The sequence below is a fragment of the Papaver somniferum genome, unplaced genomic scaffold (genome assembly GCF_003573695.1).
Source record: "Papaver somniferum cultivar HN1 unplaced genomic scaffold, ASM357369v1 unplaced-scaffold_15, whole genome shotgun sequence".
In the NCBI taxonomy this organism is placed as follows: Eukaryota; Viridiplantae; Streptophyta; class Magnoliopsida; order Ranunculales; family Papaveraceae; genus Papaver; species Papaver somniferum.
Genome location: NW_020624376.1, coordinates 1,503,265 through 1,647,443, shown reverse-complemented (window position 1 = coordinate 1,647,443; position 144,179 = coordinate 1,503,265). Strand labels below are relative to the sequence as shown.

The window sequence follows — 144,179 nt, the reverse complement described above, 5'->3', positions numbered from 1 at the left end:
TCAGGATAAACTAAAAGAGAGAAATAAAGCACTTGAAAGTTGAAACTACATAATAAAGAGACGAAAAAAAAACTCCACTTGTGGATTTATTAGTTGATTGTTCTGACCTTTATTGTAGTATTTGATCTCACATCTTGGATGATGTAAAGATAAGATGAAACTACAACTTTAAAGACTATCTTATATCTTGAAAATTGAGCTTAATGTTGGAGATTTTTTTGTTGACCCGAAAAGTCAAAATTTTGTTAAGAAAAAAAATAAAAAATAATAAGATGAGCGGTGTCTAAACACAACAAGGGAAGGTAAAAACCAATTCAGCAAGCAAGTTACAAAAAAAGCACAGCGACAGAGAAAGCATCGACACAACAACATGCTAGACCAGATTAATACATGCAGTCACCCATGCCTTTATAACTTATTCTCGAGCTCTTTTCCCTCTGCCCAAATCGTCATTTTTCTTTTTTCTTTTTGATAAAAAAGGTTAAAATTTTAATGATGATACTGAAAAGATAAAAAAGAAAACAAGATAAAGTGTCCAAGTGTATCCCGAGGGAAGGCTATAAGCCAACACCAAAAACAAAAACAAAAAAAAATCTAAATTGAGGGCAAAAGCCAACTCCTAGATTAATCAGCAGCAGAAAGAGTAAAGCAAAACAATTGCTGCAAAACAGAACAAGAAAGAATAACTCAGCCTACTTGTGCTTTCTAGCAGCATACCTTTGGCCCCTACCCAAATTGTCAGTACTTCCATTATTGGGTATACTTCCATTCCATTTAAGTCTCGAGAGTTCTTTCTCAGTTTTCTTTGTAGGTTCCCTGTACGCTTTGTCCTCACAAGACTTGGATGAGCTATCGTGTCAGAAACTACATCGGGGAGCCTTCCATTATCATCCTCACAATCTTCAATGGTTACCCTATCTTTGTCAAGTGCAGACTCGTTACTCAACATGATGAAATAATTATCGGTATTCACATTGGCAGTTCCACTCATTGTAGCATTTTTCTTGCTTTTAGCAACATTCCATATCTCTGCATTGTCACCATCTGAAACATTTTTCGTGGTATCCACAACAGGATCAACACCAGACTGTACATTCCTTCTATCTATTGGGAATCAGCTTTTGTATTGGTATGGGAAATCACTAAGCATTATGGAAGGGTTATGATTAACTTCTTTTACTAAAATTTTCACCACCACTCGCTCAGAAGTTGGACTACAAGAAGCTTTCTATGGAGGTTTTGTTTGAAATAAAGACAGACACAATATATATCCAAACCGAGTTTCCTGTCCTCCTCATCTTTAAAATCAAAAATGAAAGAAGCATTATTGTAGAGTTTCAAGGTTACCTCTTTCCTGAAATTCTAAATCTTAATCATTGATATTTGAACTGCTTCAAAGGATGGGCGTTTTTCTACAAAGAAACCAACCACCCTGTTTTAACAGTTTTTCATTCCTGCTGACTGGTTAACCGAGTGAGACTTTACTTGAAATTTTCAATTGGCTTCTATTGGAGGAATAAACTTCGATGGGGTTATAGAAGACACATCTCTTGGTTTTGGAAACAATCATGTCCATTTTTTAGGTTTCCTTTGCACAACATAAGAGGATTGATTCAACAAATTCGTATCCTTACCTGTAGTAAGAGATAAAAGCTTCTCAGTGGTTTGCAGAGATTTGTCTGCCACTTCAGCATCAGATTCCAATCTAGGGTTTGCTCTCAATCCTCCTTTAACACCGTAATATTCTTCAAGAGATGGAAATTAGGTAAAACTGGAATTGTATCATGGTTCACAGCAGATGATTGAATCAAAGCCTTTCTTGAATCTTCAGTAGATGGGATTCAGATGTCCGCCATGGAGTTTTTTAGATATGAAATCACTTGGAAATCGCTTCCACTAGAGGCGAAATGGGTTATGTTTTCCCAAATCTTCATTGCTAGGACCCAAAGCCTTCGAGATGGTTGTCAGTGTCGGTATTACTACAAACTGGTAGCATCCATGTTAAGGTTCAAAAGAATCTTTGTTACGTGAGTGGAGAGGCCCTAAGGTTTATAAATCGCAGGATCTTGAATTGCCCAAATAATATGGGACTAATAATCTCAACAGGCCATAACAGAATAGCCAGCAACGACCATATGAAAAATGACCAGAACCTAGTCGATTATTGGTTGGTGTCCGAAAGCAACAATAATTGCATAGGTCCAGTCCATCGGCGTAGGTGAATAGGTCTTGGTATTTTGTACAAAAAATCTCAAGTTCCAAAACTAGTTAGGTCGAGTATATGACCTTCTCGATTATCTCTTTGTGTTTGAAAGACAAAATAATTGGCTAGCTTTAGTTTATAGATTAATTTTTTTTCAATACCAAATTTATAAGTTTCAGAATCGACTGGGTTTTATTCGATTTCTCAACTGATTTGGGTACAATATGATATCCCTCGAGTTTGTCTAGGTATGTTTCAATTTTCTTGCTAATTTTTAGAATTTTTCTGTGATTATCAGTTGACCTGGCCGTGCCTAGGTTGATTAGTTATGATTTTTACTCTTTCATTTTTTCCCTAACAATTTCAAGCAACAAAATTAGCATTTGCGCTCATTTGAACATTCAGAATATGGGTTATATGCCCCCCAAAAAAGTGTTATCTCTGGTTGTGGAGGGGTAAAATATGAGTCTAGGTTCAACATGAATCTGGTCTTAAACTTATACCTAAGTATCTGCGACATTTGACTCCACAATTGGAATAAATATATATATACCATTCAAAATCATCAATTTCTGGTATCCAATAATGAAATGACTCACGGTCCATAAGACTGAAATCCATTAATGAAATCTTTGTCGACCTTAAATTTGGTAACACAACTTCATACCTTAAATTCCAAAAAAAATCTTGTGGGGAGAGGTTGAGTTTCCTAGTATGGGTCAATTCATATCTTAAGATGGATTTTCCAATTGATCATGGTTTCCTAGCTGTGACGGTTTCCTAATCCAACGAGGCTTATACTTGGGAATCAAGTTTGTGACTCCTAAATAAGGAGGTCTACTGGTCTAGGATATGAATTCAGATTATGAAATTCTCAAAAGTGATGTGAGGAATTCATCCCACCTCTTAGGGGCGGTATATGAGAGACCATTAATGTTGGAAGGAGTACACCATTATGAATGTTGAAAGATATGTTGTTATGGAATATTCGTAAATTATTACATATTGTTGAGGAGAAGATATCTTGGTAATGCTGGAGTAAATTAGTGGTGTGCAAAGAAGACAATCTCGTTCTGGTAGATAATGTGGTAAACATTATTTCATATGGGTGAGACCCTCGTTTAGGAGAAGATAATCGTTTCAGATGAGACATTCATTTAGGAGGAGTTCCTCTTTATGTGAGATGAGTTTTATCTCGGGTATGGTGAAGATACTACTTTAGAGTTACGGAATATTTGCAAGAGTTCTTATATAAATGAATGGATCCTTTGACTTAAGTTCCTAATTTAATATGAGGGGATTTTGATCAATACCCATGTTTTGAACTTTTCAAAAGTATCCCTTTTTTTACCATTTTTTTTTCTTTCAAATGATGGTTTTCATCCAGTTAAGTGTTGGGTGGTAGTTATCTCACCCATTTAAAGCCTTATATATCCTTGAATCACATCTCCTTCATGAGGAGGGTTAATGATTTGACGATATTGAAAGGTGATGTAACGATCCTTAACCAGGCTCTACGAACCTGAAATGGGATAACGATCCTGAACTGGCCTTGACGAATTTGAAAAATGTCGTAGAAGGTCTATTCTTCACCAACCAAAGACCCCGAGACACTTGGAGATGATGAACCCATTATGGGGAAAGATTTAACAAACCTGAAAAGGTCGAAACAATACTGAACCGAGTTCGGCCAATCTTAAAAATGACGTAGAAAGTAAATATGGAAACAAGTAAAACGTAAAAAGTAAAATTAAAAAAAATTGATAAAATAAACTAGTGTTGACTAACTTAAATGGAAAACTTAACGTCAAGTCTGTAAGGATACATTTTAAAATATTTAGAAAACGGGAATAGTTTATTAAGTTGATTTCAAATTCGGTTTCGTACTTTATGCAGTGATTTCAACTCGGTGCACGTGTATGCAGTGAAGAAAATTCATACATCAATCCACCGAAATCATGAGAAGTTCCATTAATTTTTTAATCAAGCATTACGTGTTAGAGTAATAGTAGAGCAATAGTAGAAGAACAGATCCATTTGATATTACCAGTTTGAGGGAGATTAGATGATGAGGGTGAGTTTTAATTACCTACATCAAAATAAGTTAACAATATTTGGAAAGGGTTGTAATTAACATAAGTGAAGGTTGTATTTAGTGACTGCCTATAAAAATTCCCTTAATTTTGTGGCATGTGCTTAACTTTTGCTAGGAGTAGGATTAGCGGAGTCCTGGCATTTCCAAATTCACACAAATTCTAATTAGAAATTACAAAAGTATCTCTGGTTAGACTCTAATTACGAATCCGACTCAACCTTTCCTAACTGTTAACTTAGAGCGTCCACAGTGGTACGATCAAAACCAAAGATCAAAGACCAAAACAAACGATCAAATTTGAGTTTAGTCTGTAGTGTCACGTTAAGGTAGTGGAGTATATTTAGTCGGGGGAATGTATAATCCACGCTTGCATGTGGAGCGTTGGTATAATCTTCGTTTGGGCCGGGCGGAGATATAGTTAACGCTGGTATAATCTTCAATGGTTGATTATATTGCTGAGCGGTTTTGGGATACAACACACACTTTTCACTTCCCATTTGGTGAGATGGGATTCACCCCCCTAGATTGGCTCATGTTGACTGGAATGAGTATCGGTGATGGGCCTGATGTTCCTTATGATTCGGGGAAGTACCAATTTGAACATGTTCGTGAGCATATCTTTCCGGATATCCAAGATGTCACGCTCTGTCCAAAAGCACCGTCGTGGGTTTCAAATTCAATTACAATTAAATATGTAAGGTCATATTTCTTCGAAGACAAGTTGGTTGCGGCTGAAAATGATAGCACCCTTGCTCATAGAGTAGCAATTGCCTTTTTCATGTATGTTTTAGGACATTTTTTCTTTTCTAATGCAAAGACTTATATTGATGCTGGATGGTTAGCTGCTTTTGAAAATCTTGATGTAGTATCCACGTATGACTGGGGTGGTGCTGCGTTTTCGAAATTGTATGCGGCACTCCGTTTATCTGGGAGGAGACAGAAGGCACTATGTGGTCCATTCCAAGTATTAGAGGTATTCTTTCAATCTAGTTATTTTTCCTCTCATTGTTTATTTTGTTGCTAAGTTATTAAATTGGCTAATTATTTTGATGGAGTAGTTTTGGGGTATGAATACCTGGGCATATGTCGACCAGAAACCCCAGAGGCGAGTACAGAACAAAAATGGCCCGTATCTTCTAAATGGAATGTACCGAAGAATACAAATGATATTTTCCGTTGTAGGGATTTACTAAGTAAGCTTACTGCTGAACAAGTGACATGGCGCCCATGGGAATCATACAGAGAAGTTCTTGCATCTGATATGGGATGCACGGCTACGCGGCTATCAGACTCGAGATATATATTTTCTTACATGGGCATTGTGAGTTAATAATTAAATTTGATTATATAACATACTTACTATATAACATACTTTTTTTCTATATAACATACTTACTAAATTCTTATTCCCTTTCTAACTGTACAGCACAACATGTATCTTGGTGAAAGGTGTTGGCGGAAAAACCATTGTACTTTCGTTGTTCCTATAAGACTACACACAGTTATAGGGGATATTGGCAATATTCAAGCCGAACGCCTAAAAAAAGAAGGTTTGGTCGATGCAACAGAGATAGTGCAAGTTGTTAAAGATTATGATATATATTTACAATACTGGAGAATGGTAACCAACTCCAAAGATTACGTGACTCATCCTATTTGGGAAGCCCAAACATATGGGTATGTCGGTGACTTGTATACGGACCCAATTGAACAACCTGTTGAACATGTACATATCCCTCCTCCACATCTATTATCCCACGTAAGTGTACTTTCGACTTTTTATTATATGTTCGATTTTTGTTGGTATATTTGTACTTATGTATTTTATATTTTCTTGACAGCATGAAGCTTACACATTATTTCAAGAAAATGCTGATTTTAATCAACAATTTCGTGAATTTACATTAAAACAAACGAAGGAGAGGATGGACGTTATTATGTCGAAAGAAGCAGAAATACAAAGGCTAAATAATGCGAACGTTGATTTGCAGCAACAACTATCTCTTTTCCGTATGCCGCACACTGTCCAACCTCTCCTTGGATACGGTTCCTTTTCCCAAACAATGCCATCACAAGTTTGGAGTTGTATGAATCAAGGATCAGCTTCAACAATGTCCTCAGTCAATACCAATCCGAGAACGCACATGCCTTTTGTGGCACCAAGATCGTCCACTTCGGATAATGATAATATGAAGGGTTAATTTGTTATGACTATTTAGATGACATTCATATGATATACCGTATTATCTAGGTGATGGAATATACCCAGAGATTCCTACTATTATTATGGCCATTAAACATCTGGTTGGTAGGAAAAAGGAAATATTTTCATCGATGCAAGAGGGTGCAAGAAAAGATGTTGAACGGGGATTTGGTGTACTTCAACAACAATTTGGAATCATCAAACAACCTGCAAGAATGTGGAATCCAGATGTGCTTGCCTATATCATGAAAACTTGTATTATCTTACATTAAAACAACGTAGCAATGCAGCACGGGTTAATATATTAAGAGACAATAGTGACGAGTTTTCCCAAATTAGAGCTCAGCAACGCCGACGTGCAATGCGTAACAAAGATGCACATATTCGCTTGCGTGATGACTTGATCGAATATATATGGGCAGAATATGGGAATTAAAAATTGTCGTTTGTCATTTCCTTTCTATGTTAAATTTGGTAATCATCCTCAAGTTTTCCCAAATGATTTTGCTGTACGTTCTATTATCTCTTTGTATGTAAACATCCTCAAGTTTTAATTAAGGTCGTATGTTTCAAAAAAGTAGAAATTTAATTCAAATCAACGGAAGTAAATTTAAAATCCAAAAATTACATAATAATAATGCTAATTATTCAGATAATAAGAAATTTAAAACATAATAATACTAATAATACTACTAATCACTAAATAGGAGAAATAATTAAGATTTGAACTATTCCGCTTTTGTGTTAAGATTGGTTTCTTTTATTCCGAACTATGTCCGCCCTGCGAAGTTGGAAGTACTCTTGTTGTACAGGTTCCATTTTTTCAAGATCCATCATAATGATGCGAAATTCTTCGTCTTCAGCTTGCTTGGCTATTTTTGCCGCATGTTCAGCTTGTTTTGCTGCAAACTCTGCTGCTCTTTGTTCCATCTTGAATCTTGATTGTGCTTGGTAATGAGTATTGAAATTTTGTTGTTCTTTAATAATTATTCACATCAATTCCTCTTGGTGACTGGATTTCTCTCTCCCTGTTTTCTTCAATCTTTTTGCTGCTTTTTTCCCCATCTTACGAAGATATGTGTTCTCTATGTCTCCCCCATCTGTGTCGTTACCGGTCTCTCCTTGAGTTGTTGTTTGCGGTCCTTCATCATCTTCCTCGTTATTCTCATAAGTGTCCAAATCATGCGTCGTATCGAATACAAAAGTCGATCGCCGATTATATTTTATATTTTCTAACACAACTGGGTAGCACTCTTCGTGTTTCCCATCGTTGCATTCCTTGAACCTCTTGTTAACTTCTTCAAGCTGTTAATGTTTTTAAAAACACTTAAGTACATGGGCGCTTATTAAATATTAGAAAACAATTGTTCGAAAAATCAAGAATGCTTACCTTCTTTTCAGAACCCCATCCAGTATGATATTCACCTTCAACTTCTGCCTCTTTTGCCGAAAATAACGCCACATCTTTACTTATTCCCTGATATCGTTTTTGCCAAGAACTCCAAGACCGCTCTGGATTATTAGGTAAATGAAGTTCAATATCATCCTTGATACGAGTCCACAACGTCGCCTCTGATTGATCAGCTCCAACACTAGAATCTTGAGATATAGATAAATGAATTTTACACATTGTTACATCTTCGATTGTCGTAAAATTTGGACCTCGTGCTACTCTTGGTGCCATTGTAAGCGAATCCGTGAAAATTTTCCAAATGATTTGAAAGCAGAAATAATATTTCTTCTTATTGGTGTGATAGATAGTTTGAAGTATTAGTCGTGGGAAAATGTCACAGGATCTCATGGGTATATATAGGTGTTTCTTCCGAAATTTTCAACGTTCCAAAATGTCTTCTAAACTTTCCAACGTTACAAATTATCCAACGTTCCATTTTCTTCAACGTTCGAATTACCAACGGTATAAAAAAATTTCAAAATCAATTTTGTCTAACGTTTTAAATTTTTTTTTTTAAACTCAAGCTTGGGGCGGAGCTATTAAGTCCGCTCAACAACAGGCGTTAACTATATAAACGCCTGGCGTGGGGCGTTAACAATATCAATGCCGGGCTGGGGCGTTAACTATATATACGCCTGGAGTGGGGCGTTAACTATATCAACGCCGGGATGGGGCGTTAACTATATATACGCCTGGCATGGGGCGTTAACAATATCAACGCTGGGCTGGGGCGTTAACTATATATACGCCTGGAGTGGGGCGTTAACAATATCAACGCCGGGATGGGGCGTTAACTATATATACGCCTGGCGTGGGGCGTTAACAATATCAACGCCGGGCTGGGGCGTTTGTATAATCTTCGTCTGAATGGGGCGTTAATTTTATGAACGCCTGGCGTGAGGCGTAAACTTTAGCAACGTCCCAACGGGCGAACATTTCAGCAACGCCTGAACCGGGCGTAACTTATATACACGCCTCTTTATGGGGCGGTGACTTTACGTACGTTTCACAACAGGCGTAGATTATATACACGCCCGATGACAAACAGTGATTATACATCCGCTCCACTATATATAGTTTTGGTCTTGGTCCCAGACCAAATATGGTCCTGAATTTGGTTTTGGTCCAGATTTTAATCTTTACTCCGTCCCGTTGCGTCTTGTCCATGGACCATAATTATAGGTTTGGTCGTCCACTGCAGTTGCTCTTAGGAACCTATCAGGGAACCATCTCCAATCATACTCCGATTGAAATCCATTTAAGTTCAAGTAAAGAACTAGGACTAGGACGCATACATTTAGCCAGGATTGCTTAATAGCATAGCCAGGGCCCATGGTTGGTTAGTGGGCCGAAGCATGATCTCGGCTGTCCAACCTAGAGAGAACACAGTCGTTCTTTGCCCACAAAACTCGGATAAAAGACATTCCCACTACAATTCCATCCCAAAATAATTGATGGGAAAAATATCGTTTGTTCCTTTTTTAGATGGGCCCATGTCAGTTTAGTTCTTTGGGAAAACACCTTTACTGTTTGGTCTTTAATTATTTAAAAACATTAAATGGACAAAAGTATCCTTCCGTGTTTATTTCTACATATTTTTTTTTGTAGCAGTTCATTCGTCAAAATGAACTCCTGTTAATTTCCACTTATTTTTTTAGAAATCACCTATATAAACCAAAGTTCATTCCAGAAATGAACTCCATATAAAAACCTAAAAAACTAGAGTTCATTCCAGAAATGAACTCCATATAAAAACAAAAAATAAACAGAGTTCATTCCAGAAATGAACTCCATATAAAAACCTAAAAAAACAGAGTTCATTCCAGAAATGAACTCCATATAAAAACCTAAAAAAACCAGAGTTCATACCAGAAATGAACTCCATATGTTTGTAGGTTTAGGGTTCACCAAAAGGGTTCATTTACGGAATGAACTGCAGCATCATCATCTTCGTCGTCTTCAACAGCAGCAGAAAGAAATTCTTCGTCATCTTCAACAACAACATAACTCCGTTTAACACGAGCAACAAACACCTATAGCACATCATCTTCAACAGTAGCAGCAAACAATAACAAGAGATATTTATCATCAAAATCAGTCATCGTCTTCAACAGCAACAGATCGAGACGTCTTCATCATATTTAAACAACAGATCTCGAAATCTTCAAACAACAACTGCAGATCTTTATCGTCTTCATCGTATTTAACAAAAAACATATGATGAAAAATAAAAATTACCCATCTCATCGTCTTCCATTATCAACCTTCATCATCTAAAACCCAAAAAAAAATTCTTCATCTTCTGCAAATAACAGCAGCAGAAAAGAAAAAGAAAAAAAGAGAGAAAAACTAGATCTGAAACTAAAGAAGAGAGAGAGTGAATTTGGAAATAAATATTTTCCTCTGATTTTATATATATATATGGTCCCATATTAAAGGGTATTCTGCCACTATAAAAGGAAAATTACGTCATTCATGACATCATTCCGCGTGGGTATTGTCCACCCTAGGACCAAACCATTATTTCTATGACCAAATTATAATTTTTATTTTCAAAAAAGACCAAACAGATAGTTGACTGAGTCAACTGGACCAAACTCATCCTAATATATTATTTCTAGGACCTTGTTGTCACGTAGAAAATCAAAGTAAAAGTGTGAAAGAAACCAAACAAATTACAAAAACCATTTTTCTCAATACAAGTTCTTGGCCTAAATGGAACTACATTACCTCTTGGTTGGGCGCTTACAAGAAAAGCAGCAACTGCTAGATCAAACATTCCATGGATTTTCATATATAATCCTAAAGTGAAGCATCAACGCATGAAGAATCGAAGGAGAACAGTCATGGCGCAGATAACACAGCCCTTTTGCACGTTCAACTGCAATTTTTCATACCTAGTATCCCAAGTTAAATGACCTCCTTTCTTGCCATTAAGAACTTCACCTAAACTTCCATTAGACATATGTAGTCATAAGCCAAAAGATCTGTCTTATGATTCGAGCAAAATCCTAATAACCTCGTGATATCACCATTGCGCATTAGAAGACCCTGACCTACTCATCACAGAAACCTGATCACCATTCGGCATTCGTCCTTTATACGCAATTCCAGCACCTCCGTTTCCCCTCCGTTTCCATTTGTATAATCTTCTTACAAAGCATCTAATATATCGTTGCACCGTTACTCCAACGTTTGAAATGCCGTAAATTTCAATGAACCAGACGCACTTGCTTTCTTCAAAGACCTGGCTCTAATAATAGCAGCAACAGGAAATGCAATTGAAACAATGTCCCAGTAGCCGAAAGAGGAACTTTTGAAACCCCGGATTTGCAAGCACCCAAAAATGGAACACAGAGATTAGGATTACCCATCAATGATGTAGAATTGGAGTAACTAAACTGACCAGTTTCCGGAACCAAACCGGAAAGATTATTATACGAAAAATCAATTGAAGTTAAACTCTGCATACTAGAAATACTGACAGGTAAATTGCCCGTTAACTGGTTCCTGGATACATTCAAGTAATTCAAAATTTTCATACTAGTAATTTCAACTGGAATTTCACCTGAAAGCTTATTCTGACTAAGATCAACAGATATTAACATCTTACATTCACTGATTTCCGGTGTGATCGAGCCTGAGAAGTTATTATTACCGAAATCCAGTGCTAAAAGCTGCTGTAATCTCCCAATACCAGAAGGAATTTCACCAGAAAAATTATTCCCATCTAGTAATAACTTCTGAACACCAGTAAAATTCCCTATTGTAGATGGTAAATTCCCAGTGAACTGGTTATTAGACAACTTCAAGATTCATAGAACTGAAAAACATATCTGGAAATTTCCCACTAAGCATATTATCTTGTAACTCAACTTGAGCTAACTTTGGTAATCCAAAGAGCCCATCAGGTATTGAACCATTAAGAAAATTCTTCCCCATTCCTATCCGATTCAACGATTTACACCTCCCAAGAGACTCCTGAATGGATCCAGATAAGAAATTCTCCAAAGTCATTAGAGTTTCTAACCGATTACCGGAGCACAAATCGGGTGGAAGATTTCATGTGAGTTTATTTGAAGAAATATCAAGAAGTACTCCTATTGGATTATACGCAGAAATAGGCCTGTTCTGGACCCTCACTTTCGTTTCTAGGCCTGTTCTTTTATTTATTGCAAATATAAGCCCCTTAAACGGTTTCCATCCACTTTTGTTATCTCAGTCAATTTATCGCGTTGACTCGTTAATTTCTCGTCAAAATATCATTTAGGGATATCTCATCAAGGTGTTAAGATTACTAAACTGCCCTTTCTGGAGTGTGTCAATACCATAGTAAATATCGCCCACGTGTGTCGATCAGAAAGCCTATCTAAAATAGATGAAATCTCAAAGAAAATTGAACGGCTACGATGGACATCCATAGTAATTAACATCACACGTGTCTATCTCAGAACCAGTAATCTGAGAGATTCAGATCTCAGAGAAATTGGACGGTCTAGATGCTTAGATGGTTAGATGATAACCCATCTAATAGCAGAAGAGACAGATCGATTTTCATTTTCTTCTTCCTTCTTCTCTCTGGTTTTCTCTGGTTCACCTAAATTAATTTTTTGATTGATTGTTAACGTAGTTTGAGATGATTTCAGAGAAAGATAGTGGTAGTTGTAGAAAGGGTGGAGGATGTTGAAGACGAGCTGTAAAAAAAGGTTTTGATTGTGATTGCAAGCTGAGAAATGGATGTGTTGCAGTTGATTTGAGAGATGTGATGAAATACAAACAGTTGATGGTGGATTTGAGTTAGGTTTCAGTCGAATTTGCAATCTGACTCTAGTTAGAGATGTTACAAAGAAATTAGGGTTGTGTGGTTATCTTCATTTAAGATGAAATTGATGAGGAATTGAAATGATTTTTGGTGGTGGGTTTGCTAATTGAATATGAAGCTGTAAATATCAGTTGAAGGGATGAAGAATTAAAGTTGTTACTGACCATTTTCATGGGAATTTATGAAAGGGTTTACTGCATGTGAAATTGCAGGTTGAAGGCGGTCCGTACAACATCAAAAAGGGGATATATTTTCATTACCAGATTTATTCACACCATGTGTTCGTTTAAGGGCCTGACCGACTAATGCTTGAACCAATTTGTGGCTGTTTTCCATGGAATTTGGTGGATTGCTTTGCAGGGTTTGAACTGGATTTGTATGTATGGAAGATGGGTTTGAGGAGAATTCTGGAGCTCAAAGGGAAGTCTGTAGATGTGTGTTACTGCCAGGTTTAATGGCCGTGTATGGAGTGAATGGTTTTAGTGCTGATGCTCAAAGGGAAGTCTGTAGAATTTCGCTTGAACTGATGAAGATTTTGTTTTGTACCTTGCAAGAAGGAAACTAAATAGTGTTATGAATGATGGGTAATGATGTGTGGTGATAGTTTGTGTAATTTGTTGAAACAGTAAGGAAATGTTTGTTGTTGCTATCGATTTAAGCTTCAATGGGATTTGGTTTGCTAATTGAAGTTCAGACATGACAAGCACAAGGGTCTGCAATGCAGTGAAGTAGTGTTCAGTTGAGGCAGAGAAATTAGTGTTGGTTGCACTGTGGTGGTGATGAATGAATGTGTGGTTACAGAGAATGGTGGTTGAATGAAGATTGCTTCAGCAATTGAGCTCAATCTGAGCTGGGAGTTGCAGGTGTTGTTGTTATATGGTTTATGGGCAGTTGTGTATGGGAGTTGCAGGAACTGGGAGCAGTAACGGAAGAGTTTTAGTCATGTTTTTCAAGGTTACGAGAAGAATATTACGGATGATTCTGTCGTTGCTGCTGGCAAAAATCTGAAGTGGTTATAATCAATGGATGTGCAGATGAGTCTGGTGGAGTATGAGAAGCTACTGCATTATGTTAGATGTATGCTTAGGATTGCAACGGTGAAGCAATGGATTATGTAGTTTTCAATGGCGGAGCTGCAGATGAATGATGGCTTAGATGTGAATGAAGATCAGATTTGGTTCCTGTGTTGGAAAAATTGGCTTAATTTTGTACGAGTTTGTTAGCTAGAGGAAGCGAATGCAATGGGTTTCCTGTGGTGGTGAGGCTATTGGATTCTGGATTTCGTGGAGGTGTTTGGCTCAGTTGGAGTAGTCGGCTGCATCAGTGATGGTGATGGTTAGATTGGCGGACAGAAAATAAAAGTTGTGTTGGGCTATCATGGTCCCACATAAGCAGTGCCACGTAAGCAGTGCCACGTAAGCAGTGCCACGTAAGCAGTGTGTGGTGACGTATACAGAGTCAACACGGTTTGTTGGGTCACAATTACCGATTCAAAGGACTTTTAGGTCTTTTTAGTTACAGTTAACGGTGCTAACTTTCCATCCATCATTTTTGATCAAAACTTACCTAGTTTTGCAATAAATAAAAATAACAGGCCTAATTTTGAAAAGCACGAAAAAAAAACAGGCCAATTTTTGTAAAAAGCCCTTTCCTATTTAATCCAAGACTTTTGAGGAATTCTTCCACTAAAATTGTTCCCCCATACCAGTAAAACTTCCAATTCAAGTAAATCCCCAATAAATTCAGGGATTGCACCATGTAGATTGTTTCTAAACAGATTCAGTAGAGTGAGATTCTTGAGCTCAGCAAAATTTTGATGAATTTCTCCAAAGAGAACATTATCAGATATATCCATGAATCTTAAGCTTTTTAGCCGCCCCAACTCTGGTCGTAATCCACGTGAGAGACCATTCATTTGCAGCAATAATGTATCAAGTTTCTGAAGCTTTCCGATTTCCGGTGGCATATTACCAGATAATCCACAACTAGCCATATCTAACGTGATTAGCTCAGTAAGATTCCCAAATGAAGGTGGTATTCCTCCTTCATATGTATTGTACTAACCAAGATACAGTTGTTGTAATTTCATGGTTCTGGAACTGCCTTTTTCATAGTTTAGGAGGAAGAGGTGATTTGAGAGAGGAATACAGGCTACAAAACCAAGAACTGCAGTCAGATTTTTGTGTTTACTTATATAAGTAATTGTTGATCCGAAAGAGGAAAGAAAAAAACGGAGCTGCCTCTTCCAGAGTTGAAGAGGAAAAGCTTGTGAATTGAAATGAATGAATTCGAAATCAAAGTTGGTAAGCACTGTGTGAATTCCACTGTCTTCTTCTGATGGACTTTTTTATACAAATCAAACAATATGAAAAGAAAAACCTTACATGGAGATACTCGTGAAAACAACCAATAACCATTACAAATCAAACCTTTTTCATTCACAATCATGAAAGCCACCAAAAAAATCAGAGTAACAGAAAACGTACCAAAAATCCAGTCTTCCCAATGTTGGGAACTCATAAGGCCAGCAGGGCACTAACTGTTAAATCAAGCGTCCCTGTGTTCTCTTTGAGAATATTTATCTGGGAGGTCACATTATTCAATCCAAAAATAAAATAAAAGAGACAACAAGAAAAGCATAGGAAATTCAAGCAAGTGCATAAAATTTCATTCATAATTGAAATTTATTCAAACCCAAAATAAACTAAAAGAGAAACAAAGAATGCACTTACAAACTAGAAAAGAGACACAAGAAAAGAACTCCTTCTGTTGATTAATTGGTCTTCACAAACTGTGCATTGTAGTGATCAAGAGTAATATTCATCTTCGACAATGCAATATAGAATCAAACGAATCAAACTACGGATTATGAAGACTGTCTTATACCTTTCAAACTGAGTTTAATCTTCTCGTGTTGGAGATGGTTGTCAGTGTTGGTTTTACTATAAACGGTGAGTTTCCATGTTGAGTCTGAAAAGACTTATTGCTAGGAGGAACACATAGGCGTTGTAGAAATTCTGATTTTACCGTCGTGACGTCCAAAGACAAAAGTTGCATACCACAATCCAAGATGACAACATCACGATCCATAGGACTGAAAGCCATTAGGGAAATCTTTCTGGAATTAAAATTCGGTAATTCAGTCTCATGCCTTAAGCTCCAAACAGATTCTTCAATAGAGTCATCATCCTCCATAAGTACCCAAGTTGTCAACTTGTTCTCCGAAATTTGTCCATAACAAACATAATCTTCAGACATCCCAAGACATTTACTAGAAGGACCGACACGATAATAGCGGCCGTGACCTTGATGTTCTCCTGCGGGCAGTGCAATGATGACTATCACAATCATAGTTGTTAACTTTGAGATCATAAGCAACAACCCTACAATCACGTCCCTCCAACCAATACACGACTCCATTATGAGTAATGGCATTGCATTTGGATTCATATCCCCAAGTATGGTCTCGAGGTTGAAGGTATACTACATTATATGTTCTCCACTCATCCAAGTCAGAATAGTAGATTTCAACCTCGAAACAAGTACCATTCTCAATCGAAGTTCGTATGCTCTGTGAAGCAACGACCGACGAAGAGTATGTCTCATAGAGAAAACCATGTAAAAACTTACCAACACCTTTTCTAGGTGGTGGAGAGAGTGGAAGACTTTTTTTGGTAATCCGATTACAGACAAAGTAATCAACACTTTGCTTATGGTAATCTACAATAGAACAAACAACTAAACCATTGCTTGAAGCCAAAAGATGAAGGTTCCGAGGTTTTACTTCAAATCTGTATGATTTAAGGAAATTAAAGGAAAACCCATCATAACCAGATAACTCATTGGAAGATGATAAAAATTGTGTATGACTAAGTTCGCTAGGAATCTTCATATCAGACGGGTGATGTTGATTCGGTATGACGTGGTTTGAAAAGATTGCCCATGGTTTAGGTTCAATGAATAATGTTTTGAACTTATTTTGCATAAAATTACGATCAGACAGAATAGATTGCCATACCTTCGAGACACACTTAAACCTGTTTATTGATTTCCATGGAAGTTTAAGAAAGATTTCAAACAAGATACCTTCTGGTAAAGTTGGTGAATCATCTTCTTTCATGGTGGAACAAGATGAAGAATCCACCATCAGCATACACGATCCTCTTCTACCTCTCTGTACGCATGGTTTTTTGGCATTTTTAGGATTTTCTGGATTCAACACCGCAATGGTGCAGTCGCTAAATATAGGATTAGGGTCAGTGGTTTAAGATGGATTAGGCTTAATGGGCAGAGACGTGTTAGGTACAGCAATCTTGGACCTTCCGCAAAGTATATTCAGCCATCTGAGCCCACTGTTGATTCGACACACACACATTTTAATGTCCCATTGTTTGCCTTCAGGTTGACAAAATACCGAAAAGAAGTCATGATGGAAATCATCTCCTCCGGGAAGAAAAAGAAATAATACCTCGGAGTCATTATCAGGATAAGCAATTGTCCTAGGAGGAGACGCGAAACTATAACAGTCTATCAGGTCGTATTCATATCGTTTATGGTACCAAAACAGTCTGAAATTGAGAGGAAACAAAAAAAGGAGCTTCTTTTTGTAGAGTTTGAGAGGAAAGCCTGTGAATTGGAAAGAAAAAATTTGAATCGAAATTTGTGACTTCTTTATAATTTGAAGCGAAATTTGAAAAATTTGTTGTTCTGAGAGGAGTTGGAGTCTCAGTTAAAGTATGTAACTTCTTTAGAATTAGAAACGAAATTTGAAAAATTTGTTGTTCTCAGAGGAGAAGTTGGAGTCTCAGTTAAAGTAAAAAAGTAGTCCATCATCTAGGGAGGTGACCTGGGTTCGTGTCACCTTGTGAATAGTATAATCCTAAAGTGAAGCATCCATGGGGATAGTCATGGATTCATCCAGGGAATTTTCGTCTGGAAAGTAAATTTTGCAGAAATTCAAGACTGAAATAAGTAACGCGTCAGGATAATGGCATTGGAAATTTAAGCAAGTATATATAAACAATGCCCGCGCAATGCACTAAAAGAGACAGAATAAGAGACAGTACAGTAAAAAATTATTCAAATCCAAGCCAAGATCAACTAAAACAGACAACAAACAATGCACTTGCAAACTACAAACAGAATAAATATAGGATGAAACTACAGATTTAAAACTGAGTTTTATCTTCTCCCCTTGTAGATGGTTGTCCGTGATGGTTGTACTATAAAAGGTGAGTATCCATGTTGAATCTTGAAAGAATTTTCGCTAGGAGGAACACATAGACGTTGTAGAAATTTCTGATTGGTTCCTGTTGCCACGTAGAAAGGAATAATTTGCTTACTACAATCCAAGATGACAACATCACGATCCAAAGGACTGAAAGCCAATACCGAAATCTTTCTCGAATTAAAATCTGGTAACTCAATCTCATACCTTGAGTTCCAAACATATTTTTCAATAGAGACATCATCCATCATGAGTACCCAAGTTCTTAGAGTGTTCTGTTGTATTTGTCCACAACAAACATAATCTTCAGACACCCCAAGACATTCACTCGAAGGATTGTAAGTGTCATGTGATCTTTCCATAGGCAAATCGAATGCATTGCAATGATGACTACCACATTCATATTTGTTAATCCTGAGATCATAAGCAACCACCCTACTTGTATGTTCTTCCAACCAATACGGCTCCATTATGAGTAATGACATTGCATTTGGAATCATATGGACCGACACCGTTTCGTGGTCGATCGTATTCTATAGTATATGTTCTCCACTCATCCAACGCAGAATAGTAGATTCCAAATTCAAAACCAGTATTATTCTCTAAAGCAGTTCTTGTACGCATCACTTTGAAAGTACTCACCGAAACAACCTCGGAAGAAGAAAAAAATGCCTCACAGAGGAGACCATGTAAACCTACCAACACCTTTTGTGGGTGGTGGAGGGAGTGAAACACTTTCATTCGTAATCGGATTACAGACAAAATAATCCGTACTTTCCTTGGAGTAATTTATAACAGAACAAAGAACTAAACCACTTCTAGAAGCTAAGACATGGAGGATACGATGTTGTGCATCAGATCCATATGATTTACGGAGGAAATTAAAGGAGAACCCATCATAACCAGATAATTCATTGCCAGATGACATAAATTGTGTATGAAAAAGTCTGCTAGGAATTATAATATCAGATGGATGATGTTGATTAGGTATAACATGGTTTGAAAAGATTACCCATGGTTTAGGTTCAATGAATAATGTTTTGAATTTGTTTTTCATAAAATTTGGGTCAGAGATGATAGATAACCATACCTTTGATACACATTTAAACCGGTTGATTGATTTCCATGGTAGTTTAAGAAAGATCTCGAACAAAATACCTTCTGGTAAACCATCTTCTTTAATGGCGGAACAAGATGAAGGATCCACCATCATCATACACGATTCCATCATACACGATCCTATTCTGCCTCTACCTCTTTTGTGTGCTTTGTGGTTTTTTTTAGGGTTTGTTACATTCACCACGGCAAAGGTGCAGTGTGTAATGGTTTATATTTATTAGGTAGGGTTAATAGTTGAACCATAATATTGGGCATACCAAAATCTTCCAAAGGCATACCGAATGAAGACAAAAAAGGTTGTGAAATAGCAAAATCAGATAACCCCTTAACCCAAATTTTTTTTAATGGCAAATCTGCCCTTTACGTATTAGTGTTAATAATCTTGATTAGTGATTAAATATTTTGTTTAGTGATTAAAATAATTTTCAGAATTATAAGAGTTGTTTAGATGAAAAATTTGAGGAAAAAAATCAAAGTTTTGGTTTGGTTAAGAAGGAGAGAAAGAGAAGGAGAAAGTAAGAAAATTTTAATTCTTGATTCAATGGAGGATGAGGAGGGTCATAATTCATATAAAAAACCTAGGAAAATACATATCAACTACACCAATGATTCCCAAATGGCTGATTTCTTAGATTATGAGAATGATTTTACACCCACTCAAACTCAAACACAAACTCAAGATGATGATTTTTATGAGCCAAATCCAAATGATGAGTACATATATGAGGAACTCAATGCTTCTAATACACAGGTACACTTATATCTTATGCTCAATCTCAATTTTAGAGCTCTCAATTATCAAATGTTAGGTTTTTTGAATCATGGTTCGGCGAAACAGGTTGAGGTTCGGCTCACATCTATGAGCCGAATCTACCAATTGATGAACGGTTAGGCTTACTGAATCTGTTTACTGCATGCGCCAAACCTATAATTTCCAAATCCAACCCTTTTGCTAGACACTAGTTCGGCTTATATGAAAGTTTCATAGTAAGCCGAACAACATCCTGAATAGTCCGGAATAGAATCATTACTAATTCGGCTTACATATCCAAAATCGTATGTGCTGAACATAATTTTTTAATTTCTGGGTTGAAATATTGTTATTAGTTCGGCACATATGGAGAATATCGTATCAGCCGAAACCTCTTACGTTTAAGGTTCGGCACATAATATGATTATAGTCTGAGCTGAACATGAATTTGTAAATTTTTGGCTTAAAATATTGTTTGTGGTTCGGCACATATTGAGGATATCGTATAAGCCGAAACCTCTTATATTCAAGGTTCGGCACATAATATGATTATCGTCTGAGCCGAACATGAATTTGTTAATTTTTGGGTTAAAATATTGTTCGTGGTTCGGCACATATTGAGGATATCGTATAAGCCGAAACCTGTAGATGTTTATAGTTCGGCACATAATGTGACTATCGAATCCGCCGAACCTTGTTATTATATTCCCTTTCTAGTGTTTAACCTTGTGATATTCTTTGTAGATCGTGCTTGGACCCATGGAAAATCAACCTGATCCAGTAGACATAATTCACGAGGATACGAAGGATCACTTCCAAAATGATTTGGTATGTAAGAACCTTTTGTTTACCTTAATGTTGTCGGAATATTCCAAAGTTTTTCTTACTAAAGATAAGTCCAGTAGGTATATGAGGCCTATCAATTTTATATACGATAACTACTTGGAAGATCTATCGCCAATAATTCATGACCATATTATAGCAATGGACGACGTGCAAGGCAATGGAAATTGTGGTTATTACGTCACGGCGGAACAACTTGGTCCTTTTATGGAAGGGAATAATCCGGTGCCCCCTGAAAATGAAGTGAACTATATTCGGCAACGATTGTTACAAACCCTACGTAAAAACAAAGAATTCTATAAGACAATGATGAGAACAGGTCCAAGAAAAGATGCAGGGGTGGCAGCGGAGTACGTTGCATTCGAACGTCGTTTGCATGGGGATTTTATCATTACCGAAGAACATTGGATGTCAATGCCCATTTGTGGGTTTTTAATAGCGGAGACATTCAATTGCGTCGTACATTGTTTCGCATGGACGGGTAGTAGCTTTACTTACGCGCCTCCAACAAAACCTTCCAATGATGGTGTAAAGGATAGAAGACTTGTTCTTGGATTTGTTCAAAATTGTCATTTTATCGGCCTCAAACTTAGACCCGGTTGCCCATTACCACCCTTGATGAGTGCAGCCTTTTGGCCTAGATTTGAAAATAATTTTTCGATGGATTGGTGTGCAAATTATGCGACGGAAATGGATCTTTGGAAATATTTGCATGTGCAGCCTCCAAGTGGACAAGTAATTACGTTTTCAAGTGATGAGGATGAAGATGTTAAGCAAGAGGTCAGTGAAGATGATGAGAATGAGGTCAGTGAAGATGATGAGAATGAGGTCAGTGAAGATGATGAGAAAGAGGTCAGTGAAGAGGATGAGATTCGTTTAGGATCTCCATAAAAAATGTTTCATGGATTTATCCGTTTATTTTGTGTCAGGTTCGGCTTATAAGAACAATTCACTGAAAGCCGAACCTGACAACAAAAAAATACCAGAGTTTTTTTTTCAGGTTCGGCTCATAATATTATTTCACTGCAAGCTGAACCTTGAAACTTTAAAAAACCTGAATTACTTTGCTAGGTTCGTCTTGTAGTATATTTCTGAAGAAAGCCGAACCTTTCATGATTCATGAACACAAGAATTATTATATCATTCCAAATAGACTTTTCAAATTCATAGAAATTGTGGATTACATCCCTGCTACATAGTAGGCTTCCAATTAATTTCTAATATCCTAAACGGGTAATGAGAAACCTTCTAAGAATGTGGTAGTGATCTTTGTATTTGAAATTCTTTCCCTTCCATCGTCGCCATTCCTCTAGAGCTCGAACTTCAATCTCAAAGTTTGTTTCACCTTTGAGTCGATATCGACTCACAATCCGAACTAAAGCTATGAAGTCTGTGACTTTTTTCTTAATACTTATAATTCGGCAAAACAAGGACGCACTATCCCGGTTGTGAGGATTACCTGTTTCTGTGCTGAAGACTTCATGAATTCTAACCAAGTAGTACATACTCATCAGACCATTTACTCGTCGTTCTTCACCCTTCTTTAGATAGTATGCTACATAATTAGTGCAAAGAGATAAATCTTCTTCTAGAGTAAACTTAGGAGTTGGGGGTGCCATTTGTTGAGCATATGTGGTTAAGAATATGAAAAAAACATGTAGGTATATATAGAATATAGTTTTACAACGGCTATATCTTTCAAAAAAAGAATCGTTCCTAGATTTTCGTGAAAAAAAGTAAAGGTTCGGCTTATAAAAAATTTAGAACATAAGCCGAACCTATATACATAACGGCTATTTTTTAAAAAATTTTGAAAATTTTTACAGCTTCGGCTCACCATATTAGTGAGATTTAAGCCGAACTATATACTGAATTACACCAATAATGATTTTTAAGGCTCGGCTTATAACTCAAATTATAGAAAAAGCCGAACCTGAAGGACAAATGATTCGGCGCGTAACTAACATTAGAGGATAAGCCGAACTCTATACATTCAGCGCATAACTGTTAAGATATTCATTAAAACATGAAATTGAAGGTGTCCATAACTCAATCCCAGCACCATTAAAAACAAAGTTGAGCACCTAAAAGCAAAGGTGTTTGCAACACCGTAAAAGTGTACTTAAAACTTAAGAAAAACATTAAAAGGAAGTTGGAAACATAAAAGGGCATTTAACCACGACCCCTCTTCTTAGTGGTAGGCTTTTGTGCGGGTTCCTCGGGTCCTTCTCCTTTGTTGATGATTGCATCCCACTTTTTGTAGAGGTAGTTTTGTTCTTCCACGGTCATTGGTGTTTTGCAATCAATTTTGTCCTTCATTTTTTTCAACATCTCCCTACCCGCGGCATTGGTCCTGACACAAGTATGAAAGTTATAAGACTAATTTGGCGCAAGTATGAATCATGTCTTGAAATTTTTATTATCTTACGCAGAGAGTGGATCGGCTCATACCACAAAACAATTATAAGCCGATCCTAAATATTCGGCTCACAACCGATACCGTCGAATAAGTCGAATCTATGATTATGATCTCAAACATGTATTCGGCGCAACATGATATCATATAAATAAGCCGATCCTATACACTTGTAAAATTTATGAAATTTTAACAATGATATTCGGCGCAACCCTAATACTATCGAATAAGCCGAATCTATACTTATGAATTGAAACATTTATTCGGCGCAAAACTAATACAACCATACAAGCCGATCCTAAGCACATGCAAAAATTCTGAAATTCAAACAACATTTATTCGGCACAAAACTAATACAACCATACAAGCCGATCCTAAGCACATGCAAAAATTCTGAAATTCAAACAACATTTATTCGGCACAAAACTAATACTACCATACAAGCCGATCCTAAGCACATGCAAAAATTCTGAAATTCAAACAACATTTATTCGGCACAAAACTAATACTACCATACAAGCCGATCCTACGCACATGCAAAATTTCTGAAATTCACAAAATATATTCGGCACAAAACTAACACCATCGAATAAGCCGATTCGATGTATAAGTCTCTGTGTCACTAAGTTCGGCTCAAAACAGATTTCAGATCTACGCCGAGCCGTTCATATGCACTTTCAGGGTTCAGTTCCAAGAACAGCTCGGCGCACATCTAACATTTGTTTTACGCCGAACCATACCCTGTAACCGCCGCAGAACACATGATTTTGACGAATTAAATCGACCAAAACAATCAAAAACATCAAATATGAGATGGGTTTGTAGAACTAACCTTCTTATTCTCATTTCCAGAGTTGGTTCTTCTTCAATCTCTTCTTCCGGTTGATTTTGTGGTTGATTTTGAGTTTGTTCTTCACTCTCTAAATCTTCTTATTCATCAATAGGTTGTCCAATCGATCGATTTGAACGAGATACTGTCTTACGACGACCCATTATATAGATGAGTTTAATCGTCGATTAAAGTTTCACGAATCGACAATTAAATTTCCGCGATGAAAAAAAAAGAAAGGAAAGCGTGAATGAGTTCGGTTGTGGAGAGGAAGAAGAAGAAGGTGAATGAAACTGATTTTAGGTGTAGTTGATTATAGATTTTGTATTAAGGTTAGGGATAGATTAGTAGTAATTTAAAGGATTTAAGGGCATATAGGTAATTGAACCACCCCATAGGGTACCCCTTATAAGGTCACCCAAGTTAGGACTAGTGCCTTGTATGCCTAAGAAGATTTTAGTATGCCCAATATTATGGTTCTAATAGTTAGAGACGGATTAGGTAGAGCCATCATGGACCATCCTTATGTAAATCCGGCCCTTTGTTTTTTTTTTTTTAAATACGGCTCAGTGAAGCCCAACTCTGTTGGACCGATCAGTTGGATTAGACCCATTACTCATCCAACCATCTCCAACAACAAATTCCAATCTCGTGGGAACGGGAATAGATCGTGATTTAGGGGGAAGGAATTAAGTTGGGGGATATTAGGTGACTCGGCATGGTTTTTTGAAAAAATTGAAGTTATCCCTTATAAATTAAAAGGTTAAATACCAAAACTGGCCCTACTAACTTTTTTTATTTTAATAAGAAAGATCAGAGATTTGAATTAAGACTTAAACATCGACCATACAATGTTTTTCTCTTATAAGAGAAATTACATCACTTGGCATATCATTGCCATTCCAGAACCCACTGGCTACAATACCAGTCCTAGCCTTTTTTGTTAGGTGATCAGCTACTCCATTGAGGTCTCTACCAAGCACTTAAAAGCCGACACTAACTTCTTTCCCTCCTTTCCCAGAAATATCAAGCACTTAAAAGCCGGCAACTAAGAAAACCCTAGGTAATTAACTGGTTGTATATGTTCTAACAACCTCTGTAGTGTTCCGGTAATTGATACTTAATTGTTTTACATTTGTCAATGATACCAAGTCGTGTTCTTCATCCTTTAAAATGTTATAGATTCAGGGGACGACCTATAAGCTACTATACTTGGTCTGCATTTAGGAAAAATAATAGTCTGTGCTGTCTTTTCCCTGTGACATCTTATGCTTGTTGTTACTTCTCTTTTGGCTGCAAATGAGCTATCATATACGTTGGTATCAGTGGCACAGGAGTAATCGCTTACTGATAGACTGTAGTTTTCATGATGGAGCCGGAAAGAGTTATAGTAACTGTTTTGTTGTTATGATGGAGATGGAGACTCATCAGGCAGCTGGTGGCGGTGGTGATGAACATAAGAAACAGTGCGATTCGTGAAATATGGGAAATGCAAACATATTAGTGGTGATAATACACTACAGTATTGTGATTTTTAAGTGATTATAAAGCTCGTGATTATCGCCGACATCCTATTGATGCTGGGTTGGTTTTCTTAATCCAAATTTGGGTTTCGTTTAATTTATTTTTGAGATTTTCTTGAATTTTTTCGTGTTGATAGAGGAAGTGATATTTTCTGAAGCGTGCGTGTGATCATTACTCTGCTTCAGAGGTCATCCTCTATCGAAGTGGTATGGTTGGGTTTGAATTTTTTTCCCCACGTAATTCCTCCCCCCCTAAATCATGATTCATGGGAATCGATCTTCCCAATAAAATCTGTTTTCAATCGTACAAAATCATTTTCCTATCTAGAGTGGGTTCATAAAGGGTGTCCTAATAGTGGTAAATTATTGAGTAACGGTTAATTTAGTTTAATTTACTTAAATATCCTTCAGCTAAATTTAAAACATAAACCTAAACTACTTAAAATCCAAAACTATTTTCGGAATCAAAATTTATTTTCATCTCTAATCCTAGCGTAATCTAATTATTATCAAACTCTTTTGATTTTTTTTCCTTACCGATTAAATTCATAAATTTTTGATCATTGATTAAAACCATAACTATAAAATGAGTCGTGAGAAGCGTATAGCAAGAGATTTAACTCCAGCTCAGCATACTGTAACCTAGATCTTTGTTCTTCGTTTTTTATGTTTCAAAAGAACAGTTCGGCTGATCAAAGGTGATGGAAATCGATAATATCGTGTTTTCAGACGAACCCAATTTATAATGAAGAAGATTTTTGCTTTCGGCTGATTATATGATATATTTTTCATCCAAACCTTGTTTATTTCGGATAAAATCCATGTTCAGATGATTCTATTAAAATATATTTAGCCAAACTTTTGACTTTCGAATGATACTTTCAGGTCGTAAGAGAAGAAACAAGTAGTAAGGGTAGTTATCATAAAAACAAAAAGTCAGGTGTTGATACAACATGTATGATAAACATTAATTCCTACAACTACCAAACGACCTCTAAGATGATTCAAATGGTATGTTTATCAAAGATTATAAGAGAAATGATAATGTCATCCTTCTTTCCAGTTTTGTTATCACCAAATATAACAAAGTAAAAAAAGAAGAATATAACAATGGCAAATTAATTAAGCAAAGGCAAGTCGATATGAGGGTTTGGCTAGTTCGAAAAGTTAGATTACTAGATGAACTTATAAAAATGTTCCACAAGGTAAAATTTGGCTGATATGATATCTAAACTACAAGCCAATCCTTTAGCTGACAGGTTCGATTCATATTGGAAATGCAGTTGTATCGGCGAACCTGTAACTTATGTTTTTACACTATCAGGTCCGACTGTATCATAGTAAGCGAACATGAAACTGTAAGTCGCAACTTATAAGAAACCAAACTACAAAGTACAAGTTTAGTTAACAACGATTGCAAGTCAATAAGCCGAATGTCAAAAAAAAAAAACATACACTTAGAATTGCTATAAGCTTTTCTTCCACCATAATTTTGGTCACTTCGAATCATTAAAATCTCAAAAACCATTATTTTTTACTATCTTTTCTTCTTCCTCTCAATAACCCCGACTCTCACGTACAAATTTGATTTCTCTACTAATTTATTACTAATGACTTAACGTTAATTAATTATTAATATTACTGATTAATCATAACCATTAACATCTAATCAATATTATGATTAATTGATAAAATAGGATGGATAATGGGTAATTTGTTTTACAACATAGTGACCCTATTTTGGCGCCCTTAAGTATGCCTCCAAGTAACTTTCTTCCTAATTCATGCCTCTTACCAGCTTACTGCATTATGCATTTTATGGTGGACTCAACCCACAACTCCAACTACTACACTACTAGCATGCCTCAATTAGGGATCCTACTTCCCGGTGGATCAATCCAGAAGAAAGGGATCACGAGGATTCCAATAATACTTTCATAATGAGAATTAAACTTTCCGCTTTTATCTCATAGGAGAGAGTGTACGACGAACTCCTTTACATTAGAGCATCTTCAACAGTGGGTGCTATAAATTTTATGTGGAGTTTTTATTTAGATTCTTATTTATGGGGTTATATATATGTAGCGGAAAGAATAATGTTTTTCACATGAACCATCTCCGGTAGTGTGGGGTGGTAGTTTTAGGATTTTTATTTTTTGATAAAGATAAAAGTGATTCTTTTTTCCTACTGGTTTAGAAAAATTTATTTAAAAATAATTATTAAAAAAAATAGTCAAAAAGATGACGTGGAGGTCATTTCCAAGGTCTAAATAAGACTTTCTCTAAGACCTTCATATTTATTTTGACACCCTTCCTACTTTATATGACCTACTGTTCGAGATTGATTTAATCTAAATGAGGGTCTAAAATCCTATGTGTCAAAAGAAAATAAAACCTTCACCCTCAAATAAGTTTTATAGTCGTATTTTATGATTCATGCCAGAAAAGAAATAATTAAGATCTTCTCAAAAACATCCTATCAAGTTGGCTCGAGAAAATAAAATAAAATAAATGATTATCTTGTGATAAGCGGAAATTCATGGCGTAGAATTTCTTCTCCCTCTCTCTGTTTTATGTTATTTACCTTTGTCTCATCTTCTCCCTATCCCACATGTAGCTCTAGTCTACTAGCGAATCAATTTATGTTTACAAGATGTATATGTCTTTTTGATTTTAGATACTTCTTTTTTTTCCGAAAAAGAGGCTAATCTCCTAATTTATAATGATAAAGCCGATTAAGGAAATCGAAAACCTTACAAAGATTTATTTAGATCATAAGAAATTGATACAAGTTGTAATAGCTCCACCAATTCTTGCCTATCGAATCTATTTCTTCATAACTAACAGCAGTTTCGGAGGACCTTCTTCTCTCCCCCAAAGGAGAGAATCGAACATCTCGGTTTGTGCTTTGATACATATTGGTTTTGTTATCAAAATCAGTTTTTTCGTTTCAGATGCACGGTATATTATTTTCTCAATTTTGTTTTTCTTGTCGCATGATCTTTGAATTCCATTTGTGGCCATTAACACCATAGGCCCTAGGGTTCACGCGTCAAAACAAAAACAAAAAAACACTCTAGGGTTCTGAAAACGTCCAATAATCTATTTGCTCCGGTCAAATTATTGGCTAATCAACCTGTTGAAACCGTCTGGGAATCAGTATTATTATTTTTTTCAATTGATTTTTATTATCAAGAAAAATCTGTTTATAATATAAAAAATGAATCTCAATTTTGTCGTATATCAATTAGTTTGAAAAGTTAGCCCATGGTTTAGTTCCAATGAATAGTGTTTTGAATTTCTGTTCATTAAAGTGACCATTCGATGATTAATCAACCATCACACTAATAATATCTACCAATAGAGAATCTAAAGTATGTTGTTTTTGGTTGTTTTTTTTTTTAAAAACAGAATTTAAGGTATTGTCTTAGTTGGTGGAGCGATTTGTCTTAAATCCAAAAAAAAATCTAGGTATTCCAGGTAGACACAATGAATCTATTCAAGCAGATGAAGTCATAATCTTAACTTGACGAAGACCAGGCCGCCATGGCCATGATGTTTTTAAATTGATTATAGTACATAGTAGTGGGTAAAATCCCACCACTATTAGCCTCTTATTGTCTCTACTTTTTCGATTTTCCAACTATCATTGATCAAAATGAATCCCCTACCATTTCTATTATAAATATATAAACCTCAGCCAGACAAGATAGTACTCTTTCTATTATCAACCAAGCAACCAAGCAAGAGTTGTACCAATCAACAGAGAAACTCCTTAAAAGGTAAAAACAATAATATTTACAATCCCAATTCTTAGATGTCAACTGGAGGTTCATGGGATTCCAATTCTTACTCTTGGATTGAGGAGTTTCTGCTTTTGGATCAGAAAGTACAGTTTCCTGTTTATGAAAACGATTCCAAAGAAATGTTTTCTTGTAACGTTTCACCTCATGAATCCGATCAAATCATCAAGGAAGAATTATTGGCAGAAGAAGTTACTAGTTCATCCAAGGAAATTACTAGCACTAAAAGGGAAGAAAAAGAAGAGATTAAAACAAAAGAAGTAGAAAAGGCATACAGAGGTGTTAGAAAAAGGGCATGGGGTACGTATGCAGCCGAAATAAGAGATTCAACTAGAAATGGAGTTAGAGTTTGGATTGGAACATTTGATAGTGCTGAAGCAGCCGCTTTAGCTTATGATCAAGCTGCATTTTCAATGAAAGGATCCATGGCTATTCTTAATTTTCCGGTCGAACGTGTTCGCGAGTCTTTAAAAGATATAAAGTACCGGTTCAAAGATGGATCGTCACCGGTTTTAGCTCTTAAGAGAGGTCACTCAATGAAGAATAAGAAGTTCAGTAGTAAGAAAAGCAAAGCAAGCAAGGTAGTTAAACCATCACAATCACCATATCCATCGGCATCATCAAGTTCATCAAACTCAACAGACCATTACTTGGTTGAATTTGAAGATTTAGGGAATGATTACTTAGAGGAACTTTTAAGCTCATATGAAACTAGCACGACAAGTAGTTCTAGCTAGTAGTTCATCATTTTCTTAAGAAATCATTCTTCCCTTATTCGAAACAGATGAGGAATTTCTCTTTCTTCGTCATCCTTTATTATTGTTTTCATTTTAGATTTTCTTGGAATTTTCTGATGAAAATGTAAATTTGTATGGCAGTATTATTTATTTTTTATGTGAAAATGTGAATTATATATACGGGATCCTAGGTAGATACTTCAATTTTTTTTTTTAAGGCAAATCCATATATATCATAAATAAGAACGCATCCACCAGTCGACTAGACAGTCATACAGGTGAAAGGTCCCAAGGATGGTATCAAGCTCCAGCAATATAAAGATAGAAATTACAAACTAAGTTGAAAGATACCATCTTACCAATTTTTGTACATAAGAAATAGATTAAAAATGCATAGACATATCCCTCCATAGACCTATCTTCATTAACCTCATAAATTCTTCTTTTATCCTCGTCTGATATCCTTTTAATCATAGAAGATGTAATTATTTCCATGCAAAGATGGTGTTGAAGTTTCTTTACTTCCAAAAGATATATCAATATGTGCTTGATAATCAAGGGATCGAACTCTTCCTTTAGAGAAAGTATAGTCCCAAGAAAGACCCCAAACCTTCTACTAGCGATAGTAGAGCTGCCACGACGACTCAAAGGGATCAAGGCAATCTTCTGAATAGAAGATTGAACATAGTTGAGGTAGTTAACCCCAGTAAACTGCCAGTATACGGAATTACGTATCAGTAATTCATATACGAGCTTAACATCTCGGATGAAATCAGCTTGAAGGAGAAAGTAAGAACCTATATTCCCCAAGGTGATAGATTTGATCGGAACAGGATTAGTTATGCAATTATTTTTTAAACTGAAATATAAAGCTATGCAATTAATATTTGATTTAATAATAATCAAGTTAGTGGTACTACTGAGGGTTGTGCAACCTTTTGTAACTGATGCAAAAGAAATCATCCTTCTTATTATCAAACGATCATGCTCCTTCCGAGCTTTGGTGATGTTGTCTCCCCTATATGTAGTAAAAAGATAGAAGTCACTTTGAATTTGCCGGCACGAAAACATCAACACCTTTCTGATGGAGCGCCAGGGAACCCACATATGGGCTTGAAGTGTAGCCCATGAAAGACCCCTGATCCCCTTGGTTTTGTTTACTCCACTTAAAATAAGCTCGTGATCTGCTCGACTAAGATGGTAGAGACTAAACTCATCCGATACTTTTTCACTGACCACCATGAGACTGATCATAACCAGCCGGAACATTGATGTTATCTTCATCATCTAAAACTAAACAAGCAAAACAATCACAGAGGTTTCGCACTTCAAAAGTCCTCGCATCGATTGTGTGATTAACCGAGATATGAAGGCCACAAAATAAAACCCACAAAAGTAAAACCAACATTTGAGAGGAATATGCTTCTTTTTTTTCTTTTCTTTTTTTAAATTATTTTTAAAGAAAAGATACCTTTAACACCAAAACAGAAAGCAAAAATAGTGAAAAGATATCTTTACCAAGTCAAAGGAAGAAAAGGTAGTGAAGAAATGATTCTGGCAAAGGAATTAAAAGAGAAAAAATTCACTAGGGAGAAAGGAGGAGGAAAATGAAAGCTGATCAGTTAACCGTCACAGATGGTCCGGTTAAAACTCCGGCTTTAAAAGACAACAAATTAAGATTGAAAATCACAAGATCCAATATCACAGGACAGACGATAAAGAGGAAACCAGGAAAAAGAAGAACTATAAGAAGATGAAGAAGGACAGAGAAACTAAACACTAACAACCTTGGTAATCCTGTGATGTGCAGGACTTAACAAAACACAAACCCAACAGGGAAGAAAAACAGTAACCTAACTCCGAGAATAGATTGCCACAAATCTAAGTAAAACTTTAACCAAAAACTTGATCAATGGCTTGTAAAGAAAAACAGGACAGACCAAGAGGAAGTTTAGGGATAAAGAAGGTTGATAAGAAAGCACTTAGAACAAAGATTCAGAAGAGCAGATCTAAAAATCTACCTTGAAAACTATTGATTTTCCAAACTAATCAAGACACACACCACCAGGGGAAATCGATCCAAAGAAACTAAAAAGAGGCTACCTAAGTGATCACTACAAACCCAATCTCTCACGAAGAAAAGAAAATCAATACGATCTTTATAAATCCAATTAATCACTAGGAAAAAACAAACCAGACCACCCCACGAAGCACAAAGTTCTTCTTGGGAAAAAACATTATTTAAGAGCTCTCACTCTCTCATATTAATTAGTTCCTCGTTTCTGAAAAGATAGACTTGTTTTCTTTTCACAAAAATTAAGAAAAATAATTATTGTAACAACTTTTTCCTGTTTTTTCCTAATCTATCTTTGGCCCCACTCATTCGGTATTAGAGAAAAGATGGTGAAAGAAGTGGTTCCCTTTTCATTTTAAGAGAGAAAAAAAGAGAGAGAAAAGTGGTCCCTCCATGGGTAGACTAGTAAAATCATAACATTTGACTTCCATGTATGGAAACAAGCTTTTATTTTTTGACATACTCAAATAAGGAAACAAGCCAATTTTTTAGAAACAGAGGGAGTACTAGCATGTTTAACACTCTTTTTAGTTTTAAATACTTCAAAATTGGTTAGACATCCACATCAACCACTATGGAGTTTGGATCTTTGAGGATACATGTATCGGTCACTCTCGAACCCCGACACTCCATTGAGAAGATGCTTGGGAATAGAGATGTAGGCCCAAAATACTCTATTTGATTTTAGGGTTTTGTTATCTTGTGCAGCCATGCTATAACTACTGAAAATTCAGTAGCACACCCCAATAAGAAACGAAACGTATCTCAGACATGGTAAGAATTTTGGATCAGAAATTCTTTATTGATTAACCACCCCAAGTGGTGAAAAATACAAGTTCTTGAATACAAGGAAACTCTAATTTCTCACTCTAAGCAAAGCTCTCCCCTCTCACCAGAATCCGACCCCTCATACATTGCCTAAGGACCCCTATTTATAGACCAATCGACCCTAATGGCGTACAGCTCATTTTACTTCGTCTGGATCTCGTAGAGGTGCTTTATACTTCGCCCAGATCATTTTCCATAAAGTTTTTCCCTTTCTTTCGCTGACAACTTTGGGTGTTTGTCGGGACAGTTGTCTCTTTTCTTGCTCTATAATTTACTGACCTCGCCAATTATCTTTTCATCCAAGTAACCTTATTTCGCCAATTATCTTCATGATTGGTATCTTGCCGGGTACTCCAAGTAACCTTATCTCGCGCATGGTTTTTCATTTCGTCAGTCAGTCAATAATGACGACCCTAACTTGATTTGACAAGTCACTGACGAGGATTTTCGGGGAATAGTGAAAGATCTTTCGGCAGGATTCCCTTGAATGACTCGCATCTTCTCCTACGTCCACGTGGCGAATCGTATCTTTGGTATCTACATTTTGCCTTTTCTTATTCTACTCGAACGAGGTGAGAGTGGAATAAGAACCGTCTGAAGTCGTATAACCGCCATATCACCCCTCTCATCCTCTCCACGTGGTTTCTTCCCTCATGCAACCGTTGATTACCGGTTTGTATTCTTCGATCGTGGGCAGCCTGGTTTGACCAGTTATAAATACCCCCGTCCTTTTAAAAAAAAAAAAAATTTAACCTTTTCTTCTTCTCTCCCTTTTACCTTCTTCTGCAAATTTAGGACTTGCCTCATTCTGCTTCAATGGCTCCCAAGAAAATCCCTAACCCTACCACATCTAGGACTTATGAGGAATTCAAAGTCGACTTCGAGAAGATGGGTTTCTCTCTTTCTCCAGCGATTGATTCTGCTGCTTCTCCTCCAGTGACAGCAACCAAATACATGGAACTGAACTACCGATCGATTCAGACGGGGATTTGGACTTCTACGAAGATGCTGATCACCGTCGGTCAACTGAAAGCGGGCCTTTCTTTTCCCTTGTATGATCCAAAGAACCCTCTTTTTTATGAGATCCTAGTTAAGCTTCAACGAGGTGTTTATCAATTGTGTGGGAACGCTATTCGTCTTTCCAATGAGTTTTTCAGGAGGTCCAATGGTGGTCCTTCCCAGATTCCACTCTTGGTGCAAGACTTTGATCCTGCGGATTATAACACTGACTCTTTCTCCGCGAATTACACTGGTAAATAAATGACCACGAGAGCCTATCACGAATGGGGTGTCAAGCTTTCTCGCAAGACTTTGGATGATCCGTCCAAGGCCCTTCTTCTGGATGTTGATCCTACCGGTACGAAGCGAAACAGATATCTTCGTTTTTCTAATGACGAGGATTGGATGATGTTTCCGTTGGTAGTTGAGGGCCTTTTGGTGTGGGGTTTTGATGAGAATGGTAACACTTGGACCGGTCCTCTTCCGGAGCATGCCCATCTCGCGGCATATGAACCGGGCATACTTCGCTGGTTAGAGATGCCCAACGAGGTTAGTTTATTTTTAATTTGCCTTATTCGTCTTTTATTCATGTTATTTCCTAATCCCCCTATTTCATTCCAGTATTCGCTTCCTCCTCCTCGTTTGGTGAAAGATCGCACACGAAAGCCAAATCAAGTACAGGTTCGTATTTCATGACCTCTCTGTTAATCGTTATCTTGGGAATTTCTAACTTTCCACCTCGCAGGAGAGTTAACCTCAAGCCGCGGCTGGCCCTACTAAAAGGAATCTGAGGAAACGCCAACGTCCGTGGTTCCTTCTGCCACCGCCCAGGTACCTCTTTCTTTATTGGTTTCATTTACTTCTTCTCACGTCATTTGCTGACTTCGTGAATTTTAGGATGATTCTTCCGTATCTCCTGTCCAGGAGCCCCAACATCGTCGTCTCCGAGCCCTTGATATGAATCTTTTAACTCAAGTCAATCCTTCTAAATAGGCTCCTCTCCAACCTGATCTTCCTCAGCCACCTAGCCCTTCTCACAAGGTTATTCCTCGGTGAACTGTTCTGGGTTCTTCTTCGACTGAGCCTCCTTTAGATAAGGATGAATAGAGGGCTCATGAAGTGGAAGATCCTGCGTACATTCCTGAAATGGAGTTCCTGAGGAATATTTTCATTTCAACTCGTGAAAATCCCTCCCTGAGATATGCTGGTACTGAGTCATTGGCTTCTTAGCTCTGACACTTTCTTGGCGGAAGATCAATCTTTCATGGTGAATGCTTCCCTGAACCTCTCCCTACAACAGCATTCCGCTATAATGGGTTTGGTGAGTTTAACATGTCAAGCCTAAGTCTCCCTTCTTCTTTATTCGTAAGTTTTAGGGAATTATTAAAATGTGCCTTTGACCTTTTAGGAACACAATCGCAATATGGCCCATCTCGTGGAATTGCGAATGTCTCAGGAGCAACTGGAGAAGTCAGGTACGCGCATCTCCCAACTCACGGAGCAGCTCGTGTAATAGATAAATATCTCGTCTAACCTGGAGAAGCAAATCAGCGAGCTCCGCAATAAGTTTCATTCCTCTAATCGTTTTAATCTTGCCTTATTCTTTCAAGAACAATACGCATGTTCTCCTGTTTGTTTCATATCTTCCTTTGTTTTATTAGGATCGGAGCAAGGGCTTAAGGATCAGGTTTCTCTTATATCTCGTGAGAAGGACGATCTTCCAGGAAGGTGTCTACTCTCCAAGAAGACGTTCAATATTTGAATGAATATATCGATACCATGGAAAAGGATGTAGCCACGATCGCGGAGCGAATTCGCAGAAATGCTCAAGATGATAAGGTCAAACTATTTAATGAGTTCTGTGATTCTCGCGGCATCCCTCGTGTGCCCCTAGAGCTTGAGGTATTTTCTGATGACGAACCCGAACCTGCGTCAATGAGCCGGCTTCTACCGATGAAGATACAGAGACAAATGAAGATATCCACCCAGAAGGCAAGGCCCATTAAATTCATGAGACTGGCAATGTTGAAATTTCCCCTTATTAATGTTGTAGCTTTTTGACTTTATTTCAGCTTCTCTGGGATATTTTCTTTGTAAATAATGTAACTTCCTTTGCTTCATGCCTCCATTGCGTTAGTGTAAATAATGCTAATGTCCTTACTTTTTTGCTTTATGTGTCAAATATATAGTTGAAAATGTTGAGTCTTGCGAAGATAATGCTAAATAAGAACACGAAAAATATAAAAGTATATACTTGCCTCTTGTTCTTGTTAAGCATTAGCTGACCAAGATAGAGTCATACCAGTCAGATTATCATTTATTATTAGCTGATCTCGGTAGTTTTGCCTTTATTGCTTTCTGGTTTCCCTTCCTCGCTGGGCCCGTTCACGAATTGTCTCAGGTAAAATTTTGTTACTTGTTGCTCTACGAGGTCTTATTGCGCCTCCTAGTTAAGGTCTTATGGTACCCCATCCTTTTTGAAGAATCTTAATTCGATGAAGTATCAAACGCTTATTATTCTTTCAAATAATAATCCATCAACTTCGTCTTAACACTTTTGTGAACCCCATTTCGCGACAATGTGACAGGCCTAGTCATTCCCATGAATGTTAGCCCCATGACATTTCCGTCTTTTTTGTCACACAGCTCCCTAATCTGGAGGGTGTCATCCCTTTATATTCCCCCGGATTACCCCTTCAAGGAGGTTAACCCTAACATGCATGTTGGTCTCCTCCCATCCAGTTATTACGACATTCAGTTGTTTTCGTGACTTCTTATATCCTTCGTCGATATGACTTGAGATTCCGAAGTCACACCCTAAGTGAGGTTTCTTTGGGATCGAGTGCATTGTAGCCAAGATTTGCTATACGGACAAGGTCAGTAACGCTCCAGACATCCCAGGCACCCGCAACTCAACCAAATACGTCGGCGCCTTAGTCATACTCCGCACTCCTTACCGAAGGCCATCATAAAAGGGACCCTCAGCGGATAGGTCTTATCATTTCCCCTAACTTCCTTTCTGAGAGTTGTTCACGACATGCGTTAGGTCTTGCCTCTTGCATTTTCATGCGAACTAGGGTGCATGCCTTGGATTCCCATCCTTACTAGGCGAAGGGTTTAAGTTTCCCTGGAAACTGTTTATTCGTGGGTCTTATTTGCCTCCTAATCTGAGGTCTTACTTGCCTGTTTCGTTTGTCTTATCTCGTCCATATGTAAATCAAACATAAAAGATATTCTTTTGTTCAACTAAAAATTCTCTTTTGACATTATAATTTTATCTATGGATAATACTTCTTGATATACACGGGGTTCCAAGGGTGATCCAATTTTCGATCTTGTCTTTCGATCTCGCCGTATACTATCTTCCCTTCTATGTTTGTGCCTTTTCCTTCACAGTCTGCTAATTCATACGCCCCACTTCCAACTACCCTTTTCACGATGTATGGGCCTTCCCACGTAGGTTCTATCTTCCCTCCTGATCCCTTTTGATATGGTGGAATCTCTCGCAATACAAGTTCTCCTGGCATGAAATTTCGTGCCTTCACTCTCTTGTTATATTCTCTTGACAGTCTTTGGTGATAGTTCATCATATGCTGTAACGCAGTTTCTCTGTTTTCTTCGAGGTCATCCAATTTTACGAGTATTAAATCTGAGTTGAGCCCCTTTTCCCACGCTTCTCTTCTGGTTGTCGGGAGAATGGCCTCGGCTGGCAAGACTGCCTCCATTCCATATGTCAAACAAAAGGGGGACATTCTTGTGGCATCACGTCTAGTGGTTCTATAATACCATAACACGTTTGGTATCTTCTCACACCATCCTTTATGGTGTCCTTCCAACTTCTTCTTCAGCGTGGACGCTAATGTCTTGTTCGTGTCCTCTGCTTGCCCGTTACTCTGCGGGTATTGCGGAGTCGACTTCCCAGATTGGATCTTAAAGGCGTTGAATAGCATTCTCACATTCTTCCCTTCGAATTGCTTTCCATTGTCCGAAACAATTAGGACCGATATCCCGAATCTACATATAATATGCTCAAGGATGAAATAGTATACATCTTCATCTTTCGTGTGTTGCAGTGCTTTATCTTCAACCCATTTCGTAAAATAGTCTGTTGCCACTATTAGGTATCGTCTCCACTTAGTACCAGTTACGAACGGTCCCACGATATCTATTCCCCACATGGCGAATGGCCAAACAGTTAATACAGAGTTTAAGCTAGTGGACGGAGCATGTATCCTTTTCCCATACCTCTGGCATGCCTCGCATCTCGTGGAGATGTCTTTTGCGTCTTTGTGTATGTGTGGCCAAAAGTAACCTTGCGTCCTTGTCTTGTAAGCTAAGGATTTGGTCCCGCTGTGGTTGTCAGCGTCTCCATAATGAATCGATTTCATGATCTTTATTCCCTCTTTCTGCGACAAACATCTTATCAGAGGGCCCATATATGACCTTCTGTACAGTATCCCTTCTCGTACCTCATAATTCGTGGCTTTGCTTTTAATCTTGTTTACCTCCTGCCTATCTCGTGGGAGATCTCATGTCATCAGATAATTATATATAAGGGCTCGCTAATCGATGTCATCTACCTCCACATCTCCTTCTTCAATGATCATAACCCTAAGTTCATTCTCTTCCCTGCTCACTGATGGCTGCATCGACCTTTCGATCCAAATATGCCCCACTTTCGGATCCTCAATCATTGAAGCTATAAAGGCGAGAGCATTCGCATGTATGTTATTGTCTCGGCCTATGTTTCTCCAAATTATGCTTCGTATCTTTGCAGAATATTCCTTCACGAGTTGTAAGTACTTTTGCATCACCGGATCAACCGAATTGTACCTTCCCTCAATTTGGCGAATTACCAACTGCGAATCGCTAGTAATTCTTACGTCGTCCAGTCCCATTTCGATCGCGATCCTTAAAGCTTGTATCACCGCTTCATATTCAGCTTCATTAGTTTCCTTGTACTCCAATCGGAAGCAAAATACAATTCTGACCCCTGTGGGAGAAGCAAATACTATTCCCATGCCTCCTCCGAAGCTATTTGAAGATCCATCAACGAAGATCTCCCATCTTCTGGGGTTACATTCTTGTAGTAAATCTTTAGGATATGGACGGCTTTCGTCAACGTCCATCATTTCTTCTATTCCTTCATCTTCCTCTGAAGGAAACTCAGCAAGAAACTCCGCAATGATGTGTGACTTCGTTGAGGTCTGCACTTCGTATTTTAATCCAAACTGGTCAATATGGGTATTCCATCTTTCAATCCTTCCCACTCTCTTTGATTTCTTCAAGACAGACTCTATGGGAATTCTTGTTAGAACCTTGATTTTATGAGTTTGGAAATAACTCCATAACTTTTGTGATGCGTATACCAATGCTAATATCAACTTTTCGATCTTTGGGTAATTTCTCTCAGCAGGATTAAAAGTTTTGCTGACGTAAAAAATGGGCTTTTCCATCCCCTCATCTGTGCGAAGTAAAACCGTACTAAGAGCATTTGGTGTTACCGCGAGACAGATCAGCAACTCCTCCCCTGGTTCTGGTTTTTGCAAGATTGGCAGTTTGATAAGGTGCTCTTTGATGCCCTTCAATGCTTCCTCGCATTCCTGTGTCCATGCAAACTTCGCCCCCTTCTTTAAGATGTCAAAGAAGTGTTTGCATTTGTCCGATGATCTTAAGATGAACCTCCCCAACGCTGCCAACTGTCCATTCAACTTTTGCACGTCCTTTACGGTTCCTGGTGACGACATCTCTAATATTGCTTGCACCTTAATTGGGTCCACCTCTATGCCTTTTCGCGAAACAATATGACCTAAGAACTTCGATGATTCGACTCCAAAAATGCATTTGATCGGGTTTATCTTCATTTTACACTAGTGGAAAAAGGTCTATCAGGGACACAATGAAACGACACAAAACAAATATCGGGAAACTGCCACGTATCCAAAGTGTGGCTGACTAAATCAATATGTCGTTGTGTCAGGACTTTAGTTGACTTAGACAACCACACTCCGTTATTGTTATTGACTAAAGTCAAACTGCCATGGTACAAAGACTTTTGTTGACTTATACAACGACAATACATGTAGTATTGTTTCTGTGGTACTTTTTCTGGGCCTTTATGGGGATTGACAAAATCACATTGGTCCAACGGCTCTGATTCCCCTCTTCTCTCACCTAGAAAGCATATAGCTTATTTATCTTTTTCTGCCTCATGTTTCTCTTCTTTCCCAAACTCCTTCACAGCCAAAATTTTACTAAAAAAATAAAACCCATCTTCTATATCACGAACACATCCTTAAGAACCAAGATAATTTTCTTCTTCATCTCTCTAATCCATCTGTTATCTCACATAAATCAACAGATTTCCATTCCATCTACTCCATCTGATGATTCTTGTTCTGCTTTGATATTATCCAGATCCGTAAATTTCTCAGATAGAAAAAGGTATAATCACTTTCTCAGTTTGATTCATATTGTTTAATGAAATTTAGGGTTTTATTGTGTTTTTCTTTTAAGAAACGTTTTCTGTGAAACAGTCTGTAGTTCAATTAATTTTTGGGGTTTTGGGTTTTATTTACAGATTTGTGCTGATAGTGGAAGATGCTTCTTACACAGGTAAAAGCTAAATTTGCTGGGCTTTTTTCATAAACTCCGATTTGTTGTAGAGGTTTTGTTTAATAGTAATTTCTAATGAGTTTTTGTTTTCCATCAACCTTACGGTTTCGTTTTCTTCTTCAATCAATTACTGGAGGAGTCATCTTCATCTAACTATACTTGGCAACAGACATTATAGTTTCAAGTTTTGTACTTTACAGAGGTTGTTTGTTGAATATTACTTATGGGTTTTTTCTATTATCATTTTTTAGGGTCTGGTATTTTGTTTATTTGACTTGATTTTTCTTTTTTCCTCAGATTTCTTCCATTACCATTTTGATGGTTTCTGCCAAAAGAAAGAGAAACAATATTGCTCTACTGCTGTTTGATAAAATGTCTCAATGAGCTAATTAACATGTCCCTTAAATTGGATTTTAGTTTTTCCTTTTAAAAAGGTTTTGATCAGCTGATTTTGTTTATTTAAGGTTTTTGAGTAATGGGTCTTCATATTGATGGTTCGTATCTGCCATTCTTGATGCATTTTTTTTCATGCATAGTTCAATGGTGCTAGCCCTCATCTTACTGTTGTGAATCCTTGTGCTTAAGACTTATACTCAATTGATAGGTTGAGGTGAATTATTTGTCTTTGATGTGTCTCCATTGCATTGTCATTTTCGCCTCTTTTTCTTTTCATTTTAATTGAAGCTCCTCATAACTGTTTATATTTGTTGTAAATAGGTTGGTGAAAAGGTTGAGCGCGCTGTTGCAAAAGATGGGCCCTGCCAGCTTGGTCGAAGGTACAAATTTGTATGATACTGTTGTCCTTCACCAATAATTAAGTAGAGATGTAATTTAGCAAACCGTGACTGATTTAGCGGTTTCAAAATGTGCATTGATACATCTAAGGTATACATATCTATTTCAATTAAGTTCTGACTACATCTTTTCGGGTGATCTTTGTTCATTAATTCATCGTGTTTATCTTTTGCAGGCATGAAAGAAAAAACATTCTGTGGCAAATTTCTATCTGTGGTTGGTCTGATACACTTGTTTTTTTGTAAGCACTTTTGACTTGGATTTCCATCTTATGTACTTTTAACTAAGTTTATAATCCTTCTCAGATTAGGTTCTTGTGTGCTGTTGTCTTGTTGATTTATTTTTGGCAGTACCTATTATGAAAGCATTGTAAAGATCTACCTGAGCGAAGCTCTCCTTTCTGTTGGATGGTTTTTTTTGGTCTGTGGTAGCTTGGTTGAGGTTTGTGCTTTCTTCCCTGAGCATCCTATACTTATTAGCTTTATGCTTTGTAGATGTTGTAGTTCATTTTAGATTTGTCCCTTGTGTGCGTAACTAAAGTCTAAGGCAAGGCATTACTTATTCGTTTTGTTTGTTATGCAGCAGGAACATCATAGATTAACATCCAATGGAACCATGCTTCATCTTTCAAGGTAACTTAAAACCAGAAGAAGTAGTTGTAGCAATTGTGACTTGTGGAGCACTATGTACTGGTTTCAATGATGTTATAAGACAGGTTAGTGTTGCAAAGTTTTGTAGCTTAGTGAAACATTTTCATGATCAGGTAAACTGCCCGTCTGCATTTGCTTGGCCTGATGGATATAATCTCCAAATACAAGAATTAATGATGTATCAATATTGTTTTGCGTTAGACCCATCCTTTTTACCACTGTGTCTGAAAATATCAAGAATTTATTCACAGAACATCTATTTTTTGCTGCCGATAGTAACTACTCGCTAAATGTATGGGGTAAAAAAGATAGAATCTATTTTGGCTATCATGGTTTTTCTGACAAGGGAATTCCGAACATGATGGTTTGCACTTAAATGACCTGTAAATCTAATTTCGAAATACATGTGCACTGAGTCATACTTTTGCATCATCAAGCCATGTCGTGAGACTGGTTATATAAAAATTTGTGCAAATTGATGCCAGGAAATTGAAATCAACATGCTTTTTGTATTAGGAGGAAACGGTCCACATGCCGGGGCTGATGCCATACACAATGAGATCTATAATATTTAGCCTATCCACGTTCTCTGCATGATATAGTTTTGTTTTAAATGTACATGGACGCTTCAATCTGTTTAAATATTGTTGTTATGAACCACGAGTGCTGGAACCAGTTGAAACTTATGTTCATTGGCACAAAAAATGTTTGAAGTTGCGAGTCAGGAGAATTTAGTTTAGTGATGCTAGTGAGAATCCTTTTTTTGGTACTTTGTTATTTGGTAGTTGATGTAAATGTTATCATCTGAAGTAGGTGATTTTCCTTTTTACTGCTAGCTACTGTGTGTTGCTTACTGTATACATAAAAGGTTTTAGTTAAATAAGCTGTAAGTTGTAAATGCATCATTTCGTCTTTGTTTTTAAGTTTCTTAACATGGGAAATGCCAGGCCTTCATTTTAGGTAACTATTGAAACTCCTTCAGCGTTTAACCAACTTGATTTTTCTGTTATGCAGCGTGAAGAAACACGACACCTATGATGCTCCTATCAAACTTAAAAGGAAAATATAATTTTCCATGCTGGTTTTCGCCAGTTCGTTGCTAGGTAATTTCTTTTCTACTGGGTAGAAAATGTACTTCATTTGAAGATTTACTTGACTCTTAATCTCCGCTCTATGCCAATACTTTCTGAATTCAGTACATCAATGAATGAACTAAATTGTGCAGGAACCAGGTCTGAGGGAGCTCAATTTAGGGAAGGAGTTCTTTTATTGAAGACTCGTGGACAGGGTTTGAAGCCAAGGCTTCTTTACAAACAAAAAAGAAGCTTCAATTGATTGGAATTTTTGCCTCACCTTGGCCACAAGCTATAGAAGAAAATCAGATGTATAATTGGTAACTATTATTCTCCTTTGGCATGGATTACTCGTTCTTACATTATCTGCAATTTATATGTTTCTATATACAAAGAATATGTGCAGTATAAGTATAAGGCAAAAGATATTCCATATTGGGAGCGATGTGTATAACAAATGTGAAGTTGTTGCCATCGAGTGGTTAGTTCAAGAAATCCTCAACTTCCAACTTTTTTTGCACACTTACGACTTCTTATGGTATTGTTTCCTTCCCATTCGATCTCCACTTTATACTCTTCAATTTACTAGTGAGACGCACTGCACCCATATGCGCCCAGCCCAGTTTATCCCCGACCATTTAGTTTTAGTTCCTGATTCTGTAAGGATTGTTATTTCTCATTGTCAATTCTGAGAATTAAGGCCAAATTTTGCTAGGATCCATCTGAAAGCAGCATATGAGGGGGACGAAGAGATGGAGGACAGAGCCAAGTATCTTGCAGTCAGTTTTTGGTGGACCTTGACATGCTGTGCTAGTGGCCATCAACTGTTGCTACCGGTTAGGTCATTCTTTCACCGTTGGCATTCAATCAGGATTTGTGTGGGCATACTTCGTTATTTTGCTAGTTCGAGCTTGCCTTCAAGAAACCTTGAACTTTAGGACTTGTAGCACTTCTCTTTACTAAACCTTGAACTTATTAATTAGGACTTATTGGTGTGAATTCAGGAATTGAATCATTGTTGTATGATTTTGAACTAAATTTATGAATACAATTTAATATAATGGATGTGATTTTGTACGATGAATCGGGTTTTTATTATTTGCGTGTCAATTTAGTTTGAATAGTATAATTTGAGTTTCAGTGTAATTTGAGTTCTGAATCAGAATTATTCCACCCCAGTCAGAATGACCGCAATCAGTCAGCCAAATCTGATTTGATTTTTTTTTGTATTAAAAAAGTAAATCTACAACGTTATCCAGGTGTTGTATCTAGCGACAGTCTGAAAGTATCGTAATTCCACGTCACTTTGACAGTGTCGTTCCAGAAAAAGACATTCCAAAACTCGTTTGTGTGCTAAGTACGCGAACTGGCGGAAGTTCTCTTTCCGAGAATTTCTGCTGAGTTTGGAAAACTCAATCGATTAACTTAAGTCCGCGAACTTGTTTGTGAACTTAAGAGGTTATGATCTAAAGATGTGCTCTGGACATGAAACTTAAATTACTAAGGAATGCTTTATGCAAACCGTGGCTATAAAGTTCATGAGTCGATTCAATCGAATCGAATCATCTTTGTTTCAATTGTGTCTTGTGTAGTTACATAAGATCTCATAGCAATTGAATAACTCTTTAACTAGTTCATTTGAGTCAATTGAACTAGTTATGGTGGAGAAGAACATGGTTAATATGAAATGCTCATATGGTTGACCTTTTTGGGTTACTATGTTGAACCAACATACACGTACACGTTTGGGCATGGTTTTCACGAACCCAGTGAACGTTTACCAAAATGTGTGTAACAAGCTAGGTTTTTCGATCTAACGGTTGAGAAATATTAACTTGAATCTAAATTAGGTTTTCATTTAATGGTGAATAAGGATTGCTTTGTAACTAAAGAAAAACCCTGATTTGAAGGCTATATAAAGGAGACATCTAGCATTGTGCAAAACTAATCCACACACGCCTGTGTGCTACTAGTGCACCCGCTAGAGTCGATCTCCATTAACCTTTGATTTTCTTCTCTAAAATCAGGTTAACGACTTAAAGACTTCATTGGGATTGTGAAGCCAGACCGATACTACTTTATCGTAGTTGTGTGATCTGATCTTGCATCTTCTATCATACGAGTACAATCGATTGATTGACTTGAGATCGTGAGAGTTCTCCGATAGGCAAGATAAAGAAGTCACAAACATCTTCGTCTCACTGTTTGTGATTCCTCGACAATCCGCTTGTGTAGTCAAGAAGGATTGTAGAGAGGTGATTGATTAATCTAGGCTGTTCTTCGGTACTATAAGACCGTATTATCAATTGGTTCCTCTTCACCTTGATTTATCAAAAGACGGAACAAAACTAGGGTTTATCTGTGTGAGACAGATGTATCCTTTGATAAACTTTTCTGTGTGAGACATATTTGTTTATTATCAAGTCTGCGATTTTGGGTTGCAGCAACTCTTGGTTGTGGGTGAGATTAGCTAAGGGAATAAAGTGCGCAGTATCCTGCTGGGATCAGAGGCGTAGGAGTACAACTGTACCTTGGATCGGTGGGAGACTAATTGGGGTTCAACTATAGTCCAGTCCGAAGTTAGTTTGCAGTAGGCTAGTGTCTGTAGCGGCTTAATACAGTGTGTATTCAATCTGGACTAGGTTCCGGGGTTTTTCTGCATTTGCGGTTTCCTCGTTAACAAAATTTCTGGTGTCTGTGTTATTTTCCGCATTATATTTTATATAATTGAAATAATACAGGTTGTGTGTTAAGATCATCAACTTCTCTAATCCAACTTTTGGTTGTTGATTGTAGTTGATTGATCCTTGGATATTGGTCTTTGGTACCGTCCAAGTTATCTCTCTTTGATAAAGACTAGCAGATTTCTATTTGCTTGAGTAAAGATCAAATCGAGAGATTGAGATATAAACTCTTTGATATATCTTTTTATTGATTGAGTCTGACTGTCTAGTTGATTCTCATAAAACGTATATTGGAGTTTGTCCATACAGATTGCTAAGAGAAATATTGGGTGGTGTTGTTAGACCCTCGCTTTTTCAATTGGTATCAGAGCAGGCGAACACGTTAAAGACCTCATAAGTCTGTGTTTGTAGCAATCTGAGTTTGTGGACATGATCTCATACGCATACCAAAATGCCTCCTAAAGCTGTCAACTTTGTCAAGCGTCTCGGAAATACCTCAAAGGGTCACTCCTTAGATGATTCTTCCGAATCCCGAGGTAGGAAGACTGTTCCATCATGTGTTGGTCATTCTTCCTCCAATGAGACTTTGGACATAATGGCAATAGCTGAAATGGAGCTCACCAGAATTTCAAAAAATTCTACAGAGTTTGTTGATCTCAAGGGTCATGTACAGCTCATGGATGAATTCAAAAAGTCTATTGATCGTGAGAAAGTACTCTACAACATTATAGGGTCATTCTCTAAGGAAATTGAGAAACTTCTTCAAGAAAACAATATACAGCGTGAAAAGATTTGTGATATTGAAAAGCTGGTCAAAGAAGGTTCAATTAGATAAAATTGTTTGATCAAGACGCATTCATCTGATCTAGACAGACTTCGTGTTGAGAAGGAGAAACTTGAAGCATCGCTTGTCTTAGCCCATGGACATTGCAAATCCTTGGAAAAGGAAAACTCTGTTTTAAAGAAAAATTCTTCTGCACAAACTAATTCTCATGAGTTACTGTACAGAATGAAATTTTCTTCAGCAGAAGATTGTGTCAAGAAAAGTTTTCATAACTTACAATCTTCTCTGGTGGCTATGAAGTTTAAACAAGTACCATTTGTTGCTTCTCCTCCACGAATTTGTACCTTCTGTGGAAAAGGAAATCACTATGATATCCATTGTTTTGCTAGAAAAAACCTGTTTCTGAACTTCACAAGTTGCTTCTTTCTACTGTCAATGGAGTAAATAATCGGATGACTACTACAGTGAAGGTCCCGTTCACAGGAAACCAGGTATCTTATAAAAATGATCTCTCTCCTAGAAATCATTACAGGATATTTGTAAATCCACGTGTTACCAATGAAAGTATGTCATGTACTTATAAGAACACATCTGATAAATCTAAGTCTAGTGTGTGGAGACGAATTTCAGAAAATCCCCTAGAACCTATTTCTAGAGGTCCTAGACTTTGTCATCAGAAAGGTTTCTCGCCTGTGATTCCCAGAAGAACTGCTAGACACACCCTTTTTCCTGGAAGCTGCAGTGAAAGGACTAGAAATGCTGTAATATGACATCCTGAAATAAATTACAGCTACTCTCTCAGAATCTATGGTGAGACTATGTCTCCCTCTGCTACTTAGCAGCAGAATGGTCCATCCTTGTGTCTAACTTGAGAGATACAAGGATGAGGATTTGAGAGATGCTCAAGTATTGTGATATTTTTCTCTTGTTTTTTTTTTCTTCTTTGTTGTATTACCCTTTTTAGTCGCTATGTCTTCTTGTCTCTATGATTTTGGGATGGAGGATTTTTTAAAGCTACATAGTGTGCAATATCACTTTTAGGGCCAATGATTTTTGGTCGGCCCACGAACGCCCATATCTCCTCAAAGAACTCTAGAGTTTCTATCCAGGGCATTCACGAACATATATAAATCTTATATGTGTTTCATTTTTCTTCAGAAAGGAGCTCTATGGAATCTGTTCCCAAATAAGAAGTTAACCCCTTGGTTGAGGATGATCTCAAAGGATGTGATTCTGGTCAAGAGTTTATACGGAAGAATATGCTTGAAAGAAAAGAGTATGACACTTGGATTGGTGAATCTGTCAAGGATTTGATTAGTGTTCAAAATGAAGTTAAGAACGAACTGGCTAACCTTCAATTGCAGATAAACCAGCTGATTGATGGAAAGGCGAAAATCCTTGGTACTCAGAATATATTGATCAGAAATCAGAAGAAGGTTATCCTTGACTGGCAAAGGCTCGTCATTATGCTCGCACTATTGATCGAAAAGTCAGCATTCTAACTTTTGAACATGGTGTCTCTACGGTCAACAGGGTCAAGCATATCAGTGACTCCTACTTTGATGGACCATTTCAGAGGTATGAAATCATCAAGAAAAACTGAGTCTTATATGCATAGTAAGTCTTCTTTTTGGATTAGTTGGAAGAATAACTAGTGCTTTGAATAGCGATGATTGTGACTACACATAGTTATTTTTGTTTTCATCTTCTTATGTTATTTTTTAGGTTTATTGGTTTTAAATTCTAAAAATATTTGGAGGATGATGTTTATTGTAGTATTTTAATGGTTTGTGGTATTGCAATATTTTTATGGGATATGTATTGTTTGCGTCCGTGAACTTGAATGTCCCATATTGCGGTCAAAAGTAAAGTCGTCCATGAATTGGTATTCGTATTGATGAAAGGACGAATGGACTTTTGACATATACAAAAGTTATGCCTATGCAGTCATGTATTTGATGGAAAATAGGATAAAATCTTTTGTTCAACAAGGATAAAGTCTATTATGTCGTTATGATGGAAAATAGAATAGATCCTTGTATGTTATCCACGGTATTGATCTTCACTGATCCATTTTATTATGTTTTACTGTGAAGGCTCCATTGTGTGTCTTATGTTGAGCACCTTACAACTAAGTCGATTTACCTTGGTTTTGTTGGTTGTTCCATGAGATGATATATGTCAGATTAGGAACTAAATTAATCAACTAGTTTGGTTATTTAGTGTGTACTCCATAAGTTTTCCTTCTTATGTTGAGTACATGTACGGTTAAGGTTGTCATATTCTATGATGAACTTAGTCGGGGTTCCATAAGTTCTTTTATGTTGAGCCCAAAATAATTAAATTGATTACTTCAGTGATTAGTTTGGTTATTTGTATTCCAATTAGATTAATTATAGGTTCTCTTGTAATTAATCTAGTTGAGTTTTCATATATTCCACAAGTTCCTGTGTTGAGTATATGAATGGCTACACTATCAGTTATATTGGTTAATGTAGTCGTATACTCCGTAAGGTTTTTCTTATGTTGAGTATTTGAACGGTTAAGTTAGTCATCCCCGAGTGATTGACTTAGTCGTAGCTCCGTGAGTTTACTTATGTTGAGAACTTTCAATTAAATTGATCACTTTCATGGTTTGATTTAGTTGCTTATTCCAATTGAATTAATCATGGGTTTACTTGTGGTTAATTTGGTTGAGTTTTGGATATAGAAAATCATTCACATGGTTTTTGGTGTCCAATATAAAATCCTTCTTTTCTTTCTAAATTAAGGTCGCTCTTGTTGTTCTCTCGGGAATGACATCAAATGGGGGAGAGTTCTTTTGAACTTGTGCTTAACAGTAATATCTTGTGGGGAGTGCGACTGTGGAATTTTATAGGGGTTATCTTGTATTTTAAAACTCCTTGATGAATGTTGTTAGCTTCGGCTATTAGATTGCATCTAAATTAAGTTGGTATGTATTTTTCTTTTGGTCATAAAATGTCCCTTGTGGAAATTTCATTATGATCCCATTCTAGTACCTTTGCCAATTTTATTGACAAAAAGGGGGAGAAATATTGTAGTTCACACTACAAATACATATGGTTTTCGGATCATTGTGTAAGGGGGAGTGGTTTCCATGATCGAGATGGAGTATTGACTAAGGGGGAGTGATACATATCATCATAGTATTATTGTTAAAGTAGTGATACAATTGGACTTTGATGTTATATAATAGTACTATGACACCGTATAATAATGATCGAGAATCTCGATTTCTCTCATTGTTATAGCTACGGATCTTCAACAACGATGGTGCTAAACTTACAACCTTTGGGATCATTGGAGTATTTGGAAGGACGAAGATTTCAAGAAACATTGAAGATTAGACTATGGAATAGGAGCCACTAAAGTTTATCTTTTTTGTATTCCATATGTATTAATAGTTTTGTCACTAAAATTGACAAAGGGGGAGATTGTTAGAGCATAGCTCGGTCAATCTCGCATGCGTTGCTATCTCAAGCATGTTTGTCAATGTTAGTGATCAAAACTATAAGTCTTGATTTCTAGCCTACATAGCTAAGTCTCGGACTAGGATAGAAAAGTGTAGTTGAGCTCAAGGACTTCATGGCGATTCATCATACAACGACGAAGATCTATACAAGGAACCGTGGAACTTCATTAACAAAAAGGTATGTGGAGACTTGAACTTATCTATCACTCAAAATTCTATCTCTTCTATCTCCTACTTCTTATGAGACAAAAGTCGTATACGATATAGACTAGATCATACACATTTGATATTTCGAGCCGAGTATATCTCGCCTATCTATATCTCGAAATCATGTGTTGGTAAAGCGTTTCGCTTTGATCAAGTTTATCTTCACCTAGTGACGAAAGTCATGAAAAGTTTCAATCACTTTGAGAATTGCTCTGACGTGAATCAGTCTATGAATAACGACTACATTGCGTCCTCTGAGATTGTCTCAGTGATTGAAATAAGAGTTTAGATTACATAACCATGTATTCCTTGAACCAAAGTTTTCGAACTTTGTTGATCAAGAGAAATCGGGAGGATTGTGGAATTGGCTTGCCAAGTCCGCGAACTGACGGAAGTTCTCGACCGAGAATTTCAGCTGGATTTTCCAAAACTCGTTTGTGTGCTAAGTCCGCGAACTCAGTCCGTGAACCCAGTCCGCAAATTGGCGGAAGTTCTCTTTCCGAGATTTTCTGCTGAGTTTGGAAAACTCAATCGATTAACTTAAGTCCGCGAACTTGTTTGTGAACTTAAGAGGTTATGATCTAAATATGTTCTCTGAACATAAAACTTAAATTACCAAGGAATGCTTTATGCAAACCGTGGCTATAAAGTTCATGAGCCGATTCAATCGAATCGAATCATCTTTGTTTCAATTGTGTCTTGTGTAGTTACATAAGATCTCATAGCAATTGAACAACTCTTTAACTAGTTCAATTGACTCAATTGAACTAGTTATGGTGGAGAAGAACAAGGTTAATATGAAATGCTCATATGGTTGACCTTTTTGGGTTACTATGTTGAACCAACATACACGTACACGTTTGGGCATGGTTTTCACGAACCCAGTAAACGTTTACCAAAATGTGTGTAACAAGATAGGTTTTTCGATCTAACGGTTGAGAAATATTAGCTTGAATCTAAATCAGTTTTTCATCTAACGGTGAATAAGGATTGCTTTGTAATTAAGGCAAAACCCTGATTTGAAGGTTATATAAAGAAGACATCTAGCATTGTGCAAAACTAATCCCCACACGTCTGTGTGCTACTAGTGCGCCCGCTAGAGTCGATCTCCATTAACCTTTGATTTTCTTCTCTAAAATCAGGTTAATGACTTAAAGACTTCATTGGGATTGTGAAGCCAGACCGATACTACTTTATCGTAGTTTTGTGATCCGATATTGTATCTTTTATCGTACGAGTACAATCGATTGATTGACTTGAGATCTTGAGAGTTCTCTGATAGGCAAGATAAAGAAGTCACAAACATCTTCGTCTCACTGTTTGTGATTCCTCGACAATCCTCTTGTGTAGTCAGGAAGGATTGTAGAGAGGTGATTGATTAATCTAGGATGTTCTTCGGGAATATAAGACCGGATTATCAATTGGTTCCTGTTCACCTTGATTTATCAAAAGACGGAACAAAACTAGGGTTTATCTGTGGGATACAGATTTATCCTTTGATATACTTTTCTGTGTGAGACAGATTTGTTTATTATCAAGTCTGCGATTTTGGGTTGCAGCAACTCTTGGTTGTGGGTGAGATCAGCTAAGGGAATCAAGTGCGCAGTATCCTGCTGGGATCAGAGGCGTAGGAGTACAACTGTACCTTGGATCGGTGGGAGACTAATTGGGGTTCAACTATAGTCCAGTCCGAATTTAGTTTGCAGTAGGCTAGTGTCTGTAGCGGCTTAATACAGTGTGTATTCAATCTGGACTAGGTCCCGAGGATTTTCTGCATTTGTAGTTTCCTCATCAACAAAATTTCTGGTGTCTGTGTTATTTCTTTTCCACATTATATTTTATATAATTGAAATAATAAAGGTTGTGCGTTAAGATCATCAACTTCTCTAATCCAACTTTTGGTTGTTGATTGTAGTTGATTGATCCTTGGATATTTGTCTTTGGTACCGTCCAAGTTATCTCTCTTTGATAAAGACTCGCAGATTTCTATTTGCTTGAGTAAAGATCAATTCGAGAGATTGAGATATAAACTCTTTGATATATCTTTTTATTGATCGAGTCTGACTGTCTAGTGGATTCTCATAAAAAGTATATTGCAGTTTGTCCATACAGATTGCTAAGCGAAATATTGGGTGGTGTTGTTAGACCCCCGCTTTTTCAATTTCAAATATGAATATCATTTCCGCCTCCTTAAAGACTTTTTCATAACGTGTTTCGGATATTAGATGGTACGTAATTTTATTTTGGAAAGTCTTGTAAAAGTTAGGCATTTTCCTGTAATTTCGTTTCCTAACTGAACTTCTGTCTCGTACAGTTCGGCATTGTCCTGTAATTTCAGTTCTTAACCGAACTTCAATGTCAAATTCAGCAGTTAAAATGTTAGGCTTCTGAACTACAGTTCGGTAACCTGGTAAACTTTGTTTGGTTGTCGAACATGTGTTCGGCTACCTGCAATATTTGGGCAGCTAACCGAACAAGAAGTTCGGCAATCTCTGTATTAAAATTTGCCAACCGAACTATTATCTGGCAACTACATTAAATACTAACATTTTCTCAAAAATTAATACCACTTTTCAAAAAACATAGTATTCCATTGATAAGCATACTTAGTTCCATTACATGTGTCATTTAATTATCCGCAAGTGAAATTTGACCTTCATGTACAATTTCTTCCGACTTCTTCAAAGCATTCCACATCTCCATGTTAGGCTCATACATGATACACCAACCCAACATTCTATCTGGATTAAATACAGGCCAATAAGAGGTTCCACATATTGGAGGCAATGGACAATCGGGTTTTAACCGGAGGCCTATAAGTGGTTGTTGTTGATCAATGCCATCACACATCTACTTCGTTTTAGTTGATCGACACATACGGTTGTTTTCGGGGTGAAGGTGAAACTAGCATATTTTGAGAAATAATGAACCACGCAATTGAATGCCTCGGCGATTAAGTGTCCACATATAGGCATGCTCATCCAATAATCCGATGTCATCGGATGGGACCCATGAAGACGAAGTTGATACCTAACAAATTGCTCATTGAGACTACCCTCCCGATCGCACAACATTGTCTTGTAAAAGGACGGATTCTCCTTTAGTTTGGACAACAACCTTTGCATTATATGAGTGATTGCACACCCATTATTTCGCTTGGAACCTTCGATGAAAGTCCCAAGTTGTTGATTGACAACATGAAAACCACAATTACCATCCGTAAGAACGTCGACAGTGGATATAACGTATTCAGTAATGTATAGAGGTAGCTCATTCAAATAGTCTTTATTTGGAGCCTCAAGCTTTACGTCTAGGGAAGATGGTTGGATGGGGCACATTGGAGACTTAAGCTTCACGTCGCCAGAAGATGGTTAGCTTGGTTGTGATGGACACATCGGACCCTTTTTCTTCAAATCTCACTCACTTGTTTCGCCTTTCTCCTCAATACTCCTACCCCGTTTCTTGGTTTTATCCAAGTACATTGCCGAGGTATATTCATGGCCACAAGGATCTCTAGTATTTGCTTTTTGCTCACTTTTCTTTTACGTAACACCTTTGCATATTCTCGTAGTTGCTTTTTAGTTTCTTTTTTGCTTGGTCTACCTTTCGGTTTGCCTTTTGCCGGTTCATAGACATTCTCTTGCGTTTGTGGATATATAATTTTTCTCATGTCATCCCAAAAGATTTTTTTTTGGAGGTTTTTCATGCCACGATACATCTCTAGTACGGTTCTACCCATCTCATTATCACCAAACTCTTCTTCAGCTTCTTCTGCCTTTGAAGGAGGGATGAAACTTAGATGCTTCCAAAATGGAACAATGTCGCTTAAATGGATTGTGCCATGATCGTATTTGATTATCATACGACGACAAGGGAGTCCCATGGACTTCTTCATGTTACATACACACACCTCATCCGCCTTGGTTTCCCACTTATCAATTGATTGTATTTTTCAATGATGTTGTAGTAAGATGATTCGTTCACTCAGATTTGTTGAGAATTTGTTTTAAGATTTAATAAAGAAAATAAGGAAAAATATATATACACAATTTGTCACAAGATGAAGAGACGCTGAGATGCGGGATTCCACTACTTTTCATATTGTTATGGTTCAGTCATTAACTCTAGACAATATAGCTCAAACAAAAGAAGTTGTGACTCTAGTTCTTTGCCAAAAATAGATTTCGTAAAATATTATTTGTAAGTTAAAAGCATGACGCATCTAAAGTATTTAGAACTAAGCATGCGGCATCTAACAAAATAACAAATAAATCATAAAGCAATTAAATCTATGCAAAAAGTCAATAAAAGAATTAATTCATTTACCACAATCATGAAAAGTTGCTTCCTCCGTTGTCCCAGTGATGGGGTCTAGCTCCGCATGGTGAAAACACACTCAAAGGAATTTTTCATTGCTCAAAAAGGTGTTTACAAGGAGGAAATGGAGAAATAATTAAAAATTGGGTTTGTAACAATTATATTTCTTACAAACCAGAGAACTAATGTTGCTCTAAGACTGTCTCCTGAAATACGACCCTCGGTTGTGGGTCGTTACTACTGTAGCAAAAACGACTGTCCCTATGCGTCCAATGAGTGTGGGTCGATGTTCTTCGTTTTCTTCACAGCAGCAGAAATGGTGGTTTTCTCCCACTTGATTATCTCGACTTTCTGATGCTCTGCAACTCTCCCAAACTTTTCATCCCCGTCTATGGACCTGGAGCCATCTATTTATACTCCTAAGCCTCATTTAATCACACCATATCTCCCAAATAATCTTCATTCATCATCATTATTCTCTACGGCCAAAATTTCCATTTTTATCTTAACCACGCGTTAAACTTCTTCCAGCACGCTCCAATTCGTCATGTACACGCCTCAGATGTAGTTATACACACTTCTATCTCACGCCATGCACAGGAGAACACGTCCAATCCCGTGAAACACTTCTCCCGTTGATGTGCTGTCCTGTTTTTTTCTTGCGAGTTATCTAGCCAAATTTAACCGAAACAATCAACCATACCACGTCTGTTATGCTCAATCAAGTCTTCCCATAAAATTTTAGCCATTGAATCACACTATAACCCCTCCAAATCACGAACTGAAAATCTCTTTTCTAAAAATGTATTTTCCCACCAAAAACCAGTTTCAAACGGAGAAGATGGGTGTTGAGAATAAGGGTGCCCCTTAGCAAAAGTGGGGGTCCGTATAGCAATTGTCCTCCCGGGGTGCTCCGAGCAACTTTTCGCGCCGAGTTTTCCAACAATATTTATTTTCCAAAAATACCTAAAAACACACAAAACACCATAATAAGTACGAAAACGAGTACTAACAATACGGAACATTGAGGACAAATTAGACACATAAATGCGTCTATCATCAATCAACTCGACTTCTATAATCAACAACTTCATACATTGACGAGATACGTTGTAATGGATCCCCTTGAACAATGGGTGGTCGGCATATTTTCCGTTCATTTTGAATATACAGCTTTTTTGGAACTTCTCTTTAATTTTATCAATGTCACGCTTGAAATAATTTTCCATAGCATTCCACACGGTTATGAAGTTATCAACACATCCAAAGAGATTCTTCTTCAACCGGTGGTGAGCCGACTCTGCTAAACTTGTCACTTGATTTCCCAAGTGTTTATATTGGTTGGTATAGGCATAAACAAACCTCTCTTTGTGTGGTTCCAACCATTGGCGAAGAACATACGATACAACACCGGGGTAATCGAGAATATCCCAATGGGCGATAAACTTCGCAAGATTTAGATAATACTCTTCCTCGGTAAGGGACCAACACAATGATTCCCATTCACCGTTGAATGCAACCCATTTAGCGTAATTTATATCTATTGTTTTTCAACTTTCTCTTTTGCATTCGCTCGATCTTTTTCCGATAGCATCTTAATTTCTTCATATCCTATTTTCTTGGGTGGACAAATTATTGGCTTGCATCTATTCATCAAATTACACCATATATGGAACGTACAAAGCATATTATGTGCTAGTGGGAACACTTCCTCTACTGCATTCATCAATGCGACATCATTATCCGTCACTATAACCCCGGAAATATCATCACCTCGGAAGATTGCCTTAACTTGTTTTAGTGCCCAAATGAAACTAGGTTCTTGCTCATCTCTTAAGAAACAAAACGCCACGGTAAACGGTGACTTCGTCGAAGTACGCCCAACAATATTCAACAATGGCATCTCGTACTTGTTCGTCTTATAAGTGCAATCCATTATTAAAACTTGATGAAAGCATTGAGCCAATTGAACACTCGTCGGATGCGCAATAAATAGTTGTGTTATCTCTCCTTCTGAATCCACATCCTTTTGAACCGCGTAGTTTTTCTCTTGGCAAAAAAAAAACAATTGTTGCATTACTTGTCTATCTCTCCATTCCGTCCTTCTAATTGTCTCAATTGTATTGTAAATTATGGACAAAGATGAGTTTTTGTCCTCCTTTAGTATTTGGAGCATTTGAACCGGTGAAATACCCATTGTCCTCATTTTAGATACCTTGTCCATCTCTTTAGGAGTTGGCTTTGTCGCCATGAAATGTCCTTCAACATGCTCCGGACGAGGATGATTATGACAACCTTGCATAAACCTGTAGAGAACTCATCCACCCTTATCTTCGTTGTAATTAAATGCAAGCTTGAATGGGAAATTAATCTTCTTTGAGAAAGTTTTAGCCTCGTTAGGGATTGCTTTTTTTCCTACAAAAGGAACTTTGTAACCAACTTGTAACAAACTTTTAGGAAAATAGCGTTTGGTAAACTTTTTTCAAAGCGCTTTTCTCCAAAAGCACTTCTGTTTTAGGCCAAGTTTTAAAAGCTACCCAGGAATAGCTTTTAAAAGCAGTAAAATCAAAAGTTATGGACCCACTCAATTTTATTTAATTGGTTCTCTATTTTAACCTTGTTATTATATTAAAAAGACAAAATATACCCTTAAATATTTATTTATGTACAATAATTTCACTAATCAAATTTTATTAATTTTTGTTATAAAATAATAATTAGAACAACAACAATAATAATAATAGTATTTAAAGGTAAAAATTTAAAATTAAAATTAAATTAAAATTAAATTAAAATATTAAATTATTAAAATATGAATAAGAATTATTATTATTTTTTATCTTTATTTATATAGTATTCAAAATAAAAAAAATATTTTATTATTAATAGATGTAATTTATTAAAAAAATTTAACCATGTCTATTTTCGTCATTAGCCACATCATAAGCACATCAACATGATAATTTGCCAAATAGAATTTACAATTTGTTGGTTCCACAACACTTTATATATTATAGTTTACCAAACATCTGACTACTTTATTTTTAAAGCACAGCACAGCAACGCACAACACAACACAACATAAAAACGCTTTTGTAAAATTCACAGCAATACCAAACTAGGATCGTTTTGTTCTTCCTATTTGTCTTTCCTTTATAAACATAACCCTTCCTCTTGTGGCTTTTATCGGGATCACCGCTTCTCTCACAAACCATTTCAAAGCGAGTTTTGCTTTCTCTCCCATTCAATACTAATACGCACATGTCTTTTTGTGCATGTTGTCTAGCCCAACTCTTTGCATCTTCCGGATTTGTGAATACCAAGTCATTCATGTAGTGATTGGATGTGTCATCGTACAAAATACCAACTGGGGAAGGTTAGTTTTCCATTGGTTCTATTGGATCACATGGAACCTACAAGTAATAGCACAACGTCAATTCTATAAAAAAATCCTTACAAGTTCGGCAATGTAAATTTTTTTATCGACCCTACCGAACAAAAAGTTCGCTTATATAGTTTCCAGAAATAAATTGGGGTCTTACCGAACTCGATCTTTAGATTTTCTATGGAAAAGTTCGGAAATGAAACTGAAAAACGCGACTAAACCGAACTCAAAGATTCGGTTTGTTTGGTATCAAAAGTGTTGATATCGACTCAACCGAACAATGCACTATAAACTCTATAAAAATAGATCGGTTACATGTTCTGGAAAAACATAACCGAACTCTAAAAAACCACCATTAACATGTAGTTCGGTTACCTATGTCTGTTAAATTTAGTAACCGAACTACACATTAAGAACGATTCGGTTACCTCGCAAGCTAAATTTGGTAACCGAACTAGGTTGACCTAGAGCTGTCAAACGGGAAAGCTAGGGTCAACTCGGCCCTAGCTTGCTAACCGTACTCAACCCTAACCCTAGTACTATTCACGAACAAGCTCAAAACCCCAACAACCCTAGACGGGTCAACCCTGACGGGTTGGCGGGTTGGCTTGTTAATGTTATCAATTTAAAAATTAAATTTAAAATTTAGGATTGTTTAGGATTATTCATTTAGTAAAGGTCGAACCTAGGTCAATTTGGTGTTTAACTAGAAGCCCCACCACTGAGTTGTAATGTGGACGTTTTTATTGCCACTTAATCAACGATATAGCCGGTTACGACGCTTTAGTTTTCTTAGGCAGAGAACCCTAACATCAACTAAGCATTTTACTTTTTTTTTTATCATTTTATAAGTTAAATTAATGTGAGTAAGACTAACTCACTGTTTAAATTATGCTAGTCCTTTTATCAATTTAGGACATCCCGAATAAATATGTGATTGATGAATCTAAGTTGTAATTTAATTTATTGATTGATTATTTAAAATCTAAAATTTGTTATATTTGTTTGGGTAGATCCAAAATTAGCTTTATTTATTGATTTAAAATTAACTAATTCTAATATATGTTTTCAAATCATGGATTTTAAAGAGTTGGTGGGATTGAGGGATATATTTATTAATTTTGACGGGTTGACGGGTAACCCGCGGATTGGCCCTAGCCCGGCTTGTTTTCTAGTAGGGTTGTATATGCCAACCCTAACCCGACCCGTTTAGACAACAAGCCAAGCCGGGCCGGGTTGAAACAAGCCGGGTTAGGGTCAACCCGTAAGCCGGGTAAATTGACAGCTCTAGGTTGACCTGACCGAATTTTTTCCAGAAATTTTGAGTTTGGCCAAATTTTTGCACAATTCAAGCTACATTAACTAAATATAAGGCATACCTGAGTACCCATAGCTTCATCTTCAGGTTGTGGCTGATAAAATCCATCATTTGTTTGGTTAGCTTGAGATTGGGAAAAAAAGTTTTCATCATCAAACAAATAACTCATATTTGGATCATTAGAAGTATTGACAAATACACAATGAGGTGAAGGGGGTTCTGATTATGATTCTGAAGTATCATCACATGAATCACTCAAATCATAATTACTAAACTCAAAAAAAGATTTTTTGGGGTCACCCATCTTATTCTTCGTATTTCCTTCTTCTTATTCTTCTCTCTCAATAATAATGTTATACCAAAACAATTCCACTAATATAACTCACTAATCGCTAATTAATCAGTTACTAATCATAACACTAACACTAATTAATCATCACACTAATTAATGATAAAGTAGGTTTTTTTTTTAAAAAAAATCAGATAAGGGGTGATTGGAAATTACTACCAATAACCACCCCAAAAACTTGAGAGTGGTCCCCCATTTTTTGAATAGTCCCCAAAAAATCGTTCTTGATAAGGCGCATGATGACTTGACGTTTGTTAAGCTTGAAGCCCAATTTAAATTCTTAATAATTTTTTAGGCCCGATACCTTTAGTATAAATAAAGGGAAAGTTAGGGCAGACCCAAAAATAATAATATTCTCATTGTCAGGCCCACTATTAATTTTAGGTACCGTGACACCCATAATTATTTTTGTGACACCCATAATTATAAGAAATTATTAAAAATGTTTGCATGACTAATTATGCATCCGCATGACGGGTTATGCATCAGGGGGTATAATTGGCAACACAACTTGGATATAACATATCTAAAAATCCGCGCCTTGGAATTTTATAAATTTTATATCGTTGGAAATCTTTTTAAGAGAGCTAGCTACGCAACGAGTACAAACAACAACATCAATTTTTTGTTTTTCACCAAAATATCGGAAGTGATCTTCATTTTAGGCAAAATTTCGAAAACTGACTACATAACCATGATGCAGCCACCAAAAACTATGCATAACACATTATGCAACCATTTTCTTGACTGCATAACAAATTATGCATCTATAACAAGTTATATAACCATTGTTTTGGTTGATTTTAGTGCGTACATAAAAAATTGATGCATAATGTAGTATGCATCCATATTTACGGATGCATATCAGGTTATGCATCTATTTTTTCGATGCATAAAAGATTGTGCAACAATTTTCTAGATGCATAATGCATTATACAGTCATATTTTCGAATGTATAACAGGTTATGCATCCATTTTCACGACTGCATAACATGTTATGTAGATATTATTGTAGGTGCTTGACAAGTTATGCGACCTTATTTTTTGTTGGTTTCAATACTAAGAAAAAAGTAGCTGCATAACGTGTTATGCAACCGTTTTCTGGACTGCATAACAAGTTATGCAACAAATTTTGTAGATGCATAACAGGTTATGCAACCGTTTTCATAGCTGCATAACATATTATTCAATCATTATGACTAAACACCAACACCAATATGGCCAGTCATTAACAATCTCGATATCGTTGAATAGCCTGCTCATACCGGAGAGTGCTTCTTCGAGTCGAACTACAGAGAAGTATGTCAGGTAAAAGATGGGCACATTATCATCATTGGGAAGCTTTTCATAAAATTTGGAATCCATATGTAACTTCTTAAACGCCCGATATCATCTTTATAAGGAAGCCGTTTACATGGGTTTCAAAGGTACCAATACCGTTATTTTTGTATTCGCCTCTTACCTGAAAAATAAAATAAAAGCCTGACAGTTGATAAGCTTTTATGTGCAACGAGATTGATCAGAGATAGAGCATACACAAACGAGAAACTAATAGGATTACATTATGAGTATTAGTGCCACACGACGAACAACCTGGAACTAATGGAAGTTGGACCTTTTTTTATTTTTTCAATCAAGTTTCGGTCGAGCTAACATTCTAAATCGATTGTAACACACTACGGGAAAAATATACATCTACAACTGGAGATTTACAACACTTCGCTATACATCGTAGAAAGTCCTATGTTTTACAACTGGTTTCAAAGAAAGAGTTGTCGTATATCATCACTACCAACCCTTAGGAACAAGGGGTTGCGCTAAGAAAACAAACGACAACTCCTTTAGCAAAACTGTTGTGACGACATTTAGGTATAACAACTTTGTTTCATAAGTGTAGTGACTTAGCGTATCACAATTCTCACAAGTGTTGTTGAAGAACACAAAAATATGATAATGAAAAATACGTTAGAGGGAAGATTCGAACATGAACCTAATGCATGGATGTATAGCTCATCAACCATCCTTACAGTTCACAAGTTTGGGTTTTTTCTTTTTTTTTTTAATAGAAACGTATAACGACACTTATAAGTGTTGTTGAAGTTAAAATATAGAATGTGGGAAAAAATTAGGTTTGGGGGATTCGACCCTGAGCCTCCTATATGGAAGTCTACACCACTAACCATACCTACACTATCACAAGTTCTGTAAAGTTGGTGGTTCTTTAATATACTATTATGACAACCTTTCATAAGCGTTGTAAAACAAAATATAATGCGCAAAGCCGACTGAGCCACAAAGAGCGCGAAGCATTCTCTGTAACCATATACATTCTTCTCTGTAAATAATCACATACATTCTATAAGACCACCCGCTTTAAGCAAAGCATGCAACTGGGGAATTATGGCAAAAGTATACCATCAAACAAACAAATATTCTGAAAAACATTACCATCTTCAAACCGATATTCACACACAAATGATGATAACAAAAGCAGCCCTGAATTACCAACAATAGAACATAGAGTTTGATAAGTGATAAATACACAAGCCAATACAGAACTAACACTCAGCTGTAGCAAGAAACTTGAGAATAGCAGGAAACTCATACAGAACTACACACTCAGCTGTAGCAAGAAACTTGAGAATAGCAGTTGAAGTAGATTACTGAGAAGGCAAATAACACCAAATATTGCTAAAGTAAGAATACAATACCGTAAAAACAATAAACTACTGATCTAACTTGTGAACTTCTTTTTCTTCTTCTTTTTGTTCTTCTTCTTTGTCGGAACCACTATGGTATATTCCCCATCTTCTCTTAAGTAACTCTCGTTCTCGTCATCCATTTGGAAACCAAGAGTTGAAATATCCACTGGTTGGAAAATTGTGTCATGCTTTTCATTGTATTCCTCTAATTCATGGAAACCCCTGGGCGGTGGTTTCACCATCACATACCAGTTAGATGTATTTGACTCTCGAGAATAGAAAACTTGTCGCGCTTGCTTTGCTAAAATGAATGGATCGTTACAGTATTGGTTCTTATGCTGCTTTAAATTGACTAATGTAAAGCCATCTTCTACCTTCACACCAAAATTGGTGTGAGCCCAATGAATATTGGAATTTGAAACATATGATTGTAGTCCAACAATAGAATTTCTTCTAAAACACCATAGAACCCACTAGTTTCTGACAATCCTGCAACTAAGGTTGTTGATTCAATTGAAACTCCACTGTTTTGTGTGACTCTCTTAACATCCTTCGTAATAAACCTAGTGTTATTGATAAGCAAGCCTTTATATGATATGCAGTTTTCCAAGGGCCCATATGAAACCATTCTACCGTGTGTGATATTGGCATGCCTTGTTCAATTTGCATCTTAACCTACAAATGTATAATCTCAGAACATAAGAATATAACTAAATTTGTTATCTAAGCATAAGAAGTTAGATTTATATGATGGTGTGCCGAACATGGATTGTTCTATGTGATAGAATGAAACAAAATCACACGCATTTGTGTTTTTTGTAGTAGTTTTCCGCAGCAGCAAAATGTCCAAGTGTTTAAACTATACTAAGATGCATAATCTGACTAAGAGTGGACTAAACATACCTTTTGTTGAAACCAATCTGCAAATGTGTCAGACTGTATGGAATTGAGTTGGTCTTCACTAGTAATTGCCCTCCCAGCAGGAGATTTTAACTCGTCCATATGCATTCTAAGACAAAATTAAAATTAGAAAATGAAGTATTAATTGACAGACCATTTTAATAAACGTGAACATCATACTTACATCATATATGGGTCAATTTCGGGTGTGTTAAAAAGCACATATCTGTGAGCTATCTTTAACTTCTCACTATCCATACGCACTTGGACACCTTTAGAAAGAGGACGTGCTGCCGGTGTGGAACCATTTTGAGTGTTTTCGTTACGCCTTTGCTCTACTCCTGTTTCAGCTGCTTGGGCCTTACGAATATCAAAATACCTAACACTCTCCATTCCAAGATAACACTCGGCTATACAAGCTTCAGGTTGTGCATAATTCTTTACATATTCTTTGAATGTCTTCATATACCTAGGAAAGTCGAGTATGCAACAGTTACTAGTTAATTAAATATTAGTATCTCTAAGATACAAAGGGCATAACTTTCTACACAAAAAAAAACAGAAGTAATATAAATTAAATTGGCATACCTTTCAAATGGATACATCCAACGATATTGTACAGGTCCACATAATCGCACTTCTCGAGCTAGGTGAATTGTCAAGTGCATCATGACATCAAAAAGTGACGGAGGGAAGTACCTCTCAAACATACACAAAGTCTCAGCAACTTCTACTTCAAGTTCTATTAATCTATGGAGATCAACTGCCCTTTGGCATATTTCGTGAAAATAAGAACATAACCTGAAAATTGCCTCCCTTGGCCCTACAGGTAAAAGTCCTTGCAAAGCAACGGGTAATATTTGTTGCATAAGAACATGGTAATCATGAGCCTTAAGAACACCTAAGCAACCATCTTTTGAGAAATGCTTTCTAAGATCAGAACTAAAACCATATGGAACCTTTAAATTTCTCATCCTATTATACAATATAGCCTTTTCCTTGTCATTTAAACAGTATGGTGCTGGTGGAAGGATCGTTTTTCCATTTATCTCTACTGGATGTAATTCTGGTCTTATTCCCATACTCTTCAGATCATTGCGGGACTTTAGACCGCTTTTGTTTTGGACTTTATATTCAATATGGTACCAATAATACTCTCGCAAACATTTTTTTCTGTATGCATAACATCAATATTGTGCCGTAGTAATAAATCCTAGGAAGATGGAAAAACCCAACATTAGTAATTAATTCTATAAAGAAATAAAAGATCAGACATTTAATCTATGTGAAAGTTATAATGTCATGCTGTCGAATCTTAGGTAAGTAATTAATTCTATTATAATGTCATGCTGGAAAAAACAGAAACAAAATGCTCATTATACTGAAAATATACTATTATGTGTCAATTATGGTGCAATCAAACTGATGTTGCCGATGCTTTATCACATTGGGAAAAGTACTCAGATGCATTATACTTCCCAAACACTATATCAAAAGAACGAGTGTGCCATTTAGATTGCATTTGTTGATAATGTGAATTTTAGAGGCTAACATGGTGCAAAGCAGAAGAACCCATAGCCAAATATTAACAAGTAAGTTTGAAGTTATGGAACTAACCTTCCAGTAAGGCAAGTCGAAGAATATTGACCGTTTGTTAAACACCCGAAGTTCAGTTTCATCATCATTTGCACCAGAAATAGCCGCATCAGCAACAACATCCCTTTTCCTCTTCCCACATTTATAATTACCCACATTTGCACTTGCTGCCGCACTACTCTTGGAGTAGTCCACTCATCGCCAGGTTTCGATCTTGGAGCCATGTTATGTCTCGAAGTTGCCAAAACCGGACAGGTTTAATGGTTGGAGGAATATTATGAAAGCATCTTACCTGTGAATCGACAGATTCATCGTTCTTACGAAGTCCCCGACTTAGAGTAGTCCACTCATCGCCAGGTTTCGATCTCGGAGCCATGTTATGTCTCGAAGTTGCAAAAACCGGACAGGTTTAATGGTTGGAGGAATATTATGAAAGCATCTTACCTATGAATCGACAGATTCATCGTTCTTACGAAGTCCCCGACTTAGAGTAGTCCACTCATCGCCAGGTTTCGATCTCGGAGCCATGTTATGTCTCGAAGTTGCCAAAACCGGTCAGGTTTAAGGGTTAGAGGAATATTATGAAAGCATCTTACCTGTGAATCGACAGATTCATCGTTCTTACGAAGTCCCCGACTTAGAGTAGTCCACTCATCGCCAGGTTTCGATCTCGGAGCCATGTTATGTCTCGAAGTTGCCAAAACCGGACAGGTTTAATGGTTGGAGGAATTTTCTAATGGCACCGATATTATTTATTGATAGACGGATTCATCGTTTTTACGAAGTCTCTGACTTAGAATAGTCCACTTACCAGTTACCGCCAGGTTTCGTGCTCGGAGCCAGGTTATATCTATGTTACTTAGAGTGTTACCACCAAATTTTTTTTGTTGTAATTTTGTCTAATCCAACGTACCAAAGTTAGGGGAAGCAACTGCTACTAAATCTAACGGTGGGAATTTTGTGTTTGTTTGTCAAAAATTGTGTTTCTTTGCCAATCCGTATGCTTTTGCTTAGACCAATCAGAATATTCCACTTTCCCGCCCAAAATCCCGCCCAAATTTGGTCACGTGTCTGCCCAAGAATTTTTCAGAGAATATTTAATTTTTGACAACTGCAACGTGTCCTATCCCATGTTTCCCCCCAATATTTTCACAACGCGCCCAAAATCATTAGTCTCTTCACTCTTCACAAAAATAAGAAAACTCTCTCACCAAAAAAAAAGGAAAAAATCTCTCACCTATCGCCATGTCTGCAACTGTGAAGCTCTAACCCTAACAATCTCTTATCGTAAAACCCTAACAATCTCTCATCAGAAAACCCTAACAATCTCTCATCAGAAACCCTACCCTAACACTCTCATCAGAAACCCTAACAATCTCTCATCAGGAAACCCTAACAATCTCTCAATCACTCAAACTCTTCAGAAAACCATAACTATCTATTAATCTCAGAGTTCTTCAACTTTGAAGAAAACCCTAACAAATTTTCAAGAAAAGGATTTCACGAAGGGGTAATCTCTCATACTCTCAAATCTTAAGAAAATAAATCTCTTTGTTCCAGTTTTCTATTTTAGTAATTTTGAGTTTTTTTTTTCTTCACATAAATTTCAGATCTTCACATGCAATTTAGGATTTGTTGTTTCCATGATGAAATTGGTATTGGGTCCTATTTAATTTTGGGAATTTTCGATTTTAGGTCTTTTTATGATGATTTTCATTTCGATGATTGTCTCTGCAGCTCATGTTCTAGTTTTTTTAGGTCTTTGTTCTGTGTTATAACAAAAAATCCCCCCTTTTCTTCCTTCCTATTTCCAATCCCTCTCTCATCTTAATTAGCAATACAGAGAACCCTAGATGGCCATGATTCCCATTAGCAACAGAGAATAAAAAATCATGTTAATGGGGAGGTGCTCTTCATGGGCTCATGACTACATCTTTAGTGTAATAATTGTAGTAGCAAAGATATGTGGAGTACTAGTGCAGAAGTTTAGCCACTGTGATGCATGAAGTATAATTTAGAATTCGTAAGAATTTGTGATTTGATAGGTGTAGCCCTATTCTCTTTAGGTGTATGATTTGATTATATTTGTGCCAAAGCATGAAGTTTAGCCACTGTGATTATATTTTTGCAAGGCATAACTGCAATAATGAAGACTAACAAGGAAACAATAAAGAAAAATCTGGTCAGGGAGTTGGCCATAAAGGTAAAGGCTTCTCATCTCAATTTCAGTGTAAATAAATTTATTCACCATATCATTTTAACTAACCTATATGCATTATTGTTGCAGATGAAAAACAAACAGTCCAAAACTGATAAAGGTTCTCCATCTGCAGAACCATCCCTTCCACCTGAAAGTAGGCGATCATCACCAAGGAACAAGAAGTTTGCGATAAAGGTAAAGACTTTTCATCTCAATTTCACAAAAAACTACTTACCTTCTCATTTTAACTAAGCTACACTTTTTGCAGATGAAAAACAAACAGTCCAAAACTGATAAAGGTTCTCCATCTGCAGAACCATCCCTTCCACCTGAAAGTAGGCGATCATCACCAAGGAACAAGAAGTTTGCGATAAAGGTAAAGACTTTTCATCTCAATTTCACAAAAAACTACTTACCTTCTCATTTTAACTAAGCTACACTTTTTGCAGATGAAAAACAAGCAGAACACTCAACAGTCCCCAACTGAAAGTGCTTCACTCACTTCAAAGCTGCAACCCCCAACTCAAACCAAGTCCCCGACTCCATCTCTTTCACCTGGAAGTAGGCGATCATCACAAAGGAACAAGAAGTTAGAACCAAGTGTGTTGTTTCTTCTCTAACTAAATGTGCAACAACTCCAAAGCGTCGTCTACAACCTGAAAGTGCTGAAATGTCATCACCAACTACAAAGAGACAGGCTACTAGGAAGAAGAATGTGCAATCTGAAAGTGCTCAACATTCACAGACCACAACTACAAAGTCCCAATCAAAAAGCTCTGAAGGAGATACTGAAAAATCTGGAGTGGGGCGAAAGAATGTAAAGCGAAAACTTGACACAAGCAGCACAGGCCCATGTCTGAATGTTCAACTTAGGGATCCACACGACACTCTCGCAGATTTTCAAGATGAAGAAGAAGAGGAAGAGGAGGAGGAAGCTGTGGAAGAGGATAACTCTGATCATGTGGAGCCTGATGTGGAAGAAGAGAATGATAATGGTAATGGTGATGAGCCTGAATTGGAAGAAGAAAATGATAATGGTAATGATGATAATGAGGAAGGTGAAGAAGGAAAAGAAGCGAAGAAAAGAAAATATGTTCCACGTGGTCCAACCCAGATGTATGCACTGAAGTTAGATTCTGCTGATCCGAAAAGAACAATTTCCTTCAACTCTAATGAACAACCGATTGGTGATCCATCTGTGCAACTTGCCAGTGTGCTAGGGGTGCTTGTTCGGAAACTTCCATTAACGTACAAGGATTGGAGACTTGTCCCTTATGAAGCCAAAGAAAACATATGGAAGATAGTCTCGGTTCGCAATTGATAACTCTTTAACTCTTTTCATTCGTCAATAATTATTTAAGTCATAGTCAACAATTATTTAATTCATAGCGTATTCTAATTCAATTATTTAAATTTATTTGTAGAACCGATTCATTGTGCCTGAGTATTACAAAGACTATTATTTCAGCAAGATGGGAACTTATCTTAGAGAAGCAAGGTCAAGGAAAGCTGGTTTGGTACTCGACGCTTTGGATCGGCTACAAGGGGAAGAACAAAAAAACGGCTGGAGAAGTTAATGCCCAGGACCATGACAGTTAGGGAGTGGGAAGAGTTTGTGAAACATGTAGACTCTATTGAATTCAGAGTAAGTAATTTCTATTATATAGAATGCCTATATATTTGTATTAAAAACTTTAAAGTCTGTCAAATGATTTTTTTACTTTTCTATTCAGGTCAAAGAATAAAAATGCAAGAAAATCGTTCAAAACACACCACCCCACATACCATAAGTCGAGAAGGTTACGCCCGATTGGAGGTGAAATTGGTATGTTCTACAGTATTGATATTCACCATGTGAAAGCTATTGCATCGTTAAAAATATAATTGTTTGAAGTTCTCTACAAAGTTTTATCTTAGAAATATTCTGAGATAATACCATGTTGTTATGCTATTCTTGATGACTCATGTATTGATACATTTATTTGGCAGCAAAAAGAGCAAAACACAACCAAAGAGATTGATAGAGCTATAATCTGGAAAGTTGGTCATAAACAGCGCAAAGGAAAGAAACCACATCCTGGTGTTGTAGAAGCTTTGGTAAGAAATCTTCTCATGTTACTTTGTTTTATTGTGTGTGCTTGAAAAAGTCAAAAATATCTGATGTTTTACACGCTTACACAGGAAAAACTTGAAAAAGCTCGAGAAAAGTATCATGCTGATTGTGGATCATCCGTGACAGATGATATTCTTGCAAAGGCCTTTGGTGAGGACAAGAAAACTAAAGGGAGACTTAAAGGAATTGGTTTTGGAGCGACACGTAAAAAGGTTGTTGCGCAGTCCCACTATAAGATGATGATTAAAGAGTGTCAAGAATCCTATAAAGCATTGAGTGATCGAGTGGTGCAGCTAGAGGTGAGAATTTAACTTGTATTTTATTAGGTCTCCTTTTCTTGATAAACTCAATCGATAATGCCCCTCATACTGCTGTTTGGTCTTAATATAGGGAACGAAATCAAAATGTGTCTGCAATGGAGTCTTACCCTCTCACATGTTAAGTCCCAGCAACAATCATGAGGCTAGCACTAGCAGAAATGTTATCTGTAATGAAAGAGTCTCAACTGATACCACTCCAAGTCATGTCAGGAAACAAGATGAGGTTCAAGTGCCAAAGAGATTCCAAGTTTGCAAGTTGTTAAGCTGGTACAAGGAGGACGAGGTGGTTGCAGAGGCTGAAATTGCTGAAACAGATCCAAGTAAGCAGATACATGGAAAACCAATCGGTCTTGGAGCCTACACTGTATGTGTGAAGGTTTCTTATGTTGATGATGCTCTTGTCTACCAAGCTACTTCAGAAGTCATAACTGTTCATGATGCTGTTTCAAATTTTATCACATGGCCCAAAGATAGAATAATCTACCAATAGACTTCTTAATCTTCTGTGATCTTTTTGGAGACTTAACTTTTGGTAACAAACATATCACTGCCACTTTTTTGTATGTTTTGTGTATATCACATTGGTATGTGAATGCTTTAACTCTGGGTTTGGTTTAATTTGAATGAATCTTTCAGTTTAATCCAATTGTTTATTTACATTTCAGTTTAATCTAGTTGTTTTCTTTACATTTCACAAATAGTAGTGACAAAAGTGAAATATATATTCTGAAATATGGGTTTGATCTTATTCACAAGTATTGTAAAAGATAGTCCTACTACACATAGTATAGTTGTATCAAGGTACTTCTACAATGCTAACAAGTGTACTAACTGTAATATTCACAATACTAATAAGTGTTGTGTTAACAATTTCTGCTACCCATGACAATAATTGTAAAAACAAATGTTCTACAATGCTAACAAGTGTACTGACTGTAATATTCACAATACTAGTAAGTGTTGTGTTAACAATTTCTACTTCATACCATAATCATTGTAAAATGAAATCTTGCAACATCAGCAGGTGTTGTTCAGAATAGTTATACAACTCAAGGAAGTGTAGTGAGAAGAGTATTCACAATACTAATAGACATCGTGAAAAGGTTTTCAACTACATAAACTAGATATAGTGAAACAGTTACTTTACAACATAAGTTCTTTGTTGTCCAAGATAGTTCTACAATTCATACAGGTGCTGTGCAAATATTATTCATAATACTGGTAATTGTTGTTGCATATGTTTCTACGATATGCAACTTATGTTGTCCACAATTGTTCTACAATACAAGCAAGAGTTGTGTTGGGTTATCAAAAAAATTGAAAGAGAATCACAACATTGGCAAACTATTGTTGAACCATGAATCACATCACTATTTACAACACTTGTCATCCATTGTAGAAAAACTTGGACTTTCTACAATACCCCCGTTCCACAATGCATGAAATGGAGTTGTCGTAGGGGTACTGCAACTCTTATCTTGTGTCGTCAATGATGATTTTTCCCGTAGTGACAATCATAAATAAAAATCAACCCTGAAATTTTAGGAAGAGCAACCCGAAATTTATCTCCAGGTCTACACTTTGTTTCAAAGTTTTATCTAAGACGATCAAAAAATAAACAGATTTCTAAAACCCTAATTTTAAAAACCAAGACGAAACAAATTTCAGTCTCTACTCGATGAACAAAGCGAACCAGCGAGAGGGAAAGAGAGAAGAAGAAGAAAAAGAAAAAAAGAAGAAGAGTACGATGAACATTAGAAACTCACGATAAAACCTAATTTCAATAATTTTGGGTCCGAAAATAATTTTTCCCTTAAAAAATGGGTGCGCGTCTTCAGATTTCTGTCCGTGGGTTTCTCAGTGAAAAAATCTGGGAGAATGGGTCTCACTGTAGTTTTCACATAAATAAAAACATGATGTTCTTATCTACTGCAGATTCTTCGTGTTAAGAGCATGCGTGAAACCATTGATAGCTTGATTCTTCTAGATGAGCGCATGCAGCTTGGTGTGGATATCCCATCTTTGCCAACGGAGGTATTGTACGAGATCTTTTTTCGTCTTCCATCATTAAAACTGGCGCATAAATTCAGGTGTGTATCAAAGTTCTGGAATTCTCTTTTATCTGAACCATCTTTCATTAACAAAATATCCAAAATTCTCATCAGTAAAAAATCCCATGGATTGTCATGTATGATCCCTCGGACGGACCTACAAGTCCAACTCTATCCAAATCAAGACGCCCACAAATTCATTAACCGTCATTATGGTGGTTTATCCTTTGAATTTCTTCTAAATACAAAACCATTCAACGAGCAAAAGTTAGATAAACTATGCATCTTAGATTCATGTAGCAATGGTTTAGTATTTTACTCACCATATCGTGTGGATTATCAGAAGCTTCATTCAATAGATCAGAATCATAACACTTACTTATGCATATGCAATCCCTTGACAAAACAATGGGTCTCCCTCCCACTAAGACCACATAATGGTTCGAAAGAAGGTTATCATCACTGCACCAAATTGGTATGTGAATCTGTGTCGCTTAGTCAATATTCTATATGTCCAGGGCCGTCGCTGTCTATAGGCCACCTAGGCGACGGCCTAGGGCCCCCAAATCTTAGAGCCCCAAATCATATATCTTGTATGTATGTTTGAGAAAGAAAATATTGGTGTCCTGTTACATGAATCGGTTACTACAAAATCCACGGAGTATTAATAAAATTAAGCTTTGGCTCATCGGTGTAACTGCTTTACTATTTTTCTATTTTCCATCTCTGTTATAAGTGCCAGGATTTTCTTTGATCTCTAATTGAAAAATATAAAAAAGATTAAACTACTGGAGTCAAGTAAGTTTCATCATGTGATAATCTAATTCTTTATCTTGTTTGTAAAATTGTGATTTAACAATTCATTCGGTGTTGCAAATAAAGAATGTGCATTACATGCATCGCATTTGTGGAACATCAGATTTTATGTTCCGCCCGAATGCCGCTTTGGTTCAATGTTTTTTCTGTTAGCGTTTATGGTTCACTAACTGGTTAAGATTTTCTAGGTCTTTACTCTTGAGACCAAGTTTGTGTCGTGGTTATTGTTTCCTGGTGATTGATATTGTTCACTTTAATTGTAGTGCACAGACACGGACATACGAGTTTGACATGTTTTTGTACACGTTTTGTATCTTTTGAATCCGAAAGTTATCAAGTACCAATTCTAATCATTGCTCCTAGAAAGACAAAAATGCAAGAGCCCGCGGTGCTTTGATAAGAAAGACAAATGTGCAAAATGTTACTGGCAACTCATGTCACAGTTTCCTCAACCAAAAGAAGTTTCTTTTAAGTTCAAGCTAAATAAGAGTTACCTTGGATCGATGATGTCACAAGAAAAATTGAATGTGTTAGCAATGTTATATATTGAGATTGAGATGTCAGATAATATGTATTAGATATAATTGATGATTTCACGTCGTTTTTGTCATGAAATAAGGTATTTTCTTTAGCTTTAGCCACCTTTTATTTTTTTTTGTAATTTGTTTCGTTTGATAATTTATGATATCTTTTATATCAAATTGAAAAAAAAAAATTTGTATCTCGCTTATATAGGCCCCTATTTCAGTAAGCTCGCCTAGGGCCCTAAAAACTTTGCTACGGCCCAGTTTATGTCTATGCTGATTTTATGGGCAATAACCTCACCTTCCAAATCTCTTCCTCTGATACCGGCAAATGGAAAACGTTTCCTAGTTATAAAGAACTACATAGGTCTAAAGGATGGTTTAACTGTTTTGAGGAAATGTTAAATCCGTCATGGTGTCTTGTATTGGACGGCCGAAGTATCTGAAACTAGTGAATGCATCTTGTTATGTTATAACACTCTAGAAAACAACGAAAATGACAGGGATCGATGCAGGTCAATGGCTCTTCCTAAGATCACCCGGGACAAAGATGATGAACGTTGGTTATATGATCCTAAGTTTTACCACACTTTCTTTGGGGAGTCAGAATAGTGCATCTTCTACTGTGGCAAAATCGAACAGACAATTGACTATAAGGCTTTTCTCAGTGTCTGGCAAGTTGATCAACATGACCACGCTAATGGAGGATTATTCAACTGGCAAATTGTGCACAAGAATATCGAACTCGAGGGTTATAGATCATCAAAAATAGAGGCCATCTATATGAATCCGGTTGATCCAAATGTTATCATCATTGTCGAGAATAGATACTGTTTTGCGTACAACATTACAACTCTAACATTTGAAATTCTACATGGCAGTCTTATTCCTGAGACCGAAAAATGGATACATAAGATACCACCAATTCTCATCAGACCCAAGCTCCTCCTTTGTTAAAGTGATTACTCCTTCCTGAATTCTCTGCAATTCATATAATTCATTTTTATCTGCATTTTTATTGTGTCATCAAAGCAAAAGTACACCCGCAAGACAATGAGACCAAACCCGCCAAGGGCCTAGCTCGCCGTGGCTAATGGTCGATTATTTCAAGATTTTTCCTTCACAAGTAAAACTGAAACTGTTTTCAAGATACACACTTAAAATTGTTTTTATACAATTGGCATAATGAACATCTCAGTTGGTAGCTAGAGTAGAAGAGCTGCAACTGACATCGGAAAACTGAACAAAAAAGAGAAGATATAACTGTTACATAACTACCAGTATTCATATTCAAGGAAGAAACACAGAAAGCTTCAAGGCCTATTTTAGAAAGAAAAAAAAACAGATTTAATCAAACTTCATCTATATCAGTTGGTACAGTGCACAATCAAAAAGGGCAGCTCTGTCTACTAGGATACAATGGGAGGTGGATTTGACATTGTTTTGCAATCATCTGAATGCTAAACCTTTCGAAATTCTGAATTTTTAGGAACCAAACCTCCTTTACCAGCGATAATATTCTTGAAGCTTGTTGTGTTATAAATGGATGTCGCCGTCAAATTACTCTATACAGATGGGATCGAGCTGTACTTCTGTATACACAGCCTTGGATTGTTTGGATGCGAGTTTCGAAACAGTTTATGACAATCACACCCTTGGAAGGCTCAAGCGGCACCAACAGAAGAACTCAATATTTGAATCTGTTAACATAGGAGGATGCAAAGGGCTGGTGAAAGAAAACGAAAATCGCAAAAAATTTAAGAAAAAGGAAGGGAATGCATTCTTCTTTTTAAGAGAATGCGAGTGTAGTACCTTATTTACGAGCAAGTTTACTTGTTCTCGATACATCTCTTTCACATCCATGATATCAGCACGAAGTTCTTCCAGCTACATAAACAAACCAAGAGCATTAGGACCCCAATACCACCACTTCTTACGGTGTGAATACACTATTATACGGGTCCTCTCATAAAGATAATTTGATGGCTGATTATTTTGATGTTCACGCCTCAGCAGGTAAATGATTTGATGGAGTAAATATTTTTTAGGAACAAATTAAGAAATGCATACCTCTTCATCGCGCTCACCCATTAGCTCAAGTGCTGCAGAGTGCCTTCGTCGTAGGGCTTCAAGCTCTGTTCTTAATCCAGGCAGAATAGCCGCCTCTGATTTCAATTTTTCAACCTGGACATCATCAGAGCATAATGTTACATAACATCACAAGGGGGAGCAAGTACAGAGCCAAAATGTGCATGTACTGACCTCTGCTGTCATTTTGACCAACTCCTCAGCAAGAGAGTCGCGAATAGATTCCAAGGATGCCTGAAAGAGTACATGGCATAGAAGTTAATGGCGCAACAAAAAGGTCCTATCTCATAACGTTTATCTTGCATCGAAAAGAAGTTGCCTAATTATAAAATTATATGCGCAAGTTACATAACTTATTAAGTAAAACCAAAATGAACAATTCTCAGCATCTGTAGTACACCACAGAAAAATATTGACAAACACTTAAGAAAAGGCAGCAAATAAGAGCAAGTATGAGACGAATCTTATTATGAGCTAATCAACAGTCTCCCTGTATGCTAACAAGAACCTAGCCCGGTCCCCCGGTCCAGGATCTAGCAAGAACAGAAACTAAATTCTTCTAACATAACCTGCATCCCAAGGAACTAAATTGTCATACCACATACTAAGACCACTGTCTAGTTCTTATCAAGTATTACACAAGCTGTTCCACAAACTTATATTTCCATAATAATAGTTTCTTTGTTCCTTAAAAGAAGATTTTTAAGCTTTATAGTTGACCCAACCGTATAAGATTCGTGATTATTTTGTGAAGATCGTGGGAAACGAGAAAGGAAATAACAAAAACCGCTTATCCATACCAAACGGGACATGTATGAAGCAAGCTCGCCATCTTTCTGGCGGAGGGTAGATTCAAAAGCACTTGGGGTCATGCTTCTCAAGTAGTATGGAGTCATGGTTGCCTCACTAAGCCTCTTCTCAGAGAAGCTGTCAGATGAATCAAGAGATGCTTGAAGGAAAAAACTTTCCTCCATGCTGCCAAGGCTTCCAGCACTTGAAAGCTTTCGCATGGAGTTGCCTCCTACATAAAATGGGGAAAGTCCAGTAGATCAGAACAAAAACGGTAATTACGAAGGGGAAAAAAAGTTTAAGACCTTAGTAATGTAACCAAAGAAAATCCACCAACAATTTACCATTTTCAAGATAGGTATTAATGTTTTTGTTTGTAGGAGATTGATCAGGTACAGAAGATTGAAGACGAGACTTCCTTTCCAAATCTGATCTAGCTGTCTTCTCCCGTTCTAATTCCTATAAAAAAAATAGGTCCCAATATCAGCAATCTCGTGACAGTATCGAACACAAACAACATCAACAACAAGATTCTGGAGACAGTATCTTGTAGCATAAGTTTAAGAACAATGTATATGGCATGCTTGCCAATACACACCCTACGTTACAATACTCAAAACTACCTGCTGCAATAGTTCCTTGTCTGACATTAGATCCATCAGTTCTTGTCTGTGTTTCTTCTTGTGCTCCTTGATTTTTTCTTCAAGTTGATTGACACGAACTTCATAGGTGGCAACTGACTCTTGTGCTGCCAGATATTCCTGGCGATTTTCAGATGCTCTTTGTCTCTCCTTTTCAAGAGATCGACTTAACTGTGTTTGCTCGGCTCTAAGACATGAGATCTGAAACACCAAGCACATGTAAGCAAATAATTAAGACACCATTTACCAAATAATTCAACTAAATTGATTAAGAAACCTGCGCTTCAAGAACAGCCATTCGAGATATGGTTTGAGAAAGGCGTTCATTCATGGCTCTCTCATTTTCCTCGGCTGCTGCTGCTTTGGCCTCTGCCTCCTGTATATCAAATAGTAAATGTAAGCCGGAATAGAGACATAGAAAGATACTTGCATAAAAGGCCTCCAGCAATAATCCAAAATATAATATGACCTGGAGTCGAGAGTTAAGGGATCGCTCCACACCAGCCCAAGCTTCTGCCCTTCTCGCAGTTGTCTCCTGCAAGCATTCATTATATAGACAAAGCTCAAAGCCCATCCTTCTCTCACCATAATTTAAGTGGGTGTACAAAGCCTTATGAAAAAGAACCTGCATAGCTTCTATCTGCCTCAAAAGTGGCCTCGTAGACTCAGGAACTTGCGTAACCAGCTCCTCGCATCGACGCTCACTTGCCTACAAACAAAATGTAAAAATAAAACACAGCATCTATAAAAATGACTATAAACAGCAACATAGGAAGCCAGTAGAAAGTCAGGAGGTTAAACTCACTTGATATCGCTTTTGAAGATCGTCAATGTCTTTACGGAACATGTCTTCTTTAAATGCTGCCTAGTACGTCAATTATAAATTAATCAGATTATAGTGCTTAGGATAATTTTGGGATAACAGATGTGTCCAACATGTATTACCTGTTGTTCCGTTCTGCTTAGAGTTTGCCTCAATTCTTCAAGTGTTTGAATCAATGTACTTTGACGCTCCTCTGATTCTCTCAGACGACTCTCAAGTTCAGACCTAGCTTCTCTGTTCGCTCTAGCCTCTGCTAATGCTTCAGCCTCCTTGGCAGCATTTAAAGCATTAGTGTAAAATTCTTTTTGAGCTGCAAGTTCAGATTGATGTTTCTCTATGATTTCTTGCAGATACTTTTCCGTCACTGCCTTGTCTTTTTTAATACTCTCCACTTTGTGCTCTTCTCCCTGAAAAATACAACATGAAAGGTATAAGACCTGTAGCAGTCACAATAAAGAAAACACTATGCAGAAGAAGAAGCAGATGACAAAAGGATATCCATCTATACCTGAAGCTTCGTAACTAGCCCTTTCTTCTCTTCTTCAAACTCTCGGATCTAGCTTCCACAGAAACAATACGGGAAAGAGAATTTGGAATTAAAATGTGATGATAGTAATAAATTTATCTTCCTGTTTTTTAAAATGAGCAGAATCAAAAGGACTGGTAGCTCACCTGTGCCCTTAATTTCCTGATGGTTGATTCCTGAGCAGCTTGCTTTTTGGAAAGCTCCTCACCTGACAAGAAAGAACTGAATTCAACACTCAACTCTAAAAAAAAATGGTCTATGCTAATTTCCGTAAAAATGGGTCTACCTAAGCTCGAGGATACTGACTGGCAGATATACCTTACGGGGCAACTTTAGATCAGTCAAACTGAGATACACCCAACTTTACTTTAATAACCGAATGATAGTTGGCTTGAGAACCAAAATATAAATAACATATAAAGACAGATATTGCCATGTATAACTTCAGAACCCACCTTCAGCCATAACTTGAGTGATGATCTCATCTTTTTCTTTCAAAAGAGCAGCGGCATCACTTTTTTTATTTTGTTCTCTCCTTAATGTATCTCTTTCCCTGGTAAGAGCATAGACCTGACATATAAAGTGTCAAGAATCATACATTTGATTTGGCTATAGAGGACTGGAAAAAATAGACCCATACGAGAAAAAAAGTGAACCAAACTATTTGATAAGACAAATTTATGGTAAGCAACATATGCTTAAGATTTTAAAAACCACGAAATTTTGGCAGTTGTTAACTATAATAAATTGAGACATATTATATGATATCAGCTCAAAGGTGGTATAGAGAGTTCAGATACATTTTAGAAGTACACTTCATAAAAAGAGGACCTAATTGATAGAAGGGTGGACGTGGAATGACTAATTACGAACTGCCGGGAGAAAAGGCCAACACACAAGGTGTAGATAAAGGACAAGCTTTTAGATTTTGATAAAAGATGAATCATTTGAAGAACTACATTACCTTCCTTTCAAGAGTTGCCACTCGTTGATGGTATTCCTCTCTAAGTGCCTCAGTTTCTGCTTCACTTGATCTTCTCTGTACATAAACCTCAATATTAGCAGACAGGAAACTACAATCATTGTTTGAAAGACTGTCAACATCCAACATGCAGCTTAGTATCAAATCACGTCAGATATGGCCTCATTCATCAATGAAATACTATAGGTCAGGATAGTTTCAATAAATTTGTCAGGTTAGATTTGACTCTTTCTCATCCATAAGCCAGACAATGCATTGATTAGATACCTTAAATTCATTCAAAATGCGAAGGGTCTTTTTTCCATGACAGCCTACGTACTGTTCATATGGGCCTACTTGTACTAGTTATCAATTATCAACTTATTCCGATTCGACCGCATTTGTACTAATCATCAATTATCAACATGAACATGAAGCCAACAATACTAAAAATAAATGTGTGTTCTAGCATATCAAGTTTGCAAGATTAGAGTTCAGTTTGTGTTGAACCATGTTACAAGCAGAAACTCTATACTTCTAATTGCTACATTAGATATGGTTAATACTCAATTAGCAGGGCATGCCTATTCTCAAACCAACAACGAAGAGCAACTTTGCAAGCACACCAGCAGCCAAGAAAAGAAGAAAAAGGAAAAATGATGTGGTGTGTGTGTTTACGTTGAACATTCATGGCAATTTCAACCAAAATCCACAGAAGTAAGCCAAGATTAGATGAGACTACGATGACAAGTGCCAAATAAAAGGGGCACCATATATAGTCATTCAAATAATTGATAGGTTCTTGTACTCGAGTATTTCAAATGCATTGGCCCATAATTCTTTCCAAGAATATGCAGTATTGAAACAGTACCTACCTTCAGATCCTCTGTAAGAGCCTTTAGATGCTCATTATCGTTCATCAATCTTGCAATTTCATCAGCTTTTGCCTGGTAAAATATTGAAAAATTATAAATTTCAGACAATTGTAGAAGTTACAGAAAAAAGAAGGTCAAATAACTTAAAGTAGCAGTATATATCACTGAATATAAAGCAAGCCAAGATGAAAACGACGAGAAGAAAGTTTGTTTCAATAACACGATGTTAGCAACATGAGAGAGATCTGAAATTTGATGAAATACATTAGAGGGTTTATATGTCAGACTAAGAGTGAAAGCTATATAATTGTCTAAGTTTATACTTGAATTCTCTATGGATTAGATATGCAACAAGCAAAAGGCTACAAAGAAAATGTTTGTTGGATAAATTTATAGTTGAAGATTTCACTCTGTTTTATGTACTCTTCGGTGTTTCTGGAATATGAGCGTGTTACTTGTTATAATTGATCCTATTGATAGCACATAGAATAGGTCTGTCATCTCGATAGAGATGGTTCTACCCCGTCGAAAATTCGCTCAAGAAAAATTTGAACTACGATGCAAAAGGTAAAATAGTGGTATTAATAATAGAGCATAAGACAGATTTAAGAAGTATGAAGCACCTGTGACTGTCTAGCGGCCCCTAGCAATGCAGCTTCCATCATTTTTAGTTCTGTCTTCAATGTCTCAATTTCAAGCGCAGCATCTACAAGGTCAGACACATTGGAAACTGTGCTTAATCGTTGATCTTTGTTATCAGCCTCCGTGACATTGGCTTGCATGTGTGCTTCAATAATGCTGGTATTCAGATCAACCTCTCGACCCTTTACATCAATAGAGTCGGTATTTGATACAACTTCATGAGGTACCGATACAGCAACCATATCATGTTCCCTGTCTGTGTCTGGTACATTTGGCAACGGATCTTGCCCCGAATCGCTGGTACTTTCAGAACTTATAACATTAGTAGAATCTGAACCTGGGGCAGCATTCACATTTTCTGATTGTTGATGATCAACTTCCTCAACTTGCACATAAGAACCTTCCTCAGCAGTGCTTTCTGGATTTACCTTCTGTTCTTCTACATCCGTCACAGAACGTGTTTCATCTGGCACACCACCAACAACAGAACTCTCCACTTGTTCCACATCGCCCACTTTTGGTGAGGATTCAACTAATTGTGGTACTTCACTGGTTCCTACTTCTAAATGCTCCATCTGTGAATGGGAATCCTCAGACAAGTCAACTTTTTCAACCATCTTAGGTTCTGAATCAGCCTCGGGTTTATCTGTATCAGGCTGATCAACATCTTCACTAGGAGTGCTTTCTTCTACGGGTATATGCTCCCTTTCCTCCTTATTTTGAGATGCTTCATTAGAATCATCTTTATCAACAGACACACTTTGTTCCGAGACAGACTCCGCTACATCATTTGTTCTTTTCAGTTCTTCCTCAGAAGAAACCCCTGAAGGTTCAGCTTTTTCCGACTCATCATCCTTATCCTCATCCCCTTCTTCTTCTTCTTCTTCTTCACCTTTTTGCCCCATGAAGGCCATCATGGGCTCAAATAATGCTTTCCTGTCATACCCAGACGGCCATAACCCCGAGGCTAACACCACACATAATTCAAACAATACAAAATCAAAACCTTATAAGCATACCCTCCAAAAAAAAAAACTCAACATATCCCTCATACAATGAAACTAGAAAACACGTGAAGCAAAATACGAAATGTGATCCTATGCAATTGATAATAATGAGAGTGTTTTGAATCCATTGCAACAAAGTTCTAAATTTTGCTCAATTGGGGCATGTCGTTTACCCAAAACAATTCACATTCAATCAAGTATTAATCATAATGATTCATTGCAACTAAGTTCCAGATCGATCTCACCGTGGCACGTCTAAGTAACATTTAGGCAAACAATTCACATTCAATGAGTACTAATTATAACAATCCATTGCAACTAAGTTCTAAATTTTGATCTCACCCGGCACGTCTAAGTAATGTTTACGCAAACAATTCACACGCAATCGAGTAGTTCTCTAATCAAATGAGATCTAATTACTAGTAAAAGTGGAATGCAGTAGTTCTATAATGAAATCGAGTAGTACCTTCTCCTGCTCCTGCACTTCCTCCTGATTCAGATGACGACTTCTCTTCTAAACCAAGTGCACTATCGAAATTCTTTTCGATATTCTTAACACTTTCGCTTAGTTTATTGACTGCCCCAGCTAGATCCGGGAAACCTCCTGAAGAGAATTTCCCTAACCACGCCATTTAATCTCTCTATATCCAAACCAAAAACAAAAATCACAAATCAAATTACCAAACAGAAGAAATCCATTAGAAAAAACACAATTAACCGATCCAATCAAGTAATCCCAATCAAATTCAATCAATCAACAAGACCCAGATTTCAAAGGAGATCTAAAAACTTTACCTGGCTTCAATTTGAAACCATCAATGATGAAAAATTACAGTTTCGGGGAAGATGAAGAGATCTTTAGTGATAATATAAATTTAGCAGAAGAGTTTTGGATTTAGACAAAGATCAGGATGTTACTTTGAATCTAAACCTCGTCAAGACTCGGGAACCTGGTACAACAAGGAATTTTATTATAGCTGTTGTTAATTCGATTTAGGAAATGTTTTTATTATTCTCTCCATTGTGAATTATGAATCGGTTTTATGGATCGGTTATAGCGCCGACACCGAGTTAGTTTTTAATGGGCTTGATTCATCCAAGATATTATGAACTTGAATATGAATCTTAGGCTTAATCCTACGGGTATTCAAGATTCAACATGGTCCATGTAGGGGTGAGCATTTGGCCCGTAAACCGCGGATTTAACCGGGACCAACCGTTCATTTGCGGATGGATGCCCGGACCGTTCGTCAATGGATTGGATGTGGATGGAATTTTCGAAATCCAACGGATTATGGATCGGGCCCGGATGCAACCTTGGAAATCCGTTGGACATCCATATCCGTTAAACTAAAGGCATTTATGTAGTTCTAGAAAATACTATGTATCATTTAGGAATTTTTAAGGTGTTTGCTTAGGGTGTTGTACATGGAATTTTTATATTTGTATACATATATAGAATATGTAGGTTTTATAAGAAGTCATTTGTGTTAGCTTTATTTTCTTTACTACAAATTTTAACGAAAACAAATCCATTGGATTATCTGCATCCAATCCGTCCGTCCGTGCATCCATTGGATGCAAATCCGTTGGATGTGGATTGGATGCGGATGCCAAATTTGAAATCCGTAATACAATGGATTGGATGCGGATGAGACGAAAACCGGTCCATACCGGCCCATGTTCACCCCTAGAGCCATGTACTTTGAATCATCGCCTAGTCCTAAAGATGATACAACATTCTTTGTAAAAGCGCCAAACGAAAAGACATAAGCCGACCAACCATTAGGCACCAGAGAAAAAAATGCTTTCTTTGTGAGACGTAGCGCTGACTGATTGGGCTTTGAGACGTGGTGCTTTATCATTTGCTGCTGATTCGCATATTAGATAAGAATGTTATGAAAAACGACTTATCATTAGGCGTTAAAACAATTTTTGGAGCGCCAAACAATTGGTCGCTTCTGTGTTGATTCATGGCTTCGGTCATGCTTTTGTAAGGGTTTATTAAATGTTAAATCTTGAACTATGAAGGTCCATAAGACTAAGCCTTGGTGGTGAGCAGTTGAGACCGAACCCGTAGATTTGATATGACCCATAATGAATATCTAGACATCACATTAATGAATGAATGCGGATGTAGTTTGTGAGATCCAACGAATTTTGGATTTGATACATGTATTGTCTTAAAAATTCATTGGACATCTAGACCAATCACATTGATTATATGGAATTTTTGTAAAATAAGGGTAGAATATTAGTTACATAAGATCCACTATATATTCATTTCATTTTCTTGTCATTTACTTTCATCGAATTCTTATTGAAATTGAGAGCCAAAAAAAAAAGAAAAGGTAATGAAGGATTTTCTCTTTTATAATAATGATCTGTGTGTTATTATTGAGATTATTTATCAATTCAAGTATTTCTAAAAATAAAATCCACTAGGTCATTCACATTTAATCTGTTTAACTGCACATCCATTACATGCTGGATTGGATGCAGATACTGAACTTGAAATCAGTTATGTATTGGATTGTACCAGATGAGGCTTAATGCATTCCAACTAGGGGTGTCAACGGGTCCGGATCCTCCCGGGTATCACTAGACCCGGACCCTACTTATAAAGGTCGGGTCCGGTTCCTAACGGTTCCGGATCCGGTTCCTAACGGTTCCGGATCCGGTTCCTAAATTTGTGGACCCACAACCGGACCCGTTTAAATACCCGGGTACCCGTCGGTTCCGGGTACCCATTGGGTCTAAAGAAAACTATTTAAAAAATCTCAAAAACTTAATATATTTCTCTTTTTAGCTTGGATTTAAGTAATTTTTATAAAAAATTATTATTATTTCTTATGAATGTACTAAATAAAGATTAAATGTAAGAGAAAAAATTTAAATGAGTAAAATATCAAAGCTAAAATTAGAAAAAATACTTATACTTTTGCTCAAAACATGGATAAAAGAATGAATAAACGGGTACCCGATACCCGCGGGTACCCAATGGGTATTACCCGTTTGGACCCGTTTAAATTCGGGTCCAATCGGGTAATTACCCGCCGGGTCCTAAGTAACTAATGGATCCAACTTTAGGACCCGAAACCGGACCCTAATATACCGGGTCCGGTTACGGATCCGGGTAATGGGTACCCATTGACAACCCTAATTCCAACTCGAAGCATGCCCACCCCTAAAATCTTAGCTCAAAGTTCACTTGCGGGTGTTATCTTCACTAGTAATTGATCCAAATAATCCTTGTGCAACGTCTCATAATTTCTACTTATGTAGAGAATTAAGAGACAATTAATTACCCCTTAACTTCTACTATCATAGAATAATCAATAGACATTTAGTGTGTACTCAAAAAAAATCTAAGAATACCCATAAACATTAGACATGATAAAGACAATGGGTCAATGATTAAAAATTCCAAATAAATTTGTATACTAATTAAACTTTGGATTAGAACATACAATTCATCCTTAATCAATAAAAATTAGCTACACATGCATGAATTTACTAAAATCCACGAAAAACATAAGAAGAAAAGAGAATAATAAAATTACTACAGTTTTCCCCTGTAAAACTCCTCAAATACTAACACCTCCTCTTAATCCCTATCCAATTAGGACACTTAACCTCCTCAAAATCCAACAAAACCCCTTATTTTTCACGTCCAAGGCAAGTCCAAAACGCATCCCTTCTCCTGCGCATGCCAAAAATAACTCAACGGAAACTAAATCCAAATTGGTTTCACCATATTGCTCAAAAATTCTTCATACGAACTCGGAATGACTTATCCTTTTTTGTGCTGGCTTTGTATTTTTGTTCTCTTCAAGAAAGAAGAACTCCTGAATTTGAACGAGTTCTACTTGGTCTTTGGCCCATCTTCACTTGTAAAATTCACTTTTCTAGCTATTTTCCACTTCGCTTTGGATGATTCACCTAACAAAAGACATAAACTACAAAACAATCATAATACAAGGTAATTAATATGAAAAATATAGCTAAAACAAGTATGGATTTGATATTTAAAGCATATAAATTAAGCACTTATCAGTATTCTCTTGAAAATGATGAGCTTCCGCTATTATGATGGAGCTGCAAAGGGATATTTGGGAGTTACAGAAGCTAGATCTATTGGTAGAGATGCGGAGTGCAGGGTTCTTGATGTTATGTGCTTAGGTCTGGGTGTTAAAACATGATGAAGGTGTCTCATCATTCGTACAAGGAAACGCATCATCAATGTCACTAATAACTTTTTCACAATGAGAAGCAAGAACATCCAACTTCTTGGAAGAAGGATCGCCAACCAACGGCTCTATCGAAGATTCTGTCTCAGTAGGAGGTTTCTCCAAGACAGGAGTCATACCAATGGAAGTATTGAGATGGAGAGATTCTGACATAGAGCGATCATAAGCACCCATCGCGTGAGAAAAAGAGACGCGCGAAACTTTAATTGGAGCTGTATGTTTGTAGTGCGACGAGACTTTTTAATCTTTGGGCTAGAAGAAACTCCATCACCAGCTAGCATCATCCTTCGCACACCAAAACAGATAAGAAACAACATCAACAATATTGTTTTTCAAAAATAAAAAATTACGCGAATTAATATTTCTTACTCCTTTCCTTTGGATTGCGATTTTTTCCTCTTTCGAGAGTCTTATTTCTCCTTCGTGTGACAAACAATGAGCATAAAAACCTTGGGAACCTTAATCATAATCCTCTTTTAGCTTGAATTCTCCTTGAGCTCAGCTGAAGACTTTTCTTCGATCGGAGATGGACCTAAACTGAACAATATGGGAATAATAAGAAAAGATTGAATATAATCCCAGATAACAATGGTAACAGAAACAATAGCAGAAAAACTTAAAGGGAGAACACAACAATTTTACAAATTTCTAACATAAGATCTTCTCTAGTCTAAGTGTTTCCTTGGAGAGAAAGCTGTGTGAGTTCTGAAACTATGGGTTTACATATAGCCTTCATTGTAATATCATCATCTTCTTAATATTACTTAAGTCATGATTGTTTTATGTTGCATAGGATTATAAGGGTGTAGTTGTAGGATTTCCTGCATCTACACTATGAACGACTTGTGTTTCTGATGTTTGTTAATTTCGTGTTCATTTAAGTTTTAATAGTTGTGGAATGGAGTATTCGACTGATAATGCTGATTTTTTAATCATTGTTTGGTGTGTACTTTTCATTTGTTGCTTCCTAGGGGTAAATGTTTGTTGCTACCTAGAGGTAGATGCCTTCTTGGCAATGTCTTACATATGAGGGGTTTGAGTGCAAACGGCTTGATAATTTTTATGTCTTTAGCATGTTTTCGACTTCTAACATATTGTAGTGGAATGCGGAGTTCTAATTTCTATGAATTTTAATTTTCCTTTTGAACAAATTTCATTTGTTTTAGTTCTGGTTATGGATGCTACAACTATTTTGATTATTAATAAGGGTTTACTCAATAAATACTTTTACTGATTTGTGGAGATTTTAAAAGAGTCACGAAAATTAATAACTTTCTGAGAGTTGTATAGAATTAGCTAAAATATTGCTGGGTTATGAAGAGTTATATAATGTCTTACATAGAGTTGTAGAGTCCCGAGGAGTTGTAAAAACAAATTTTACACAAATATCTTTTTTTTCTGAAGCATTATATATATATATATATATATATAAACTAATATTATAAATATCTTCATAAATCTAAAGAATATAAAGAATATAAAAACTAATATTATAAATATAAACTTAATCATATATACTTTATTTATTATACTTAACTTCAACTAAATAAAAAAAAATATATAGATAACATATTTCTTTTGTTCAATAAAATGCAACAAATAGTAATGATAAAAATAATGATAATTACACATTGTGCATAAATAAAATAACAAAGTGTTTAATCGTATGATTCATATCATATAATGAATAATACAATTTATATGCATCTATGATTTATTACTTTAGACATATATGCATCTATGATATAGATTTTATATAGATTATATATTTATGAGATAAAATAAAAGAGAATAAGAAATAATTTTATTTTCTTGGGAAGTCTTCCAAAATCTTACATATTTTGCAAGACTTTCATCTAGGCAAATTTATAGACAAAAGTCACTCAAAGTCTGGAAAATAGGCAAGTATACAAAGACTTTGAATTTTCAAGTTTACAACAAGTAACACAAACTTTAGAAGATCTTTTAACAATCTATAATCAGTAACACAAACTTTGAAAGAGATCTTAGAAGTAGACAACCAATAACATAATACTTTAGAATTCCGTTAAAGTCTTTAAAAATCACTAAAAGTATTTATTGAGTGAACCCCGTAAGTCTGTGGTTGAGACAACAGGTTGAGTATGTTATTAACATACAACTTTGGGATAAGTTTGGAATGAAAAGATATGATAGTTACAATATCAAAATAGTTGAGTATGTTGTTGACAATAAGTTCTTCTTATTTTCTCAGCATTTTCTTACTGTAGATATGTCATCACAAAGTAGTGAAGGGTTTCATGTTGATTTTCCAATGGAAGCATTGTAAGAGATATTTCTTAGGCTTCCCTCGTTCAAACTGAACATTAATAAGTTCTTATGCATTATCAATCCCCTGAAAAAACAATGGATCTCTCTCCCTCCTAGACCAGAAAATGGTTCTAAAGAAGTTTTGAATTACTGCACAAAATTGGTATGTGAATCCGAGATACTTAGTCAATGACTCAATATAATATATGTAACTACAAGATGGTCTATGTCTACGTTGATACTTTAGGCGATAACCCCTGCTTACAAGTCTTTTTCTCTGATACCGGCGAATGGAAAATGTTTTCTAGATTCTAGTCCTAGAAATCTATGGAGGCATATAGAATTTTGGCGTATTTTTCTGATAAAATTATCCGTCATGGTGTCTTGTATAGACGGGTCAAGTTCGTGGACCTGATCGTCATGGAAAAGTATTGATAGGTTATAGTATTCTACAACGAAAATACTGATGATCAATACATGTCAATGGATTATGAAGATTGATCACGCATATGAAGATGATAATAGGCTTGTGTTCAGTTTCTTTGTGGAGTCAGAAGGGTCCATCTTCTATTATGGCCAAATCGAACATTCGACAGTTGATTATAAGGCTTTTCTGAGTGTGTATCGGATTGATCAAGATGACTACGCCAATGGAGGATTATTCAACTGGGAAATTGTGCACAATAATATCGAACTCAGGGGTTATAGACCATCAGAAATATAGGCCATCTACATAAATGTTATCACCACTGTTGAGTGTGGATACTTTCTTGCATACAACATCACAACTCTAACACATGATGTTTTACATGGTGGTTCTATTCCTACGTTCAGTGAATTTCAACTGAGTTTACTACCAATTTTGATCAGACCCAAGCAATGGTGATTCCTCCTTTGTTGAAGAGATAACTCCTTGTTGAATTCTCTGCACTTCAATATTCGACTAATGGAATTTAGTGTAATCTCTTTAAAATAAAATATGACTTGCTAGTTTATTTATCTTGGTAGAATGCTTATAATCATCCTTCAAGAATGTTTGCTTGTTTAAGGTTTTAAATAGCATATCAGTTTGAACTTTATGTGGTATGGTAATTGTATTCTTTGAACTTCAAAAGAAAGAAAGAAAACCATTATGGTAGTCGGACGTTTTTCATTTACATATTCCAGTTTTTGTAATTGCTTGTGTTTTTTCTGACAAGAAATATCATAATGCCCAAAAGGTCATTTGTGAAGTTCCCACACAAAACCAGGACTCTATTCATTTACCGTGACTTACTTCTTTAGATGACGTGATTTGTGTAAAAAGAAAAATCATAGAAGTTCAATGGGAGGAGAAATTGGATAATGGAGGTGAACAGCCGCATTTTTTATATTCTTTGGCTGCATTTTTGTTATGTACTTCATCAAAGCAAAATTTGATCCCCAAGACCCATTGCTTATTCCTCAATGAGTCCATAGATACACACCTAATAAATACAATTGGTATAATATCTCAGTTTGTAGATAGAGTAGTAAAAGAGTTGTAACCGACATCAGAAAACTTAACAAAAAAGAGAAGATACAAATCTTACATAACTACACCCATATTCAGGGTAGAAACAAAAAGCTTCTAAGAGCATCTCCAACAGTAGGAGTAAGCAATCCTAGGTGCAAGTCTTATTAAAACTTTTATTTAGGAGATTTTACACATATAGAAAATATAGGACTTCGTAGTTAAAAAACTATCTCCAGTAGTTAAGGGTTTAATCCTTAGAATATTTTATATGATAAGATCTTAACCGTTTATTTTTGTTTTAATTAATTTCTAAAATAAAATAAAATAATTGAAAATATGACGTGGAGGTGCAAGCGAAGGAGTAAATAAGACTTTCTTTAATATCTTCATATTTATTTTCTCATCCCTCCTAGTTTGTAGGATCCAACCACTGAAGATGTATTTATGTTAATTGGGGGTAAAAAATCCTACATGTCATGATAAACAAAAAGGTTCACCCTCTATTGGAGATGCTTTAAGACCTATTAGAGGAACAGATCAGATCGAACTTCATCTACGAAATGCGTTGGTACAACGCAGAATCAAAATGGGCCGATACATCCACTAGGGTACAACGGAAGTTGGATTTCACATCTAGACCCATCACATTGATTATATGGAATTTTTGTAAAATAAGGGCAGAATATTAGTTACATAAGATCCACTATATATTCATTTCATTTTCTTGTCATTTACTTTCATCGAATTCTTATTGAAATTGAGAGCCAAAGAAAACGAAAAGGTAACGAAGGATTTTTCTCCTTTATAATAACGATCTATTGTGTATTGTTATTGAGATTATTTATCAATTCCAGTATTTCTAAAAATAAAATCCACTAGGTCATTCACATCAAATACGTTCATCTGCACATCCATTACATACTGGATTGGATGCGGATACTGAACTCGAAATCAGTTATGTATTGGATTGTATCAGATAAGGCTTAAAGAATTCCAACTCGAAGCATGCCCACCCCTAAACTCTTAGCTCAAGCTTCACTTGCGGGTGTTATCTTCACTAGTAATTGATCCACATAATCCTTGTGCAACATCTCATGATTTCTACTTGTGTAGAGAATTAAGAGACAATTACTTACCTCTTAACTTCTACTAGCATAGAATAATCAATAGATATTTAGTGTGTACTCAAAAAAATCTAAGAATTACCCATAAACATTAGACATGGTAAAGACAATCGGTCAATGATTAAAAATTCCATATACTAATTAAACGTTGGATTAGAACATACAATTCATCCTTAATCAATAAAAATTATCTACACATGCATGAATTTACTAAAATCCATGAAAAATATGAGAAAAAAAGAGAATAATAAAATTACTACATTTTTCCCATGTATTGGAAAACCTTAATCTTTTGTATTAGCTTCTCTTATTGCCCGTGTTGTACAAAGAATTATGTCTGAAAGTTGTATATGACCTCCTCTTTGTATAGGCTTTTGTAACTTCCTCTTGATCTCTATATCCAACTAGGAAACACCATCAAATATTTCCACCTCCTTTTAATCCTTATCCAAGTAGAAAACTTAAACTCTTCAAATACTAACACCTCCACTTAATCCCTAACCAATAAGGACACTTAACCTCCTTAAAATCCAACAAAACCCCTTATTTTTCACGTCCACTTGTGCATGTGAAAAATAGCCAACGGAAACTAAATCCAAATTGGTTTCACCATTTGGCTCAAAACTTCTTCATACGAACTCGGAATGACCTTATCCTTTTTGCGTTGGCTTTGTATTTTTGTTCTCTTCAAGAAATAAGAACTCCCGAATTTAAACGAGTTCTACTTGGTGTTTGGCCCTCCACCACTTGTAAACTTCACTTTTGTAGATGTTTCCACTTCGTTTTGGATGATTCACCTAACAAAAGACATAAACTACAAAACAATCATAATACAAGGTAATATGACAAAATATAGCTAAAACATGTATGGATTTGACATTGAAAACATATAAATTAAGCACTTATCAGTATCCTCCTGAAAATAATGAGCTTTTGCTGCTGTGGTGGAGATGCAAAGGGATATCTGGGAGTTATAGAGGCTAGAACTATTGCTAGAGATGCACAGTGCAGGGTTCTTGATGTTATGTACTTAGGTCTGGGTGTTAAAACTGTAGTTGCAGGAAATCCTGCACTACACCCCTCATATGATTTCATTAATACTCAACTCATTTTTAGATTTTCAATCTTAATTTTATTGATAAATCTTTGAATAATCTTACAAGAAAAGATAAAAGAATCAAGAATAACCTCTGCTCTAGACTTTCTCTCTCCTATTTACTTATTTCTTTTTCCAAAAAGATCTCTCCCTTTCTTCTCAGTTAAACGACTATTTATAGGGAAATACATAGTGGATGACAGCTAATCTGTCCTTTATTTTCGGATATGGCTTGCGACATTCTCGCAACCTTACAAATGTTAACCTCGCAAACTCTTTAATTTTCGCAGGATCATCATATCTTTCTAATGATTTTAGCTAATGTCGTTTATTACATCATTTCTAAAATTGTTCTGCGACGTTGTTGTGTTGTTGATAATTTCGATAAGATATTATTGTTGCGAGATTCTGATCCTACATCTTGCCTCTTCTCATATCTTTTCTGCGAAGTAGAGAATGATGTGAGAAATGCCGCAGTTATCCATCGTTTCATATTCTGTATTTATCATACGTATCCTTTTTCCCATCTGTTTCTTGACACGTCTTTTGTAACTGCTGCTTTTTAACCGCTTATATTTTTCCGTATTAATCGTTTTTATCTTCTCGAGGAAAATCCCCTCTATATATATTCTTTCTCACTCTCTTTTTCTTTCTTTTTATTTTCTCTGCAATTTCATCGTTCTTCTGCAAATTCCGTTATTGCAACTTTTCTTCTTTCTTCTTCAATCTTTTTAAGTTCTTCTTTATCTTCATACTATTTCTTCTGCAGATCTTCATCATTCGTAATTTTCTTCGAAATAATCTTCCTGCTAGTGCTTTCCATGAATTCATCAAGGTTAGTTTTCTTTTTTCTAGCGCCATTATGGGTTTTGCTGAAATTGATCTTGTTTATTGCCTTATTTGATGTTGTTTATGTGATTCCCATACTGTTGTTATTTCAGCAAAAGCGCCTCCAACACTAAATTTACGGTTCAAAACCCTAACATTCCCAAACCGCAGCATAAGGTTGTTGCGAATAAAAGAAAGTCTGTGAATGAGAAGGTAGTAAGAAACATTATCCTTTTCTAATAACAATAGTGTTGCCTCTATTTCTTATCTGGATTGTAATTCGCAGGGTGATAAGGATATCAATAAACCTCTCAAGAAATCTCGCCACCTTAAAACTGTTCAAACTTCTGTTCCATTCCACTTACTTATCTCTTCTAAATCTCCTACGACATCTTCGCAAGATAAACCATTATCTCCAATTCGCGAAAAAGCTGCCTCAAACTTCATTTATTAAACTGATCTTTCAATGATCGAAACCCCCCTTGTTGATCCTTCTGTGAATGAAACTTCTGCTCTTCCTATTGAGAATTTTTCTCAACCTTCTATCAGGGCCAGTTCTCTACCCGAGTCTCTTCCCCTTTCGAAAGAAACCGTGGAAGGAATAAATATTGCTTTCAAAGTTTTATCTGAAGTCCTGGATGATAGTAAGAAGTCCTCCATTGATCCTGTCAAGTCTAATGTTTGCGAAATTCTGAGCAAGCATTTAGGTTCTGACAGAGCTGCTTCACAGACAACTTTGGAAAAAGAGTGTAATGCTCTTCGTCTCGAAAATCAAAAGCTTCAGAATGTTTTGTTGGATCATGACAATCTTTGCAAGAAGAATGATGAATTGAGAGGTATGATTTTCTTATCTGTGTCTTCAACTTGCCTTTTTAATGGTTTTATCCTTCCCATATTTAATTATCCTAGAAATCCCTCTTTCGCATGTTAAGCCTTAAACCATAAACGAATAATGGGGAGATATCAATTTGAATCTGCTGTTGAAGAAGCCCGTGTTGATAAAGAAATTTTGATGGATCAATATAACCAATTAGATAATCTCTATTCATATTCTCTTGATCATATAAATAATTTTACCAATGAAAATACCCAATTAGTTCAGAGGCAAGATTTATTAAGTAATGAAGTATCTCGCCTTTCTTATTCTTTAACTAAAGCTAATTTAGGGATGAGAACTTTATCAGATGAGAATAAAACTTTATCTCAAGAGAAGCGAACTTGTTTAAACAAGATGGCGATATCTTCGCAACAACTTAGCATTCTTCAGAAAGTATGTGATGACCAAGAACAATCTCTTCGCTCTTTGAGAAATGAACTTAAATAAGTAACAGAGTCATCTATCGCTGAAAGAGATACACTCATTCAAGGTAGAATAGCTTTAAGTGTAAAGGCGAATCAACTTAAAGAACAATATTCCAAATTAGAAGAATCTTATTCTTCTCTTGTGAAGAAAAATGCCTTTCTTATTTCTAAAGAGAAAAATCTTCAGTCTCGACTTAAAGGTTTAGTTGGAGATAAATTTGATGACGCAATGGACCGTTGGAAGAATGTTGTATGTCCTTGATTCAACACCTTATTTCTCAAAAGGAAGGTAGTCATAATAGTTTGATTGCCTTAACTATCTTTTCTTTGTCATATCTTTTTGAGTTCTTCATCTTATTGAAATTTTGTATTCTACCTTTCGCAGAGTCTGAGAAGAATCTTCATTCCTCCATTTCTGTTCTGGAGGCTAAATATGCCAAAATTCGCAAAGAAAATGCATTGCTCGTTTCTGCCCTTACTGGTTCTCGCGACCGAGCAGAAAGAAGACTTGATTATCTTGCTTATTTTAAGGATATTCAAGATAGGAATCATCAGAGAGTACTTCTTCGTCAAGTTCATCTCCGAGCTGAAGTCCTCGTAAATGATATTTTATTGTCTAAATATCTTCCTCCTACATCAATCGAACCCTTGGAAGTAGATGATGATGAAGTTCCTCGTCCTGCTGATAGTGATTATGATATGAAAGTGGTGCAGAGGATAATTTCTTGGAAGATGAAGAAGAAATTCCTTCTAAGGGAGCATCTGCTGGTGTTAATCAGAATGAAAAATAAATCTCTCTTGAAGAAGTAATTGCTGGCGATAATCAAGGTGCTAGTCAAGGCGAAGATCAAAATCGAAATGAAGAAGGGGCTTGCGATAATGAGAACATTGGCAAAGAACGTCTGTTATCTCCTTCTACTAGAATTAATACTGAAGCTTGAGCTTCTTATCTAGTTTTATTTTCTTGAATTGTCTTATTTTTATCACTTTTGCGAATAATATTCTTCAACCAACTTTGGAATCAATTTTTCCTTTTAGTATTTTGCTGATGAGAAAGATAATGCTTCTTGTTTATTGATTCCCATACTTTCCTCTCATTATCTTTCTTGCAAAAAATAATTTTTGACGAAGACTTATAAATATTTTGTTTTATCATGTGGTCTTATTTTGCCTTCCTAATTAAAGGTCTTATTATACCACCTCTTGTCATTGCGACAAAATCGCAGGACGTCCTTGCACTTTCATGCAAAAACCCATTGATCTTGCCTTAACTTTTTCTTTTGTATTATGGCCTCTTCAGGAATGTTGCGACAATATGACAGGACTAAATATTCTTGCAAAAATAAAGCCCCATGACATTGCCGTCTTGCGACGAAATCGCAGGACGTCTTCGCACTTTCATGCGAAAACCCATTGATCTCGTCTTATCTTTTTATTTTGTATTATTGCCTCTTCAGGATTGTTGCACAAATATGACAAGCCTTAATACCCTTGCGAATAAAAAGCTTCATGACATTTGCGTCTTAAGACATTTATCAACTCCCTAATAGAGGGTGCCGCCCTTATCTCCCCCCTGGTTTCCCCTTCAAGGAGGCGTACTTCTACCATACAAGGTTAGCTCCTCCCATCCGGTCTTAAAAACAACCCGTTTTTTTTCGCAACCTCTTATCCCTTTTACTTATAGGGCTTATGGTTACGAGACTGCACCCTAAGTGGGGTTTTCTTCAGGCCGAGTGCAGTATAAGCCAAGACTTGTCAAGAATGGCAAGGTACGCTTCAAACGCCCCTGGCACTCTTGACTCAACCGTGTACCTCGGCGCCTTGATCAGATCTGCACTCCTTGGGAGAGTCCTTATTACCTTAGTCGCCCAACCCAAGTCATATGCTTAAGCTGAGAATCCAAGGTGCCTCTCCCGGATGGGCTTTATTGACCCCAAATCTCCATGACTCAGGTTCCGGTGGCGGTGTAGCCTTTCCCTGAGCCATGCAACAGGTACCCCCTAATATGACGTACTTTAGGTCTTACATTTGCCTCTTGCGAAATTTTATTCGCGAACTAGGGTGTACGCCATAAAGGTTCGCCCCTTTCTTTTATGTCATTGTTCTGTGATTATCTCTGCGAAAATTTCGCACATCATGATCTTGTTTTGATATGAATAATCTTGCAATTATTCTTTCAGAATCCATAACTTCTCAAAGCTTCTTACGGATAATATCTTTTTAAGTACAACCTGTTCCATGGTCTGTCAAGTCTATGACCAACATCTCTACCTTCTGGATCCATTAATCTATAAGCTCCTGTTCCAACTATCTCCTTAATGATGTAAGGTCCATCCCATTTTTTCGCTAATTTTCCACCATTTTCTCGCTGATATATTGGTGTCTCTCGCAGAACTAAATCTCCTGGTTGGAATTCGCGTACTTTGACACGTTTATTATATCTCGGGCTAATCTTCGCTGATAATTCTCCATATGTTGTAAAGCTTTTCTCTTCTTTCTTCTAATTCATCAAGTTTGTTTAAGATCAAACCCGCACTAAGATTTTTCTCCCAAGCTTCTCTCTTTTGTCGGAATAACAACTTCTGTTGGTAACACCGCTTCAACTCCGTATGTTAAACAAAAAGGTGACATTCCAGTAGCTTCTCTTCTAGTTGTATTATAAGCCCATACTGCATTATGTACTTGTTCGCACCATGCTCTGTGATGTCCTTCCAATTTCTTCTTTAATATATCTGCAATTGTTTTGTTTGTTGCTTCTACCTGCCCATTAGCTTGTGGATACAAAGGAGTAGACTTTCCACATTTTATCTTAATGCATTAAGTAACATTTCTATGTTCTGTCCTTCAAATGTTTCCCATTATCAGATACCAACTGCGCAGGAATTCCGAATCTGCAAATGATATTTTCGAATATGAATGTAAAGATATCTTTGTCGCGAATATGTGTACTGCCTTCACTTCTGTCCATTTTGTGAAATAATCTGTTGCGACTATTAAGTATCTTCTTTGTCCAGAACCTGGTAAAAATGGCCCCACAATATCTAAGCCCCACTTTCCAAAAGGCCACACTGGTTGAAGATGACAATGGTGCTCCAGGTGCATGTATTTTCTTTCCATGCCGCTGACAATCTTCGCAACGTCTTGATATTTGTTTTGCATCTTCGTGCATGTATGGCCAGTAATAGCCTTGCATTTTTGCTCTATGTGCCAAAGATCTTCCCCCTATGATTGCCAGCATCCCCACTATGTAACATTTTTAGCACTTTTCTCCTTCCTCTCGTGTCAAACATCTGAGTGATGGTCCATTAAAGGATTTTCGGTATAGCACCCATCTCTTAATTCATAATTCGTTGCACGGCTTTTTAACTTGTGTGTTTCCAATCTATTTCTTGGTGTTTCTCCTTTCGCCAAATATGCATGAAGTTCCATTCTCCAGTCTGCGATATTGTTCGTTTGTTCTTCTTCTTCATTGTCTATTATCATCACGTCCACTTCTTCTTCTTCTTTATTGATTGATGGTGACAGAAGTGTTTGTATTTTTATGCATCTCGCAGTTGGATCTGTCATCATGCTTGAGATGAAAGCAAAAGCGTCTGCGAGTCTGTTATCCTTCTTGAAATGTGCCTCCATTTTATTTTTGGGATTTTCGCTGACAATTCTTCAACGAGCTTCTTGTATTTCTTCAAGGATGGTTCATTTGTAGTATACTCTCCCTTTATTTGGCGAATAACTAGCTGCGAATCACTAGTGATCCTGGCATTTTCTAGTTTCATTTCTATTGCGAATTTTAAGGCATGTATCACAGCTTCATATTCCGTTTCGTTATTAGTGGATGCGAATTCCAATCTGAATGAAAAAGCCATCTTTATTCCTTCTGGCGAAATTAAAACAATTCCAACTCCATTTCCTTCTCCATTTGATGATCCATCTACCAATATCTCCCATCTATTTGGTTCTGTTAATAAATCTTTTGGATCTCCGTGTTCTTCTTCTATATCCATCATTTCTTCTACCGCTTCATCTTCTTCTAAAGGAAATTCTGCCAAGAAATCTGCAACAACTTGTGATTTTGGTGAAGACAAAATTTCATATTTAATATCAAAGTGGCCTACTTGTGCATTCCATCTCTCCACTCTTCCTGATCTTTTAGAATTCTTCATCACTGATTCAATTGGTACTTTTGTTAATACCTTTATCTTGTGCGCTTGAAAATATATGCGGAGCTTAAATGATGCATAAACTAATGCTAAGATTAACTTCTCAATCTTTGAGTAATTCTTCTCGGCAGTATTAAAAGTTTTGCTAATGTAATAAATGGGTTTCTCCACTCTCTCTATTCGCAATAACACACACTTAATGCATGCGACGTCGTCGCAAGATAGATCAATAATTCTTCTCCTGATTCTGCTTTTTGTAAAATAGTTGTATTCATAAGATGTTCTTTGATCCCTTGAAAAGCTTTTCGCATTCATCAGTCCATTTGAATTTCGCACCCTTCTTGAGTATATCGAAAAAATATTTGCATTTGTCTGATGATCGCGAAATGAATCTCCCCAGCGAAGCTAGAATCCATTCAACTTCTGTACATCTTTTATTGTTGCTGGTGTTGGCATGTCACGAACTGCTTGCACTTTTTCTGGATCAACCTGTATTCCTTCCTTTGATACAATGTAGCCTAAAAATTTTCCCGATGCAACTCCAATAGTACACTTCTCAGGATTCAATTTAATGTTATACCCGCATTTGTTCAAAAATCTCCCTCAGGTCCTGTACATGGTCTTTGCTTCTTTACTCTTTACTAACATGTCGTCCACGTATACTTCTAATGTTTTGTGTATCCATTTTGCGAACACCTTCTCTACCATTCTTTGGTATGTCGCTCCCGCATTTCGCAAACCAAATGGCATTTTCGTGTAACAATATAAACCTCTAGGGGAAAGAAGCAGTATGTTCTTGATCTTCTTCAGCGAGAGGGATTTGGTTATACCCTTTGTACCCATCTAAAGACGATACTCTATCATTTCCCGCTGTGGATTCCACCATTTGAGGAATATCTGGTAACGGAAAACTATCTTTGGGCAAGCTTTGTTTAAATCAGTGAAATCTATGCAAATCCTGATTCCTTTGTTTTTCTTTGGGACAATGACCATATTCGCTATCCATTCTGGGTATTTAGCTTCTCTTATGATTCCCGCATCAAGCATTTTCTGTAGTTCTTCTTCTATTTGGGAATGGTAAGTTGTTGCAATTTTTCTTATTCTTGTTTAAATGGTCTCACATTTTTTAATCTCCAACTTGTGGCATGCAATTGATGGATCTATTCCCGGTATCTCATCCATGCTTCCTGCGAAAACATCTTTATATTCTCGCAAAAGGTTAACAGTTCTTCTTCTCTTCTCTTCACATCCATTTTGGTTCCAATTCTCAATATTAGAGGTTCTCTATAGTCCCAACGTTTATTCTTTTGTTGGTTCTGCGGCAGTGTAACTGGGTTGGTTCTCCCATTGGTGTTGGTTCTTTTATTGTTTTCACAGGTCCTTCTCCTTCTTCCGAAATTTCGCTGGGTATTCCTTTGCCTTCTTTTGCCCTTATCATATATACTCTAAATTCTTCTTCTTTCTTTGCTTCCTTTGCCAACTTTCTGCGAAATTGTTTCTTTTTGCTTGTCCTTCATAATGCTTTACTTCAATTTGATGACATAATTTCGCATTGTCAACATCTCCTCTGATTTCACCTATTCCATTTGGTGTGGGGAATTTAATACATTGATGCAACGTTGATACTACAACTTTTATCGCATGTATCCATGGTCTTCCTAAAACATATTATATGGCGATTCCATATCCACCACGCATAGTGTTACATGTGTTTCGATTCTCCAAGTGGAATTCGTACCACTATTTCTCTTTAGGTTTTGTTGTGGATTTTCCAAAGCCGTGAACAAATATGTTGAACTGGACATTTCTTCATCTTTAAATCCCATTCCCCGGAATGCATGATAAAATATTATATCCACTGAACTTCCTGTATCGATTAAAGTTCTGTTCAATATCCATTCTCCCGTGGATTTTGTTGTTGTCTCCTTCTCTTTTCGCGTAATAGGCACTGTAATAACCAATGGAGATGTGTGGTTCAAATTTTCTTTTGGTATTTCTGCCGCCATGAATGTAATTTTTTGCTTTTCCCAATCTTTCAAGGGTGATGTCTTTTCTACCGCCATAACCTTCCTTCCTTCAAAATTTCGTTTATGTATTCTTCCTTTGATGTTTTCATGGAATTCATTAACCATCGTTTTTGTTATCATATTACACTCCAATCTTTTGTCATCTTCATTAATTCTAATCATTTTCTTTTAACTGGTTCACTGATTTATTTAATCACTTTCTTGATTTGAACATCTCAACAACAATCTTCAACTTTCGATCTTCAAGTCCCTGTTTCTAGCGCCATTATGTAGTTGCAGGAAATCCTACACTACACCCCTCATATGATTTCATTAACTCAACTCATTTTTAGATTTCACTCTTAATTTTATTGATCAATCTTTGAATTTCTTACAAGAAAAGATAAAGGAATCAAGAATACCTCTGCTCTAGACTTTCTCTCTCCTATTTACTTGTTTCTTTCAAAAAAGATCTCTCCTTTTCTTCTCAGTTGAACGACTATTTATAGGGAAATACATAGTGGATGACAGCTAATCTTCTTTTATTTTTGGATATGGCTTGCGACATTCTCGCAACCTTACAAATGTTAACCTCGCAAACTCTTTAATTTTCGCAGGATCATCATATCTTTCTAATGATTTTAGTTGATGTCGTTTATTACATCATTTCTAAAATTGTTCTGCGACGCTGTTGTGTTGTGTTGTTGATAATTTTTGCTAAGATATTATTGTTGCGAGATTTTGATCCTACAAAAACATATTTCTTGGGACGAATCCTTGCTATTGTTATTAGATTTGAGGTGGGTCGTCACTTGAGTCTGAAAAGCGTCTTGGGTTGATCAGACTCATCCACTGCAGTTCAAGCTTTACCAACAATGATATCTTATGGTTTGTGAAACAAAGATGGTTAGATGCTTTTCGGGCTGCATGTAACTACCCGATCCCATATACATCTCCTGAAGCCACCAATCCTAAAAGGCCTTACCTGGTTGTATACAAGTAACAATTCATTTCCACATACTTTTATCGGGTGTTGTGGGACTCAATTAACCAAACCCGAAGTGTCGCAATCCCTAAGACAGAGTCATTCTCGGCTTAGGAATATATAGTATAGACTCTAACATCCCATTCCCTTTACTCGTGAAAACGTGACCCCTCGGTGACTGTGATACCATATTAAAGTCCATGAATGTTCTTAACTAACCTCGAAAACCGTCTTGCATGTTTAGGGTTGCCCAAGACTTATTAACTACGAGATTTTAAGTTTTTCATAAAATGTGGGACTAATCTCAACACATTCTTTCACATGTAGCCTCTTTGGATCTAACACATGGAAAACTAATCGAGTGGCGTAGAGTAAGTGCAGTCATGTTCGATTTGTCACAAACTTCTTCTCTATTGCCGATTTATTACGACGTGACCACGTAGATATCAATAAACACTGGTCCCACTTAGACACTGCAGTTATCCAGTAATGTGAGGTTTTATACGGTCTTAAGTTCAGGATTCTTTCAACTCCTGAAGCCACAAGAAATTTTCTAAATATTTAAGAAAAGTTACATTAAAATTAAAAAATGAGTGGTTTTAAGACTGGTGTTATGGTCGTTCAAGATTAAAGATTCAAGATGGTGCCACGTCACTGTGAACCACCTCCCAGCCCTACGGTTGTTCAACATCCCATCTAAACCATCGGGCGCTCGGAACCATTGGGCGGTATATCACCAAATCATTTGGCGCTTGACCCAATCAACTCGGTCAAAACGCCAAATGATTAGCCTCTCCTGGATTACCCCTAAAACTAACCGTACACCAGTGGTCAAGCCGATTACGAGGACAACCCGAAATATGGAAAGACATGGAGACTTGATAGTGTATTTCAAATTTTGAAGCTGCACTTTGAGGAATATTTAACGCTCTTGTGTTGGTTAAAGATAATATCCAAGCAAATGCTTGAACCTTAAGTTGAATTGGAGAAAAAATCACGCTTTCATAACGGTTTTTAGACTGAATGTTGAATCTTAAACGACCATAGCACCCAGTCTAAGTGCACCTACTTGTCTCAACTAAGTCTGCAAGACAAGATTTAACCAGTATAGTCAACCTTGGTCGAGATAGCAGTTTCTCAATCTTGGCAAGACAAGATTTAACCAAAAGACTCAATGATAAAGCTAAGATTTAGTCATGACAAGTTGAACATAAGAAAATTTAGTAACAAAAATCAGATTCAGCCCTTAAAAACTCGATTTTCTTTACTTTTTCAAAAATTAGTGTTGTTTCTTTACATCTATACATGTTTAACATATGCAAAATGTTGGACATATATATTACATGCATAACTTTTTAAATAAAGACTTCAAAAATTCTGCGAGAATCTCCCGAAATAAAATTATGCCAGTATCCCGATTCCCACCGCGAGATAACACCAAAATCCGTGATTGACTAAATTGCTCCTATCATTCCCTCTTGCGAATAAGAAAGTCTGTTACATCTTATGTTTCATTGCACCCTTCAGCCTTTCCTGGGTTGTTTCATTGCAATAGATTTGTGCTGGATTTTCATTTTTGTTAGAACATTAAAAAAAAAAAAAAAAAGAAGATGTTCGAGGCTACTTTTTGAAATGTCTCAAACTTTTTCAATTCCCACCACTACCAGGTCCAAGCCTAAAAAGCAATCTTCATTGAATCACCTTTTGGCGACATGTTTTGTAGACGCATCTCCAGACTCTGGTGCACTAGTACAACAATAAAATTATTATGTGGTGATTCATGAAATATATACGCATGGCTGCCACTGGGGTTAGCAAATCATACAAGGAGTAAGCAAACTTTGTATGATTGAAAGAATGTTTTTGCTTGGTATGGCAACGGTAATTAACGTGGCGTTTTTAGGGGCCACTCAAAAGGATTTAGAGGCCAATAATAAAACAAAAAAGGTCACCCAAAGGGAAAATGTAGCCAGCCCTTATCTCGCGTAATTCGTAATGGCAAAATTACCCTTATATAATCGGAGGATATGATAACATTTTTATCCTCCGATTTCAATCGGAAGCCAAAATATTACCCAGACTTCCGATTGTAGTCGGTGCAGTATTAGAATGATTCTGTTTCATTTTTTTTCATTTCTTTTTCATTTTGAGTTGTTAGGTTATAGAGAAGAAGGTGAAGGAAAAAAGGGAAAACCCATTTATCACTACAAAAAGGATGGATATGAAGAAGAGGTGAGAATCATGGCGAAGACGATTTGGGGTATATGTTGAATGATCCAAACTTTGTGGAGGAGGAAAACCTAGACGACCTTTCATGGAAGAAATGGAGTATCGTCTGATATTGAAGCTAACGATGCATGTAAAACACAGGTATTGGTTAAGAAACTCAAATACTCGATTTGCATGCATTTGTAACAAGAAAAACCGATATTGCATGCATTGAATGCCATGAACTACCCAGATTCGGTAGATAATTTCTCAATATAAACTTACGAATATAAACACAGAGTACCAAATATGTATATTCGGTAGTTCCAGATAGTAGTTTACTGCCGAATAGAGAAAACCCCAACTGGTGGTTTCCAAAAAAATCTACATTCGGTAGTTATGTAGAGTTATTACCCCCGAATGGCTCCAAAACGAATTCTCAAAAATTTCAAACTCAGATTCATCCTTTACAATCGGTTAATAGTTTAACATTATTTGACTGTCGAATAGAACAGGCCTCAAAATAAAATTTCCGAAACTTGAAAATCGGAAGTTTATCGATTAAAGTTATCCCAGTTATTTATTTCGGCTGTTTTACTATATATTTTAGCTTCCGATTATTTATTTTTTGCATCAGTAAACTGTGTACATTCATTTGCATAAATCGGGTGTTTGGGTAACCGATAGGGTTCCGAAATGGTATATTCGACAGTTGACTTATTTAATAACCTCCGATTATTGTATAATAATTTGTTGCTTATGAGGCCGTTGAAGAGTTTGTTGATGATTATATTTGAGGCCCGACATTCCCTATACTATGCAAACGATTTGGTATACTCATTACTCCTTTTTTTCAAATTTATAGTTAAATGGTTATGCTTATTAGATTTTTTTGTTTTATGCACGTTTAGACATTTGGAAGTAAGAAGGAGGCAAAGGAATGGCTTATGAACAAGGCAAAAGATAACATGTGCGTGGTATTCAAATAATCATGTTAGTGACACTCGATTTGAAATGAAATTTGTGAGCGAGTGGGACGCGAAAGAGTCACGAGGGAAAGAATAGTAAGTACGTATGGAAGACGAATAGGAAATACCGAAGAATACCAAGAAGATAGGAATTCCCATTTAAGATTGTCTCTATAGCCCGATGGATACAGGTGAGTATAAAATGTATATTTTATAACCGGTTTCACAACCATGATGATCCGTTGGATTTAATTGGACATGTAATGGTTCCCAAGTTAAAACAACATCAAATGCAGACGGTGGGTCTATGCGGATCCAAAAGCGAGTGCGATCTTAAATAAAATAAGGCGGACGACCCCGACAACTTGTCTTCTTTGTCTACATTAAGTCGACCCTAGATACGATCAAAGGACTGAATGGGATGGTTAGAACGGTCATGCAACATCGGAGTGGTTCGGATTTACACGGCTACCCTTGAAAGGGAAGAAAAGGATGGTATAGTGGTTCGTATTTTCTTGGGCACATCCCGAATGATCCAATTGGCTCAATGCTTAATCAAATTTGTTGATAGATGCTACTTATAAGACAAACAAGTATAACATGCCGTTGTTGAACATTTCTTGCCATACTTCGGACAGAAACACGTTTACGATTGCATGGGGTTTAATGGATCATGAGAACAATGTGAGTTTCATTTGGATGTTGGAGACGTTGAGGTCCATTTATAACGGTGATAATTTTCCAAGGGTTATTGTAACGGATAACGATCAAGCCTTAATGCATGCAATAGCGGTAGTGTTTCCGGAAACCCAAAACTTGCAATGTACGTGGCACATTCAATGCAATCTCAAAACCAATTGCCATCATCATTTCCAAGCTAAAAGACCAAGGAAGGGTACCAAGAGGTCAAAGGAAGAGGATGAGCGCATTAGTAAATTAACCGTGGAAGAACGTAAGGAAGAGGATAGGTTATTTAAATAAAAGTGGAAGGAGGATGTAATTATTTGGAAAATGTTCATGAAAGCATGGGACAAAATCGTTTGGTCGATGACCGAGGAAATTTATGAATGTAACTTGAAGAAATTTGAGGATGAATACGGCACGGACTACCCAAAACCGGTTGAGTATTGTAAAAAACAATGTTTAACGATTAAGGAGAGGTTTGTGTTTGCATGGACATATGAATATCGTAATTTCAAGAATGAGGCGACAAGCATTGCGGAGGGGTCTCATGGTCGACTAAAGAAAATACTAATTGGTAGTCAAAATGGAGTTGTGTCGATCCAAGAAGCAATGAATTCACCAATCGTGATCTCGTAAAGATTAGGAAATGTATGCAATTTAGTGTACACCAATTCCCGATGGAACATATTAAGGAAAAATTGCTTCTAAGGGGAGTTGTTCATAAAGTTTCAAGATGGGCAATAAATCGCATAATGAAACAATTGAAGTTATATAAAACTTATGATGACGAGAATACGGTTTGTGTTTGCAAGAATATGATAGGTATTGGACTCCCGTGTCGTCATAAGTTGGGTAGGTATGTTGAAGTGATTGACATCAATGATATTCATCCATTTTGGAAGCAATTAAATTTCACTCCTAACACCCCGGTAGTTGATGGTCCGTCTTTCTTGGAGTCGGAATTGTGTGCACGAATAGCCGAGCGTTACGCTACATCAAACAGCACCAAAAATCAAATATTGATGCATAATTTGGTGGAAGCCCTTCACCCTTGTTTAAGGGAGGTTGATGAACCTATTAAGCAAAAGAACACCGGTAGGACGAACACCGAAGTGTCGAGTACCATCCAAAGAAAAGAGTTGAAGGAGTATTTGTCTAATAAAAGAATATTGTCTAGGCACGAGCGTTCAGAAGCCGAATTTGAAGATGAGTCGGAACCTAAGAAAAGAGGTCTTCCAATAAATGATCAAAGTGGACAAACCACCCGACAAGTAAGGCCAAAGATCTCTACAGATCCTTCTCAAGTAAGTCAACCCAATGTTGTCGAAGAAGTTGTTGAGCAAATGAACGCCTCACAACAAACCCAACCAATGGAAATTCTTCTATAAAAGAGGACAAAGGTACTATTCGTTTCCCTAGAGATCTTAATGGAAGACCAAATCGATCCACATATACAATATACAAAGAGTATTTGGAAAAACTCCCTCCACTTATCATTCCATTTGTTTTGTCGACCGACGAGGTTGATGGGGATGGAAATTGTGGGTTTCACGTTGCTACGGAACAAATGGGTTACTTTAGAGAGGCGGATATCGAAGATGTCACCCAATGCCAATATTTAAGAAATAAGATGGCGGTACAACTAGTGAAGGACAAGGGTTTTTATATGGATATGATGAGGTGAGGAGATAGATACGACAAAGAAAAAGAGTTCAAAGACTTAGTTGCACGTGTGAAGTGCCGAAAGGAATTGAAGACAATCAGATCCAAGTATTGGATGACAATGCCTAAATTTGGATATCTCCTAGCGGACGTTTTGAATTGCGTGGTACATTTCTTTGTTCCTCCTATGTATGGACTTAGCATGACGTTTGCACCCACAAGAACGGCTTACGACGAGTCGGTTAAAGATAGAAGAATCGTAATGGCATTTGTGAATGAAATGCATTTTATCGGTTTAAGAGTAAAGAAAGATTGTCCGTTACCTCCGTTGAGTAAGTGGCACGATTACTTCCCGATGAACCATTGCAAGGATTGGGTGAAACAATATGAGTCCAACATGGTTTATTGGGATCGCGTTATGGACAACAACTTTCCCGCTGAGATACTCGAATTGATCCCCTCGGATGATGACGATGTTTGATCGTTTTTTTTTTCGAACATCTAATTTGTACAAGTTTTTTGGAAACTTTTTTGTGAAGATATATGATTTAATCGGTCGCAAAAAATACAATGTTGTCTTCCGAATATGGGTTGTCTAACCTTCTATATTGGCCCTTGGAACCACCTAGAGCCATGGCATGATTTGTTTTGAACTTTTAATATTCGGAGGATAATTTTTTTTTTTGTAAAGTCCCGAATGTACGATGGCCCAAAAATCAAAATTTGGGAAAAACTGATACTTTTCAAATTTTGAACTTGCAATAATCGGAAGTCAACTCAGTTACCCAAACTTCCGAATATGGGTTGTCTAACCTTCTATATTGGCCCTTGAAACCACCTAGAGCCATGGCATGGTTTGTTTTGAACTTGTAATATTCGGGGGATAATTTTTTTTTGTAAAGTCCCGAATGTACGATGGCCCAAAAATCAGAATTTGGGAAAAACTGATATTTTTCAAATTTTGAACTTGCAATAATCGGAAGTCAACTCAGTTACCCAAACTTCCGAATATGGGTTGTCTAATCTTCTATATTGGCCCTTGTAAAGTCCCGAATGCACAACACAAATCATTGTCATTTATATGCTCTTCTTTACTTTACGACTGTGACTACCTCCCAGTCCTGCACGACCACGGGTTTGAGCACCTTCAGTTGGAGCACCTTCAGCGCTCGATGAAGCTCGAGTTCTTTTACCCGTCTTTGATACTGCCACCTTGGGCGGATGCCTCTTCGTGACTTTCTCCCCAAACTGGGCAGCATAATCTTCGTTATCCATATTATCAACTAGGTCTCTAGCCTCTTTGATCTTCTCAGCTGGCATGAGATCTCCGTTCTTCAGGCATGCAGTTAACATTTTGGAAACACGCTTGAACCTATTCACCTGTTTTTTATACGTAATGACATAACATCAAACGGTAATTACCTAAGATATATAGGAATAATATAAAATGAACAAAAATATAAGAACACGCACCAGTCTATCATAACCAGCTGGTTTGTCTTTGATGATACAATTATAACTTGAACCCACCGCAGTAGTGTTGGATTTGATTTCACGGATAACCAAAGGATGTGATACGTTGTTATACCAACTCATATAGTCTAGAGAATTTTCATCACCTCGGGTGGTTCGTCTACTAGTGTCGATAATGAAGTCATTCCTCTTATCCCAGTTATCAAGAACAGTAGGTGGGCCTGTGTGAAAAATCGTGAGATTGTCACCACTAGAAGAGCACAACTCCAACTCCAATTTGTAGTAATCCACCATTTCCTCCACAGGTTGATGTTGTATATACCCGTGTTGTCGCATCACCCTAGAGGGTTTATACATCACATATCCTGTGGGGTGCCACAATGGTCCAAAATAAAGGGACAAGTCCGACCGAACATTTATATGCCCACTGGCTCGATCTTCCTTGTATGGATCAAAGCATACGTCCGAGGCCTTCAATTGGTCCAAAATATCCCTCATGCGAATCAACTGCTGCTCTTTTGTCCTATAACGGTTGTCTTCAAATATATACTTTGTTCCTCTAGGAGTACCTTTGAACCACCCCGGGTTCTCTCCGGCCAACTTCAGGATAGGGAAGTGGTCATAGATCCATGCCTATATACATAAGAAACCAAGTTTTAGTAAATAGATTGTGTATATTCGGTAGTAATTTCCAAACATTATTTCTGATTATATATAATCGGAAATAAAACTAAGTACCTATCCACCGAATAACCAACAATCGGAAATAGATATGGATCATTTCCTAATGAATATGCGTCATTTGGAGTTCAGTAACCTATAGTTTTTCTGGCCTGTATATTCGGTTCTAATATCAAAAGTATATTTCCGATTATATATAATAGGAAAACAAAATAAGTACCTAGCCACCGAATAACCAACATTCGTAACAAGAGATGGATCATTTCGTACCGAATATGCGTCATTTGGAGTTCAGCAACCTATAATACTTTGGCCTATATATTCGGCAGTAACTCCCCAAGACTAAAATACGATTCTAAACAATCGGAAGTAAAAGTAAGTAACATGTTCCCGAATATGCATAGTTTGGAGTTATCAATATGCATCATATGTATTGTCTACCGAATAACTATAGAGTGAGTTATAGAGTTAAAGAAAAAACTTGCAATAGAGCCACGTTCCCGGCAACTTGGCAGGTTCCTATCCTTGAAGCCTTTCTCAACTCTTCCATCAAGAATGCTAGGCATGCCGTGCCCCAAGAATAGTCACCGACTTCATGGAGAGGATCCAAAAGTTGTATAAGGTTGCCGTCGATCCGCATCTTGATGGTGCGGCGGTAGGTTTGAGTAGACGGACCGCATCTTGATGATCCTATTAAAGTACATAAAAAAATCCTTAATACAAATATTACGATATAACACATAGACAATACATTAATAAAAAATAGTAATTTTATTACCTCGGTTTCGTATATTTCTCTGGCCCATGAGTCTTTGTATCCAAATAACAATTTTCCTCCATCCGCCGGTAGCCCAAGGATTGTGCCTGCTGGAATACCCTTCTTCTTCAAGTGCTGAGGGACAAGATGTGATGCTTTCTTAGCAATATCCTTCTTTACACCATCTTTTCCTTTTTTGGCTTTTTGGGTACCACTTGGTTGTCCTTCTTCTTCTACTCTTGGCACTGGATCAACTGGTTCAATTTCATGGTGGGGTGTAACTTGTGGAGCAGTTGGTTCTGCACTTTGTTGAGCGGCTTGTTCAACACTTGGTTGCACCCCTTGTTCACTGTCTTGTTGTTCTACACTTTGTTCAGCACTTGGTTGCACTCCTTGTTGACTGCTTTGTTCTTGTAAGCTTTGTTGAGCACTTGAATTATCTTTGGCACTCCTTTCCCTCCTAGCACTAGCTGTCACTTTCTTCCTCCTTTCTCGACTTTGTCTAAACAACAAAGAAAGGAAAAATATTTACAAACTATACAATCAGAAGACAAAGTATGGAAATATAACCCGAATGTACACATTCGGACGTAAGAAGACACATACTGTTCCCGAATACAAAACAATCGAAAACTAACTAAACATATTTACAACCGAATATGCATCAATTGGAGTTCAGAAGCTCTAAATTTTTCATCCTACACAATCGGAAGACAAAGTACACAACTATAACCCGAATGAACAAATTCGGAAGTAAGAAGACACATATTTTTCCCGAATGAAAAACAATCGGAATATATTTAAACATGTTTACAACCGAATATTCATCAACTGGAGTTCAGAAACTCTAAAATTTTATCCTACACAATCGGAGGTATAAAACATTATATTGTCTTCCGAATAAATACTGGCCCCAAAATGGGATTTTTCCTATATCAGAAATTTTGAGATTTTTTCAATATACATATATATATATATATATATTCGGTAGTGAGTGTACTTCCGAATACTGTGTGTCTACTTAAATATATTCGGGAGCCAAAAAATTCATTAAACTACCGATTATTACCAGTTTGTATCCAGGAAGATATGGCCAACAATATTCGGCCGATAACCATCAAATATTTCTCCCGAATACTATCGATGTTCTTGAGAAATGAAGAACACGACTACATTTGGAAGTAAATAAGCATGAATATCGCCCGAATCTGGATAAATAACTGAAAACCCTAGAAATTTTTTTCTCGATTCGTCGAATTAAAGCGAAATAAACCTCAAAAATGATAGATTCTTACCTAATTGGGGCCATTTGAAGTTGACGAAGTGATTGTCTATCGGAATCGCCACCACCGACTACATCGACGGGTACTTCTTCTTCGCGTTCTTCGCGTTCTTCTTCATTTGCAGCAACAATTTCTTTATTTCTTGCTAAAATCCCAATTTTTGGATCGATACCCCGAGCAGCGTTTTTGGTTCTAGGTCTGTGGGTTTCATTTCCCTTATCCATTGTTTTATAAAAGAATCGACGATGTTTTGATTTTACGATTCGCGACGATGTTTCGGTTGAACACAAGAACGAGGGAAAGTTTTTTTTTCTTCCACAATCGGAAGAATATGAAACTGGAAGAAGAAGAGTTGAAATGAGTAGAATTTTTTTTGATTTGGTTTTTATACAGTTTTACCAGAAGGGCATTTATGTAACTTCAATATCATATAAGATACCCCTTAATTAGAGTCTTTGGCTGGGTATAAATTGATGGCCCCTAAATCCTTTCGGGTGGCCCCTAAAAACGCGAGGATAATTAACCCCCGATTGGATGAGATTGGAATCTCTTCGCATACACCAACCAAGTATGTACAACATCTTTTTGCAATAGGCAATAATGTAAAGCCATGCTCGTGAAGTCCACCGATGTATAAGCCAGATTCTTCATCCCAGCAGGCTGCCGTACGTAAGTAGATTATTGAACCTTTTCGAGCTACATGCCAAATAAGATGAAATGTCCCAAACAACCTTGGCTTCTGGTTAAGAGCAAAGGATATAGAGGCAATTAGGGCTGTCAATGGGTACCCATTATCCGGATCCGGTATATTAGGGTCTGATTCCGGGTCCTAAAGTTGGATCCATTAGCTACTTAGGACCCGGCGGGTAATTACCCGATTGGACCCGAATTTAAACGGGTCCAAACGGGTAATACCCATTGGGTATCCGTGGATACCGGATACCCGTTTATTCATTCTTTTATTCATGTTTTTAGCAAAATTGTAAGTATTTTTTCTAGTTTTAGCTTTGATATTTTACTCATTTAAATTTTTTCTCTTACATTTAATCTTTATTTAATACATTCATAAGAAATAATAATAATTTTTTATAAAAATTACTTAAATCCAAACTAAAAAGAGAAATATATTAAGTTTTTGAGATTTTTTAAATAGTTTTCTTTAGATCCAATGGGTACCCGGAACCGACGGGTACCCGGGTATTTAAACGGGTCCGGTTCTGGGTCCATAAGTTTAAGAACCGGACCCGGAACCGTTAGGAACCGGACCCGACCTTTATAAATAGGGTCCGGGTCTAGTGATATCCGGGAGGACCCGGACCCGTTGACACCCCTAGAGGCAATGCATGTTTGGCTTTGGCCTGATTCAAGTCACTACTGGTTCAAGTTGTAACAGTCTTTTGGACAGGCAGGCCTCCTAAATATCTCCCCTCCTCTCATCAAGACAGTCATAGCAGTAGTCCTTTTTAATATGCTTTCACTACTCTTCTCTTCCTCTTTGCTTGTGAAGTAAGACTGTCGTCCTCTCCTCTCTTTGCTGTGACCCATCATGATTCACTCTTCTTCACGATCTCCTAGAAAGAAACAAAGGGATTGGGACCTCTAAAACCCCCATTTTTGGCACCAAAAACAGTATGGAACAAATGAAAGCAATGTTACATTTTGGTGAAAAAGATTAAAGGTGGTGAGCAATGAATGAATTGTGGAGGAATCTCGGGGTCCACAAATCATGGATTGTACGTACGGTTTTTGTATATATGGGAGGAGGAGGAGAGGTGTTGGAAATTGAGAGACAAATAAATGACAAAGTATGGGTCACGGTCAAGTTTGGTCAGCCTACATACACTGTTTTGATTGCTGCTGCTCATCACATAACCATTATTGATCATACCTTAAACTTTTTGTAGTATGATTATCATCATTAAATGTTGTTAAATGTGTTTGAGATTTTGAAACATTACTATCAATCAAAACTAGTAGACATAAGCTAGGAAAGTGTTATTATCTAGCTAGCAGTGCCAACTAGGTTAGTTGTAAACTTGTTCTCTAAATCTATTTACGTCTATTTTCGTAAAATGAATAAAAAAAATTTGTTTACTGTTTGTTCATGGACAATAAATTTCATTTTATCACTCTTATATTCGTCCTTGTCTTTGAAGCTGGTTTAGAAATTACAAGCCCAAGTGTTTCTGCTTCTATTGGAGCGAACGTAGTTCTCAGAAGCCTGAACCAATTTTTTTTTGTTTTTCTTGCTTCACAAAAATGTCATTTGCCACTTGGTACTTAGAACAATAAAATGGAACCCTCTTCCTACTGTGGATGTATGGAATAATTTTTGAGATACTGTACATATAATATATACCAACTAGCACCACCAAAGATTTGGGTTTTAAGATATTTTTTTTTTCAGGCAGTTAATAACCAACAGGCAACAGCTGTTTGTAAGGCTGTTCATGGTCGGTTTTGGTTCGGTTCTTAGTCAAACCAAAACCGAAACCAATATTATTGGTTTCTAAAAATCTAAACCAAACCAATCCATTAACCATTGGTTCGGTTTCCAAATGATTCCAGTTGGTTTCGGTTTGTCCCAGTGGTTTTTGGTTAACCAATAATTATGTAAAACCAAAAAAAAAAAAAAAAATTTACAGATATAAAAATCATAGTTGCCGATAGTACTGGTTTACACAAATTTACAGATAAAAATAAAATAAAAAAAATATCAAGAATAGTTAAAGCCTACTCCAATTCTAGAGACAAAAGAAGATATATAATATATCTTAATTTAGTTATTGACAAATAAAAAAGAAGGAAGACGGGAAGAAAAAAGTCGAGTAGCAGCGGCTGTAGTTGGGGGTGGAGAAGGGAGACGACTGAGAGAAGGAGAAAGAGAAAGAGGGAGAGTATCATAATGAAATATTAGATTTAGGGATTTTATTTATCCTCTAAATCAATGGGTAGAATTTAATACTTGTAAATCAACGGTAGAAATTAAGTTTAAAAATTGATCGGTTTTTCAATGGTTTTTGGTTCGGTTTTAGAGGTCAAACCAAACCAAAACCAACACTATCGGTTTTCCATTTTCTACACCGTAACTAATCCATTAGGAAATGGTTCGGTTTGGTTTCTTTCTAATTGGTCTGGTTTGATCCGGTTCCAGCGAAAAACCGAAACCATGTTCAGCCCTAGCTGTTTGTCCGGGGTGGAACATCTTCAGTCAATTCTGGTAAAAAAAGATGCCAAACATGGCAAATATGCAGGAAGTTGACAAGATCTAAAGAAGGATAAACTGTTCTTACATGCATACAACAAAACTCTAGCTAGAGAGAGAGACATTTCAACCCCTACAGTGATGAAGCTACTTATTGTTGTGTTAGAAGGATGGAATGGATAGATAGGATGACAGACCAGGGAAAGAAAAGAGAGAGTTGATAGAGAAATGACTCTGCATGAAGTATCTTGTCTTAATAAAGATCTTTATTGCTACTTTCTGCATGCAACATTTACTCATCCATTATTCATCCATCAGCAGATTCAGCACTGCCACCAGAATTTATATTACTGAATAATAAAATCGAATCCATCACTAAATTTTCTTTCTGTTAAAAAAATACACACACTAAATCCTTTCTGTGTACGGTTACGGCAACAACACGTAGTACTGTATATACATATAGGTGTCTTCATTTAATTTAATTCTTTCTTCTTCCTTATCTTTCCTCTCGGAAAGGAAAAAAAAAAATTAGCACTTGTTTACAAGGCTGTTAATGGGTGTCAATTTGTGTGGAAGTGCACCAGTTACCAACCCAAACACAATAACTATTTTGTCCTATATGTATTTTGACACTCTCCCGAGTCTTCAGCAATTTGATAACCCCTGTTAGCAATGTTGCCTGTTTAAAACATTGTTTAACGCTGCTTTGCTCATCCGTTTGAAACTGAAATTTGGTCATGCATTGTTAACACCTATATCTGTCAGATTTAAAACCTCCCATTGTTATAAACAAGAAGGCCAATAAATCTGAGGTCTTGATTGCACTCCAACAGACATTGAGTTTACTTAATGAGACTGAAATAAGAAATGAGAAAATATAATACAGGAGATAATACAGCTATGAATCCTATAAGAGTAGGGAGTGCAGAGAGGTTGAATTTGTGGACTGTGACTTGTGTTTGCTGTATACAGAGACAGACAGAAGAGCTAAAGCTAGAAAGAAAAGAAGGGGCACGCAGACTAAGGCATGCATGCACTCCCCTCTCTCTTATTTCATTCATTCTTTCCTATCTTTTTGACTTTTACCGTATATCTGTATCTATCTAGTCTCTTGTCCTTACTTGCTAGTTGTTTTTCCTGTTGCAAGGTACTACCCAGTGTACATAAGGATGGGATGGGATGGTCTGATGGCATATCATTAGGACAATCAGCGTATATTAGCATATTCAAGGATATTTACGACTCTTTAGTTTTTACTTCTATCAACTATATGTTTGAAATCTGAAGAGATGTTCTTTGGTTCAAGTGGATAAAATTTTATCCTCAATGAGATCAACTGTGGGAGCTGCTAAGAGGCTGCCATGAGCCATTTTTTACGACCCTTTGTCTTGCTCACAGTCGCAAAATAGAACAAATGCATGAGGATTGAGGGTGTTAGTTTCTGGACCAAATCAGCTACATATATAATCCACATCACTTCATACAACATGCAACATTGAGTTTAATTAATTAGCGTCCTGATGAACGGAAGAACCATTCTGGGAAAGATGTCATAAGTTGCAATCTAATTAAACATACTAAGATAGCTACCTTCTTAATGCAAGTGTAAGCAGCAAGCACCAAAAAAGTTGAAACATTTTCGCATCAAAAAAAGTTAAAACAAAAAATTCGCTTGCTATTGTTAGAATTCCGTCCTCCAATTTCTACTACTGCTACTACTACATTCTACTGTCTTCTTGCTTGTGCTAACAATACCACCTTCACATTCTATACCACCAACACCCCACCTATTGACTTGCTAACCTAAAGAACGTGCCCCCAAAACCCCCAGTACTTCACTCATTCCATAATGCAAACATTGGCAACTGATGATGAACTGATATGTTAGGCGATTCCCGTCCCGCTGTAGTCCAATTGGCCGAGACTTGATCAACACTAGTAGGGCCGCTTTCAGCTGCTGAGTTCATTGTAAACTGAGATGAATAATCTCCTCCACCCATTGTATGATCATACTGATCACTTTGCGAAACAACTGAACTGCTTTTAGGACTAGCTTGGTTCGACGAGTTTTGGTTACTCATGCTCATGGAACGAACTGAAGAATTGGGTTCAATTGGTATCTGATTCTGTTCTTCAGAAGAGCTGCTTGACCACATTATAGTTGCAAATTCATCACTTGGTTGCTCAGCAATTGCAATAGCCAAATTAGGAACCACAACTGAATCATTTTCAATGGCAGCAACAGACGATGAGTTCTGAGGCGATGGACGTTTTGCAAGATCACCACCAATTAGAGTTGAACTTGCACATATACGTTTAACGTCGTACTTACTGATATCAAAATTTGTCACTGCACTTACACCTCGGAACTTTATGGCAGCAATATCGTAAGCCTCGGCTGCTTCCTCTTGTGTACCTACATACAATTAAACCCAACAATCAATAATTGATCGACCTATACACGTATATGGTTAATTACTACTAGTCTTCATTAGCACAATTAAATCTAACCATGACTTCAACAACACGATAGGACTAGATATTAATGTCATAATCAAACTTCAATGGAAATTTGAACAACCCCATGAAGAAGAAGTAAAAAAGGTACAAGATTTAGAATCTCAAAAGACCAAAAAGCTCAAGGAATAAAAAGAAATCTAGAGAAGAGGGAATTACTGAGCCTTACTGAAAGTTCCAAGATACAAGTCCTTGTTGCCTGCAACCCTCCCAATTCTAGCTTGCCATCTTCCATGTTGATGGTGTCTGCATCAACATTCATCACCAAAATCAAAACATTTAAAGAGAGCAACATAAATACTGTTATGGGAATTGACAAAAAAATAATGTTGACTTTATTAAAAGAATTGAATGTTTTTTGTACATAATTATTGCATCATTATTATAACCACCAGACCTAGTCACTCCTCTGTACATTGATGCACCCCTTGAAAAACCACTGCTTTTTCTGCATCATTAACAATTTTCTCAATCAATACAAAGAAAAAATCTTGCGCCAATTAAGTCTCTAACTCATGCCAATGACTAAAGAAAAATCTTTCTACCTTCTTAAGCTGGCAACAAATTCCTGTCTATTCATGTGCTTCATTTCTTCAAGTTCTTTCTCATACACAGTTAGCTGACAAATTACGCAAAAATAAATACACAATGAAATCAAAACTCAAGAACTAAAAAAAAGAATTACTACTACATACTGGAAAATTGATATGAGTAGTAGGACCCCAATACTTCAACGCAGCTAAATCATAGGCCTTTGCTGCTTTATCCTCCTTATCATATCCACCTGATTACAAGTTTGCACACATTACAATGTTCTTAGAATCTTATTACAACAACAATACAGTAAAAGATTACAGCAACAGTAATGGATTTGGAACTTACCAAGATAAACTGTTCACAGTCATGGCCATTGAATTTGAACACACAAAATAAACAAAAATTAGTAAGAGCAAAAAAATATATAAAAAAGTAAATAAATATCAAGTGATTGTTTATATACCTTGTCTTCCTTTTCTGGTTTGACCTTCTTTTCTACAACTATTATCCCACAAATGAGCTTCATATCTTCCTGTCCATCTATGTCTGGTAACACCACGGTATTGAGAAGTTCTTTGGCCAAACGTATCAAGTGATTTTCTAGGAACTGGTTCTCTAACAACACCACCGTTTTTTCCAACTGTTGAACGTTTCCTAGTTGATGCCGATTGTTGTTGTTGTTGTTGTTGAACACATAATGCATTACCATTAGGATTAATAGGTTCTGATGAAACAGGGTTCATAGATAGAGAAAGTGATGAGTTTTGATGCATAGGGTTGTGGGTGTTGATAGGATCAACTATAATTAAAGACTTGTCATTTGGAAATGGTGCACCTTGTCTCAACCAATTCTTAAACCCTGAGATTGAAGTTGCATTTTCAAGAGGAACTTGATGATGATGATACATGGTATTAGTGTTAGAGTTTGAGTTGATATTGTAGTGTTGTTGAACATTGTAGTTCAGATATGGGTTCGTGATATTATCATCTATATGTCCTTCTTGCTGATGATGATTCTCATGACTTGTAGTAGTACTCATGAAAGTTGAAGTTGGTGGAGGTATGTTCATGTTGATTCTACACCCATTGTCAGTGTATGCTTGTTGGTTTTGATCATGCTGCTGCTGCTGATGATGATAGTTATAAACATCATTGGTTTGGTGATCAGTTGAGTTTGAATAACTTCCTAAGAAATCTTCAAGTTTTGGTCCTCCAGCTTCATCTCCTTCTGTTGTAGTTGATGTAGTAGACATTGTATTGTTCTCATATGTCCAGCCTAATAATGGCAGTGGTACAACAAACAACAATTAGAGAGACATGGTATTGGAGAAGAAGAAGAAGAAGAAGAAGAAGAAGAAGAAGAGAGCTCTAGAGACAGAAAGAGTTAAGATATACCTGAAGAATTGGCTGAATGTCTAACAAAAGTATCATCAACAATACAAAGAGAACCATCAGAACGCAAAGGCATGACGGAAATATGGTCATGATGATTATGAGAAGAAAAACTTCCATTATCACCTCCATTACTTCCACCTTGATCATCTTCAACACCACCACCGCCACCAAAACCATCCTCAATACTCGACAGTGAAAAACCCAACCAGTTACAATTACTCATGATACTTGAAACAGTTGTGATAGTAGTTAAACAACGGAATCAGATGGTTTATCTCACAACACCCAAAAATCACAGTAACCAAAAACAATCTTCTTTTTTTTCTCTTGGGTTCTGAGCTGTTATAAAGCTCTAGAAGAGAAGTTAAAAGAACAAAAACCAAGAACAGTGAAAAACTAGATAGTAGTGCTAAACAACCAAATGAATGAACTTGTTATGAAACCATAATCATCATCATATGGTGTTTAGATTTGTGGATGATGTTGTCTACTCCAAGAAGGAAGATATATATCGTGTAGTTAAGTTTAGGAATGGTTTGTTTCTTGAAATTTGTTCCTCACCTGTGTTTTGCAGAGCGTTTAGAGTGAGAAAGGGAAAGAAGAAAAGGAAAAGGGAGAGATGCAAAATTTATAACCTTCTGTTTGTTTCTTATTCTCTCGTGTTTTTTTATTGTTTCTTTTGCTTTTGCCGACTTATGCAGCTGCAGCTGCAGCTAGCAGTACTGAAAAACTGTATAACCATCCGTGAGAACATGTAAAAAAGAAAAATCGATGAGGAAAATCTAGTAAAAATTCACTTTGTAAAAACCGAAAGTCCAAATGGCATAACTTGTGCAAATGTAAAACCGTCTTGTGGTAGTAAGCTAGTAACAAGTATCGTGGGGATACATTAGTTCCCTAGGTGTGCTAATGTAGTAGTTAGATTAGTAGTTAGGGTAACCTTCTAAGAGCTTCTCCAACGGTGGTTTGTGTGTTTTCTAAGTGGCAATCCAAATAAGACATCCTCATTCCAATTTTTCATTAAATTTAGGGACAAAATATTTCATCTCTAATGTTGTTGTTGGTGATTTTTTATGAATTAAATGTATTTTTTATTTTTAGTAAATTTTAGATTTTATTACACAACACTATTTAATATATTAGAATTAATTTTAGGAAGCAAAAGTTTACTAGAATAGCTTGACATTGTGGAGGTGAATGTCTAAAACTTGACATTCACCTCCACAATGTCTAACAAAAATTAAGCCATGTCATCTTCACATTGATTTAAAAATTTGGATTGGAGAAGATTTTTAGGGAAAATGAATGTCTATCCTATGTGGACTTAGACATTTATCTTCACATACATTTCATTGGAGAAGCTCTAAGTCCTGTGGTAGTTCTAATCTAGCATATTAGATGCGCTGAATCATTCAATTAAAAGTAGATTTAGGTTGCGCCGAATGGTTCAGCTCCAACCATCTCAGCCATCAGATCATAAAATAAATCTAGATGCGTTGAACCATTCCACGAAAAGGTAATTTTGGTTGCGCTGAACCATTCAGCGCAACTATCTCGCTACTAGTCAACATGCGAGTAATTGTTAGAGGAGACCTAGTGTTAACAAATAAATAACATTTCTTTTTTTTTTAAACTGCAACACTTTTTGATTAATCTAGCAGCCAAATCTATAGGACTTGGTCTTAGTAAATATACGAGAGAGGATGAATCATGCTGTCACGTACTAGATAACATAATAAATATACATTTCAAAGTCATCATACTTCACATTTTATGGCACTCTGGAATGGATCAATCCAATAAATTAGTGAATCTTCAAGCCCATTGGATAACAAATAAGTCGTGCTATCACATATTTAAATGCATAACAACACCTACAAATGAGCATGCATTTTAAAATTGTCAGATTCTATATCAAAAATTTGAAGCAAACCGCACTAGTAAGTGGTAATAGATCCTTGTAATAACAAATCTGATAGTTGTAAGAGCAACCACAGTCATGAGACGGACCAAATACCAAAAGCCAGACTAAAAGCCAAAAAAATTTGGTATTCTGGGTGTTCAAGCACAATGGGGGACGACCAAAATTTGGTTAAGCGTAACTTATACGAACGCTTGGTGCGAGACGGAACTTATACTCACGTTTCTTGACCGAGCGTCTTTATAATATGCGTCTGAACGAAACGGAGGTATTACGTACGCCTGATTGAGGCGCAGGTATAGTTCACGCCTAACATGGGACGGCGATGGAAAGTGCGTCTACTGGGACGGAGATGTTATGTGCGTCTGATACATACGGAGATAGAAAGTGCGTATGATTCGGGCGGACATAGAAGGTGCGTCTGGGTAGCCAAAGAAAAAAATCAAAAATGTCCGTGAGAAGTAAATGATTTGAGCACTGCACATTCGTTTCTTGCTTCCTCCTCAAAGCGGGTAGTTTATGATGTTGATATGGATGGGGGGCGTAACTGCTTAGAGCAACCACAGTCATGGTGAAAGAGGAAGTTAACTGGGTGCATATAATCAACGAAAATTAAAACTGGTATCAGGCGCACACTATTCTTCTGCCCATCTCATACGTAACTTAAAGTTGCGTTTCATCCAGACGCACGTATAATCAACGCCCATCTCATACGTAACTTAAAGTTGCGTTTCATCCAGACGCACGTATAATCAACGCCCATATCATACGTAACTTAAAGTTACGTTTCATCCAGACGCACAATAAAACTACGCCTGATATTGGGCGGATGTATTAGATGCGTTTGAAGGAGCGGAGTTTATACATGCGCCTGACTCATACGGTGTTTATATGCTCGCCTGATTGCATACGGTGATTAAACTTACGCCTGGTTTCATACGCTCCTAATACTTCCGTCCCACTATATCTTCTTTAGTCTGGACAGACGACCACATTTGGTCTCAAACCCTAAATTTGGCGACCAAATTTGGGTTTACTCCTCACCACTGCGGCACTCTTTAGGACCACATTTGAGTTTAGTACCCAAATTTGGTCGTGACTTTGGTTGCTCTAAGATGCATACTCATACTACCCTGGTAAAAAGAAAATTTGAAGCATGTGGTACTGGTAAAAGGTAATATTCGATGGTCATTCTATTGAACCCTTGGATGGACAAACGGCAGTTCCATGGGAATTTAGGAGAGGGAAATGCCAAGTCAAGTGACTCGAGTCCATATACTATACATATTTTCTGAACATCTCACAAGCTGATTAAAAAACATTTTTGCGTTAAACAATTATTATTATCCCGAAAAGAACATGAAACTACGTTGGGATAATTCCCAAATTGTTTGGTTGCAGTTGAAATTGGTCAACTTTAAAACTAACCAAAAAAACAATAAATAAAGTCAATGAGTAGTCAGGATCAATGAGTTGTGTTTCACTTTGGATCAAACCAAGTACTAGACGGGTAACAGTAATACACTTTATAAACAAAAACCATTAATTAAACTGAAAATAAAGAGAGAGAACATGATTCAGATAAAATCTGACTCAAAATCTAAGATAAGATTTTTACTGCTTAGCTTTGCAGTAAGCTATAGAGTATTAGCCAATAGGGATCACTTTTATCTATACGTATGTACTTCATCCTAATCTAATCTAATCTAAACATGAAAAGAAAGATGCAGAGTACTTTATAAGTATGGAATCTGAAGATCCAGTAAAAAAGACTAAACCCAGCTGTATGCATATAAGGTTCATCGTTTGGACTGATGGTTGCATTTGTAGGCAAGCATGAGGTTATAGTTCTTCTGAAGCTAGGGAACTGTACATTTGCAGAAACAGACTTGGCTGCAAAGATGGTGCAGCACTGCCACGCCAACTTCTCGTGATCGGCCCTGGTTTTGTTTGGCTCATAGGGATGTTCAAAGTGGTCCGATCAAAAGCAAGTCTTCCTTGACTCTCAGGAGGGAGTCATTTTTTACAATTAAATGTACCTGTTACACTTTTTTTTTTTTTTGCCCCATGCGAGAAAAGAAGCAAGACTGACCAAAGGGTTTCTGATTCTGATAGTTATTACAAAAGATTTGAGCAGACAAGGGACGCGTTAAAGACAGTTAACACCATAATTACTAGTAATTAACAATACTTAATCAAAAGACGAATCTGACCATTCCATATAGCTTTCTAAGGCCGGTTCTTACGGAGATGGCTAACCCACCCATTTGCCATGCCAGCTGATCTGGCAAATTGGTCGTGCTATTATGGGAGAAGAATTAAGCGATAGTCGACCGCTACCGGTGCAGTGTCTACCCTTTAATTGATTTTAAATCTTCAATGACTCTTTCTCCACCGCTATAAAAATGTGACATTCAAACAAAAAAATTACACCAAATTTTTTACATAAAAAATTTCTATCTTTTTTTACAAAATAGCAAAGTTTGAATCCCAACTTGACTTGCTACCCAACTTGATTTTTTCGGAGTGGTGCTTGAAGCCGCCGATGGTAACATATGGGATGGTTGTAAAGAAATAGGTAAAACCCAAAGAAGTCTACAAGTTTTGGATATTAACCAAATCAAACCTCCAACTAAGAAAAAATAAAGAAAAGCTCAAGGCAAAGAAGAAGATAAACAAATGAGACTCTTTTCATGAGCGCATTGTTTTGAAAGTTTGGTGAAATGAAGAAGATAAACAAAATGAAGAACATTGTTCAAATTTTTACTTTTAAAGTCTTTATTATAAGTTATGTGTAGTTTATATCTTATTATCTAGATTAATGAAAGAGACAGTAATGTAAATTATCAAACTTAATGAAAGATGCACTAGTTTATATTAATATCTTAAAATTAAACTTTGATAATAAATTTAAATCTTGATTACATCTAAATGTATCATACAAATGAAAGATGCATCATACAAATGCTAATCTAAATGCATCATATTTTGGAAACACCCACAAGATAAGGTAATAACTATCAAATTGAAAATCTTTTCCCACTTTGTCGCGCAATTTAGCCCGACACCTTTGCTCCACATCAAATTCGTTTTGACCATTTACTCGGTTTCGATTACGTTCAATAAACTTAGCAACAAATAAGATCACATCCTTGATGATTACTCCAAAGCGACGACACAAAGTGTTTGCATCTCGAATATTGAGGTTCAGTGTTTTTACTTGAAATCTCTGGAATATGTTTTTCCATAAAGTATCTTGTTTTTTGTGTGCACCATTGATTTGATCTTGTGTAACAATAACATAATTTTTGCAAATGCAGTCATCCTCAGCTAAGCTATATTTATGATCTCGAACTGACATATTGGATATTTGGAGTGAAATAATGAAGATTGAAGAAATGGTGTGAGTTGAAATGAAATTGGATATTGTATTTATAGGGTGATGAAATGGTGACCGTTGGATGAGAAGTAGTGGGCGGTCGAGTTTACACCGCTAGAGGTTTAACTTTGACCGGCCGGTTTATATTACACCAAATGGTCAAGTATCGACCGCTCGGTTGCCATTTTTCCATGCCCATAGTGGGTGCAAAATTGGGTACAAAACCGTCCTAACTAACTGAAGTTATATAGGCCTAGTTTCAATTACATAAGACGTCTAAATTATATAACAACTCTACAAACAGTAGAACAAAGAAAGCTTATATAGTTATTTTTTTTTAGGGATAACTGAAAATTCAATTAATTTGTTAAAGTGAGCAACTTTTTGAAGTGTCTCCCTAAAATAATGAGGCGAAATAGGGTCATCCGAAAGCTTTTTTCTTTTTCTTTTTTCAATAGGCATTCTGAAGTGTAGATTCTTAAAGTCCGGTGAAGAAATAAAATTGAAATTTAGGGTTTTGAGTGTGAGTTGCGAGAGATGAAGCACGAACAATCCTCGATTAAACAAAGAGAAATGATTATTCACAGATTGCTTTAATCACAAGATATAAGGATTATGGTTGGTCTTAAGGAGGGAAGCAAATAGAAGAGACGGATCAGAATAGCTCTACGTTTTTAAAAGAATACTCTGAGGGGTGAGTTTAGCTCTGTCGATTAATGACATATTTATAGCTAAACTGATCTTAAGTCGATGAGATAAGGATTGTTGCAGTGAGGACTATTCCTTCCGTAATTAAAGGAATAACTAAAGATAATCTGAGATTTATCCTTAGATTTTTATAATTTCTTGAGCGACTTTTATCTTTATCGGTGAGATATAGAGTTGGATATTTTTCACACATGTCATAGAGCATTAGACTAAAATCCTAATTGATATTCCCTATTGTCTTATTTAGTCAGTCTTTGTGTTGATGTGTTGGTAGGGTAGTAATATTCTTTGTAGCCGGTATTTCTTAAGATAGATGAATATTTCTAGATTTGTGCATTATGACTGAGCTGAGTTATTTAAAGAGCACAAGTTTAACATGAGGATCGACCGTGTGTGATCCACAAAAGGAGATGAGACTGAACCTTATCTTTAAATGGTCGGACATGCATGGAATGCGAAACAACACTCTGCTAGTGAGTTTTTGTGATTAATGTGAGATACTTGAGGCATGTACTTGGGATAACGCTTATGTCTGAGGTTTAGCGCGGATGGATCTGGTATCGGTATAAGATAAAGATGAGGTTGTGCGGATCAAGGCTCATGGAATCAGCTGAGATATATAAGATCATGAGACTTAGATTAATGTTTTTGTATGTGCCTGGGAGTGTCTCTTGTTTATACGAGACTATGGAACACTTGAATTGACCAGTCAATCTTGTGGGCTGTTATTAGGAATCAGTCGTGAATCTTATTCATGTGTGGAACAAAGATGAGCGCAGTGTATCTAGTGGGGAGTCACGAGGCTGAGGGGAAGACATGATCAGTGTATCTCGTGGGTATGTACTATAGGAATTAGTCATGAGACCTTGTAAGACTTGAGTCGTGCTCTTTAGGATGACACGAGAGTTGTGCTTATTGAAGACTTAAGTCTTGCTCATACTCATGAAATCAGTGGTCGACGTACGACGAGGACAATGAGTAGACATGACTAGGATATCTCATGAGGTATGTATTAGGGGTCGTGTCTATAGGCCTTGAGGCTCGACAAGCCGATAGATGAGTCTTTCGTGTGAGATTTAGTATCGGGAGGCCGAGAATTGAGGCTTACTCGTGAGGTGGGAGGACTCTCGCTCATAAGGAAAAGCAGATGCTTACTCATAAGGTAAGCGGATTTTCGCTCATGAGGCTGAGCCGAGGCTTGCCCAGAGGATGAGAGGAGTCTCGTTCATGAGACTGAGGCCAAGGGATATATTTAAAGCGTGAATCAAATCGTGACAACTTAATTCCTCATATAAAGCTCTACATTCTTACTAAAAATGTGAGTATTCCGAAATACAAAATTTCACCATCCACAAATTTTAATTTCAACGGTTGATATTCAAAATGGTAGATTGTGGTCTTATACATCTCGGAATGCTCTCATTTTTTGTGAGAGTGTAGAGACTTATAAGAAGAACATGTCATCAAAGAATTATCTTCAAATTCATTGCCGGTTGAGTTTGGTAAAAAACATGGGGCTAAAATGTCAAGATTATATCATTATAACCATGCCAACGGATCCTACCCCATTATATACATAAAAACTAGTCGCAAATTGTTTTTTGAAATAGGAATATACTAAAAATAGAAAAATGTACAAAGGATAAAAAAATTTCCAAAACACAAAATTGGTTAAAAAGACCAAAATCAACAATTCCTGGGTGAAATGGACAGTTAGATTTTGATACTGTTTAAATGGACAAAAATGTAAAAATAGGCAGGATGTAACCAGTTTCATCGTGCCCATTTTCAAATATTTTTTCTTATTTTTAATTTACACAGGATGTATCCAGTTTCATCTTTGCTATTTTTTAAATTTAAGCTCTTACTATTATTTTTTTTTGGCCATTTCATCCAAACTATTTTTTACTCGTCCATTTGAACCGTGATTTAAAATATATTTGGACAAATGACCCATTGTCCATTTCCAAAATCAAGTGAGTTTAGAACGACGAGAATGATTCAAAACATGAAAAGTAACACAAACATATCAAGGTGGCTGCCAAGAAAATACGCTATCCACAATGATACCAGTCGCAAATTATCCCCAAACGTTCTTGTAGAGCAATAGTTAAGAGGTTACATTACCTTATGAAAGGTAACAGGTTCAAATCCCTGCCTCCTACCCTATTTTTTTTAGTCCAATATCCATTCGACAAAATTTTTGTATGTTACTGATTATAAAAACGGTTTCTCGATCGTCTTTTCAAGAATATTTATAGTATATAAATAAATATTAATAGAAAACTGAATACGACAGCGAATGCTTTAGATAAACTGGCTTGGAAACCTAATATAACTCAAACATGGGAATCAAAGCGTCTTGACAGTATCACATGAAACCTATTCCCCTTTTGTATCTTTCAGTTGTGATGATTATCAGTAACGAAAAAGAAAGTTACAAGAATTTCACTACAAACCTCGCCGACTACACTTAAATTCTCGGATTCCAGAATCTGCTAGGTCGAAACTTGTCTTATTTTAGTTCTTCAAATTTGTATTATAATTGTTTAAATACTAGAACCGGTTGGAATTAAAAAAATTAGTTTTACCAAATTATAGTACGAATAGTGTGTGCGCATATCAGAAAATTATATATGTATTATGATGAAATAAGTAACTGGAATAACTGGCCATATCATGAGTGGGTTAAAGAAAGTCGACCTACATATACATGTTCCACCGTCTTTGCCTTGTAAAAAAATTGTAGAATAATCAGTTAGATCTTAATTTTTAACCTGATCGACTGCAAAGTTTTTCAAACGCAAAACTACAATCGGCTAGGTCTAAAGTCAATGATAGTTTTATACCTGGAAAACTATACAACTGACCAGGTTTAAGGTTTAACCTGACAGATTCCACTATTCTAGATAGATAGGTAAAACTAAAAAACGCCCCAGAAAAATAAAGTAAAATGCAAAAAATAATTCACTTGGAAAAAATATCTCCGTCTTTTAAGTTTAAACAATATAGCCCCATTCTAGGAATTACTGGTTAATCCAGTTGTGGGGATCCATTTAATCGTTAATCCACCCATCCAAAGGGGTTTATTCGCTGGTCCAAAAAAATGTTTGTGGAATAGATTGTTTACTTTCTCGTCCAACACATGTGCATGTCGCTAGTGTCTTTTTTTTCCGACTTTACTCTGCTGCAATGACATATTTGATGAGGAAATCAAAATCGAGCTCAGCTTTTTTTCTTCTTCCGCCTAGATCCAAATAGAGGTTTGAAAATCAAAATCATTTTTTATGTCTTAATTAGCTTATATCTGAATCTCCAATCTAAATCTCTAGTTCAGATTCACCAATTTAGGTTTTTTTATTAATGTTTATTGAACTAATCCAAAATCGATTAATAAGAAGAAGATCGAGAGCAGATTCATGAAGAAGAAGAACAAAGAAAAATAAGAAGATATAATTCCATTAATAGATCAACGAAGAAAAATAATAAAGAGATATAGATTTAATCAATTTTGGGATTCTAAACTCTTTAATCTTTTTCCTCATCTGGATATGTTATTCAATGTTAAATCAATGTTAAATTCGAAGGTTGTCCATTCAAAACGATATGATTTAGTTGATTAAAGTGAAGATTAATCATCCTTTCGTTTCCGGTTAATTTTATTTCAATTTTTTGTTAATTTATTTTGATCAAATTGTTTTAGTTTTTACTTTTTTAATGTTATTGTAGGTTCGTATAAAAAGTGTGAAGATTTTGTATTATCCTAGAATAACCCTTTTTTTGGAACGCGGAATTGGGGGATACTTATATTAATCGGGGGATATGAATTACTTTCCCCAACCAATAGTGTTTGATGAGGGGTGTTTTTGGGGGGCAAAAATACTTAAATACTCTTCCCTCAAGATAAAAATCTTAAAACTTAAAATCAAAAAACAAAATCATATCTCCCATTTCCATCTTCACTGCCGTCATTCTCGTTAGGGTTAGGGCTTTGATACCTAAATATTCCCCACTTTGAAAACAATTTTTTTTTTTACATTCGGAAGTGATGAAGACCATGCCAGTAGTGATGAATACCATGGCGGAAGTGATGAAGACCATGTCGGAAATAATTTTTTTTTTACATCGGCGGAAGTGATGAAGCCCATGCCGGAAGTGATGAAGACCATGCCGGAAGTGATGAAGACCATGCCGGTAGTGATGAAGACCATGTCGGAAATAAATTTTTTTTACATCGTCGGAAGTGATGAAGACCATGCCGGAATTGATGAAGACCATGTCTAAAAACGGTGCCGGCATGCTTGGTAACTAACATTCAATGTCGTAACTAAATGCCTGCATGCTCAATAGAAATCTATCAATGCCGATAAGTGAAAAAAAATTCAATTTTCTAGATACTTTACATCATGTGCCGACAAAGAAATTTAAGCAACATACTATGTCGTTAGCAGTAGGTCGAATACAGCCTGGAGGGGCTACACCCTCCCGGACCCCCCCGGATAGCGGCAAACATTTATGAAAATTTCCAACAAATGCCGGCATGGATGGACGACCGACAACAACGCCGGCACACTATGGTGGTTGAATATTCCCTGATACGTGAAAATATGGTGAGCCGGCATTGATATAACTATGAATACCATGCCGGGTTAGGTTGTTCCGGCATGACAAAGTTACATCTGGAGAAGATTCAACATAAAAGACATATTTGTTGCTAACGTGAACACTTAGAGACATCTCTTTGGTCACTATAGTCACTCATCTCAACTAAAATTTTTGAACCCAACATTCATACTTCTAATCTCTCCAAAATGATAAAGATATCTATCAATTATTTTCAAACTAATTAATTAACATAACTAATTATTATTTGAAAATGCGGGGGTATAACAACCTCACCCAATATTTCGATTAGCAATCTGTATGAACTAACTCTAATATACTTTTAAGAGAATCAACTAGACAGTCAGAATCAATCTTAATAAAAAGTATATCAAGGAGTTAATATCTCAATCTCTCAATTTGATCTTTATTCAAGAAATATGCGAGTCTTTATCAAATACTAGAGATATAAACTTGGATGGTACCAAAGACCAATATCCAAGGATCAATCAATTTCCAATCAACAACCAAAGGTTGGATTTCACAATTGATCGATACAACGCACAACCTGTGATATTTCAATTATATAACAAAATTAATGCGGAATAGAAATAACATAGACACCAGAAGTTTTGTTAACGAGGAAACCGCAAATGCAGAAAAACCCCAGGACCTAGTCCAGATTGAACACCACACTGTATTAAGTCGCTACAGACACTAGCCTACTACAAACTAACTTCGGTCTGGACTGTAGTTGAACCCTAATCAATCTCACACTGATTCAAGGTACAGTTGCGCAGCTTGCGCTCCTTACGTCTCTGATCCCAGCAGGATACTACGCACTTGATTCCCTTAGCTGATCTCACCCACAACCAAGAGTTGCTACGAGCCAAAGTCGAAGACTTTATGAAAAAATTTGTATCACACATAAAAGTCTATGATAATAGATAAATCTGTCTCCCACAGATAAACCTATGAGTTTTTGTTCTGTTTTTTGATAAATCAAGGTGAACAGGAACTAATTGATAACCCGGAGTTATATTCCCGAAGAACAACCTAGTATTATCAATCACCTCACAATAATCTAAATCGTATGGTAGCGAAACTAGATATTGCGGAATCACAAACGATGAGACGAAGATGTTTGTGATTTCTTTTTATCTTGCCCTATCGGAGATATAATCTCAAGTCAATTATTCAATTGAACTCGTACGATAAAAAATGGCAAGATCAGACCGCTCAACTACAAGAGAAGTAGTTTCGTCTGGCTTCACAATCCCAATGAAGTCTTTAAGTTGTTAACCTACAGGGTCTCGAGAAGAAACCTAAGGTTAAAGGAGAATCGACTCTAGCAAAACCAACTAGTATCACACAAGAGGTGTGGGGATTAGTTTTTCCAGTTGCTAGATGTCTCCTTTTATATAGTTTTCAAATCAGGGTTTGCAATCCAAGTTACCTTGGTAACAAAGCATTCAATATTCACCGTTAGATGAAAAACCTGATTCAACCAAGCTAATATTTTTCAACCGTTAGATCGAAACTTAGCTTGTCACACACAAATGAATGTATTTCATTTAGGTTTGAGTAACCGTACCTAAACGTGTACACTTAGTTGGTTCACAAATAGTTAACCAATGGTTAGCCATATGAGCACTTTCATATTAAACGTATTCATCTTTGTCATAACTAGTTCAAATGACTCATAAGAACTAGTTGAAGAGTTGTTCAATTGCTTAGGTCTTTATTCATAGACACAATTGAAACAAAATCGGTTTGACCCATTTGAATCAATTCATGAACAATATACCCACGGTTTGCAAAGATTGCATTCCTTATAAATTATTGTTTTAAGTTCATGAACTACCGATTTGAGAAATAACCATCCCGTACGCGTACCTTAGCTACCGGATTTGAGTTTACAAACTCAGCAGAAATTTTTGGTTCGAAAACTTCCGCGGGTACGCGGACGGGTATGCGTACCTAAGGTGACTGTTTTACTAGTTTGCAAACTAAAAACTCAACAGGAATTTTCGGTTGAAAACTTCCGCTGGTAAGCGTATGGGTACGCTTACCCAACCTGTCTCCTTCACCAATATGCACACATATGCACACACTTGGTTTCCGGCACATGGATTTATACACTAATGTGCGAACACACTATATATATGCTTATATCCATAGTTGGTAATCTCAACTCTACATTTCAATAATTGAAACATTCTTCTATAATGTTATAACAATCGTTATTCACGACTATCGTCATCAAAGCTATTTTCAAGATTGAAACGTCATCATAACTTTCGTCACGGGTAAAGATGAATGTGGTTAAAGCAAAAGCTTACCAACACATATTTCAAGAAATAGATAGGCGAGTAAACTCGGCTTGAAATAGCAAATGTGTATGTATGAAAACTATCATACTTATACGACTATTGTCTCAAGAGTAAGAGATAGAATAGACTTTTGAGTGATAAATAAGTTCAAATCTCCACATACCTTTTTAGTCGGATGAAGTTCCACTGGTTCCTCGAGTAGTTCTTCGTCTTTGTAAGATGATCGCCATGGAGTCTGGAGCTCAACTACACTTAACTATCCTAGACCGAGACTTAGTCATAAGTAAACTAGAAATCAAGACATATAGTTTTGATCACTAATACTGACAAACATGCTTGAGATAGCAACGCATGCGAGTTCGACCGAGCAATGCTCTAACATTATTAACCACTAAACCTGATTAATGAGGGGTAGATTAGGAATTAGTGAAAATAGATGGATATGGGGTGACCTTTATATACAATTTAAATCCTTTTTTTTTATCTTTTTCCTATATCCCCCAATTAATATAAGTATCCCCCAATCGCGCGTTCTTTTTTTGGTACATATTTTCATTGAGTACATATCAATACGTAATGTTGAATCATAAACTTTTATCTTCAGTACATATTTTCCTACAGTACATATCAACATGTATTGTTGGATCATCTATTATTTTCTTTTTTGTTTTGTACTCTTTTTTTCTTCGGTACATATTTTCCTTGAGCACATATCAATATGTACTGTTGCGTCAATATGTACCGTTGGATTATACACTTTTCCTTCGATACACATTTTTGTTCAGTACATATCAATATGTATTATTAGATAAATATGTACTATTTGATCATCTACACTTTATTCTTTTGTACTTTTTTTCCCTGGGTACATATTATCTTTTAGTACATATCAATATGTATTGCTGGATACATATGTATTGTTGGATCATCTACTCTTTTTTCTTTTGTACTTTTCTCCTTCAATACATATTTTCCATGAGTACATATCAATATGCACCATTGGATCAATATATACTGTTGAATCATACTTTTTTCTTCAATATACATATTTTCCTTCAATACATATCAATATGTACAATTGGATCATCTACTCATTTTTTCTTTGTACTCTCTTCTTCTACTGTGGTATTTGTGTATTCTTTGTATTCTTCAATCTTGTTCTTGTCGGGGTCCACCAAATGTAGATTTCTCAATGGTTTTAGTAAAATATGGTTTTCTTCAATTTTTTTATGTAGAAATCAGGACGAATCTACGAGTTTGATGATTACATTTGGTCGATTTTTTGTTTGTCTGTTTGATAATTTCCTTTTTAAGATTTCAGTTTGTTTGGTTGGTTTGAAATTTTAATTTTTCAATTTTTCCTGGGTTCACACATGAATAGTGATGGCCATGAAAGTAATTTGACGTTTTTAAAAGTTTTTTGGACCAGCGATTAAATGATTTCTTCTGCTGGACTATAGGATAAGCCGGGTCGAGTTTTGTGGACCAACAAGCAAAGTTCTCGTCGGTGCGGCTACGATGTGGTCGAGCCACACACTCAAAGTATGTGGCTCTTTTTTTTTGAGACGTATTATAAAGTGGAAAATAAAGTTCAAAACAATTTTATTACACAATTATTTAACTTTTTTTTTTTTTTTAACTTCCTACTTTTTCTCAAAAAGTGAAATTTTTGCGGGGATTTGGAGGGGGCAGGTTTTTAGTTTATATACGTGTCAAAAAAGTACATGGGCCACATACTCAAAGTATGACCATATCGTAGCCAGGGCGAGTTCTCATCCCCATTTATACAAGCGTGTCCTTTAAATGTGGGTTCAAGTTCTAGCCCATTAGAGATTAATAAATTTGGAAATATTTTTTAAAAGTGGAACTTCATTAAAAAGAAAAAGAACCCAGGTCTGGAAGAGGAGATCTCAAGACAAAGACTGAGAAGAACACAACAAAAACGAAAACAAAGAAAAAACAAAAGATAAAAAGAGAAAAAATGAATCAGCTAAGGGGGATTCCAAGTGAAAATTTCATCCCACCCATACATCCATGAATCAAAAGAGGAGCTAAAATTTTCATGAAAAACTTTCATCCATGAGATAATCATCATCCTTATTTTCATTGTTATTTCTTCAATTCTTGATGCCTTGTTCCCGAAAACTCATTGATTCCGTTCTTTCCAGAACGTCCATAAGATTCCATAAATCATATATCTCAAAATAGCCTTAGCTTCCCTTCTAAAAAAGAACCCTGATTTTGGGCATACTGAAATCTTTCTAGACATACTGAATAAAGACAAAAAAGGTTGTGAAATAACAAAATCAGATATCCCCTTAACCCAATTTTTTTAATGGCAAATCTACCCTTTACGTATTAGTGTTAGTAATTTGGATTAGTGATTAAATATTTTGTTTAATGATTAAGATAATTTTCAGAATTATATAGGTTGTTTAAATGAAAAAATTTGGGGGGAAAAATCAAAGTTTTGGTTAAGAAGGAGAGAAAGAGAAGGAGAAAGTGAGAAAATTTTAATTCTTGATTCAATGGAGGATGAGGAGGGTCATAATTCATATAAAAAACCTAGGAAAATACATATCAACTACAACAATGATTCCCAAATGGTTGATTTCTTAGATTATGAGAATGATTTTACACAAACTCAAACTCAAGCTCAAACTCAAATTCAAGATGATGATTTTTATGAGCCAAATCCAGATGATGAGTACATATATGAGGAACCCAATGCTTCTAATACACATGTACACTTCTATCTTATGCTGAATCTCACTTCTATAACTTGAAATTATCAAAAGTTTGGATTTTTGCTTCATGGTTCGGCGAACCAGGTTGAGGTTTGGTTCACATCTATGAGCCGAATCAACCAAATGATGAACGATTCGACTCACTGAATCTGTTTACAGCATGCGCCGAACCTATAATTTTCAATTCCAACCCTTTTGCTAGACACTAGTTCGGCTTATATGAAAGTTTCATAGTAAGCCGAACAACATCCTGAATAACCCGGAATAAAAATAATTACTGGTTCGACTTATATATTCAAAATCGTATGAGCCGAACATGAATTTGTTAATTTTTGGGTTAAAATATTATTATTTGTTCGGCATATATTGAGAATATCGTATAAGCCGAAACCTCTAAATGTTCAAGGTTCGGCACATAATATGATTATCGTATGAGTCGAACATGAATTTGTTAATTTTTGGGTTAAAATATTGTTCGTGGTTTGACACATATTGAGAATATCGTATAAGCCGAAACCTGTAAATGTTCATGGTTCGACACATAATATGATTATCAAATGAGCCAAACATTGTTATTATATTCCTTTTCTAGTATTTAACCTTGTGATATTCTTTGTAGATCGTGCTTGGCGGACCAATACCCATGAAAAATCAACCTGATCCAGTAGACATAATTCACGAGGATACCAAGGATCACTTCCAAAATGATTTGGTATGTAAGAATTTTTTGTTTACCTTAATGTTGTCGGAATATTCCAAAGTTTTTCTTACAAATTATTTGTTTTGGAATGAACGTAGATATGGAAAACTAAACCCGAAGTTCTTGATTGGGTTGAGGAACACGCGATGAAGGTAAATTGTGTACTAGTTAAAGGACAACAAAGCCGAGGGGATCGGTTTGAAATGATTTGTGAGCGTAGTGGAACCAACGCTATCAAGGTTAAAAAGGGTACCGTAAATGTTGGGAAGACCGGGAGAAAGAATAGGACGAAGACGAAGAAAAGAAATTGCCCTTTCAAGATCGTTTTCAACCTCAAGAATAAGTCCTTGAACAAAGAAGATCAATATTGGATAATGAATAAAGATATGGATTGTCGTCATAACCACCCACGTCCCAAAGACCTTCATGGTCATGCAAAAGTAGCGCGACTCAAACCCGACGAGATGCTAAAAGTGGATAAAATGACACGAGCACGTTTGCCACGGTCTAGAATTCATAGCAAATTGAAGGAATACAACAAGAATAACAAGTCGACTATGCAAACTATCTACAAATGCAAGGCAAAAGATTAGAAGACTCAATTTGCAAGGTAGGATGGTGATGCAACAAGTAATGTGGTTAGGGGTGAAAAATAACTACGTTTGCCAAAAGAAGTTGGAGGACTTCGGTCAAGTCACACACCTTTTCCTTGCCCACCCGGAATGCGTCCAGTTGGCTTTATGCTTCCCACAAGTTATTATATTGGATTGCACGTACAAGACTAATAAATATTAGATGCCATTGATGAACATTGTGGGGCATACTTCGACAAAGGCGCCGTTCACCGTGGCTTTTTGTTTCTTGAAAAACGAGAAGAAAGAGAGTTATGTTTGGGGGTTAGAACAATTGAAGTTAATCTTCCGGGAGGGTGCTCTTCCTAAAGTGTTCGTTTCCGATCATGATTCATCGTTGATGTATGCTATTAAGAAGGTATTTCCGGATGCATTCAATTTTCTTTGTACGTTTCACATATGGTGCAATGTGAGGAAAAATTGTCAATCGAAAATTCAACCACTTAAATTGAAAGAATTAGAGAATATTGCTAAACTACCGTTGGATACACGAGTAAAGAAAAATAAGGAATTCTTGAAAGCATATGAGATATTGTGGGATACTTTCCAAGGCGAATGGGAAGCTTTAGTATGGTCAATCACCGAGGATGTCTATGGAGAAAATTTTAAAATGCTTATTGAGCATTGGAAGACCGACTACCCCGATGTCATTACTTACTTGGTCAAAGATGTGTTGGAACCTAATAAAGAAAGGTTCGTAGGTTGTTTCACAAATCGGCACAAACACTTCGACAACCAAGCCACAAGTATGGTAGAGTCGGCTCATTATCGGTTGAAGAAGAACCTTTTTGGATGTGTTGACACTTTTGTCACGGTTTATGATGCAATTGATGAATATTTCAAAAGTGATGTTGTGAGAATTAAAGCCACGTTCGAGCATAACCTTATGTTTAGACACAAGTATTATGGTAGTAAATGGCTACGGGAATTAACTTATAAAGTCTCCCATCTATGCATCGACTTTTTGATGCAAGAAGTGGATTTGATTAAGACATTAGGCGCCAACTTGGAGGAAGAGTGTGTTTGTAAAATGAAGATCTATGGGACTTCCATGCCGCCACGACCTACTTCGGTACAAGGATGGTATCATACCATTTGAGGATATTGATCATTTTTGGAAATAATTAAGCTTCGATCCTCTCCCAACCGAAGACGACGAGGATGATCTAGAGATATGGACACGACAAATGGGAAAAAGTTGGCGGAGATGTATAGGAATATGTTCCGAGCTCAAAAAAAAAATTCTATGTGACAAAATGATGCCGGTCATGTATCCTTTCACCCAAGAAAATATTTTGGAACTGGAGAAGAGTGAACCGAAAGGTAGGAAGAGTAAGAAAATGAATAATTTTCAAACTAGACAAGCCAACAAGGAACTATTGGATACTAAAAGGGATCCATCCGGCGTTGAGTACCATGATGCAAGGTATGAAAATGCAAAGAAGGAAATTGAGAAGTTGATGAAGGAGGAAGAAGTCAAAGTTCCAAAAAAAATGAGGTCGTCCGAGTATTCAAAAAGCCGAAACAAGTAACAAAGAGGTGAATGGTAATGATTGTCCGTCACAAGCAAAGGATAGTAAAGGGGATGTCAAGGAAAAGGCTAAGATGTATCCTTCACAAACTAAGATAAAGGAGAAAAGGACCGTACATGAAATTGGTAGGATGAGAGGACCCAAAAGAGATAAGTTCGGTAAGTATTTGAGGACTATCAATTTTATATACGATAACTACTTGGAAGATATATCACCAATAATTCATGAGCATATTATAGCAATGGACGACGTGGAAGGTGATGGAAACTGTGGATATTACGTCACGGCGGAACAACTTGGTCCTTTTAAGGAAGGGAATAATACGGTGCCCCTTGAAAATGAAGTGAACTATATTCGGTAACGATTGTTACAAACTCTACGTAAAAACAAAGAATTCTATAAGACAATGATGATAACAGGTCCAAGAAGAGATGCAGGGGTGGCAGCGGAGTACATTACATTCGAACGTCGTTTTCATGGGGATTTTATCATTACCAAAGAACATTGGATGTCAATGCCCATTTGTGGGTTTTTAATAGCGGAGACATTCGATTGCGTCGTACATTGTTTCGCATGGACGGGTAGTAGCTTTACTTATGCGCCTCCAACAAAACCTTGCAATGATGGTGTAAAGGATAGAAGACTTGTTGTTGGATTTGTTCAAAATTGTCATTTAATCGGCCTCAAACTTAGACCCGGTTGCCCATTACCACCCCTGATGAGTGCAGCCTTTTGGTATAGATTTGAAAATAATTTTGCGATAGATTGGTATGAAAATTATGCGACGGAAATGGATCTTTGGATATCTTTGAATGTGCAGCCTCCAAGTGGACAAGTAATTATGTTTTCAAGTGATGAGGATGAAGATGATAAGCAAGAGGTCAGTGATTCGGCGTGTAACTAACATTACAGGATAAGCCGAACCAGAGTTTTCCAGATTCGGCGCATAACTCAAATTACATGATAAGCCGAACTTCATAAATTCCAGGTAATAAGTAACTAATTAACTGGTACGCTATTGATTAAAACATGAAATTCAACGTGTCCATAACACAATCCCAGCACCATTAAAAACAAAGTTCAGCACCTAAAAGCCAAGGTATTTGCAACACCATAAAAGTGTACTTAAAAGTTAAGAAAACATTAAAAGGAACTTGGAAACATAAAAGGGAACTTAACTACGATCCCTCTTATTAGTTCCACGACCACCTCTTCTTCCACCTTGGTCTTCATCTTCCGTCGCATCATTACCGGGTTGGCCGGTATCATCACCTCCACTTGTACCTTCACCAACTTGTCGAGACCTTTTAGTGGTAGGCCTTTGTGCGGGTTCCTCGGGTCCTTGTCCTTTGATGATGATTGCATCCCACTTGTTGTAGAGGTATTTTTGTTCTTCCACGGTCATTGGTGTTTTGCAACCAAGTTTTGCCTTCATTTTTTTCAACATCTCCCTACCCGCGGCAACCTATTTTTTCATTTGTCAACAACTTATAACCGTGAGGTTGAAGACATTTTTACCATAACTAATATATGAAAATAGTATAAAGTGAAGTCATTCTTACCATTATCTTGAAAGCGTTGACTACATCTTCGGAAGTAGACTTGTTGGTGATCTTGATTGCCTTCGCCTTCCCCTTATCAGCTACCTTTTGACTTTTCTTATTGATAATGAAGGGATGAGAAATTTGGTTATAATAATCCATATAGACCGGATCCTCTTCACATGGATCATCAAGTAAAGGTGTTAACTTGGACACATCTAATGTGTGATCGTCTAAGTTATTCCAAAACTCAAGGGTGGGATCAGGATCATACTTTGGTTCCCAAGATGAAGTGGTGCTTTTAGTTCCAGTATCACTCTTTGGTAACAACCTTAATTTCTCATCAAACAAAGGAACTTTTTGGACGCATCCTAATTGACGGAGTACTCGCCGAGGATCGTATATAACATAACCACCGTGATAAAACAATGACCCATGATACATACCTACCGGCATATCCTCATCTTCAACAACTTCATCTTCTTCATCTTCCTTCTCATATGGTTGAAAAACGACATCATCAATACCCATTAGGTCTAACGTCTCTCTCAAACTTGCCACCAACTTTTTTTTGTTCCTTTTCTTTGAGTCCTCGTACGCGTACCGTGCTGCAGTTGGCTCTGTATCAACATAATCGACATCCTTCTCAAATACTTTGGCCAAGTACAAAATTGGGAAATGGTCATATATCCACACCTACATCCAAAGAACCACATTCAAAAATCAAAGGAATTGAAGTGATAGAAACAATTTTTACTTGGAAACATCAAAGTAAGAATAAAGTTTGCAAACTCAGAGAACTGCTCGGCTTATATGGATCAAGTATTATAAGCCGAACCAAATAAATAATAAGTTCGGCTTATACGATTTTATGGTTATAAGCCGAACCGTACTCTGAACTCCCAAAAGTTACCTGGAGAAAAGTGAAGTTTCCTCCGATGTTTGTACTTGTCAACCTAGATGCGGTGGCAAGTTGGTCCAGCAGGTAAGCGAGCGTAGCCGTTCCCCAAGCATACTTGTTAAAAGTTTCAAGATTCTTTACCAATTGGAGATAATTAGCATTTACGTTGTTTCCGGTAAGGTCGGGAAAGATGTCTCTACCAAGAGTATAACGAAAGTAGGCAGTTCGGGTTTGCTTCTGATAGACGCATTTATGTGTCTAATTTGTCCTCAATGTTTCGTATTGTTAATACTCGTTTTCGTCCTTATTATGGTGTTTTGTGTGTTTGTAGGTATTTTTTGGAAAATAAACTTTGGTGGAAAAATCGGCTCGAAAAGTTGTCTAAAGCACCCGGAGGACACATGTTATTCGGACTCGCATTGTTGGATAAGGGGCACCCAAATGATAAGGGGTACCCAAAGGATATTTACCCCCAAGCAGCTGACCAAAGGCACCCCTCATGGCATTTGTTATTCGCACCCCAGTTCAGGATAGGGGGCTCCTCTTCCTCCCGGTTTGAAAGATTTGTGTTGGCGGGAATTATTTCATGCAAACTGCGGGATTTCCTCTGATCAATTCTGAAGAGATTTTGTCAAGATATTGTCAGCAATGTGGTGTAGGAATGATCTGTCCTTCCAAACAGGCTTGGTAATGACGAGTTTTGCGCAAAAAGAAGAAATTTCCGAGCACAGAGAAATGGCAGAGATTCTCGGGATTTATTTGCGTATATTTGGAAGATTGGCTTGTGGATACAGCGAGTCTTTCTCTAACCAAACGAGAAACCAGCATGCAGACGTACAGAGAACGCGTGAAGAATCACCAGCACATACATGCAGAGAAACAAAAGGAAATAATGTACGTATAATGGCAGGGAGTAAATGAGAATTATGCTGGAGTTAATGACGAGATTTTGTGATGCGTTGGGTATAAAAAGGGGATCTGGGGATTCATAGAGAGGGATGGAGAGTTCGGGAGAGGAATAGAGCACCACAGAGTCGAAAAATCAAGCTGCAGAAACTCCATTTCTGCTGCTGCAAAGCTGAAGAACACGAAGAACAAACTTACCAGGACAGTCGTTTTCCAACAGTGACAACGATACTTAGACGTGGGTCGTATAGCTACAGTGACAGCGACACAAGGACGACAGACTTATTTGCTACAGCGTTTGCGACACAGAGCCGTGGGTCTTAGAGCAACAGTAACAGACACATCCTCTGCATCGTTTTTTTGTTACAAACCCGATTTTTATTATAATTCTCCCATTTTCATCATTTTTAAACATCCTTTGAGCAATAATAATGATTTTTGAGCGTGTTTCCAACATGATGAGCGGCTAATTCTCCCACAACCAAGGCAATGAGGAAGCTATTTACGCATTAATAATTGGTAACTATTTTATTTTCTCTAATATTTAATTATAATTCACTCAATCACTGCTTTTGCACAGTTTTAAATTGTTTGCGTAATTTTCCTAATCAGTTGTGATTCAATTAGATAGGTTCTGCTTTGTTTAGATAATCTATGCTTAAGGGATACAATTGATGTTTGAGAATTTGCTTGATTATTAGTGAGTTAAGATATAAATGACTTAAAAGATAATTAGAGTTTTGGATTATTTACCATCATTAATTCATGTGTAATAGTGGAATCAGTGTCTTGGTTATTTTCTCATATCTTGAAGTCAATTTTGTAATAAGTTTTCTTTATTTTTAAGTTTTATAAGTCTAAAAATCCATTGGTTTCACAAGCCTCAACGACCCTTATTACTACAACATTATTGAGATCACATCAATTTTTGGCGCCGCCGACGCGGGCTTGTCTTTAGGCTAGAGTTTTTAGATTTTTTAGGTTTTTATTTGTTTTTATTTTATTTGTTCTTCTTTACGTTTTTGGGTTTTTGTCTTTTTCTTACAGATTTTGGAATTTGGAGCGAAAGAAAATTTTGCCAAAGCTTTGGTGAATACTTAAAGACTTGGAGTAAAAGACAAAACGAAAGGAGCGAAAGAAGAATTTTTTTTTGTTTTTATTAAAAAAGATAGAGAAAAAAAAAGAGAGACATTTTATTTTGTTTTTAGACTTTCCTTTTCTTTTGGACTCTGGACTTGGACATTTGGACATTCTTTTATTTTTAAACCCTACAGAAGGGTAGTATTAAATATTAAACTGTTTGCAGAGAAGGACGGTGATTACGATATCACCTCGGCCCCTCGGGTTCGTACACGACATTGGAGTTGTGGCCCGAGTCGACTTCAGCGGTTCATCCCCCGTCTGGAAAGGGAGGTAAGTTTGTCGAAACACTCGTGAATCCCCTGTCAGCGAGTTACTGTAGTCCTTCGTTTGCATATATGATGAGGACTTCAAAACGGCTGCTTTAATTTCCTACTAAAGGGCAAGGACTGGCCATACAAGATAAGGGTTCAGATTTCATCACCGTTCTCTTCTTGCCCGCCTTAGGAAAACAAAACCAAACACGAACCTAAACCTAAAATTTGGAATAGAACGAGACCTATAGGGTAACGAGCTTAATAGGAAAGTCGTTCGAAAAATATTGGTTACTCTTTTGAGCATACTTCGAAGTTCATGATGGTTTCTCTGAGTTCAAATGCATGACTGCGCCGCCTTGGAATGCGTTGAGGCCTTGGGTATCAAAGCTCTACGCAGCTTCCCTCGCCTCTATTCAACTTACTTTGACTCAGATTGATTCCAGAGGGGTTTGCTCAAATTGTAACGAATTCTCATTCGAAGGATTAGAAGCTGGTCTAGAAACAATCTAAGTGGAGCAATCATGCTTTTTGTTTGCTAGAAATCAGTAGGTTTGCTGTGGTGGAGTCATCCTTGTTTGTGTTTGCATAGAACTTCCCTTCCTTTTAGGATTTTTCTTTTTCTTTTGTTTTTCTAGTATATGCCTGAGGTTATTCGAGAGCGGGCTTGGAAAAGAAACACTCTTGGTCGTTTGATTAGTGATAAACCTAGTAGTTCTTCTTGTGAAGGCGGGGAGCTCGAAGACTCTTCTTTTGAGAGCCCCGTTTTTGGAAACTTCAGTTTTGAGAATCTGTCTCTTTGTGAGGAAAGTACCCCTAGTACTTTAGCTGTGCCAGCGATCACAACTTTGAAAGATTACATGTTCCCAACTAGGACCAACCGAGCTTCGTGCATTAAATTGCCAGCCAGTACGGCTAATTTTGAGATAAAACATAGTATTCTTCAGATGATCCCTATGTTCTTAGAAAAAGATGATGAGAACCCTTATTTTCATATTAAGGACTTTGAGGAAATTTGTGGGACAGTGAGAATAAAAGACCTCACTGATGAAGTTTTGAAACTTAAGATGTTTCCCTTTTCCCTGAGAGATAAAGCCAAGACCTGGCTGAACAACCTACCATCTAAATCCATTGAAACATGTGATGAGTGCCAAATAATGTATATATTTATCCCTTTTTGTTGGCATTTAACTCATCTTTTGTGCAGTAATTCTACATTTTATCCCATATTCTGTATTTTCATTGTTTTCAAGAATATATATTTTTCTTACTTAATCTTGCATTTTTAGGTAATAAATGAAGTTCGGATGAGTCGCGGAGCGAAAAGAGCAGAAAAGTAGTGAAAAGCCGGGAGGAATTACACAAGGAAGCCGCGAAGAATGTTGTGCACAAGACCAAAAGGCTAGAAGTGGGCTTGAAGAAGAAGAATTGTCCTTAAAGAAGATATGGGCTTGGCATACCCAAGGCCCAAAACTCTTACCCAAACCCATTTTCTATATCCATAACCGCCTCCATTCTCAGCCGTTAGATGGGACTACATCGAAATCCTACGGTCGCTTCTTCGTATATCATCAAAATCTGAAGTCTCTGAAAAACACTACAGCACCTAACTCCATCTGGAGCCGTCAGCTTAGTTGTATCTCGCAATCCAACGGTCTCTCCAAGCTTCATCCCATCGCGCCGTTCATTTAAATCCAAATCTGGTCATCCGATGATTTCCCTCTCGCTGTGCATCAAACTCGCTACACTTGCCTCACACCCAAGTGTCGAATACCCTAGACCTCAAGCCAAACACCCCCTTCTCCCAAAAACATCGAGTTCTTCTCCTCCACTCCGTCTGCAGAGAGCTGCTCTGCAACTCCATCACCTCCACCAGCTACACCTTCTTCTCGAACCACACCACCCTGCCATCGCCACTTCCTCCACTGTCACCAAACACCACCTACACGCCGTAGCTACCTCCCCTACCTCTATATCCATCTAACTCATTGATTTTTCACCACTGAAACCCTAGGTGATAAATCAATAAATTAGGTGAGGCTATAAGACGCAATTGAAGACATGGAGAGGAGCAGAGAAGAGAGAATAGGCATGGGTCGACATCAATTCAGGGATTAGGTGAGTGGACTTTTCAATTCAAAAATTAGGGTTTGCAAGTTAGGGTTTCGAAATTTGGGTATAAATAGCCTTGTGTGTATGTTGTAAAACTCATGCCTGGAATAGCCGGCGTCCAGGACTTTCATGTTCTGTGTAATTTCAGTTTTCTTTTACAATCTTTTGTTCACTGTTTCTTCCATTTTTATGCCCTGTTCATGTTTATCTCACTGCTAAGTTAACTGTTAATGTTTATATTTGCTGTTTTCTTTAATTTCATGTCATGTTTATAGCTAGTTGTTTTGTTTAATCCATGTTGTTATAGTCTAATTCTAGGTTTGTGTTAGTTTTAATCTCATGTGAATTTCATTTTCAATTTTCCTAGTGCATGTTCCTGTTGATGTTTGTGTTCCATGTAATGTTAATGTACCTGTTATGTGATACATGTTTGGTGGAATGTTAGGCTAGAAACCTCAGTGCACTGATTTGATTGAGCAATGGGAGAAATTAGTGCTCATAGCAAGCTAATTCTCTTTCCATTCCATTTGTATGCTTAGGATGCATTGTTTTGATTGAGCAATGGGAGAAATTAGTGCTCATAGCAAGCTAATTCTCTTTCCATTCCATTTGTATGCCTAGAGCCACTGCCTTGGCCTTGCATTGTCACCACTGTTAGCTTCACCATCTCCCCTGCCCTTGGCTTAGGCCTTGGTTC

The 144,179-nt window shown here is 36.7% G+C and overlaps 8 protein-coding genes and 1 pseudogene across 20 annotated transcripts; 3 read left to right on the top strand and 6 right to left on the bottom strand.

The window, feature by feature from the left end:
- Positions 1-10,725: 10,725 nt before the first annotated feature.
- Positions 10,726-14,865, bottom strand: LOC113335580 (annotated as a pseudogene).
- A 618-nt stretch (positions 14,866-15,483) lies between these two features.
- LOC113335823 lies at positions 15,484-16,994 on the bottom strand. The gene is made up of 2 exons (XM_026581862.1): positions 16,863-16,994; positions 15,484-16,093 (listed from the first exon to the last, which is right to left on the bottom strand). Exons 1-2 carry the CDS (start codon positions 16,927-16,929, stop codon positions 15,666-15,668), a joined length of 495 nt encoding a protein of 164 aa, XP_026437647.1. The 5' UTR covers positions 16,930-16,994; the 3' UTR covers positions 15,484-15,665.
- A 1,682-nt stretch (positions 16,995-18,676) lies between these two features.
- LOC113335579 (putative F-box protein At1g47300) lies at positions 18,677-19,213 on the bottom strand. Its single transcript, XM_026581607.1, has one exon. It carries the CDS (start codon positions 19,211-19,213, stop codon positions 18,677-18,679), a length of 537 nt encoding a protein of 178 aa, XP_026437392.1.
- Positions 19,214-29,233: 10,020 nt separating this feature from the next.
- Positions 29,234-30,052, top strand: LOC113335648 (ethylene-responsive transcription factor 1B-like). The gene has a single exon (XM_026581673.1). The coding sequence runs from the start codon at positions 29,302-29,304 to the stop codon at positions 30,022-30,024; it is 723 nt and encodes a 240-aa protein (XP_026437458.1). The 5' UTR covers positions 29,234-29,301; the 3' UTR covers positions 30,025-30,052.
- Positions 30,053-30,241: 189 nt separating this feature from the next.
- LOC113335513 lies at positions 30,242-32,269 on the bottom strand. The gene is made up of 2 exons (XM_026581547.1): positions 30,960-32,269; positions 30,242-30,821 (listed from the first exon to the last, which is right to left on the bottom strand). The coding sequence occupies exons 1-2, from the start codon at positions 31,309-31,311 to the stop codon at positions 30,325-30,327; spliced, it is 849 nt and encodes a 282-aa protein (XP_026437332.1). The 5' UTR covers positions 31,312-32,269; the 3' UTR covers positions 30,242-30,324.
- Positions 32,270-40,153: 7,884 nt separating this feature from the next.
- Positions 40,154-44,142, top strand: LOC113335615. Of its 13 annotated transcripts, none has more exons than XR_003353418.1 (10): positions 40,154-40,369; positions 40,506-40,540; positions 41,258-41,316; positions 41,511-41,576; positions 41,686-41,776; positions 41,918-41,967; positions 43,000-43,088; positions 43,211-43,369; positions 43,465-43,596; positions 43,774-44,142. XR_003353418.1 is itself a non-coding variant. In XM_026581634.1 (8 exons), exons 2-7 carry the CDS (start codon positions 40,526-40,528, stop codon positions 43,052-43,054), a joined length of 336 nt encoding a protein of 111 aa, XP_026437419.1. In that variant the 5' UTR covers positions 40,154-40,369; positions 40,506-40,525; the 3' UTR covers positions 43,055-43,088; positions 43,211-44,142. The 13 variants fall into 13 exon arrangements, 1 of the variants encoding a protein (XP_026437419.1); XR_003353415.1 differs by having other exon boundaries at positions 43,454-43,596; XR_003353417.1 differs by having other exon boundaries at positions 43,211-43,378; positions 43,471-43,596.
- Positions 44,143-67,663: 23,521 nt separating this feature from the next.
- Positions 67,664-68,570, top strand: LOC113335578 (bromodomain-containing protein DDB_G0278469-like). The gene is made up of 3 exons (XM_026581605.1): positions 67,664-67,988; positions 68,127-68,302; positions 68,418-68,570. The coding sequence occupies exons 1-3, from the start codon at positions 67,664-67,666 to the stop codon at positions 68,568-68,570; spliced, it is 654 nt and encodes a 217-aa protein (XP_026437390.1).
- Positions 68,571-73,944: 5,374 nt separating this feature from the next.
- On the bottom strand, positions 73,945-82,166 carry LOC113335655 (golgin candidate 5-like). Its single transcript, XM_026581679.1, has 20 exons — positions 81,965-82,166; positions 81,636-81,810; positions 80,144-81,129; positions 79,521-79,592; positions 78,649-78,723; positions 78,140-78,254; positions 77,831-77,892; positions 77,667-77,714; positions 77,281-77,565; positions 77,141-77,200; positions 76,961-77,044; positions 76,805-76,870; positions 76,613-76,711; positions 76,318-76,536; positions 76,039-76,153; positions 75,706-75,926; positions 75,080-75,139; positions 74,888-75,001; positions 74,630-74,704; positions 73,945-74,517 (listed from the first exon to the last, which is right to left on the bottom strand). Exons 2-20 carry the CDS (start codon positions 81,799-81,801, stop codon positions 74,482-74,484), a joined length of 2,958 nt encoding a protein of 985 aa, XP_026437464.1. The 5' UTR covers positions 81,802-81,810; positions 81,965-82,166; the 3' UTR covers positions 73,945-74,481.
- Positions 82,167-115,412: 33,246 nt separating this feature from the next.
- Positions 115,413-117,909, bottom strand: LOC113335535 (AP2-like ethylene-responsive transcription factor AIL1). Its single transcript, XM_026581568.1, has 7 exons — positions 117,143-117,909; positions 117,025-117,033; positions 116,838-116,926; positions 116,688-116,761; positions 116,540-116,590; positions 116,312-116,388; positions 115,413-116,041 (listed from the first exon to the last, which is right to left on the bottom strand). Exons 1-7 carry the CDS (start codon positions 117,747-117,749, stop codon positions 115,461-115,463), a joined length of 1,488 nt encoding a protein of 495 aa, XP_026437353.1. The 5' UTR covers positions 117,750-117,909; the 3' UTR covers positions 115,413-115,460.
- Positions 117,910-144,179: the final 26,270 nt, after the last annotated feature.

Coding starts and splice junctions, on each gene's coding strand:
- LOC113335655 (XM_026581679.1), bottom strand. CDS start 81,801: ATGGCGTGGTTAGGGAAATTCTCTTCAGGAGGTTTCCCGGATCTAGCT. Junction 77,045..77,140: donor ATCTTCAAAAGCGATATCAA/GTGAGTTTAACC, acceptor TTTTGTTTGTAG/GCAAGTGAGCGTCGATGCGA. Junction 75,002..75,079: donor TGGTCAAAATGACAGCAGAG/GTCAGTACATGC, acceptor GATGATGTCCAG/GTTGAAAAATTGAAATCAGA.
- LOC113335823 (XM_026581862.1), bottom strand. CDS start 16,929: ATGCTGATGGTGGATTCTTCATCTTGTTCCACCATGAAAGAAGATGAT. Junction 16,094..16,862: donor TTCACCAACTTTACCAGAAG/GTATCTTGTTTG, acceptor CACTGCCCGCAG/GAGAACATCAAGGTCACGGC.
- LOC113335648 (XM_026581673.1), top strand. CDS start 29,302: ATGTCAACTGGAGGTTCATGGGATTCCAATTCTTACTCTTGGATTGAG.
- LOC113335578 (XM_026581605.1), top strand. CDS start 67,664: ATGTCATCACCAACTACAAAGAGACAGGCTACTAGGAAGAAGAATGTG. Junction 67,989..68,126: donor GGAAGAAGAGAATGATAATG/GTAATGGTGATG, acceptor CACTGAAGTTAG/ATTCTGCTGATCCGAAAAGA. Junction 68,303..68,417: donor ACATATGGAAGATAGTCTCG/GTTCGCAATTGA, acceptor ATTTATTTGTAG/AACCGATTCATTGTGCCTGA.
- LOC113335579 (XM_026581607.1), bottom strand. CDS start 19,213: ATGGTGGATCCTTCATCTTGTTCCGCCATTAAAGAAGATGGTTTACCA.
- LOC113335535 (XM_026581568.1), bottom strand. CDS start 117,749: ATGAACATACCTCCACCAACTTCAACTTTCATGAGTACTACTACAAGT. Junction 116,762..116,837: donor CTACTCATATCAATTTTCCA/GTATGTAGTAGT, acceptor GTAATTTGTCAG/CTAACTGTGTATGAGAAAGA. Junction 116,042..116,311: donor CTTGTATCTTGGAACTTTCA/GTAAGGCTCAGT, acceptor AATTGTATGTAG/GTACACAAGAGGAAGCAGCC.
- LOC113335513 (XM_026581547.1), bottom strand. CDS start 31,311: ATGATGAAGATAACATCAATGTTCCGGCTGGTTATGATCAGTCTCATG. Junction 30,822..30,959: donor TTTTGCATCAGTTACAAAAG/GTTGCACAACCC, acceptor TGGGGAATATAG/GTTCTTACTTTCTCCTTCAA.
- LOC113335615 (XM_026581634.1), top strand. Junction 41,577..41,685: donor TCTGATACACTTGTTTTTTT/GTAAGCACTTTT, acceptor TATTTTTGGCAG/TACCTATTATGAAAGCATTG. Junction 41,968..42,999: donor ACCATGCTTCATCTTTCAAG/GTAACTTAAAAC, acceptor TCTGTTATGCAG/CGTGAAGAAACACGACACCT.